At 49.7% G+C, this 142,213-nt stretch overlaps 7 protein-coding genes across 11 annotated transcripts; 4 read left to right on the top strand and 3 right to left on the bottom strand.

Annotated features, from left to right (window-relative positions):
* Positions 1–52,765: 52,765 nt before the first annotated feature.
* On the top strand, positions 52,766–58,950 carry nr2c2ap (nuclear receptor 2C2-associated protein). The gene is made up of 5 exons (XM_055658677.1): positions 52,766–52,884; positions 53,950–54,040; positions 55,068–55,173; positions 56,272–56,340; positions 58,600–58,950. Exons 1-5 carry the CDS (start codon positions 52,781–52,783, stop codon positions 58,776–58,778), a joined length of 549 nt encoding a protein of 182 aa, XP_055514652.1. The 5' UTR covers positions 52,766–52,780; the 3' UTR covers positions 58,779–58,950.
* A 1,406-nt stretch (positions 58,951–60,356) lies between these two features.
* rfxank (regulatory factor X-associated ankyrin-containing protein) lies at positions 60,357–75,945 on the bottom strand. Its single transcript, XM_055658676.1, has 9 exons — positions 75,424–75,945; positions 73,220–73,541; positions 72,129–72,251; positions 71,268–71,333; positions 68,894–68,994; positions 66,638–66,763; positions 63,274–63,340; positions 62,201–62,281; positions 60,357–60,722 (listed from the first exon to the last, which is right to left on the bottom strand). The coding sequence occupies exons 2-9, from the start codon at positions 73,524–73,526 to the stop codon at positions 60,667–60,669; spliced, it is 927 nt and encodes a 308-aa protein (XP_055514651.1). The 5' UTR covers positions 73,527–73,541; positions 75,424–75,945; the 3' UTR covers positions 60,357–60,666.
* A 316-nt stretch (positions 75,946–76,261) lies between these two features.
* Positions 76,262–92,333, top strand: ankle1 (ankyrin repeat and LEM domain containing 1). Its single transcript, XM_055658242.1, has 9 exons — positions 76,262–76,419; positions 78,224–78,373; positions 79,292–79,397; positions 80,663–80,789; positions 81,389–84,853; positions 85,759–85,921; positions 87,355–87,514; positions 89,625–89,754; positions 90,326–92,333. The coding sequence occupies exons 1-9, from the start codon at positions 76,289–76,291 to the stop codon at positions 90,484–90,486; spliced, it is 4,593 nt and encodes a 1,530-aa protein (XP_055514217.1). The 5' UTR covers positions 76,262–76,288; the 3' UTR covers positions 90,487–92,333.
* Positions 92,334–92,469: 136 nt separating this feature from the next.
* Positions 92,470–102,786, bottom strand: LOC129711201 (protein ABHD8-like). The gene is made up of 5 exons (XM_055658674.1): positions 102,431–102,786; positions 97,711–98,625; positions 96,967–97,137; positions 94,529–94,745; positions 92,470–93,922 (listed from the first exon to the last, which is right to left on the bottom strand). The coding sequence occupies exons 1-5, from the start codon at positions 102,433–102,435 to the stop codon at positions 93,755–93,757; spliced, it is 1,476 nt and encodes a 491-aa protein (XP_055514649.1). The 5' UTR covers positions 102,436–102,786; the 3' UTR covers positions 92,470–93,754.
* Positions 102,787–104,383: 1,597 nt separating this feature from the next.
* On the top strand, positions 104,384–107,376 carry mrpl34 (mitochondrial ribosomal protein L34). The gene is made up of 2 exons (XM_055658673.1): positions 104,384–104,537; positions 106,986–107,376. The coding sequence occupies exons 1-2, from the start codon at positions 104,503–104,505 to the stop codon at positions 107,305–107,307; spliced, it is 357 nt and encodes a 118-aa protein (XP_055514648.1). The 5' UTR covers positions 104,384–104,502; the 3' UTR covers positions 107,308–107,376.
* Positions 107,377–117,898: 10,522 nt separating this feature from the next.
* borcs8 (BLOC-1 related complex subunit 8) lies at positions 117,899–131,781 on the top strand. 5 transcript variants are annotated; one of them, XR_008725793.1, is made up of 7 exons: positions 117,899–118,055; positions 118,640–118,752; positions 120,070–120,134; positions 121,244–121,351; positions 123,239–123,266; positions 125,067–125,143; positions 131,164–131,781. XR_008725793.1 is itself a non-coding variant. In XM_055658670.1 (6 exons), exons 1-6 carry the CDS (start codon positions 117,965–117,967, stop codon positions 131,248–131,250), a joined length of 492 nt encoding a protein of 163 aa, XP_055514645.1. In that variant the 5' UTR covers positions 117,899–117,964; the 3' UTR covers positions 131,251–131,781. The 5 variants fall into 5 exon arrangements, 3 of the variants coding, with proteins under 3 accessions (XP_055514645.1, XP_055514647.1, XP_055514646.1); XR_008725792.1 differs by having other exon boundaries at positions 117,900–118,055; positions 123,181–123,266; positions 131,164–131,207; XM_055658670.1 differs by lacking the exon at positions 125,067–125,143.
* Positions 126,327–136,635, bottom strand: tmem221 (transmembrane protein 221). The gene is made up of 3 exons (XM_055658669.1): positions 136,301–136,635; positions 132,830–132,915; positions 126,327–127,236 (listed from the first exon to the last, which is right to left on the bottom strand). The coding sequence occupies exons 1-3, from the start codon at positions 136,597–136,599 to the stop codon at positions 126,752–126,754; spliced, it is 870 nt and encodes a 289-aa protein (XP_055514644.1). The 5' UTR covers positions 136,600–136,635; the 3' UTR covers positions 126,327–126,751.
* Positions 136,636–142,213: the final 5,578 nt, after the last annotated feature.

The raw sequence follows: 142,213 nt of genomic DNA, 5'->3' as shown, positions 1-142,213 counted from the left end.
TGTGTGTGTGTGTGTGTGTGTGTGTGTGTGTGTGTGTGTGTGTGTGTTCATGCATGTGCATATGTGTATTATGTGGGTGCATGTATGTATTAAGTGGCTGCATGCCAAAGTATGTATGTGAGTGCATATGTGTGTGAGCATGTGCATATGTGAGTGCATGCATGTGCATGTATGTATGTGTGTATGCACGTGTGTGCACGTGTGCATCGGGTGAAGGATGCGGTTGATGGCTTTGTGCTGAATTGGGTGAGGGGGGAGAAGTAGGAAGTGGGCAGAGTGCAGGGGCACTGCCCACCCTGCCACCAGTATCGACATGCTTGGCTGGGATCCACTGAGGTGACAGGGACCTGGCAGTGTGATATGGGAGTGGAAGGGCTGACACTTTACCATGAAGAACCTATGAACAGTTTAGCAACAACGCAATTATTACTAGAGAATCAGATTGTGAACTGTAATTAATCATTATGGTGGAGAGGGGCAGGGAGCAAAGTCACACAGCCCGAGGCAGGCGACAGGAGGGGCGAGAGGTAACATTTGCCACAATTAACTTCCACAATTCTAGACGCATGGAGTCGAAGCGCAATTAAATCCATCTGCAGACCAGCAACCAATTTTACAATCTTTGTTGACTGCTATTAATTTTAAATGTTGTGCCAGACAGCCAGAAGTGGCAACTCTCTCTCTCTCCCTCTCTCCCTCTGTCCCTCTCTCTCTCTCTGTCTCTCTCTGTCTCTCTCTATCTGTCTCTCTCTGTCTGTCTCTCTCTCTCTCTCTCTCTCTCTCTCTCTCTCTCTCTCTCTCTCTCTGTCTTGCTCTCTCTCTCTCTCTCTCTCTCTCTCTCTCTCTCTCTCTCTGTCTCTCTCTCTCTCTCTCTCTCTCTCTCTCTCTGTCTCTCTCTCTCTCTCTCTCTGTCTCTCTCTCTCTCTCTCTCTCTGGTCTCTCTCTCTCTCTCTCTCTCTCTCTCTCTCTCTCTCTCTCTCTCTCTCTCTCTCTCTCTCTCTCTCTCTCTCTCTCTCTCTCTCTCTCTCTCTCTGTCTCTCTCTGTCTCTCTCTCTCTCTCTCTGCATTTACAAACGTCATCCCTGGCACAACAGTTAAATGCCACACAGAAATCACAAGACACAAACCATCCACAACAGTCATAGGCAGAGAGAATTACAGCACACGAACAGGCCCTTCGGCCCACCTGTCTATGCCAACTCTCAAGCACCTATCTGTGCTAATCCTTCCTAAACACCAACACTTGGACCACTGTCTGTTTTTTGTTAGATTTTACGATACGGGCATCAGTGACAAGGCCAGCACATACTGACCATCAGTAACTGGCCTTAAGAAGATGAAGTTAAACTCATGTACTCAATACCCTGACTGACTGTTCTTGCCAGCAAAGTAAATAACCTCACATTTATCAACATTATACTGCATATGACAAGCATCTGCCCACTCACCCAACCTATCCAAGTCACCCTGCAGCCTCTTAGCATGCTCATCACAGCTCACACTGCCACCAAGCTTTGTGCCATCCGCAAACTTGCAGATGTCACACTTAATTCCCTCGTCTAAATCGTTAATATATATTGTAAATAACTGGGGTCCTCTAAATAACTTGCAGCACCGCACTAGTCACTGCCTGCCATTCTGAAAAGGACCCGTTAGTTCCTACTCTTTGCTTCCTGTCTACCAACCAGTTCTCTATCCGTGTCGATACCCTATCCCCAATAACATGTGCTCTAATTTTGCACACTAATCTCTTGTGTGGGACCTTGTCTAAGGCTCTTTGAAAATCCAGATTGGAGGAGGGCAGGGAGCTATAGGTTGTCCTGAAGTTGAGCAGAGTGCTATAGAAATGCACGCTGGACCTCATCTTCCAAACATACATCTCCTTTGTTGAAAAGCAAAATCTGCTGACATTGGAAGTCTGAAATAAAAACTGGAAATACCGGAATCAATCAGCAGGTTCCAGAAATGGTCACTGACCAGAAATATCCTTCCACAGATAAAGCCATTGAGTGGCAGAAACAGTGTGGAGACAGGCCCTTCGGCCACACCGACCAACATGCCCCATCTACACTAGTCCAACCTGCCTGTGTTCACCCCATATCCCTCTAAACCTATCCTATTCATGTACATGTCTACATGTTTTGTAAACATTGCAATAGTACCTGTCTCCTCCAGCAGCTCGTTCCATACACACACCACTATTTGTGTAAAAATGTTATCCCTCAGGTTCCATACACACACCAGTATTTGTGTAAAAATGTTATCCCTCAGGTTCCCATTGAATATGGTGCTGCGGTGTAAAAGGTAGTCATTTGTGGGGTTCCATTTAAATCCACCTACAGAGTCTTGAAATGACATCTGACAGAGAGGCCCAGGTGAGGGGTATATGGCACAGTCAGGGGAAAAATATCTGCATTTTTATTTCCCAAAACATCGAACTACTGATTAAATATTTCTGAATTATAGTCACTGGTGTAATATGGAAATGCAGGGTAGGTTCCACAAGCAGCAGTGAGAGACATGGTTGGTCCTCTCCATGGGCCTCAATAAGGCTTGGACAAGGTTGCACTTGGAAGGTGAACGATGGGAATAGTTTAGATCGGTATTTAGTCATGGAGTCTTACAACATGAAAACTGTCCCCTCAGCCCAACTTGCCCACACCAGCCAACATGTCCCATCTGCACTAGTTCTACCTGGTTGCATTTGGCCCCAATGGCGGACTGGCCAGGGTGTCAGCTTGCCCGATGGCAAGTGGGCCCCTGATGAAGTGGGCCCCCTATATCAAGTGGGCCCCTGATGAAGTGAGCCGCCTTTGTCTCCTGGCAATCAATATTTCTAGACCCAGTCCGCCACTGTTTGGCCCATATATCCCACTAAACCCTGATCAACTTATGAACCTGCTTATCTAACAATTCCATCTGCTGCTCCTTGTACTATCCATGTATCTGTCCAAATGTTTCTAAATTTAATGGTCAGCACAGACATGGTGGGCCGAAGGGCCTGTTTCTGCGCAGGATCCATCTGTGAATACATACTGTAGTTTGGTGGTTGGAGGGAGATATAATCAAATGATATTTTTACCTTTCAGTTTTCTCCACTGTGATTCCCGAATCCACCTTCCTCCCGTGCTGCTGCTGTGCCAAGTGTGAATCAGCTGGACGCACTACCACACTGAGCCCCAGGCTGTGGCTCCACACCCCTCCCTGTGGTAACGATAAAACAAAACGCTCTTACACCACCCTCTCTCACACTCGCAGAGGCAGAGAACAGAATCTCGCATCAAGAACAAAGGAACAGAGAACCGACAGCCCAGTCTCCCCGTTCACTCCTTTTATGAAATCAAATAATTGCATTTTTTTTTTAAACTTCAATTATCCCTTAAACTGCCTGGTGGACCCGTCTCTCTGAAAAGCTTCCAGGCTTCGGGAGATAATAGGTCATCTGTCTGATCTCCCGATCACTGACAGCATCTCATTTGCCATTCAAGCAGCGACGGAAATATTTCCACCGAGCGCTCCTGAATGTGGCAGCCTGCTCTGGTCTATCGTGGGATCGGCGAAGGGAGGGAGCGGTGCAGAGCTTGGGGAGAGGGCATCGCCCGCCGTATGCAGAAAGCAATTAGGCGTCTGATTCTGAAGGAGCTGTGGGAAACAGTTAGAGAGGAAAGGAAAGCCCAGACCTTCTGCTGCAGTTGACATGGGCTGGTGGGGAGCACAGAGCTGTAGCAAAGGGCAGGCAGCAGATGGAATTGGCAGCACAGCAAGTTCATAAGTTCAAAAGTGCTAGGAGCAGAATTAGGCCATTCGGCCCATCAACTCTACTCCGCCATTCAATCATGGCTGACAATGACAATCTTTCCCTCTCAACACTATTCTCCTGCCTTCCCCCCATAACCCTGACACACGTACTAATCAAGAATCTGCTCATCTCTACCTTAAAAATATCAATTGCCTTGGCCTCCACAGTTGTCTGTGGCAAGGAATTCCACAGATTCACCACCCTCTGGCTAAAGAAATTCCTTCTCATCTCCTTTGCAATGGCACGTCCTTTTATTCTGAAGCTCTGGCCTCTGGTCCCAGGCTCTCCCACGCAGAGGACAAATCACGGCGGGCATAATCCTGACCAAATCTGTCATCTACCCTTAATGTCCCTTGAACTCACAGCAAACACCCCCAAACTTGCATCAGTTCTGGTCCAGCTTTTGTTTCCATTCTACCCCTCGCTGACCAGAGCTGGTGAGACCATGAGGGAAGGTTTGACTTTGCACCATGGAGGTTACAGATTGATTCTGGACAACATTGCCCACCTGGTCAAACAGCTCCACCATCCACCATCCAACAACGTGTTGTAAGCAATCATAAAAATATTCAGAGACTTTTTAAATCAAAACACAATTCTTGAACTTCTCCAGAGTGTCATAGTGTAGGAGGTTTATCAATATTGTCCGGGAGACACCAGGAGTGGAGACAAACTCCATGTGGCTCCCACTCCACTAAAGTATCCCTCACCCACGATCAATAGTGTTCACTCTACACCACCCCAGGTGCTGCCTAACAGCTGGTAAATCTGTTGGACACCAATCATAACTGGATCAATCATTGCCCTTTATTAAAATTTCCTGAATGCAATGCGACAATTCCAAGTATTAAGGATGTTGGGCATTTAACGCCCTTTGGAAAGGGAATCCTTCAAAATGGTCGAATCAAGTTGTTGACACCATAAAGCAATTGCCAAAATTGGGTGAAGAATATGCAATAAAAGTGAATCACCCTGAAGGTATTTAATGCCCTACATGATGTCAGGATATCCTGAAACATATCACCATAGGATGAGCAATAGGCTCTTAGCAGAGCAATGCCGATGTTATTGATTTAGTGGCGTTGGTGAAGGCAGGAACATTGGGCCGGGTCTCCAGGAGATGTCCTGCGCATCAGCAGAAGTTACACTTGCTTTGCTTTACCAGGCCAAGTAGACGGGGGCCCCTGTTCAATATGTCCCACAGCTCCCCAGAACCACCCTCAGTGTGTGTCCAGTGTCCATCGCCACCTCAGAACTCCCTGCCCCAGAGGAACGACTTGCACTGGTCCAGCCTTCTCCCAGAGATGCCCGCCACTGAGTGTCCCATCACAGAGGTACATCGGAGGAGGACTAATTCAAGGAGAACACAAAATGCTGGAGCAACTTAGCGGGTCAGGCCGCATCTCTGGAGAACATGGATAGGTGACGTTCTGGGTTGGAGCGTCATTTTATCTAAGGGGCGAATGACCAATCTTCCAGCATAAACTCAGGGAATGACAGACAGGGATTGACTGAGATCTGGAAAGAGCCTATTGATGTGACGTGGTCCAATTGTACTAACATTTAGCACAGCAACCAATGCTTCAGGAAATACACCACATCTGTGATTTAAAATGGAGCTAACACAATCACACTGAGATAGCGAGGTGATCACTTCTGGAAGGAGAAGGTCCCTCTGCTGTGCTGTCCATCACACCTCGCCCTGCTCCATCTTTCTGAGAGCTTCCACAATCAGGAGGAAACCAAGGAGGGACACCTTGACTCTGATCCCAGTCTCTGTAGCCTCCTGAACCATTTGTTCCATTCAGACTACAGTGTGTGTAGGTTACTCCCATTCATTTATTTCGGCTCCGTGGCACTTACACTTCCCCCGTCACAACCCTGCCTCCACCGTTTCCACCCTGTCATCATAGAGCTTCACACAGCAGCGCACGTTTTCACAGCAGCAGTCATCATCGGAATTTATTTCACTGTCTGCAGGCTGCGAACAGCTCAATATTAAGACTTAATTTATTGCCTGTATCTTGTTCACAAAACTGTCACTTGCTGTCAACTTCTAGCATGCCTTCTCCAACTTCCCCGTCAATTCTTGTTGTTGTGACACATCAACGATACTGGTGGCATATTCCCAGAGTTTAGACAGCCGGAGGTTCATCACTTCAGCTCGGTACGGGGAGGGAGGAAGATTGGGGGGGGCGTATACAGGAAGAGTTCAGACGGCTATCGATGGTGGGCCTGGTCTGAACACCCTTATCCTGCCAGATCACAGGCTAGGTGAATGGAGGAAGAGGGAACTCGGAGTCCCGGTACCAGCCACAGTGCAGAGCTGTTCACCGTCCTAGGCCAGCCCAGGACAAACTATGGCTTTGATCACATCACTGACCAAATGGGTCAGAGACAAGCAATGTATGGAGGCAATTGTTAGAGATACCAGTGCTGTTAAATGGCAGAGCAGGTGGGACACTAACGCTCCTAACATGTGATGCTATAGGACTGCCAGCTATGAGAGCATAGGTTTGGGGTGGGGGCTTTGGGGATGGGGGAATTTGGGCGTGATGGGCATTGGGTGTGGGGCGATTTGGGGGTGAGGGGAATTGGATGTGTGGGGACTTTGAGGTGGCGAGATTTGGGGGGGGGGTGGGATTTGAAGGCGGTGGGCTTTGGAAGTTGGGTGATTTGTAGGGGGGGGGGGGGGGGGTTACCTAAGCCTCTGGTCAGATCCTGACAATAGATGGTAGAGACACCAGTGGTGGTGGTAGACAGGGTCAGGGACAAAGCATTATGCCAGGGTGCTAGTATCACAGGGCTATACAGCACAGAAAAAGGCCCTTCGACCCAAGACACCCATGCCAACCAAGGTGCCTACCTGAGTTAATACCTATTTGCCTGTGCTTGTCCCATACCCTACAAACTTAGTTCTATGCATGTACTGTGCTTGTCCAAATATTGTTTATCTGCTGAAATTGCACTTGCCTCTATCACTTCCCCTAACAGCTCATTCCGTACGCCCACCATACGCCCACACATAAGTGTGAAAACCCTGTCTCTCAGGTCACCTTTAAGTCTTTCCCTCTCACCTTCACTCTAAGTCCCCTAATTTTATACTCCCCTACCTGGGAAAAAGATTGTGACCATTCTCTTATCAATGACCCTCAAGATTTCATGTTTAAGAAAGAACTGCGGATGACACAAAGCTGGGGGGCAGTGTTAGTTGTTAGGAGGATGCTAGGAGGCTGTAAGGTGACTTGGATAGACTGGGTGATTGGGCAAATGCATGGCAGATGCAGTATAATGTGGATAAATGTGAGGTTATCCACTTTGGTGGCAAAAACAGTAAAGTTGACTATTATCTGAATGGCGGCCGATTAGGAGAAGGGGAGATTCAACGAGACCTGGGTGTCATGGTACACCAGTCATTGAAAGTAGGCATGCAGGTGCAGCAGGCAGTGAAGAAAGCGAATGGTATGTTAGCATTCATAACAAAAGGATTTGAGTATAAGAGCAGGGAGGTTCTACTGCAGTTGTACAGGGTCTTGGTGAGACCACACCTGGAGTATTGCGTACAGTTTTGGTCTCCTAATCTGAGGAAAGACATTCTTGCCATAGAGGGGGTGCAGAGAAGGTTCACCAGACTGATTCCTGGGATGGCAGGATTTTCATATGAAGAAAGACTGGATAGACTCGGCTAGTACTCGCTATAATTTATAAGATTGAGGGGGGATCTTATAGAAACTTACAAAATTCTTAAGGGGTTGGACAGGCTAGATGCAGGAAGATTATTCCCGATGTCGGGGAAGTCTAGAGCAAGCGGTCACAGTTTAAGGATAAGAGGCAAATCTTTTAGGACCGAGATGAGAAAATCATTTTTTACACAGAGAGTGGTGAATCTGTGGAATTCGCTGCAACAGAAGGTAGTTGAGGCCAGTTCATTGGCTATATATTAAGAGGGAGTTTGATGTGCCCTTGTGGCTAAAGGGATCAGGGGGTATGGAGAGAAGGCAGGTATGGGATACTAAGTTGGATGATCAGCCATGATAATATTGAATGGTGGTGCAGGCTCGAAGGGCCAAATGGCCTACTCCTGCACCTATTTTCTATGTTTCTATGTTTCTATGCTGCAAAAAATCGAAGGTAGACAAAAATGCTGGAGAAACTCAGCGGATGAGGCAGCATCTATGGAGCGAAGGAATAGGTGAGGTTTTGGGTCGAGACCCTTCTTCAGACTGATGTGGGGGTGGGGGTGGGGGGGGCAGAAGAATAAAGAAAGAGGTGGAACAGTGGGCTGTGGGAGAGCTGGGAAGGGGAGGGGAAAGATGGAGAAAGCAAGGACTACCTGAAATTGGAGAAGCTTTATGTATCTCTATGCGGTCACCCATCTGCCTCCAACTCTCCAGGGAAAAAAGACCCAGCCTATCTCTTGCACAACTCAAGCTCCCCCCCCCCCCCCCCCCCAGTCCTCATGGCATCCCAGTGAATTTCTTTCTGTGCCTTTCCAATTTGATGATATCTTTCCTGTAGCTAACTGACCGGAATTGTATTCCAAACACAGTCTCACCAACATCTTGTGTTGTTGTAACATGGCAATCTAAATCTTGCATTAAATCCCCTGACCAAGGAAGACAAACCAACATTCCAACCAACTTTCCATCCAACCTATATCCTGCTGTGGCCTTAGACAACTTCCCTCGCTCTCTGCAACATCACCAATTTTCATGTCATGTACAATGGTACAAATTACACCTCCTACATCCATATCCAAGTTGTTAAACATATATCACAAACAATCCACACTGATCCATATAATAATAATAATAATAATAATAATAATATATTTTATTGTCATTGCACATAAGTGCAACGAGATTTGGGTATGCAGCTTCCATCCAACATCATAACTTAAGTAACTACTAAAATTTAGGTTTAGATACTCCGAGAACATGGTTTGTGCAAAGAACATTACAACAGTAAAATAGTAAAAACAGACTAAAGTGCAGATGTGTCTGTGCGACGTGACCATCCGAGGGAGACAGTCCGTGGGGGTGGGGGACACTCAGCAGGGCCGGTTCAGAGCAGCCATAGCTCTGGGAAAGAAACTGTTCCTGAGTCTGGAGGTTCGGGCGTAGAAGGCTTTGTAACATCTGCCGGAAGGAAGTAGTTCAAACAGTCCATTACAAGGGTGTGAGGAGTCTTTGTGAATGCTGACGGCCTTCCTGAGGCACCGTGTGGTACGCTACTGGTCACAGACTTCCCACCAGATGACAATCTCTCCTCCACTATTCTGCTTCCCAGGATGAAGGCAATTTTGGATTTAATGTGCCTTAATCTCCCAAACCAGCCAACCGCATGCAACACAAGAGATTGCAGCTGCTGGAATCTTGAGCCAAAATACAAAGTGCTAGAGGAACTTAACAAGTCAAGCATCAATCTGAAGAAGGGTCACAACCCCAAACATCACCTGGCCATTCCTTCCAGATGCTGCCTGACCCACTGAGTTCCTCCCGCACTTTGTGTTTTAGAAGTTCACAAGTTCACATTATAGGAGTAGAATTAGGCTATTCGTCCAATTGAGTTTACACCGCCAATCAATCATGGCTGATCTCTGCCTCCTAAACCAATTTTCCTGCCTTCTCCTCGTATCCCTTGACACCCGTTCTAATCAAAAATATGTTCATCTCTGCCTTAAAAATATCTAGTGATTTGGCCTCCACAGCCCTCTGTGGCCATGAGATCCACAGATTAACTTCCCTCTAACTAAAGAAATTCCTCCTCGCCTCCTTTCTAAAATGGGCCCTTTACTTCTGAGGCTATGATCTCTGGTCCTAGACTCTCCCACCAGTGGAAACATCCTTTCCACATCCACTCTATCTATGCCTTTTAAGAGGGTTTAGAAACATAGGAAATAGGTGCAGGAGTAGGCCATTCAGCCCTTCGAGTCAGCATCGCTATTCAATATGATCATGGCTGATCATCCACAATCAGTACCACGTTCCTGCTTTGTCCCCATATTCCTTGATTCCGTTAGCCCTAAGAGCTATATCTAACTCTCTCTTGAAAATATCCAGTGAATTGGCATCTACTGCCTTCTGTGGCAGAGAATTGCACCGATTCACAGCTCTGGGTGAAAATGTTTTTCCTCATCTCAGACCTAAATGGCCTACCCCTTATTCTTAAACTGTGATGCCTGGTTCTGGGCTCCCCCAACATCGGGAACATTTTCCCTGCATCTAGCCTGTCCAATCCCTTAAGAATTTTACATGTTAAAATGTTGTTCCATGATATCATATGGGACCTTGTCAAATGCCTCATGAAGTCCATTTAGAGAACATCTACTGCTCTGTCTTCATCAATCTTCTTAGTAACTCCTCAGAATACTCAATTACATTAGTGAGACAGGAGTGTCCCCACACAAGGTCTTGCTGACTCCCTGATCAGTCTCCGCCTTTCCAAATAAACCCAAGTACCGTGCTGAGAATTTTCTCCAGTAATCCCCGCACCAGTGACGTGAGGCTCACCAGCCTGTCTAACCGGACAAATGATCTATGCAACATCTCAATCATGTCCTGTCAACATCAGTTATGTTTCAAAATGAACAGTGATATAATAGTTTTGTTCCCTCGGCTGTATAAGTCAGGGAGTGATGGTTTCCTGGAAAGTGTAACATGATGGGTCATATCTGAGTGTTCCCTCCCCCATGCCCGGGACTCCCACGCTGCCAGACTAAACCTTTAAATGACTCCTGACTCCACCGTAACCTGTTTGATGCAAATCTGTGATTGATACGCTGCCAGATTAATGGGTTAACCTCGAGTGAGGATAGCGATGGGTTTACATTAACCCATGGATCGTTAATCGAGGTCCTTGTTGATGCAACCTCTGAACTTTGCTGGGAATCTAAAATTAGTTGCTTCCATGTGTCAATTTGTAAATATAGCCCAGGTGAAGTTGCAGCATCTGTAACCATTGACTCCTGGCTCTCTTGACTTTCAGCACTGGGGCCTTTGTCCCAACAATGCCTCCCTCACTGTGGGGAAAGGACAAGACACCTGCATCTGAAACCGGAGAATCAACCGATTACAAATCGACCAAGCCTTTGAAAGATGATTCATCGCTACTGAAAAAAGATTGCATCCAAACACTTCTGCCCACACAGAACAGCCTCATCTGGTGTCTCAAAGCCCTTTACACAATTTGTTTCCTTTTGAAAGCCCTGACATTTGTGAAGTAACCAAACAACAAGCTCACTCTGCACAGTACCCAGGCAACAAGACAGCAGTGATGACGGCTTGGACAAGTGTTTTGGTCATCCTATCCTTCACCAGTCCCGTGAGATCATCAATATCCACCTCAACTGTCAAAACAGTGGTGAGAGAGATAAAAGAGAGAGTGTATGGGAGAAAGCGAATGAGAGAGCAAATAAAAACAACAAAAAGGGAAGCAAAGAAAGCAGCAAAGAGGTAAAGTGAGGGAGAGATAGGGAGACAAAGAGACAAGGAGAAGGGAAGAAAGAGAGAGAGAGCGAGCGAGTGTGAGGCCTGGGTGAGATCTAACTGGATATAGGGCTGATGTGGAGAAATATTCTTGTGCTGCAGAACTTAATCTTAATCTGCAGAACTTAATGCAGAAGGATCTAATACAAAGGTGTTGTACGCTTTTGGAGATGATGGTCCCCTTTCAATCCGCTTATACCCCTTTCACAGCCCCCCCCCTCCCCCCCAGGATGGGGGGGGGGGGGGGGGCAAAAAACAAAAGAAATACATTTAAGGTGAGTGGGGAAAGATTTAATTGGAACCTGAGAGGCAACTTGTTCACACAGAGGGTGGTGGGCCACATGACTGTAACATGTTCTCCAGAGATGCTGCCTGACCTGCTGAGTTACTCCAACACTTTGTGTTCTTCCAAGTACAGATGTCAGGAACTGAGACCAGACCCCAAGAGAAGACTCACGACAGGGCTAGTGATATTTAAAAGAAAATTAAAATAATATTTATTATTGGTCATAAAACATTTATTTATTTTGTGTGGGTTTCATTGTCTTTGAGTGGGAGGGGGTGAGCTTTTTTTTAAAAACTGAAGCAGTCCTTCTGGTGAATGTGCTTCCTCAGTCTGTTGGGTGGGGGAGAAGGGAAACTCCAAGATTTCGACCCAGTTCAGATTAAGTTTCATGTTCACAAGTTCGAGGACTAGAATTAGGCCATTCGGCCCATCTAGTCTACTCCGCCATTCAATCATAGCTGATCTATCTTTCCCTTTCAACCCTATTCTCCTGCCTTCGCCCCATGATCCCTGGCACCCATTAATGTCACATTAATATACCGAGGTACAGTGAAAAGCTTTTGTTGCGTGCTAACCAGAATGACAATACATGGTTAAAGCAGAACCGTCCACAGGATACCGATGCACGATGAAGGGAGTAACGTGACTCGGATGGGGAACCTGCAGACGGCACTCGGGAAATGCCCCTGTCCCACTTAGGAAACCTGAACGGAAAACTCTGGAGACTTTGCGCCCCACCCAAGGTTTCTGTGCGGTTCCTGGAGGTTGCAGGTGGTTGCCGGAGGTTGCAGGTAATGGAAGCAGGTAGGGAGACTGACCTACCTGCTTTCTTCACTGCCTGCTGTTGTCTCAGCGTGGTCTGAGTGAGCAACCACATTGAATTTTACAGATGGAACCCACAGGAGTAATGTTGGTGGTGGAGTGTGGGGAGGAGAGGAGCTTCAAACACAGCTGAAACAGGTCCGAACAAAGCTGCAACCATGCTTCCCGGAATAATCGCTGTCACCTGCCAAACTATCACCTCCCCAATGCAATCTGACTTCAAAACATCAAAATTATGCCTCAAATCTCAAAAGAATCGGCAGTAAAAAAAATCTAAAGTCTCCAACCACCAGAGAAGCAGAAAATTACAGTTGTTACACAAAGCAATGTCTTTTATCTGGGCTGGAGTGAGCGGTGAGGCAAGCTGACGCAAATGCACCAGTTATGCTGACAAAATCTCCTGACAATGAATGCGATGAAAGTGAGTGTGCATTGGAAGCAGCCTCACAGCATCTCATGCTGAGAAGTCTAGCCTTGAGATGAATAGTGGAAATCATTAACCAAATATCACCACGATGTTGAGGCCACTCGGAATTAACTCTGTAACTGCAGCCTAAACTTCTGCCTTTCAAAGTCAGAACGCCATCTTGAGCATGGGACAACCATGCTGTGTCAGTGTGGAACTTGGCTCAAAGGCTGACTGGGTTTCTCACTTTCACAGTCAGGGTCTCACGATCCCACCATAACATGTTCTGACACCCACAATCCCTCTGCAACTGGAATCCCCACCTCTTGACCCACAGACCACAATCTATAGGAGCCTGAAGACTGCAACAACCAGGTTCAGGAATAGCTACTTCCCCACAGCCATCAGGCTATTAAACCTGGCTTGGACAAAACTCTGATTATTAATAACCCATTTTCTGTTATTTGCACTTTATCAGTTTATTTATTCATGTGTGTATATATTTATATTATGGTATATGGACACACTGATCTGTTTTGTAGTAAATGCCTACTATGTTCTGTGTGCTGAAGCAAAGCAAGAATTTCATTGTCCTATACAGGGACACATGACAATAAACTCACTTGAATTTGAACTTGAACTTGATCTGTGAGGATAGATGATAAAGCATCCTCCACAACAACTCTCAGCAAGGGTGGCACAGTGGGGCAGCAGTAGAGTTGCTGCCGTACAGCCTCAGAGACCGGAGTTCAATTCTGACTGCAGGTGCTGCAGTATAATGTGGATAAATGCGAGGTTATCCACTTTGGTGGCTAGAACAGGAAGGCAGATTATTATCTGAATGGTGTCAGAATAGGAGAAGGGGAGATGCAAAAAAAGGCTTGGTTGTGCTTGTACATCAGTCACTGAAATTAAGCATGCAGGTACTGCAGGCAGTGAAGAAAGCCAATGGCATGTTGGTCTTCATTGTGAGAGGATTTGAGTTTAGGAGCAAGGAGGTCTTACTGCATTTGTACAGGGCCCTGGTGAGACCACACCGTGAGTATTGTGTGCAATTTTGGTCTCCTAATTTGAGGAAGGACATTATTGCTGTTGAGGGAGTGCAGCGTGCATTCACCAGGTTAATTCCCGGGATGGCGGGACTGATGAATGATGAAAGAATGGGTCGACTGGGCTTGTATTCGCTGGAATTTAGAGGGATGAATGGAATCTTATAGAAACATATAAAATTCTTAGAGGATTAGACAGGGTAGATGCAGGAAAAATATTCCCAATGTTTGGGAGTACAGAACCAGGGGTCACAGTAAAAGACCATTTAGGACTGAGATGAGAAAAAAACTTTTCACCCAGAGATATGTGAATCTGTGGAATTCTCTGCCACAGAAGGCAGTGGAGGCCAATCCACCAGATATTTTCAAGAGAGAGGTAGATTGGGCTCTAAGTGCAAAGGGAATGAAGGGATATGGGGGAAAAGCCTGAACGGGGTACTGCCATGATCATAGTGAATGGCGGTGCTGGCTCGAAGGGCCGTATGGCCTACTCTTGCACCTATTTTCTATGTTTCTATATTTCTTTGTTTCTCTGTACAGAGTTTGTACGTTCTCCCTGTGATCGCATTGGGTTTCCACTAGGTGCACCAGTTTTCTTCCACATTCCAAGAACGTGCAGGTTTGTAGGTTAATTGGCTTCTGTAAATTGTCACTAATGTGTAGGATAGAACTAGTGTATGGGTGGCTGTTGATCAGTGTGGACTCAGTGGGACGAATGGTCTGTTTCCACACTGTATCTCTAAACTAAACTAAATTAAACACCAGTACCCTGCCAGGCTGTATTCTCAGCCCGTACTACACTCAATATATACTCATTAAAGTGCAGCCACATTCGACTCTGATTCTATTTACAAGGTTACGGATTAAACCTCCATAGTGGGCTGCATATTATGAATAATGACAAGACAGAGTAAAGGAAGGAGATAGAGAGTTTTGTGCCACAGTGTGCAAAAACAATCTCTCCTTCAATATCAAGATGAAGGAACTACTGTAGTTAACAAGCGTCTGAAGTGGTGGAATACACACTCCAATCAGCATCAATAGTGCCAAAGTGGAGATGGTTGATAGCTTCAATGTCTCAGGTGCAAATAACACTAACTATTTGTGCAGGTCCAATTACATTGATGTAACGGCCAAGAAAGCAGTCCAACACTTACGTAGAAGGCCAAGGAGAGTCAGCATGTTTCCAATAATCTGGCCAACTTCTACAGATGCACCCTAGAAGGCATCCTCTCAGGATGCATCACAGCTTGGTTTGGCAACAGCTCTGCCCAAAACCGCAAGAAGTTGCAGAGAGTTGTAGGTGCAGCCATGCCCATCGTACAATGCAGACCCCCCACCATCAATCTCATCTACATTTCACGTTGCCTTGGGAAAGCAGCCAACATAAACAAGGACCACTCACACCCCAGTCATTCCCTCCTCTTCCCTCTCCCGTCGGGCAGAAGATACAGACACAACCAGACACAGGAACAACTTTCTCCCCTCTATTTTCTGCCTTCTGAATGGACCTTCAATAAGCTAGGGTACGGCCCAATTCTCCTCTGCCCCCCCCCCCCCCCCCCCCCTCATTGACCACATTAGGCTTTGTTTCGGGTAGTTTAGAGATACAGCACGGAAACAGGCCCTTCAGCCAACTGAGTCCACACTGGCCAGAGATCCTCGCACATTAACACTACCCTACACACACACTAGGGACAATTTTACATTTTATACCAAGCCAATTAACCTATAAATCTGTACGTCTTTGGAGTGTGAGAGGAAACCAAAGATCTTAGAAAAAACCCACACGGGTTACGGGGAAATCGTACAAACTCCGTACAGACAATCACCTGTAGTTGGATCGAACTAGCGACTCTGGCACTGTAAGGAAGTAGCTCTGCCACTATGCCACCATGTTGCCCTTTGTCTCTAGAACTGATGCACTATAATACTGAGAACCATATTCTGTACTCTGTATCTTCCCCTTTGCTCCATCTATTGTACTTGAATTTGACTAGATTGTACTTATGTATAGTATACTTGCTCTGTTTGGGTAGCATGTAAAACAAAGTTTTTCCGTGTACCTTGGTACATGTGAGAATACTAAAGCTAAACTTAATCGGAAACAGAAATGAGGGGAGAGGGGAAGATGTTAGTGGTGGTGCGATTGCTTTGGAACTGGTGGAAACGGCGAAAGGTGAAGCTGCTCATAGATTTACTAAGGAATAAAGCGGCGAGCCCAGATGGTGATAGTTTAAATAAGTTTAGATTATGAAGTTTTAGCCATGATGTTCTTCCTGAGGGCAAGGTGCGAGAGACTTCATTCAAATTTTAAAAACAGCTGTGCAGTTTTAATTCCCAAAACAGGCAGAGCAGTTTCGCTGGAGAACATTGACAATTGCCCATCAATGCCAAATATTGGGGGTAGAATGGGGCTTCACATAAGCAGAGCTGCCACTGACCGTCCCCTTGGTCTTGTGTGACTGCTGGTACACCAGTTATAGATACAAATAATCAGGCCCATAAATGTGATTAAACCAAGCAGCCACGGGGTGGGTCAGAGAACGGACTGCAGGCTGTGCCTGTCCCTGAGCAGGATTCTCCGGTTTTGATCCCAAACCTTTCCCCACCTCGCTTCCACACTGCTCCTCTTGTCTCTGGCCAATTCGTCCTTTCACCCACCTCCCTGGCAGCTCAGGCCCAGTTTCAGGTTCACAGCCCTTATCCGAAAGGCTAGGGAGGAACAACATATTTGGATGGCCCCTCTATTGCTGTGTCAGACCCAGGGGTATCTGGTAGATCAGCCCCCGCTTGACTCTCCCACCACACTCGCCTCTTGTTCCACATTAGCCATGTTCACCCTCTTCAATCTCAATCTTCCTCTACCACCTCTCCACCCCTCCAATCACCGTCCTCTCCTTCACTCATCCACCCTCTCCACCTCTTCACTCACTCCATCCCTCCACACTCCTTAACTCTCCACCTCCCCAGTCATTCCACTCATATCCAGCCACAATGGGCACAACCTCTGCTCTCCCAGCAAGTTTCAACATTGACATTGACATTGACAAAGGCGATCCACTCCTTACGGGGACGTGGAGACACAAGAAATACAGTGAGAGGGGAGAAACTGAAAGATGGAGGTAATGTGATCAGAATGTACGATATACGGATCGAGTGCTGAGACAGGAAGGGTTTGTCAATTCCAGACAAAGTGAATATTAGACATTCTGTCCGGCAGGGTTCCGTGCATGCTCGAACGTTGATGCCAAGCAAGGAAAAGGTCAAATAGGTTCAAAGGTAGACGCAAAATGCTTGAGTAACTCAGTGGGACAGGCAGCATCTCTGGAGAGAAGGAATGGGTGACGTTTTGGGTCGAGACTCTTCTTTAGACTGATATCATGGTAGTGGGCGGTACAGAGATAAAATGTAGTCGGAGACAGTAAGACTGGTAGGATAACTGGGAATGGGGAGGAAATTTGGTTTTCAGCTGGAATTTTGACACAGCCAGAGAGGGGTGGTAATGAGAGAACCTGGGATATCTGGCAGATCTGGCTACACTTGCCCTTCTTGTTCCACTTTGGGAGGAGCAGTACTGAGGCAGCGCCACGGTTTGGGAAGGGCAGCACTGAGGGTCCTCGCTGTTGGGGGGGTAGTACTAAGGAGGCACTGCGGTGAGAAGGGCAGTACTGAGGTGATGCCGCATTGTTGAAAGGGCAGTACAAATGGAGTGCCGCACATTTGAGAGTCAAAAAAGATACATCAACGCCTCTAATTCCTAAGAAAATTAAAGAGATTCATCATATCTCCAATTACTCTTCTGAATTTCTACAGATACACCAAATAATGCATCTTATCAGGATGTATCACAGCTTGTTATGTCAACTGCTGGGCTCAAGACCAAGAAATTGCAAAGTGTTGTGAACACAGCCCAGTCCATTACTCAAACCAGACTCCCCACCATTGACTCCATCCATGCTTCACTCTGCCTATGGAAAGCAGCCAACATAATGAAGGACCACTCACACCTCAGTCATTCCCTCTTCTCCCCTCTCCTGTCAGGCAGAATAGACGAAACCCTGAATCCACGTACCACCATATTCTGGAATAGCTTCTTCCCCACTGTTGTCAGACTCTTGAATAGACCTCTCGTGAGCTAAGGACAAGTTCCTGACCCCTCAGTCATCTTCCCTGCGGCCCTGGCGCTCTTTTTATCTGCACTTTCTCTGAACTGCAACACTATATTTTGAACTCTGTTTATTTTCCCTTTGCACTACCTGGTGTACTGATGAATGGTCTGATCTTCCAGGATAGCTCAAAGTTGGTCACTGTATCTTGATACACGTGACAATAATAAACCAATACCATCTTTCAGTTGAGATATTAATTCAAGACTCCATGTGCCCTCCCAGGTGAATGTAAAAGACACAATGCCAACATTGAAAGACCAGGGACATTATCCCAAGATGCTCCTAGTATCTGATCCTGAGTTATATACATTTAAACAGATGTTCTGTTCTTTTTTATGCTGCTATCTCTGGGACCTTGCTGTGCACAGACTGCGAGCCATGTTTCTGACAGCACAGTGATCAGTCTACTTCATCACGTGCTATCAAACACCCAGGGGGGTCTGAAAGGCATCAGTAAAAATGCATCTTTCTTTAAAATTGGAGAGGTTGGCAAGCCATGGCGTGGCCAACTGTGCAAGTTGAAGGTGTCTCACTCCCTCTGCTGCTTTGCTTTCTATCGGTATATATATAGAGTGGCCGTGGGAGGGGGTATGGAGGAACCACAGGTCTTGGGGCAGGCACTGCATGAGGTGGAGAGGAGACGGTGGGAAACTTACACATGGAGATGGAGTTTCTTGGAAAGATTCTGGCCCCACGTTCCTCCGTTCTCTCATTAACACAAGAGGCCAGGGGTCTCGTCGTTAAGACGGCTTGGACACAGCCTCTGAACTTGGGCCTATTCTCCCACAGTGGAGAAGCTGGCTGGTTTTCGCTCCTGTAACTAACTTGGCCCAACTTCTTCCAGCTTAACATTCACACAGTGTCCTGCTGCATGGCTGGAATTATTAATAGGACAACTGAGTCCAATCAAAGAAGCGGTTGTTCACTGAGCAAAGTGCGGAGATGGGGAGTGATGCGAGGCAGAAGCCTATTACTCACCACTTGTGGTCAGCTCAGGCAAGCCGAGCCAATCCATCCTGAAACGCAACCCAGAAACTGAACCAAATATACACTCAACACACGGCAAGGAGACAAACACTCGGCTCATGCATTCCCTGCTGGTGTTTCTACCCCACACACCCCTTCATCTCACACATCACACTCTCCCTCCGATCCCCTCTCCTCCAGAGTTCCATTCCCCCTGGTTCCCCTGACCCCCACACCCTTCCCATTCCCAGATTGAAGGAGGCATCACCTGAATTCCCAAATGGGTTTAGGGAATTCTGCCATTCACTGATGACAACCTGCTTTACATTCTCTGCCACTGTAGCATCTTCTCTCACATTGCCCGTCCATCATCCGCACCCCTGCGCCATGCTCCCACCCTCCTCCTGTCCGAAATGGGCAGGTGGCAGGGTTTGATCCCCGAGGCTGGCACAGAGAGCTGATCTTGTTGACTGATGGAGCTGGGCACCAAGACGAGGCAGCAAGTGTCTGAGGGCGGAGAGACTCCAGCAGGTCCAACTGAGCAGGTGTCGAGATCTGGGCTCGACACGTTCCCTGGAGCTCTACAACAACAAAGGCAAGCTGAGGGAAGTTTGACTGAGCACTGTGGTAACGGATGCTGAAGGTATGACAGATGAGAAAGCACTTGGCACGCATGGGAAATTCAAATGCAGCGACAATTTAACAGTGGATACTTTCAGAATGTTCCTTCCTCCCTCCAGTGAGCCCATTCCCAGCATCTATCAGTTATTCCAGGACACCTTCAATATCTGTTCCTCGCCTTATCCCAGAACCTTCCTGGCATCTATCCCTCCATTACATTGTTCCTGGTATCTATCCCTCAACAATCCAGACATTCACAATGTCTATCCTGAGGGCTGCCTGTCAGACAGAGGGAGAGAGGGAGGGAGAGAGAGAGGGAGGGAGGACCTTAGGGTGCCTGTCGGATGGAGGAAGGACAGGGCACTTCTCGGAGGAAGGAGGAAGGGAGGACAGAGTGCCTGCCAGAGGGGGGAGAGGGAGGGAGCCTCTCCGTTCTTCTCGTGATAAACATACAATCCCAGTTCCCCACTTTTCTTGAGAGTGAGCCAGATTTGGCCATCCAATGTTGGGTTCCAGGCTCCCATCACTGGCCAGTCCTCCCTCGATACAGAGGCAAATACCTTACACCTCCAGCCCGCACTGTGACCCACATCCCCCGGTTGAAGAATCCAGCCTGCCCTGTGGGTCTGCGTACACCCAGTGCTCTGCTCGCCTGCCCTCACCGTGGGGAATATCCCAGCCGCAGTGAATCATGAACACTCCTCACCAAAGTGACATTCCTCATCTTGGGCTAACCCCCTCACTCACACAACTCAGTACATTCACACACGTGACTCAGCTCCTTCACACGCGTGAGGACACTTGACTAAGGACACGCGTAGACTCCACATTGTTAAGAACTTTGAAACTTGAAGGATACAAGAGGTCTTGTGTACTGCCTCCGTCTAATCCAATATCCTCACACACGTACTTAAATATAATTATGCTTGTGTATAGTAAGATTTTTACTCAACTGTGTGCAAAAACAGAATGTCACTGTACCTAGGTACAAGTAACAATAAAGTACAATTGCACCATTGACAGCTCCTCCATACACATGGTTGATTCGTGTGTGACTAAAGATACAATAATTACCCACCTTGGTTCCTGGTTTGTTGCCTGGTTTGTTGCTTCTGTGATGTGTAATTAAACTCGCTGGAGTGCTCACTGGAGCATGGAGGAACAGAGGTGATTGTATTCAAATGGACAATATGGACAAGCTGGAAGAGAGGATGGACAAAGTCTAGCAAGTGAATATATGTGTGTGTGTGGGGGGGGGGGGGGGGGGGGGTTGCCAGATGGATGTACAATGGCCAGAGATGGGAAGAAGAGGTGTCTCCAAGGTACAGCCGTGGTCAAAGGTGAATGTGCGGGGCGTCGGAGCCCGGAGCACGGGCAGGGCCAGGGCAGAGTGAACCCTCTCCTTGAGGACACTAAATGCTGGAGTAACTCAGCAGGTCAGGCGGCGTCTCTGGAGGACATGGATATGTGACGTTTCGGATCGGAACTTTTCTTCAGACGGACCCGAAACGTCGTCTATCCATGTTCTCCAGAGATGCTGCCTGCCCCGTTGAGTTACTCCAGCAGTTAGTGTCCTTTTGTGTATTAACTAGCATCCGCAGTTCCTTGTCTCTGCAACCCGGAATTTGTGATGTCTCCATGGGTTTTCTCCGGGTGCTCAGGTTTCCACCAACATTCCAGAGGCGCACAGGTTTGTAGGTTAATTGGCTTCGGTAAAGATGGTAAATTGCCCCTCGCGTGTCGGATAGCGCTAGTGTACAGGGAACGTTGGTGGCATGGGATAGGTGCGCCGAAGGGCCTTTTTCCGCGCTGTATCTCTAAACTAATCTAATCTGAAGAGGGGTTTCTCGACCCGCAACGTCACCCGTTCGTTTTCTCCATAGATGCTGCCTGTTCCGCTGAGTTTACTCCAGCATTCTGTGTCTATCTTCGGTGTAAAACAGCATCTGTAGTTCCCTCCTGAACTAAATCCCTCTACTTCTCAGCTTTGTCAGGGGACAGCCTGGGCGTCCAAACCATCAAGCGATGGGTGTGTGTGGGGAGGAGTGGTGTGGGTGGGGGGGGGGGGGGGGGGGGGGGGGGGGGGGTGGGGGGGGGGGGGGGGGGGGGGGGGGGGGGTGCGTGGGGTGACCGCATCAAAATTCGGGCAGCCGTTTCCTTTTCTTCTTCGGGACGTGGAGTGAGTTTTGAGAATATCAGCGATTACTTACGATCCCTATTTGCCCCGTGAGGACTGCGCCGACCGCCCGGACCCAAACCTGGCGCTGGGGTCCGCCGCGGGTCCATCACAGAATCGAGCGGGCTCCCCGCCACGGGTAACACAGACCATGCCCCCGGCTGGGGTGGGTCCTGGGGCGTGCGAGGTGAGAAGTGGTGTGAACATTCGGGGCGACACTTTGTGCCGATGGAAGATTAAGAGGATCCGGACGAAAGAACCAGCACGGAGCCGGGGCAAGCAGCTGAGATAAAACCTCCACGGACAACACAAGAATCTGAAGAAGGCTCTCGACCTGAAACGTCGCCTATCCTTTTTCTCCAACGATGCTGTCTGACCCGCTGAGTTACTTCAGCTATTTGTGTGTCTAGCTTCCGTTTAAACCAGTCTCTGGAGTTAGTGCTGCCTTCGAAACCATCCGATACTGGATGGGAAATGGCTTAAAGAAGGGTCTCGTTCCCCCGGAGACCCCGCGACTCCACACGCGCCCGGGAGCCGCCGGGCGGAGGCGCAGCCGAGAAACCGGCCCGGTGCGGGGCTAGCATAAATGCTGCGGGCCGAGAGGCCACGTCGTGCGCTGTTTTCGCATTCGACAACCTTGTGTGGGCGCCAGGCATTGTAGGGAACGGCGCAGGTCTCCGGCATCGCACACCCGGCGCTAACAGCGGCTGCTCCAGTCCTTTATGTTTAGATTACTCTACAGCACAGGAGGCCGATCGGACCATTGAGTCAATGCCAGCCCACACAGCTATCCCATTCATCACCAATTGCTCCGTAACCAATCTCCCCGAAACCCCGCCGTTTCTACCACCCACACACACACACACCCGGCGGGCGGGCCCTGCCTATACCTGGCGGGTACCCGCTCACACCCGGCGGCTTTCCGCAGACACACGGCGGGCGTTCCCTACCGACACACGGCGGGTTCCTGCAGCCGCCGGCCACTGAGTGGGTTGAGGGCGACGGGCGACGGGCGGCGGTAGCCGAGCTGAGGACCAGAGTTGGCGGGGAGCAGAGCCCGGCTGCAGCACCTTTTGTCTGATGTTTTACTCCCTTTGTTCCCTCTCTTCACTCCCGTCTCCTCCTGTCCCCCCCCCCCCCCGCCCCCCCCCCAAATCACGTCTCCCCGCCAACCCTGCTTTCGCCACCCCCTGGCGATACCCCCCCCCCCCCCCCCCCCCCCCCAGCCCAGTTCGACCGACCCCCGCCGGGTTCCATCCGCCTGGGTTGGTGACATATTGACAGAGGTGAGATCGGGTCAGGACGCCATGGGATAGGACCGTACCGGGGCTGACAACATGCCTCTTACACCCGAATCCCGGTTCAAGCGACGCCGGTTCTTCCCGGAATAAAGCCGGATGAGCCGACCCCGGGCGCGGGGACTCTTGGATGGAGCCGGACTCTGCGGAGCGAGAGTGATTACTCTGCCCCTTCTCACGCTGTCCATCCACCTCGCCCGTCCCCACCCCCGCGCTTTCCGTTTATCCCTCCGGTTATATCGACACACGGGTCGATGTGAAACGGAATTAGCTTGCACCTACCCCGGGTTCCGTGATCCGCTCGCTTCTCCGGCGCCGCACGGCTCCGTGAACCTGCTGTTCGTCCAGCGCTGCCCAGCCCAGCCCAGCCCAGCCCAGCCCAGCCGCGGACTGGCTTCCTACTGCCGCCGGTCTCCGGGCGTCGGTGACGAGAAGGGTCTCGCGGTTGCCCCGGTCTCTCGATGTGCGTGAAGCGGTGGTCCCCGCGGTTGCCCCGGTCTCCGGTGGATCGGTGAGGTGGGGGTCCCGCGGATCCTGGGGTCGATGAGGAGGGGTCCCGAGGGTCAGTGAGGTGGGGGTCCCGCGGCCGGCGGGGCCGCAGCGAGCAGCCGGCAGACTGAGGATGGGAAGCAGCTCGATTTCAAAAGCGGAGTGGGGAGAGCGATTGGCTGTGGCCGGCGGCGCGGAGCGGCGGCCCCGAACCCCCGCCCAAAGACGCCGGAGCCCGGGCCAGCCAGTCAGCGTGCAGACGCCCGGCGGGTCCCCCAACCGGAGCCTGGCTGCGGTCGCACCACCCACTCCACGGTCCGCCCCCCCCCCCCCCCCCCCCCCCCCCCCCCCCCCCCTCCCCCCACCCACTCCCCCCACCCCCCCCTCCTCCCCCCTCCCCCTACCCCCTACCCCTCCCCTTCACCCACTCCCCGGTCACCCTCCCCTCCTCCCCCTACCCCGCTCCCTTCACCCACTCCCCGGTCCCCAACGCCAATTCCCCGGTCCACCCATCCGTCCACTCCCACCCTCCCTCCGCCCACTCCCCTATTGATTTTCTCCAGAGATGCTGCCTGGCCAGCTGAGTTGCTCCAGCATTTTTGTGTCTATCTTCCGTGTAAACCAGCATCTGCAGTTCCTTCCTACTCATTTACACTAAACCCATTTTATTCTCTCAACACTCCCATTAACAAATGGAAGTACATGGAATAGAGAGATATTGGTCATGTATAGACAGATAATATCAGTTTAACATGGTATCGTGTTCGGCACCAACATTGTGGGTTCAATGGCCCGTTCATATTCTGTACTGTTCGATGTTCAATGTATTAACTCCTCTCGGGGTTTTCCCACTCACCTCCACAATGAGAACAATATCCCATCAGCCAATTAATTAATATGGGAGACACACGGAACTGTAGATGCTGGAATCTTGAGCAAAACACCGAATGTTAAGAATAACTCAGCGGATCAGGCAGCATCTGTGGAGGGAAATGGATGGGGCGAGATTTTAAATCGGAACGTTTTCAGACTAATCTCCCTTTCGTTACCTTTCAGTTATGTTTTCTTTTTAAAATAGCTAATTAAAACAGTGCCTACACTTCAAAAGTATGTTATTGGTTGTCAAACAACAGGCTGGCTTGAGGCTGTGAAAATGGTCTCCAACTGCCAAAATCTTTCCTTATTAACTTGGTTGAATACTAATTGTATTGTACGAAAGTGGAAACAAGGAACTGCAGATGCTGGTTTGCAACCAAAAAAAAGATAGAAAGTACTGGAGTAACTCATAAGCCAGGCAGCATCTCTGGAGGACACCCTGGCAGCACGTTTCAGGCACCCACCAGCCTCTGTGTAAAACACGTTACCGCCGCACCTCTCCTTGAAACATTACCCCCTCTCACATTAAAGCTACCCCCTTTGATCTTTGACATTTCCACCTTAGGAAAAAATCTTCTGACAGTCTACCTTCATGCTCCAGAGAAAAACATCCAAGCTCTCGGTACAGCTAATACTCACGTGTAGGAAGGAACTGCAGATGCTGCTTTACACCGAAGGCAGATACAAAAAGCTGGAATACCTCAGCGGGTCAGGCAGCATATCTGGGGAAAAGAATGGGTAGCGTTACGGGTCGAGTCTGAATAAGACTCTCGACCTGAAACGTCACCTATTTCTTTTCTCCAGAAATGCTGCCTGGCCCACTGAGTTACTCCAGCATTTTTGTGTCCGCCATCTAATTTCATTTGTTTCTGGAGATATATCCCAGTTAAAATTGTCCGGGCTCTCACTACATCCTCTCTAGTTTCAGATTTCTAAGAGTTCATGTTTTAGTTTATATTTCAGTGTATTTTCTATGAAGACAGATGCAAAGTGTTCATTTGCAACTTTACACATCCTCCGCCAAGCACAGGCATGGGTGAGGTTTTGAAACCAACCTTTCTTACAATAGAATTAGCATTCAAGCAAGTAAATAAAGGAAGTCTTTGGCAGTGAGATTCCATTTCCACAGCCGCAAGATGGCCCATTGTTTGACAACCAACAATGAACTCTTGAAGTGAAGTCGCTGCTCTAATTAGCTATTTTTAAAGAAAACATATCAGAAAGGAAGACTGACAAAGAATATTGATGCACTGCAGTGATCTGAAATGAAAATCAATTAAAATAGAGAACGAGTTCGTGGTCAGATACAAAGTACCACAGTCAGAAGCAAGTTGGCCATGCGGAGCTATGACATTCAATAAAACTAGATTCAGCCAATGTTCTTTCCATGTGTATCACTCTAAACCAATCTTCTGAAGAAGGGTCTTGACCCAAAACATCACCTATCCATGTTCTCCAGAGATGCTGCCTGATCTAATAAGTTACTCCAGCACTTTGTGTCCTTTCGTGTATTAACCAGCATCTGCAGTTTCTATTACTTGACCTTTAACGGCTGAACACATTATATATGGATATGCCCAATATCTCACAATAAGAAATGCTGTTTGCCTCAGTTTGCAGATTAAACAACAACTGATATCCACAAAGCCTTTGTGAGAAATATCCTGAGACACCGCGATGTCTGGTCAAAAAATCTTCAGAAATTAAAATAATGCGATCTTAGGGGTTGAGGGGGTGACGGAAAGCACCAGGGGTTTAAATCTTAAGAGGGTTGAGGTAGAGGGTTGAGAGGCAGTGCGATTGGGAGAGGGGCTTGAATAAAGACCCAGGGTTGAAGGATGGTTGCGAGCTATTGACCATTCTTTCCCAACCTTTTCCTCCTTGGTCTAAGCTACAGAACACTTCCCTTTAAACTTCCAAATTAAAGGGTTAATGAGAGCAGAAAACGTGAGATTGCAACTAGTGAAGGGACAAACTGCAGAATTATTCCCAGTCTTCTACAGATGCCACCAACCTGGTCCAAACGCAGCGTCCGGGGAAGGTTTATGGCAACAACCAAGAAGCCAGCTTCCACGAGGATGGGGAGATTGATCAGGCACCGTGTTGCTTGAGCATCGCCTAGCAACCGCCTCCGGGTGTCCTTGGATTAACATATTCACCTGAGAGCACATCTTGATGAAAAGACAGATACGAAAAAAAAATTACCATGGCGATTTTGCAACCGAATGCAAAATGTAGAGAGAAGTGTAATTTGCAAGATCAATACGTTTCATGTTCTCCGCAGAAAGAAATGAAGCTTTGAAATGAATATAGAAATCGGGATCACCTGCAGAAACACCACAACGCAGGTGCTGACTTCATTTAAACAATGCAGAGAGATGAGGCTCAGTGAACAGAAAAAGACTGACACACCTGCAGCATGGTCAGATCTAAACGTTCTAATGTATTCTTATCATAGAAACATAGAAACATAGAAAATAGGTGCAGGAGTAGGCCATTCGGCCCTTCGAGCCTGCACCGCCATTCAATATGATCATGGCTGATCATCCAACTCAGTATCCTGTACCTGCCTTCTCTCCATACCCCCTGATCCCTTTAGCCACAAGGGCCACATCTAACTCCCTCTTCAATATAGCCAATGAACTGGCCACAACTATCTTCTGTGGCAGAGAATTACACAGATTCACCACTCTTTTTCTCATCTCGGTCCTAAAAGATTTCCCCCTTATCCTTAAACTGTGACCCCTTGTCCTGGACTTCCCCAACATCGGGAACAATCTTCCTGCATCTAGCCTGTCCAACCCCGTAAGAATTTTGTACGTTTCTATAAGATCCCCCCTCAATCTTCTAAATTTTAGCGAGTACAAGCCACTGTTTGGCCCATCAAGGCTGTTTGACCCATCAAGCCCATGCCAGCTGACCAGGTCATTCCATCACCCGCATTCCCTCTCCTTGCCCAATATCTCCTCAATTCTCCTGTCACCAACCTACACGAGTGGTCATTTCCAATTGCAATTAACCAACCGACTTGTCAGGAGGAACCAAGAGCAGCAGAACCTCCGCGGAGAGACCACCCAAAGTCAGGATCGCAGCCAGCTTGTTGGTGGTGTTTGACAGCAACCCTACCTGCTGTGCTACCCCATTTTGATGGCGGACCGAAACCCACCGTAGCTGGAGAGATAGAATGAAGGATAGGCTGGGCAGGGACAAGACACTATGCACAACAAAGCGTTTCACTGTACCTCGGCACATTTGACTATAATAAACCTAACCCTATATCTACAGTTCCCCCTTGAAACTCATAAAGCCCAGAGAGTTATGTGCCATTTGTGGTCAGTGCTGAGGGTTAAGGTCCTGTCCAGTGATGTGGGTCACGGCCCATTACTCACTGAGCTGTGGTCAATGCCAAGGGTTAGGCCACTGGTGGGGTGGGCCACTGTCTATTACTGATGTGTGGTCAGTGCTGGGGGTTAAGGGCACTGTTCACTTCCATCACTGAGCTCCGGTCAGTACGTTGGCTGGATGACCATCACGAGGTGCCTAAGGAGGTTGGGACGACTGGTGCAGTCATGAGGTAACGAGCCACGGCCCTGGCAGTAACACTATCCAGCTACTAGTCATGCCACACGGTTCATAGTTCTGCCATACCGTGGAAAGGACTGGGGGGGGGGGGTGGGGGGGGGGGGGGGGGGGGGGGGGGGGCACCCACAGAGCTATGGGGTGGTCAGAGCGGGAAGGGGGGGGGGGGGGGGGTAAGTAATGGAGAGCTCGGAACCAGAAGGGTGGGTGGGAAGCAGTCGGTGCTCAGACTGGCGGAGAGAGCCAGCAGATCAGCAAATGCTCTGACAGTTTCCCACCGCAGCTGACAACGGAACATCAAAGCTCGCAGCCTTGTGCAGTCAGCTCGGAAACCAAGACCGGCACTAGGGATTAATTAGCCACATCTCGCTTCCACGGAGGGAGGTGGGTCCATGAGATCGATTGGTATGTGGGCAACTTGTGACTAAACATTTACCAGCCGACTGGCATCAATGCAAACTGGGGAAGTCATAATTGAACGTGCAATTGGAGCTGAAAAGGCGAGGGGGGGATGTAAATGCCAGCATAGTTAACCCTGTCAATCCCTGAGTCCCGCCGTGAACCCTCTCTGAATCTCCAGCCCCGGATCTTGACAGGGTTAACTATGCTAGCATTTACACCCCCCCCCCCCCCCCCCCCCTCGCCTTTTCCCACTCCAGATTGCCTTTTGCTTCATTACGGCGAAGGAATATGTAGATAAACCCCCGAGTCCCGCAGTTAAACACATACTAGATAACCATGGCAACCTGGCTTGGGAGCCAGGGAGTAGAATATGCTGCAATGTTTTAACCCTTGATGACAGACAAAGGCTTAAACAATCCAACCCCGTTAAACGTGAGGGCAAACCTGTCTGCTCGACCAGCACCACCCACACCACGCGCCCGGGAGATGGGGTTCATGGGCTGATCCGAGATCAAATTGGAAACGTTTAAAGTGCATAATTGGAGCGAGTTCCCTGGCAGGAGGGGGGTAGTTACCGGTGTAGTGAAAGCAAAGTGGCTGGTTTATGGCTGAGATAAAGGGTACCATATTTAGGCCGGCTGTGTGCTAACTGTGGATCATAGCGTGTCCCATCTACAGACCACCCCGACACCCCGAGGTCAGGTCACCGGGGAATGAAACCATACGAACGCCCTGCATTTGTAGAGGAAACATTCACAGGAGCTTCTCATGGGGGGGGGGGGGGGGGGGGGGGGGGGGGGGGGGGCTACCTCAACGAGCAGAGGAGGTGTTACGGAGGGTGAGGGTAGTTGTAGGGAGTGTGTGAGGGAGAAAAGCTGCGAAATTATGGAGTAAATCAGAAGTTCTGGTGGTGTCCCTCGCTGGCACTGGCCCTCACTGATGTGACCGACCCTCATTGGCATGATCCTCATTGGCATGGCCTCATTGGCAGTGACCCTCACTGATGTGACCTGGGAACTCGAGATCTCCTCTCCCCAGGCATCGCTTCTCTCCCTGGAACCCCCTACACTCCCCGAAGACCGCGCCTACCACCCACTTTAGTGTTATCTGCAAACTTACCAATCGTGCCTTCTACATTCTCATCCAAATCTTTGATTTAAACCACACGCTGCAATGGGGCCGGCATCCATCCCTGAGGCACACAACTGGTCACAGGCTTCCAGTCCAAAATATAACCTTCCACCATCGCCCTCTGCTTCCTTCCACAAAACCAGTTCTCCATCCAGCTTTCCTTGGATCCCTTGTGATCTAACCTCCCATACCACCCTATCATGCAGAACCTTATCAAATACCTTACTAAAGTCCTCATTAACCATTTTGGTTACTTTTTCAAAAAACTCAATCGGATTCGTAAGACATGATCTCCCATATACGAAACCATGCTGATTCTCCGTAATCAATCCCCATCTATCCAAGCGCATATATATAATCATTCAGAATCCTCTCCAGTAACTTGATTACCACAAATGTTAGGCTCATTGCTCTATAGTTCCGTGCAGCCCTTCCTAAATAGAGGCATGACTTTAGCCACGTTCCAGTCTTCCAGCATCTCACCTGTGTCTCATATATCTCAGCCAGGGATCCCGCAATATATATTCTAGATTCTCACGGTGTCCTTCGATATATCTGATCAGGCCCAGGAGATTTATCTATGGAATCCAACACCTTCTCGAATACAGAAAACTGCCCTCAAGACTTTTCCACTAACTGTATCCCAGTCTTCATGTTTTTCCATATGATAAAAACAGAGGATAAATACTCATGGAGGGAGTGGGAAGGTTAGCAGTTAGTGCAGCCAGTGAGAAGAACAATTGTAGAGGATAAATCAAACAAGTCCAGTGGGAAGAGCAGAGCGAGGCAGGTTAGGGAACGTGGGATGACTGGAAGGCTCTGCCCTCATTTACCAAATTCCTCACGGGTACATCTAATGACCTTCAAGCTTGGCTCAGCCCTTGTCATTGCAACCACGACTGTAGTTGAGGGAAGGGCAGGACTGGCAGTTAAATGTTCCTGGCATAGATATCACAGACGTGATAGATGGGGTGACAGGATTCAGATTCAGATTCAATAGATGGGGTACAGAGACAACGAAATGCAGGAAGAGCGGGACTTACATTACTGACTAGGGAGCAGGTGGTAGGCAGGATATCCAGGAGGGATCGTCCACAGGGCCTACGTTAGGAGTAGGAGAGGGGCTATCGCTTTTCTGGGGTTGGTCTCCAGGTTTCCCATTAGTTGGTGGGGATTACAAAATCGCTGTAAGGTGTTGTCTTCATGTTCTGTAACCCTCACCGGAACATTCTGCCGCTGAACTCTCACGAACTCTCCGTTAAAAAAAACTCCCACTAGTTAGCTGTTATTTTACCAGCAGATATCTGCTCCTCAATCCACTCATCTCCCAGTGCGGAGCTCCCTTAGTGCCGCCCCTCCCTCAGCGCAGTGCTCCCTCTGTACTTCTCCTCCCATAGCGCGGCACTCACTCAGTACTACCCCTCCCACAGGCGGCACTCCCTCGGTGCCCTCTCTCCTAGATTTTCATGCTCACAGATGTGGGGAGTGATTTGAAGCTGCAGTTATCTGACACAGAGGTGACACTTTTTGCTCAGCCTCGGTTGACACATAATTGGCAATAAATGTCAGACCTGCCTCTGTCCACGCAATCAATTGTTCCAAAACCCACACTTCAGCAAAACGATCAGCAAAAGGCACATCTTGCAGCCAGCCACATCCCCCCACATTGCTTTTCCACCCATGTTTTCAGGACACCCGTGGCTTCGCCTGCACTTGGAGATATCGCTGAGGAATTTCATCCTATTGTCAACGGGAAATTGCTGGCGCTCTCTGCTGCTGTCAGAATTCTCTCTCGACCCAAATAAGATTGCAGGAGGAGAGAAGCATTCACAAAGAGCTGATGGCATTCAGGTTGTTGTGTGTGTGTGTGTCTGCAGAGGCATGAATGTGACAGCAAGGCGATGCATGCAAAGAGACGCAAAACATATTGATTGGCAGGCGAGCAGTGAATTGTTCTCAGTTCAGAGCTGCTTATTACACACACACACACACACACACACACACATCACACACACACTCACCCACTCACCACTCACCCCCCCCCCCCCCCACACACACACACACACACACACACACACACACACACACACACACACACACACACACACACACACACACACACACACACACACACACACACACAGGTACGATTGGTGAGGCTGTGCCTCAAGACTTAAAGATTTACATTGGCATTGACTAAATCAGGGAAGGTCGAAAGCAGTAAATACAACGTGTTCAAATGAGAGGATAAATGCAAAGTTAGATCCATAAACTGTCAGTTGGTAACAAAGGGAATGTTCACTGGAGATTACTGGCGGGTGTGTGGGTAATGGAATCGAGATTATTAGTGGATGGAATCACCGCTGATTGGAGGCGACTTAATCATCTCATAAAAATAGTTAAATACTCAAGAATAGAAATAGTCTGATGAAAAACCACGGAACAACGGTCTAGGATAAAGCCAACTACAATACTGGGACAGACAGTGACAACTGTAACCACAACAACAGCAGTGGCACCGGCGACAACACAAACACTGGCATCAAAAATAACACCAGCGCAGACATCAAATACAAAACCAGCACAAACAACAACAACACCAATACTGGCACCAAAGACAACCCCAGCACTGGCACCAAAGACAACACCAATATTGGCAACAACAACACAACATAAGCACTGGCAGTAACAACAACACCAGCACTGGTGAAACCCACAAGGTCACAGAGAGAATGTATAAATTCCACACAGACAGCAACTGAGTTCAGGATCAAACCCTGGTCTTTGGCACTACGAGGTAGCTTTGGGATGGGGTAGGAAACAGCAGCAACCGGTGAAAACCCACGTGGTCGCAGGGAGAATGTACAAACTCCACACAGATGTGTGGTCAGGATTGAACATGGATCTCAGACGCTGTTAGGCGGCAAATCTACCGCTGCGTCACTGTGCTGCCTCGCGTTGTAGGAAGGGAAGAGATGAAAGGACAGATGCTACATCTCCTGCGGTTGCATGGGAATGTGCTGTGTGGTGGGGAGTGGGGGAAGGGGGTTGGAGGAATGAGGGTAGGGGGGGGGGGGGAGGGAGGGGTAGTGCACCAGGGAATCCTGAGGCCAGCAATGCCTTCAGAATTCTCCACATGCAGGGGATGACAGTAGTGCCCGGTGCTGGAAGTGTGTAGGAGATGACAGAAGTTGTGACGGATGACACAATGAATGCAGAGACTGGTGGGTGGATGGTGAGGGTCAGGGGAATTCTGTTCCACCCGAACAGAAGGAGAGGGGGGAGGGGGGAAGCTGAGGGTGGGAGGTAGATGGGGTCTGTGGTAGAGGAGAAAGTGCAGTTCAAGAAGAAGGAAGGTATTTCACCTGCGCTGGCTCTTATTGCCCCGACACAGTCACAGACACCGGCCAACGCAGACACAGACACTGGCTAACACAGACACAGACACAGACACAGACACAGACACAGACACAGACACTGGTGGACACGGACACATACACAGACACAAACACAGTCACTGCCACTGACAGACACAAACACTGACAAAGACACTCACCCTGTCCGACACAAACGCTGACACTGACACCGATACTGACAAAGACACAGACACAGGCGCTGACATTGACCTTGGCGAACACATACACCAACACATGCACTAACACAGACACTCACCCTGACCGACACAGACACAGACACAGACACAGACACTGACACTAACACACTCAGACATTGACATTGGCACAGATACGGACACAGACATAGACCCTGACACAGGCGCTGGCTGATACAGACACTGACACATACACTATTCCTAACACAGACGCCAGCAGCTGCCGGTCATCAGGTACACTTTTTTTCTGCCTTTCTGGGCTGTAATAAACTGACATAATAGTGATTGGAAATACCGAAAACAAGATTAAATAAATTTTGAAAACAAACAAGCAGGGAGGAGCTTCTGTGAATATTGGTGGTTAGTGTGAGACTTCAGAGGAATCAAGAACTCAGCATCTGCTGTTGCTAAATATTCATGGGCGGTACAAATCCGATCAATGCTACAAAATATATTTGAAGTGAAGTGGCGTTATCTCTAATCATCTCATCCGGGGAAATTGCAAATTTCAAATCTGCAAACCAACCAACTCCTAGCAGAAGGAACTTGATTCTCGCTGGAAGTAAGGCAGCAGAATGTTCCAGAAACATAGCGTTGCCATGTGGCACCCGGAGGGAAAGCATGCTGTGCTGGAGATGAACCGTGCCCGCCGAGCTCAAGTGGACCTGGCGACGTGGCTGGGTCTGTATGTTCACACTGGAAGTTTAGTTTAGTTTAGTTTAGTTCAGACACAAAAACACCTGGAGTAACTCAACGGTTCAGGCAGCATCTCTGGAGAAAAGGAATAGGGAATGTGTTAGGTCGACACCCTTCTTCAGACTGAGCAGTAGGAATCACAGAGCGAGAACAGTGAGAGAAGGGGAGAGCTTCTTCAAAGTAGACATACCTTCAGGAGAGTTTGCAGTGGAACAGACAAAATATGCAGGAAGCAACTGCAGATGTTGGTTTACACCGAAGATAGGCACAAAATATTTGGTTTAGTTTAGAGATACAGCGCGGAGACAGGCCCTTCGGCCCACTGAGTCCGTGCCCACCAGCGACCCCCACACACTAACACTATGCTGCACACACTAGGGACAATTTTACCTAGCCAATTAGCCCACAAACCTGAGTGTGTGTCTTTGGAGTGTGGAAGGAAACCGGAGATCTTGGCGAAAACCCACACAGGTCACGGGGAGAACGTACAAACTCCAAATAGGCAGCACCCATAGTCAGGATCGAACCCGGGTTATGGCGCTGTAAGGCCGCAACTCTGCTGCAGCGCCACCGTGCCTCCCCCAAAGGCTGGAGTAACTCAGCCGGTCAGGCAGCATCTCTGGGGAAAAGGTGATGTTTCAGGTCGAGAACCTTCTTCCGACTGAATAAGGGTCTCGACCCGAGACGTCACCTGTTCCTATAGTTTAGTTTAGTCTAGTTTGGTTTAGTGTAGTTTATTGTCACGTGTACCGAGGTACAGTGAAAAACATTTTAGTTGCGTGCCATCCAGGCAGCGAAAACACAATACATGATTACAATCCAGCTGACTCCAGCGTACAGATACAGGATAATAACGGGAATGCTGTTTAGTGTAAGATAAATGCCAGTACAGTCTGATTAAAATTAGTCCGAAGGTCTCCGGTGAGGTAGAGGGTAACTCGGGTCCGCTCGCTCGGCAGTCCAGACCAGCATCTGCCTTGCTAAAACACCCATCTCTTACAGTTCATCCCAAACTGAATTTGCCTGCCTGTCACTGATGTAAATAGGGGAAGATGAGAGTCAACTTGTGCAATGCCCAAAGTCCAAATCTCCAGATGAAGGGTGGTGGAGAGAAAGGAGTGGGAATGGGGTCCGCTGGATATCCCGTCGCCAATACAAACTCACTGAGGGTATTGTAAGGCACAGTGACATCCCGTAATTGGAAAATGGATTAGAGGAATAAGATTGGAATAATGAGGGAAATTAAAATAATTGCGTTGTGTTGGCATCACACAGTCTCAAACGGCAGATGTTTCTTGATTTGCCATTCATAGCATGTTCATCAGGTCTTAGAGAGATATGACATGGAAACAGGCCCTTCGGCCCACCCAGTCTGTGTCATCAAGCGCTAAACACTGAGCAGTGTAACAGAGGACTCTCTGATCTATGGGCTGGTCCCAGGAACACACACGGAGAATTGGAAGATTCTCAACCATCGGAAGATCATCAACCCGGTGAAAGATGTCCTCTGCCTGAAACATGTTGGTCTTCCAGCTCAGCGAGATGGCCGTCAGTGAATGTTGCCGACTGGCCCATCCCAGACTGCTGGAGTACATGCTGAGGGACTCACTGAAGCTCGGTGCAGCCAACACCAAGGCTCTGTGGAGGAGACCACAGTCTAGGATCCTTCCGCCGCTGGATATCGAGAGGCGGAGTCCGGTGTGTCTTGCCTGTACTCGAAGCTTGTATCATCCAAAGGGGCCACGCACATGCCAGTGGCGCCTTGAACACAGAATGCAACAGCACCACAAATGCATGGAACCAATAACACCATTAATGTGTAGACTGAAAAACACTGTTAATTAAAGTTAACCATGCACCAACCTTGTATTTCTGGTGTATATCTTGATAAATAAAATCTAGTTTTGAGATAAAAAATATTCCATCCAAGTCCGTTTTATTCTCACCTCGTGTCTATGGCTTCCTTCCATCAGCCAAGGCATTGAGTGTAGGGATGTTCATGCTACCATGGTACAGATTGTTGGTTTGGCCACACTTGGAGTATTGCGTGTGCTGTAGGAATGATGTGATTACACTGGAGAGGATGCAGAAAAGATTCACATGAATGTTGCCAGGACTAAAGGGTTCCTAGTTGGTGGTTAACTTTTATAAGTTTATAAAATTATGAAGGGCATAGAATGACAGTCTATTCCTATGGTAGAGGAGAGCTTAGGTATAAGATGAGAGGGGAGATGTTTGATAGGAACTTCAGGGCAATTTTTTTACAGAGGGTGGTGAGAATATGGAGCAAGCTGCCAGAGGAGATATTTGAGGCAAGTATAATTGCAACATTTAACGGATACTTGGACAGGTACATGGATAGGAAAGGTATAAAGAGATATGGAACAAATGCAGGCAAATATGATCAGCATGATTAGTAAGGATCTCGGGGATTATAGTGATAAGGTAGGAGAATGGGGTTGAGAGGGAAATATAGATCAGCCACGATTGAATGGCGGAGTAGACTTGATGTGCCGAATGGCGTAATTCCACTCCTAGAATCCATCAACTTACGATGCCATCTTGGTTGACATGGATGAATTGACCTGAATGACCTGTTTCCATGCTGTATCTCCAGTTCTACTCTCTACCTCAGAGACAGTCGAAGCTCAGTTGCTGAACATATTTGACAAGGACATAGATACTTTTCTAAGGCACATTAATTGATCATTTAATTGGTCACTGGAATTGCCCTGAGTGTGTCGGCGGGTGACAGGATCTGGGGAGAATTGACGAGGATGTCAAGGAGAATTTGAAAAAGTGGAATGAATGTAGGGCAGTGTAAATTGGCAGTCGTTGATTGCTGAAGGGCCTGTGTCCATGCTGTATCTCTCTATGGCATCTGGGAGCATGGTGAAAGGAGAGAGCAGGATAAGGTATTGATTAGATGGGCCGTTGTTACAAGGATGAAAATCATGCACCATGGACAACTTGGGTCCCACATCATAGCAAGGATACAATCATCAGGGAAGGTGTATCAAACAGGGAAGGACTGTAATTCTCAGTCCTGAGGATACCAACACCACAGGACTCAAACTACCTGAACGTGGGGACCTCTTCTCTAAAGAAGGGAAGCCTGAGGGCCGATGGGCAGAAGAGTGGTTCATTGACGAGCGGGGAATCCAGAGAAGATATTTCCAATGGAGGGGAGACCAGAACTGGGGCCATAAATATCAGTCATTGTTAATTCCTTCTCCAATTCAGGAGAGATTCCCATTCTGAGAGTGAGGAGAGTAAGGAGCTCACTCCCCGGGGGATGGGTTGAGGTAACCACCAGAGAGACATGTAAGGGGATGAACGATGAATAGGAAAAGGGGCAATAGAACAGGTGTGATAGAAGGGAGGAGGAGGAAAGACTGCAAATTACAGCAGCCCGTGTTAACTGAAATTTCTCGACAGTAAATCTCAGGGATTTCTCTCAGTAACGTCAGGAGACTCAGGAAAGGAAGGAAACTGTCAAACAGATCGCATTAGCAGCAAAATCACTGCCAGCAATTCCTCTAGCATCTCCTGTCACTGAAGGGAGAGATTTCTGTCTCGGAAATTGTCTCCAATGTATAAATTGAAAGATTAATATAACCGGCGCTCGGTTATACATTTGCTGGTCTGTCGATCTCAGTCCAGATCAGAGGGTCTGAGGTGACAGATGAGGTCAACGCTGCGTGGATCAGCAATCTTGGCCGATGGTGCAGCGTGGTCGATCAGCATCTGTGCTGGCGAACGGATTGTTGACGTTTCAGGTCGAGTATTAGGAGTGAGGAGAGAAGAGACGCAGTATATAGGTGTGAGAGGGAGTTGAGATAGGGGCTGATAGATGAGATGGGGCAGGTGGAGGGAGGCGATGGCAGATGGAGCCGGTGTAGGGTCAAGGTGGAAGGCGAAACAAGTCTGCTGAGTGATAGGTGCCACTAAATGGAGGGGGAGGGGGGGGAGAAGGTGATGGCAGGTGGAGATGTGTCGAGGGAGAAGGGGGGAGAGGTGAGACTCAGGGGGCTGGGTGATAGGTGGATACACATTAAAGGTAGGCAGATGGAGCCAGGAGGGAGAGGGCAAGGAGAGGGGGAGGAGAAGGGGAGTACAGGAAAGGGTGGGGGGGGGCAGAGAGGGCAGAAAGAGGGGAAGGAAGACTCAATATGTTAGAAAAATGTGAAAGTGCAGATGGACAAAGAACAATGCCCACCACTTTTAAACCTGAAGAAAGTTGCTCTAAAGGATAATAAATGTGAAGTAGGTACAGCACAAACTGCTGGACATGCTCCCTGTACCGATGTAATTAATTAGTTTACAGAACAGATAAATAATGCTCAAGGTGGTAGATTGAAGGTGGCGAATTCAGATTTTTAAAAAAATACAAGTCCCCACGAGAGGGGATGGTGGGATTTGGGGGAATGTGACAATGCCTCCTCCCTAGGGTGGCAGAGGCGGCACAGTGGCACAGCAGTAGAGATGCTGCTATACAGCGCCAGAGGCCCGGGTTCGAGCCTGGCGATGGTTGGTGTCTGTACAGAGTTTGTACATTCTCTCTGTAATCGCGTGGATTTTCCCGGGTGCTCCGGTTTCATCCCACATTCCAATGACGTAGAAGTTTGACGGTTTTATTGACTTGGTAAAATCAGTCTGAAGAAGGGTTTCGGCCCGAAAACGTTGCCTATGTCCTTCGCTCCATAGATGCTGCTGCACCCGCTGAGTTTCTCCAGCATTTTTGTGTACCTTCTGGTAAAATTGTAAATTGTCTCTAGTGTGTAGGATAGTGCTAGTGGTCGGCGCATACTCGTTGGACTGAAGGGCCTGTATCCATACTGTATCTCTAAATTAAACTAAACAGGGGGACAGCCCAGGAGCAGCGGAAGACCAGCACCATGGACAGCGCCCAGACTCGCCCAAAGTCACAGCTAGAGGAGCAAAAGCTGCATCCAATTATTAGATGAACTCATCAATATCTCACCAAAATTACTACTTTAAACTTAGGACGTGCATCCCTACTCGCTGAGGTTCCCATTCGCAGGCTTGGAGGACGACTGTGTTGCCGGGATAAGATTGAGACCGCCAGTGCCTCCTTTTTGTGGCCAAGACTGCACCATCTGGACAAGCTTGAGACCGCTAGCGGCCCCTTACCTGCCCATAGATGATGAGGGACAGCGCCCCCATATGGAGTGCAAGGACTGAGCCATCATGACAAGCCTGAGATCGCCAGCATCTCCTCACTATACCATAGACAACGAGGGACGGCGTCCCTGGACCTTCTCAACACCATCGTCCGACAGTTCACATGAGTTCACCCTCCCAAGAGTGTGTTGGTGTAATCATTGTCGGCCTGGTGTTATCGCTGATGCCACAGTAGGTATTTTGGGATGTCCTGCCGGCCTTCCATTGGTTTGATTGTGGCCTACGCATGATGCTCATGGAGAAGATCAAGGTGTTCTGTTCTTTCCCAAATACACCTTTTCCAACCCGAGTCATCGCAGGGTCCAGAGTCTTGGTCTTCAAACATCCCATCCCTCATCGGATTTCATCTGGAGAATGTGATCGCCTTCACTGAGAAATGGCTTCCAAACTCAGATCTCCGTGGAGTTGGATTGATGGTGGAAGGGCGTGGATTTCACGATAGTTTTTGAAGACCGTTTCTCTCGCACATTTCAGTGAAGGTGTCAAAGGTGCATTTGAGTTCCCCTCCAAAGAGGCATAGTGGCGACGTTGGTAGCGCTGCAGCCCTTAGTGCAAGAGACCCAGGTACGATCCCGACCTTGGGTGCTGCCTGCGTGGAGTTTGCACGTTTTCATGTGATTGCGTGCGTTTCTACTAGGTGATCCGGTATCCGCCCACATCCCAAAGATGCGCGGGTTGGTGAGTTAATTGGCCTCAGCAAATTGCCGCGGGTGTGTAGGGAGTGTATGAGAACGTGGGATAATACAGAATTAGTGTGAATGGGTGATCGATCGATCATTGGCATAGACTCAGTGGGCTGAAGAGCCTGGCCCCATGCTGTATCTCTAAACTAAGGTCATCTTGGTTCTGGAGAGGCGATGAAGGTTGAACAGTTTCCAGTTCAGTCCGGCACGGTAGACAACACACAGCACTGTCAACAATTCAATTGGAATCTCTTATCACCAACGTGTGAGCCTGGAATTGTTTTCACAAAGTGTAAATTAAAAGATGAAACATAATTAGTGTTGCGTCGCCAATATTGAATAAGTGTTCAGTGTAATGAATGAGCTTCTCGTGAAAGGGCAGCGCCGTTTCCCAGATCAATTTGATATGCTCAAATCTAGTTTAAAATCAGTGGTTTTAAATCAAGCCTTGGTTTGCTGTGGCCCGTGGCTGTTTGCAATCACATTTCCTTCCTCGCTCATTCAGCTCAGTAACATTAATCAGATCAGAGGAAGAGAGGAGAATACAAACTCACTCCTCTGAATATCTAACACGCCAGGATTTAGTGAGGGGAAATCAACTTGCTTGTTGCTCTGCACGGCAGAAGCTCCCGCCGGGCTGCTGCCATAAGCTGGCGGCAGCCCCGGCTCACCCGCCGTGGAACGGGAGCTGCCTGAAGAGGGAAGCCACCGAATCCAGCCCTTGCTCGTCGTTGAGGGCCGGAAAACCGGAGAGGAGGATGGAGATAGTCATCGATGGCGGCGTACACTAGCACAAAGGGCCGGTAAGAAGAACCTTCCGTGCCCCCACAAGATCGGCTGCAGGAGGCACCCGCAAGGCACGAAGTTGGCTGGGCGAGGAGTGGGACAACGGTTCGGTGCATGATCCGGATGGAGGGGGTGGTTGTAATGGGCTTTTATGGTGAAAACAGTGCCGAAACCAGGTGACTCTTGCATATGGACTCAGTGGGCTGTTTCCATACATCCCGTACTTAATTTGGGATTGTAATTACGCATGTGGTAATAATTTGACTGAACTGCATGCAAAATAAGTATTACACTGTGTATACTGTACATGTGCTAATAAAGAACTATTGAACCATTGAAATGGCAGGTACCCAGGCAAAACTACAAGGGGACAATGGTCAGAGACATGTGCGTGGAGGTAGAGGGGTGAAGGCACAGCTCCATCCGACCATCCACTGACACACAACCAGGTTCCTGTTGGGGAGAAGAAATTGTCTGCTCCCAGACTTGATCTCGGCAGTCCCGGCTGCAGATTTGGCTGCAGAACCACCCAGGCCTGGTCATTGGGGAGCACTGCAATTGTCCCCGTGCTGGAAGGTGACCCGTGTCAAGACTGGTGTGTTCACCGCTTGTGGTAAAACATTCGCTTTTAATCGAAACCAATCTAGAACAAGGCCTCGAACTGAAACACCACCTATTCCTTTTTCCAGAGATGCTGAGTTACTCCAGTTTTTTTGCAGTTATTTAAATTAGAACGACGCAGACAATACTGGAAACCCTCAGGAGGCCAGGCCACATCTGCGGAAAGGGAGACAGTCAACGTTCCAGCTCCTCAAGAGTCAAGTCAAGCGTGTTTAATTGTCATATGTACCTGCAACGGAACAATGACAGTCTTACTTGCTGCAGCTTGAAAGGCCCAGAAACCCAATAACACACATATAAATATATAATAATCAACAAGATAATACATTAATAATCAGTAATACTGGGTGACCAGAGCAAAATAGGCAAGACCAAAGTCTGTGGTGCAACGAAATCACATTGCTCGGAGGGTACTGGGGTGACCAGTGCTGAGCAAAATAGGTGATGGGTGGACCAGGTGGAAGTCTAATTGGAAGAGTGGGGGGGGAAGGGGAGGGGGAGGAGGAGAGAGTGAAGAGTGAAGACAGTTCCGGAGGGTGGGATGGTGGGTAGAAGGGAACCACAGGGGGGTGGATTGGGGGGGGCGAGGAGAAATGGGGGATCCGGAGTAGGGTGGTGAGTGGATGGAGAAGGTGGAAGAGGGAAAAGGGATTGAATTCTGACATGTGGTCATTGAAAGAGGAGTGTGCTTGGGTTGCGGGGCGGGAGGGGGAGGTTTACTGCGTTTGGAGAATTCATCGTTCATACGAACCCCAGGATAGAGAGGTCAGTGTGGGAATGGGAAGAGGAGTTGGAATGGTTCGCAACCGGTAGATCCAGTAGGCCTTGGCAGATGAGTGTAAGTGTTCATTGAAACAATCGCTGAGTCTATGCTCGATCTCGCTGATGAGGAGGCCACTTCGAAAGCATCAAATCCATTGGTCCCTTCCCTCCACAGAGAATGGGGTTAAGAGCGGAAAATAGATCAGCCATGATCTATGCGGAGCAGACTCAATAGACTGAATAGCCTACTTGTGCTCCTATGTCTTATGGCGTTATGTGTCTTGTTCCTAGGGCTCAGCAATGGACTATGCAGAGCTGCCATCTGCTGGTCAGCTCCATATCCGCGGCTCCAGTTGGGTCAGGAGCGGCCAGCACCCCCCACAATCATGTTCCAGCAATGCCCTGCACTCTTGCACCACCTGCCCCTCTGCCACAGTGAATAGAGCGGTCACACCACCTCCTCTACCTGCCTGTCCGCTCTCACCCCCTCTCTCCCTGGACTGAACAAGGATGGGGTTCCAGATGTTAAACATAGAAACATAGAAAATAGGTGCAGGAGTTGGTTATTTGGCCTATGGAGCCAGCACCGCCATTGAATATGATCATGGCTGATCATCCAAAACCAGTACCCCATTCCCCTGTATCCCTTGATTCCTACTGCCCTAAGAGCTAAAACTAACTCTCTCTTGAAAACATTCAGTGAATTGGCCTCCATTGTTTTCTGTGGTAGAGAATTCTGCAGGTTCACAACTTTTTGGGTGGAAAGGTTTTTCCTCATCTCTGACGTAATTGGCCTATCCTTTATCTTAAACTGTGACCCGTGGTTCTGGACTCCCCCAACATCGGGAACATTTTCCCTGCATCTAGCTTGTCCAATCCTTTAAGAATTTTATATGTTTCTATAAGATCTCCTCTCATCCTTCAATTCCAGTGAATACAAGCCCAGTCGACCCATTCTTTCATCATATGTCAGTCTTCCCATCCTGGGAATTAACCTGGTGAACCTTTGTTGCACTTCCTCAATATCCATAATGCACTTCCTCAAATTAGGAGACCAAAATTGCACAATAAACTCCAGGTGTGATCTCACCAGGGCCCTGTACAACTGCAGTAGGACCTCTTTGCTCCTAAACTCAAACCCTCTCTCAATGAAGGCCAACATGCCATTAGCTTTCTTCACTGCCTGGTGTACCTGCATGCGTACTTTCAGTGACTGATGTACAAGCACACCAAGGTCTCGTTGCACCTCCCCTTCTCCTAATCTGACACAATTCAGATAATAATCTGCCTTCCTGTTCTTGCCACCAAAGTGAATAACCTCACATTTATCCACATTATACTGCATCTGCCATGCATCTGCCCACTCACCCAACCTATCCAAGTCACCCTGCAGCCTCATAGCATCCTCCTCGCAGTTCACACTGCCACCCAGCCTTGTCTCATCCGCAAACTTGGAAATGTTACATTTAATTCCCTCATCTAAATCGTTAACATATATTGTAAATAATTGGGATACCTGCACTGAGTCTTGCGGCACTCTATTAGTCACTGCTAGTTGCAAACAGTCCAATTCCTCTTCCCATTCCCAAACTGACCTCTCTATCCTGGGCTTAGTATGAACGACGAATTCACCAGTTACTCCAGCACTTTGTCCTTCAGTGTATTGTGTTCACAGTGCGACTCCTGAACACTGAGGAACTAAACTCAAATCAGCAGATCACTTGTCGACCATGCTCAGCCCACCAGTCAGACCCTGAGCTTCCTGTTACGGTCATTTTAATTCCCCACCCACCCCCACTCCATCCTCACTGTCTGTGGTTCCCGGCACACTGTGGAGTTTGCATGTCTCCCTGTGACTGCATGGGTTCCTCCGGGTGCTCAGGTTTCCTCCCACATCCCAAAAGATGTGTTGGTTTGTAGGTTAATTGGTCTGTAAATTGCCCTTAGTGTGTAGGAAGTGGATGCAGAAGTGGGAGAACAGAACCGTTGTGAATGGGTGCTCAATGGTCAGTGTGGACTTGTTGGGCCGAAAGGTCTGTTTCCATGATGTATGTCTTAACTAAAGCGAGAGAGAAAGTAAGGGGATAATGTACAGTTAATGGCAAGACCCTTAATAACATTGATATGCAGAGAATTCATTGAGTTCAAGCTCATAGCTTATTGATGGTGGCTGCACAAATACATAGGGTAGTAAAGAAGGAATATGCTTGCCTTTATTGCTGGGGGAATTGATTATAAGAGACAGGAACTCGTCGTGCAGTTCTATAGGTCTTTGGTTGTGCTGCATTTGGAGTATGGCGAGCAGTTCATGCCCAGAGTAGGTAAATCGAGGGCCAGAGGACATATGTTTAAGGTGAAGGGGGAAATATTTATTAGGAATCTAAGGGGTATCTTTTTCACACAAAGGGTGGTGGGTGTATGGAACAAGCTGCCAGAGGAGGTAGTTGAGGCAGGAAACATCCCAATGTTTAAGAAACAGTTAGACAGGTACAGATAGATAGGACAGGTTTGGAGGGATATGGGCCAAACGCGGGCAGGTGGGACTAGTGTAGCTGGGGCATGTTGGTTGGTGTGGGAAAGTTGGGCCGAATGGCCTGATTCCATGCTGTATCACTCTATGATTCTATTCATGGTTGCCTTATTACAGGAAATATTTGGAGGCTGAGCAGAGGGTGCAGAGGTGATTTCCCAGAATGCTGCCTGGATTAGAGGGTTTCAGCTACAGGTAGACGTTGGATAGACTTGGATTGTTTTCCCCACAACGTCGGAGATTGAGTAGAGACTTGAAAGAAAGAAATAAAATTCATAGATAGGGTAGACAGTCAGAACCTTTTACCCCAAGGTAGCAATGTCCAACACTAAAGGGAATAACTATAAGGTGATAGGGGGGAGTTTTTTACACAGAGTGGTGGGGACCTGGTACGCATTGCTAGGGGTGGTGGTGGAGGCAGATATGATAGTGCCATTTAAGAAGCTTTTAAATATGCACGTGGAAGTGCAGGGAATGGAAGGATATGGATCATGTAGGATTGTAGTGGAATCAAGAACCAGAGGACATAGGTTTAAGGTGAGGGAGGGAAAGATTTGGTAGGAAGCTGAGGGGCAACCTTTTTACACAAAGGATGGTAGGTATATGGAACTAGCTGCCAGAGGAGGTAGTTGAGGCACTATCACAATGTTTAAAAAACATTTGGACAGGTCCATGGATAGGATAGATTTAGAAGAGTATGGGCCAAATGCAGGCAGGTGGTAGTAGTGCAAGTGGGGCATGTTGGTTGACATGGACAAGTTGGGCCGAGGGGCCTATTTCCACGCTGTATGACTATGTACAGGCAGATGAGATCAGGTTAACTTGGTGTCATGTTCGGCACAGATAATGTGGACCAAATGTCTGTTCCTGTGCTGTACTGTTTTATGTTCTATGTTTTTACTAAAGGTTAATCTATGGGGCCGTTAGCAGAGAGAATGTTTTGAAGGATGGCAGAGTAATGCTGACTAAGCGATGTGAGAAGATGAAACAGCTCAAACATCCAGACTGAGGATTTCTTTCCACAGACTTTGCCATCCTTAAAATCCAATCACTTAGCTCTGAGAAAGGTGAGCTGTGATCACAGCTCGTGAAACGACGAGCGAGAGAGATGGATTGGGACATGTTCTGAAGAGGACGTATTGATCGGCAGGGGCAAGGTGACTCTGAGTCAGAACTCCTACAAGAGCACAAGATTCTGCAAGGCTGTTATAAATTTAATTTTTTTTTTCATATGTCCTTGCGTTTTTTGGAACACTCCTTTATTGATCTGCAGATTCAGCTATTAACTGGACTATATTGGCAGTTCGTCACTGTCACCTAGTGTGATCCCTGGGGCTCCCTCTCCAGCAACAAGAGTGTGCAGCTGTTCAGGACGATGGTTCGCTCGCACCTTCACAAGGGCAATAAGCTGTGGCAATAAATGCTGCCCTTGGCATTAATGTCCGGATCATAAATTCTGAATAAAGAAGGAAAGGTGAAGCGATTCAGTACTCGCCGGCAGAGAGACATTAACAAGAGTTCTGACGCAGTCAGTGAAAAAGTTTGAGGACCATGTACGATGGCTTAAGAGAGAGATACAGCATGGAAACAGGCCCTTCCGCCCATCGAGTCCGTGCCAACCAGCAATCACCTGTACGCTGGTTCTAACCTACACACTAGGGACAATTTACAGAAGCCAATTAACCCACAAACCTGAGAAAGCCCACGTGGTCAAGGGGAGAACGTGCCAACTCCATACAGACAGCACCTGTAGTGGGCCGTAAGGCCCGTTCCTGTGCTGCACTATTCTATGTTCAACTTACTCTCTCTTCTCGCCATATCTGAACACAAACCCTCATCCCATGGAGAAGATGTATAACAATTAGCCTATCCCCCCCCCCCCCCCCACTAGCGCAAAGGTATAGCATTAGCCACCCTCCTGTCTTCCGATACCTCAGCAGTGGCTACGAAAATTGAAAAATCTTTGAAAAATCTCTGCCCCAGCAATCTTCCCCTTAGCTTTCCACAACATCATAAGGCACCAGGTCAGTCACTGAGGATTTATCCACATCTATAAATTGGATGACTTCCAACACCCTTCTCCATTGTAATGTTGACATGCTCTAGGAAATCCCTGATCCCTCCTCTCAACTCACTGGTTTGCCATGCCCTGCTCTGAAATCTCTACAGGACTGTCCAGGAAGTGTAAGGTGCTACTTAATGGCCAAATCCCGACCGGATGCGGCTAATTACTCCGGCCACTCCGAGCTGACTGGTCTTCCCACCTGCATGTTACCAGGGAACGGGTTGATGCGAAACACTTGCGTTGCCTAGAATTGATTTTTTTTCTTTGCTGATTGTGTTTTGTTGCATTTCTATTGATTTCACCTCTGTTAAAAAAGCCAGGTTGAAATAAATCTATTTAAAAAAAAATCACTTGTCATTTATGATAAAGCTTTTCAAAGTGTATCTTATAGTTAACACAAAACATTTATATAGTGCCTTCCATTACGTTGTACATTATAATGTCCCTCACAGTCACTCAAAGCATTTAGTGAACTGTAGCTACTGGTACAGTGCAGCCATTGGCACATAGCACCATCGCCCACCCTCCTCTGAGCAGAAGCAGCTCATGGCTCTGAGTTGTCACCTGACCATGTGTACATCAGTGCAGAGCGATGGAGAGAGGAGCTGAATGGATGGAACCACCAGAGGCCAGCATCCATGCCAAGCACTCAGGTCATTCAATGGGAGAGGAGAGAAAATTAAACCTCAAATAAACAGAATGCAACATAGAAAGAACATAAAGAATTAGCATGTTTAGTTTAGTTTCGTTTATTATTGTTATGTGTAACAGGATACATGGAAGAGCTTTTTGTTGAGTGGTGGTGGATTACATTTAAAGTTCGGAACTGTGAAGTGTTACATTTAGTTTAGTTTGTCATGTGCACCGAGGTACAGTGAAAACCCTTTGTTACGTGCTAACCAGTCAGCGGAAAAACTACACATGATTACGATTATGCCATCCACAGTGTGCAGATACAGGATAAAGGGAATAATGTTTACTGAAAGGTAAATTCCAATTAACCTGTTCAATGCCACCCCCGAGTGAACTCGGGTCATGGCCAATAGTGGGAGAAAAAAACTTGGCAGTGAGCAGGTTAAAGGCGGTCCAAGGATCTCCAGTGAGGTAGATAGTGGTCAAGGGGAGTGAGAAGAGGCTAAATAAAGCAGAGGTTTAAAGGGTACCAGAACGCAGGGCTGTGTGTGCATGTTGTTGAAAGTGGTCAAAAGGCAAACCTGGGTTGTAGAGACAAGGAACTAGGTACAAAATCAATAGGTGACCCTGAACATTTGTAAAACAATCTCTGGCCACGGTTGCTGCACTGTGTCCAGGTCTGGCAGTCACACCTTTGAAAGGCCTTTAGAGAAGGAAGTTCTCTGGGCAGACTGTAGACAGGGCTGCCAACTCTCACGCTTTGAGCGTGAGAATCACGCCCTCAAGCAAACTCTCACGCCCTCACGCTGATCAGAAATTTCTCACGCTCTGCGGTGAGAAATTCTGTGATCACCAAAAAATTCAAAACTCGGATAAACTGCATGGTCCGCGGGTGTTGGAGAGCCGGGGCTGAGGGAGGGATGGAAGCAGCGGGCGGATACAGATGCGGGGAGCCGGGGCTGGTGAGTTTGCGGGGCTGAGGAGTATTTGCGCGGCTAGCGAGTCGCTCGCTGCAGCTTCGGCCATGGAGCACAGTGCGAGTGTACCGGGCCGTCGGAAGCGTCGGAAGCGCCGCTGCCGCGAGATTCTCTGTGCCGAAGGGACAGACTCTCAAAGGGAGGTGGAGAGAGAGAGAGGGGAAGGAGACAGGGAGACAGTGGGGAGAGAGAGAGGGGGCTGAGAGGAGAGATAGGGGAGAGAAAGGGGGGGGGGGGTGAAGGGGTGAGAGAGAAGAGGAGATGGGGAAGAGGTAGGGGGAGAGAGGGAGAGAGAGAGTGAGGAGAGAGAGAGAGAAGAAGAGAGAGAGAGGGGTGAGAGACGATAGAGGGAAGAGACAGAGGGGGGAGAGAGACAGAGAGAGAGACAGAGAGAGAGTGAGAATCGAGAGAGGGAGAAAGAGAGAGGGGGATAGGGTTACAGAGAGGAAGACAACAGAGTGACAGGGAGAGAGGGAGAGAGACAGAGAGAAAGAGAGAGGGGAGAGAGAGAGAGAGGGGAGAGAGGGAGGCGGACGAGAGAGGTGGGTCAGAGAGAGCAAAGAGAGAGGGGGAGGAGTGAAAGGGGGCGAGAGAGAGAGGGGAGAGAGAGAGAGAGAGAGGAGAGAGAGAGAGAGAGAGAGGAGAGGGAGAGAGAGAGAGAGAGAGGGAGAGAGAGAGAGAGGGAGAGAGAGAGAGAGAGGAGGGAGAGAGAGAGGGAGAGAGAGAGAGAGGAGGGAGGGAGGGGGGGAGAGAGAGGGGGGAGAGAGGCAGAGAGAGAAAGATTGAGGAGAGAGTTAGATGGAGGGGGGAGGGGAGAGGGGAGAGAGAGGGAGAGGGAGAGTGGGGAGGGGGAGAGAGAGAGGGGGGGAGAGAGAGGGGGAAGAGAGAGAGGGGGAAGAGAGAGAGGGGGGAGAGAGAGAGAGGGGGGAGAGAGAGAGGGGGGAGAGAGGGGGGGGGGAGAGAGGGGGAGAGAGAGAAGAGAGAGGGAAGGGGAGAGAGTGAGAGGGGGAGACAGGGGGGAGAGAGAGGGGTGAGAGGAGAGACAGAGGGGGAGAGAGAGAGAGAGAGGGAAAGAGAGATGGAGGGGAGAGATAGAGGGCGAAGAGAGAGAGGAAGGTTGAGAGGAGAGAGGGTGCATCCTGGAGGACAACCAGTGGCTGCTGGAAGTAAGTACCAAGCACTGGGTAGAAACGGTGGAAGATAGTGGACTTCAAATGGGAGTGGTTGGAGAAAGCATCCTGCTTGCCTGCTAGATTTTCACTTTCTATAACTGCAGGAAAAATGTTCCCGATGTTGGGGGCGTTCAGAACCATGGGTCATAGTTTAAGAATAAAGGGGGGGCCAATAAGGACTGAGATGGAGGACAAACTTTCTTCACGCAGAGAGTTGTGAAGATTCTCTGCCACAGAAGGCAGTGCAGGCCAATTCACTGGATGTTTTCAAGAGAGAGAGATTTAGTTCTTGGGGCTAACAACATCAAGGGATATGGGGAAAAAACAGGTAAGAGGTACTGATTTTAGATGAATAGCCATGATCATATTGAATGGCAGTGCTGGCTCGAAGGGCCGATGGCCTATTCCTGCACCTATTTTCTATGTTTCTATGCTTGAGTATATGGCAATAAAACTCGATCACTTGATTTTGAAGCATTCATGCATGGTGGAGGTATAATGTAGTCATAGAGTGATACAGTGTGAAAACATGCCCTTCGCCGCAACAGGCCCTACGCTACCTGCTTTTGGTCCATACCTCCAAACCTGTCCTATCCCATGTATCAATCTAACTTTTTCTTAAATGTTGGGATGGTCCCTGCCTCAACTACCTCCTCTGGCAGCTTGTTCCATACACCCATCACCCTTTGTGTGGATAAAGTTAACCCTTAAAAGGTTACCTCTTAAAAATACTTCATACAAAAAACATTGAAATCATACTTCTACAGTGCACTAAAACATGATTTTAATACATCAAATTTCAAAAAGTTCCTACCCTTGGAGGGGGGACCCCCTTCTTCCACACCCTCTCCCCACTCGGTTGCTCCACTCCCTCATCGGGTACCCCCAAGGCCAGTGATCAGTGATCGCACAGCCTCCCCCCTTTCAAAAACGCTCCAATCCAATTTAAAGCATATATATTGTATTCAAGTGTAAGTTAAAAGACTCGCTGCAGTATGCACCATATTGCACAAATTGGAGGGGGACCAACCACCTCCCCCCCCCCCCCCCCCCCCCCCCCGGCCGCTATGCTCCCTCGAGCTTGGTCTCTTGCAATTTCTCACTCCCAACTCTCACCCAATGTTGGCAGCCCTGCTGTAGAGGTTTGAATGTTCTCAAATGGTTTGATGGTACTTTATCGTCACATGTACCAAGTTACAGTGAAATTATTTTTGTGCACGCGATTCAGTACAAGTAAGTAAGCTTATTGGCCAAGTATTCACATACAAAGAATTTGCCTTGGTGCTCCGCCCACAAGTAACAACATGACATACAGTGAGTTACGAACAACTCAGAAAACACTAAACATTAATAATAATAAAACATTAATGATAAAACACCATTGATCAAGCATGTGAACCAACAAAATACCAAAACAAAGGGAGGCTACAGATTTTTGGCTGTTGAGTAGAGCAACTACTCGTATTACTGTAGATAAGTACAATCTTAGATTAAGTACAAACGTATAGGAATAGTGTACTGAGAGTGTATACAAAGAGATGCCAGGTTTTGGCGCCATTTCCCAGTTATTCCTCCTTGGAATGTGCTGATGTCATAAAAGAGCCAAAAACATGTTAACTCGATGTTGTACACCACGAGAGGCCACACAATACTGGAGTTTACTCAGCAAGTCAAGCACCAACTCTCGAGAACATGGTTAGGTGAAATTTCGTGTTGGGCGCATCTTTAAACTTATTGTGGGGGAGAAGGGGGAGCTGGAAGGGAGACACCACGGGTTGTTCGGCTCAGTGACGCAATGTAGGGCGTTGTGCCGGAGGCAGGTCTCACCCTACCCTGAATACGTATCGGAAAGGTAACATTTTGCAGAGTTTCGAAGCGAGGGAGGGAGAGTGGAAAGCTGGGCTGCTCTCATGTAGATGGGCGGAATGGCCTTGCACTTCGCTGTAACCATTCCATGATTCTGGAAAGCATCAATGTCAGAGTGCAGATTCCCCGCATTTCTGCGAGGGGGCGATGCCGGCGCTCCTCGCAATCAACAACCCGCACCGCAGCCATGGTTTTGGAAGACGAGTAGCCCCATCTTGTGGCGTGCTCTATAATGGACGGTCACCGCGACAGCTGCATGTCGCAGCTTGTGAGTGAGATGCTGCAGTAAACTAACTCCAGGTGTGCAAAGTGTGTGCATGCGTCATGATCATCTCCGCTCTCCAGGTTTCCATCGCTAGCATCCACAGACGCTGCCCGACCCGCTGAGTTCTTCCAGCACCTTTTGAGTTTTGTTTTGCTCCAGATTTCTGAAGTTCTGGTATTCTCTCACTAAACCCCTCCACGCTGTTCACTCCTTTGAAATGTAATCACGACTTTAATTATTGTGTCGAAAGGAACTGCAGATGCTGGTCATAATTAAACTAGTGAATAGACACAGAGTGTTGGATTAACTCAGCGGGTTAGGCTCCAGCTCTGTAGAAAAAGGATGGGTGGTAATAAACTGTTCCTACCTCCAGTTCCATCCCCTCTACTTCCACTGTGAAGAAGGGTCAAGACCTGAAAGGTCGCCCACCCTTTTTTTCTCCAGAGATGCTGCCTGACCCGCTTAGTTACTCCAGCACTCTGTGCCTATTCACTATTTTAATTATGACGGAGACACGAGGAACTACAGATGCTGGAATCTTGAGCAAAAGTCAAAGTACTGGAGGAACTAAGCGGGTCAGACAACATATGTGGAGGGAATAGACAGACGATGTTTCGGATCAGGGCCCTTTTTAAGACTGGGTTAGGCCGGGGGTAGTGGTGCCGGGTGTTCTGAGCGGTAGGAGTCGCTTTGTCTGTTTGGGGTTTGGATAAGTTTGCCCAGTGAACGCCACCGTGCTGGTTACATTGATGGAGCGCCGGGCGGTTCTGCCCCCGCCGTCCCCTCTTGCCTCTCAACCAACACCACTTCAAACATGAACCTCCTTTATTGGGCTTGTGGCTGGCTGCAAAGCGGTTAACATTTTCCACAATTGCAAACAAAAAAGCGTTAGGATATCCAGGGATGCCATTCTACTTGCAAGCAATTTATACTTGAGGTAACTTCACAGCTCTTAACCGCTGAAGAACAAAATGTTATAAACGAAAAATATATATGCAAGAAATTGAACCTGGTACAGACAAATGCAAATATATTTCTGCGATTGCAGACTCCAGCATTTTGTGTCTATCTTCGGTGTAAACCAGTATCTGTAGTCTGAAGAAGGGTCTCCACCCGAAACGTCACCTCGTTCCTTCTCTCTAGAGACGCTGCCTGTCCCGCTGAGTTACTCCAGCTTTTTGTTTCTATTTTCGGTTTAAACCAGCATTTGCAATTCCTTCTTACACACCTGTAGTTGCTGTTGCTACACAGAGACAGTGCCTGAGCCGCTGACTTACTCCAGCATTTTGTGACTGTTACAGTGATTGACAGTTTCCCGGGAGCGACAATCTGCTTTGCGGCGGTTGCCAGATGTGTCGCGAAACGGAGGCCCCAGTTGTCGCAAAGCGGAGGGCGGTCGGTGTTTACGGCTGCGGGATGGCAGCGTCGGTGCTGTGTCAGGCGACGGGGAGCAGGTCAGGTCAGGTGGCGCGCGCCCGCGGGCAGGGGGAGGAGGGGGAGGATTGGGGCGCGCGCCCGCGGGTAGAGAATGGGGCGCGCTCTCGCGGGTAGAGAATGGGGCGCGCTCCCGCGGGTAGAAAATGGGGCGCGCTCCCGCGGGTAGAGAATGGGGCGCGCTCCCGCGGGTAGAGAATGGAGCGCGCTCCCGCGGGGAGAGAATGGGGCGCGCTCCCGCGGGCAGGGGGAGGATTGGGGCGCGCTCCCGGGTAGAGAATGGAGCGCGCTCTCGCGGGGAGAGAATGGGGCGCGCTCCCGCGGGTAGAGAATGGAGCGCGCTCCCGCTGGTAGAGAATGGGGCGCGCTCCCGCGGGTAGAGAATGGGGCGCGTTCTCGCGGGTAGAGAATGGAGCGCGCTCCCGCGGGTAGAAAATGGGGCGCGCTCCCGCGGGGAGAGAATGGAGCGCGCGCCCGCGGGCAGGGGGAGGATTGGGGCGCGCGCCCGCGGGTAGAGAATGGAGCGCGCTCCCGCGGGTAGAGAATGGGGCGCGCTCCCGCGGGCAGGGGGGAGGTTTGGGGCGCGCTCCTGGGGGCAGGGTGGTGAGGCAGCGTGTTCCTTATGGGGTGATGGGTGGGCACATTCTCACCCGTATGGAGAGGGGTTGGGGTGGGTGAGAAGGGTGCACTCCTGTGGGTGGGTAAAAGGTGGGGTGAGCACACTGCCGGGGTGGGGAAGGGTGTGGAGGGAGTGGATGTGAGGTGCAGGCATTGAGGGTTGGCAGTGGGTGGCAATTTGCAGTGGATGTCTCTTCCTGTACATAATCTGGAAGGAACCTGGTGACTATCCTGGGGAAAGTCCTTCCTCGGACCTGCTGTATGTGGGGATATCCTGAGGTCGGACAGATACTCCAGAAATATAGACACAAAGTACTGGAGTAACCCCGCAGGACAGGCAGCATCTTTAGAGAGAAGGAATAGGTGAAGTTTTGGATCGAGACCCTTCTACAAACTCCAGAAATAAGATCTATATCAAACATTTTCACATTGTTCTCAAACCACCCCCATTCTGATTTGGTCCACAGAGTGAGTTCTGTCCTTAACCGTGATGTGAAGCAGTTTGGAAAAAAATTCTTGTTTGACCGAAATGAGGAAACCTGTTGGAATTCCGACCAGGTGAGTGGGTGGGATCCTTGACACCTTGCTTGCTGACCCCTGCAGGAGAAAGTGTGGTTTGTAGTCAATGGTGCTTTATTGACACATGTACAAACACACAGTGACATTTCTTTTTTGCATACAGTTCAGTAAAGTAATGCCATACTTAAGCAATGGGTATGGCAATACTTTACTGAATTAGCAAAGTGGAAAGAAATAGACCATGAGACTAGGTACTTGAATGAACAGGTCCTAGAGGGGTGTGGTTTAGTATGGATAGATACAATGGTCGGCATGGACACAGTGGCCGAAGGGCCTGTTTCTATGGTGTACAACTTTGTGATCCAAATAAAAGATAGCATTCATGAATAGATAACAGAAGGGCTCTCCCTCGTGTTTCTCCCCGTGCACCAATCTATCATTGAACCAAAATAGACCCAGTCACATTGTTACTGTGTGATGCTGCCGTGCACAGCCTGACAGCTGTATTTCCAACATTATTTAATGAATGTGATTTGATTCATTGACGGGACATGATGGCCCTGTGGCACCGTTGGCCAGTCAAAAGTGTCCACACTTTAGAAAATTAATTGGTGTGAAGTTTTAGTTTTTTAGCTTGAGACACAGCATGGAAACAGGCCTTTTGGCCCACCGAGTCTGCGCCAACCAGCGATCACCCACACACTAGTTCGCTCAAACATACTAGGGGCAATTTACAGAAGCCAATTAACCTACAAACCTGCACGTCTTTGGAATGTGGGAGGAAACCGGAGCACCTGGAGAAAACCGAGAGAGACTGTACAAACTCTTCACAGATATACTACCTGTAGTCAGGATCGAACCCAGGTCCCTGGCGCTGTAAGGCAGCAACTGTGGTACTGTGGTTTTGGATTTCCCAAGGCAATGACGAGCGCTGAGGAATGGTGTTTCTGATTTGCTTTCTATCACTTCTGAACCATAGTAACTTGTTCTTTAGAACCTGCTGTGCGTTTTGAAATGTGATTGCCTGTTTTTCTCTGCATTGACTGTGATCCTTCCTGCTTGTCAGGGCCCTGCCCAGTGGGTGTTGCTCGATTTCCCTCAGTCCGTGAAGGTGACTGAATTGCAGCTACAGTTCCAAGGCGGGTTCACTGGCAGAACGTGCAGGCTCCAAGGTAAACGTGATGCCGGTTAGTGGCCAGACGGCATGAACAGGAGTGCCGGAATGTATGAAACCTACCCACCTGACACAGTGATGAAAGGAACCATATCTGGGTGCTGGCCACACCAGTGTTTGATGCCCATCCCTAATTGCCTGGAGAATGGACCATTGACGACAGATTAGGACAGATGGGTCAACTACATTGTTGCAGGTTTAGAAACTGGGTAAAGACAGCAGCGTTCTTGTCCAAGGAGATGCTGAATCCGATCTGACTGTATAGAGTCGGTAGTTCCATGGATCCTTCCTGATGCCAATATTTAACTCCAGATTCATTAAATGAATTCAGCTTAAAATTTCCAGCTTCCCATGTGGGATGTGAAATGTGGTCCCAGGACCATTAGTCCAGTAATGTGTATTACTGTATATACTATATAACCCCAGCCGTTGTTTGTTTATTGTACATCATGATGTCTCTCTGCATCTCGGGTCTAAGCCGTGCCATGATGGTACTGCAAGAATAGCTGTTCATTTGGAAGATGTGAGCTGGCTAGACTCTGGGCCAGAGGAATTGGTCTTAGTTGACCGTATGTGGGCTGAAAATGCACACATCTTGCTTTTTCTAGATTTTTAGTTTTAGAGATACAGCATGGATATTGGCCCTTTGGCCCACTGAGTCCTCGCCCACTCGTTCCCACCAGTTCTATGTTATCCCATTCTCATCCACTCCCCACACACTAGGGACAATTTACAGAGGCCAATTAACCTAGAAACCCGCACGTCTTTGGGATGAAGGAGGAAACTGGAGCACTCCGACAGTCACAGGGAAAATGTGCACAGAAACTCCACACAGTCAGCTTCCGAGGTCAAGATTGAAACTGGGTCTTTGGCACTAGCTCCACCTGCTGCACCACTGTGCTACCCTCAGTAAAATGGAACTCAGCAGTTACAAATAACAGATTAATATAAGATGAATGGGGATGGGTTTTGATGGTTCGTTTAGACTTGATGGACTATTTCCCTGCTGTATCTCTGACTCTGATTATTGTGTTTTTATCTCCTTACTCATTTTCAAACCAGCAACCTGATTAAAGTTATTTATGTTGTCTTGTAGGTAGCAGAGGAGGAGCCAATTTCATGAAAATAACCAATTTCTATCCCGAAGACACCAACTGCCTACAAATATCCTACAATGTTTGACTTGGCCATGCGTGGCTTTGTGGTTTTACTAAAGCTTTGAATCGGTGTGTGAGCTGCCGGAACAGCACAGGCAGTGAGTGAGCTCACCCTCTTTCCATGCAGCCACACAGTGGGGAGCACTGTGGATCCCACTCTGGAGCAGACACGTGCAACTTCATCTTCCTCCTACCGTACCGCACCAGTGGGGAGACATCTGCCCCTCAGTCTGCAGCAGCTTCTAGTTGGGAAGGCAGGGTGTGGGTCTGAGCCCATGGTGCAGATGCCTGTCGTGAACTGAAGTTAAACCTGGAAACGTAATGCTTTAAAGGTTGTGGATTTTTAAAACGGGGAAGCAAAATTGTGCAGTGCAAATTGTGCAGTGCAACATGTGCGATTAGTAATAGAACAGTATAGCACAAGAATGGGCTCTTCAGGCCACAGTATCTGTGCCGAACATGATGCCAGGTTAAACTGATCTCATCTGCCTGTACATGATCCATATCCCTCTATTTCCTGCACTTCCACATGCCTATCTAAAAGCATCTTAAATCTCATCTCCCTCCACCCACCACCGTGGTAATGCATTGCAGGCCCCCACTGCTCTCTATGTGTTTTTAAAAAAATGTCCCGCATATTTCCATTAAACTCTCCTCCAATGACCTTATAACAATGGACATTTGGACATTTCCACCCTGGGGGGGGGAAAGGTTCTGACTAAATCTTTTACTATAAACTGTGATTAGAAGATCCAGTCTTGATTTTAACAGAAGGAACAGAGGGAGCTAGACACTGGAATTGGTAGTCTATAGCACCTTTTTACAACGCAACTTACTAAAGTACTTTAAAAGGTGGAAGTATTTTCCAAATAGAGTCACTATTGCAATGTAGGAAAGTTGGCAGTCACTTTGTTCACAGTAAGCTCACAGATAGCAAAGTGACCAAATCAATTATTTCCATTGTGTCGGCTGAAGGAAACATTTTGTCTCAAGGTACTTACCATAGAGAATCCTCTAATTTTCCAAACGGCCAAGAGGCCAGAAAGGATCTCATTTCAACTTCCCATCTGAGAGATGCAATATAAGGCTGTGGAAGCCATCAATGGATATTTTTAAGGCAGAGATAGATAGATTCTTGATTAGTACAGGCATCAGGGGGTTTATGGGGGAGAATGGGGTTGGTAGGGAGAGCTAGATCAGCCATGATTGAATGGTGGAGTAGACTTGATGGGCCAAATGACCTAATTCTGCTCCTATCACTTATGAACTTATGGCACCTCCAATGCCCTCTGTTGAACTAAATGACCAGTCTAAATTTTCCTACTGCACTATCGGTGTGACCCTATAGCCCTCTGACCAGAGGCACCAAGACATTAATACTTTGGGAGCATGGGGTGAACAAGATGGCAATATTCAGGTAACCTGTGATCAGAATGGTGTCTCTGGGGTTATACTTGTGGATCTTGGATCAAACTCAGCACCAGCGGCACAGCACGGTGGCACTGCAGTAGAGTTGCTGCCTTACAGCTCTGGAGACCTGGGTTCGATCCTGACTATGGGTGCTGTCTGTGCAGTGTTTGTACATTCTCCCCGTGACTGCATGGGTTTTCTCCGGGTGCTCAGGTTTCACCCCACACACCAAAGATGTACAGGTTTGTAGATTAATTTGGCTTTGATGAAAAAAAATCGTAACTTGGCCCGAGTGTGTGGGATAGCGCAGTGTACAGAAATCGCTGGTCCGTGCAGACTTGATGGGCCGAAGGGCCTGTTTCACTGCTGTACCTCTAAACAATAGTCATCAGCCAAGTGGTTGGATAGAGAAATGGTGGGCACTTCTGCAAAGTTGTCAAGTCAAAATATCAGGGTTGTGGGCTGGAATAATCTCATCCATTTGATTTAAGAAATGCAGCAGGCAAATTGCAGATTGGATCGTTGTCAGATTTTTGATCATTCCTGTCGAACTCCATCCCCAGCCAAGATCGGCAGGTGTAGATTTAACATGCACATAAGATAGACACAAAATGCTGGAGTAACTCAGCGGGACAGGCACCATCTCTGGAGAGAAGGAATGGGTGACATTTCGGGTCGAGACCCTTCTTCAGACATGTTGCCGACCTGAGAGCAAATTGGGAATTTTGTGGACTGCACCAGCATCTTTCTCACTCTTGTCCGCTGTGTCCAGCAGTGCTTTATAACAAATCCTTACATTTACAGATATCTTTTACACCAAATAAGTCGCCATTTTCTTCCTTAACCCGCAACTCACAGATTCTCCATCAGCGAGGAATCCATTGTTGATAAACTAAAAGTTATATTTGAAGAAAGCTCTGATTTCTTTGGGAGAATTATCCTCTATCACCTCGATGTTCTTGGTGAAAAACCGCAGGAACCCAGTGGATCTCACTCGCCAACAGCAGAACAAGGGAATGAGCAGAGACCAGCCTGAACTCGTGTTCCAGAGAGGCAGAGTGCCGGACATACATAAACAATGCCAGGAGTATGTGGCCAGTTGCACCTGGAACTCACCTTGGAGTCGTGATCAGAAAGGAACAATGAAGTTTAAAAGAAAATGGTGAATTATTAGTGTTTCAAAATAAAGCAGCAGAGTTTTATATTTTCATGCCGTGAGTATTCACATTTTATATACATTTGGAGTGGCAGGGCCCTGAAAACAGCCATAAAGTGGATTATCTAATAGCTGGAGGAAGATTCTGCCTTCTCTCATTCTGGCCACATAACTCACTTGGTGTTCAATCTGCTGGTGTGTAGTTAGCACTTTCACTTCCCATTCAGATCAACGTGCAAATTGCTTTCCAAGTCCAGACGATGTTGAAATGTAGGAAACAGCCAATGTATGTGCTCGAGCTCCCATACACAGCAGCTGCCGTGGCCCAGAGAATGCAGTATTGACACGGAGTGTCACATTGGCCAAGATCCCAGTAACAGCAATATGAACCTGACCAACCAATGGTCCTGAGGACATTTCCATTGCCTTTAAAATAATGTCATTAGATCTTTTATTTAATGGTGTTGGCTTTAATGGCCTCCTCTTGCACCTATTTTCTATGTTTCTATAAGCATGCAAGACAGCAGACAGGACATACATTTCTGCCAGTGCACACGCTCTTGGGAGGGAGGGGGGGGGGGGGGGGGGGGGATAAGATCTGTTAGATGCATTTGAGTACCTTCTTCATCCCTTTGAGACTGCCAATGTTTTATCTTTAAATCACATTTTATTGGCAGTCATATGATTCAGACCTGCAACTCTTACAGGAGGTTTCAGGGGGCAAGAGGTAGTTGTTGAGACTCACCGCGGGTCCACCACTGAGTGATGGTGAATGAGGATGGGCATCAAACGCTGGTTTACCAGGAACACCGTCATCCTAGAAATGGGGCAGAGAGGTTTTGGAACGCTTGAGAACATGGTGGGTGTTGTGGAAAATGCCTATTTTCTCTCTACATTCCCAGGTGCATACGAGTGGCCAGTCTTCAAAGCCAACCAGTGAACGGTGAGCTTCAGTGTTGAAGGAATGTATCACTGGAATAAGCGGGTGCGGCAGCATCTATGGAGCGAAGGAAATAGGCAACGTTTCGTCCCGAAACGTTGCCTATTTCCTTTGCTCCATAGATGCTGCCGCACCCGCTGAGATTCTCCAGCACTTTTGTCTACTTTTGGTTTTCCAGCATCTGCAGTTCCTTCTTGAACATTGTCACTGGAATCAGATGGGCAACAGTTCAAGGGACTCTGCAGAACGGACCCACGATGTAGAATGCAACTTCAATGTGGTACTGGTTCAGATGCGGTTTGGGGATGGGACACATCACACATGCTGTCCCAGAACGGATACCTGCTCTGCCTTACCCACTCATCCAAACCTGGTCAGTCAGGATCATATTCCTCTTGCTCGGATTTTGCCTGCACCATCTGAAACAACTTTAAAATAAATGAGTCGCCTGATCATGTGAAACCACCTATAATTCCGTGTGGAAACATAAAGGCCTCAAGGCAACTGGAGAAAACACATTTAAAAAAAATAAACTTTAATGTTTTGTTTACATGTTAGAAATTTGCAGGTATCCTTCTCACAGACCCGTGCAAAGACAGATGCTGGCCACCCTTTAACGGTACAACTGATCTGATATCCAGGAGGCATTAGTGTGATCTAGTTGGCTCTGGGCTGGTCGATTCTGATTCAAGCTGCAGTCCACGACAACCCCCATCATCTGCCCAGGCAGACGAGGGGTGCAGGTGGGCTACAGGGTGAGAGGAGGGTGGGAGGGTATTTTGTCAGTGCCACCGGGGGTATTGGCCGGTTCCCTTGTGTGCCCCGCGATCACTCTCTGTTGTTCTGCATCAGCTTCAGTACATGGTTTTCAATGACTTGTTGAACTGAAAAACAATTAGCCACGTGTAAACGATTAAGAGCGCCGCCCATGACCTCGCCCTGGTCCAACACCGCCTGAGTCCATCAATAGATCTCACGTCTCGTTAAGTCGAGCATTGTTAGGTACAGGAAGCCATTCACCTGTTGAGTCAGTGTGTGCTCCTTGTGAAGTGCTTCCATTAGACCAAATTTCCTGCTCTTTGCCCACCGCCCTGCCCTGCAAGTGTATGTGTCTCCAATGCTCATCCAGTTCCCTCTGAAACCCCCGTTCTACAGACTGCATCACAGCCCACCCCACTGCAAGCAACACTTTCCATCAAGAGTGTTTTACTGTCATATGCATTGAAAATTGAGATTCTTACTTGCTATAGCTCAACAGGTTTGTTAAAAATGTACTCAATAATAACTCAATCAATAGGATCGCCTCACATTCCGCTTGTATCTTGCCCAAAACTTTAATTTAATTTCACACCAAGTAATTAGGAATATTGCTGAGAACAGAGTGGTGGACCTGGTTTACATGGAATTTATTAAAGCTTTTGACAAGGCCGCTGCTGCCAGTGTGCCGAGTGGGGGTGGTGCAGCAACAGAGTGGGGTAGTGGGATGCTGCATGAGTGGGCAGCAATGGTGCCCAGCCCTTATCCTGGTTGTGTTGTTTCCCACTGGAACAGGCAGTGGACAGCAAGTCCCCAAAGCTACCATTCAGTTTGTTACAGACCCACTCACCTCACCCTCACACCCAAATCCCTTACCCGACAAAAAATCCCACTTTCCCACTGGCTACTCCCTGATGGTTTGGGGAGGGTACTGATGAAACTAGTAATGGGCTGCCTCATGACTTCTGTCTCATTAGCACCAGCCACACCAACAAGCCCAGGAATTTATATAATCCACAATCACCTTGCCTTAACAAATCCCATTCCCCACCCACCCTCGCCCCATGTACCAATTGAAGCTCTGATGATGACCTTCCATTACCCTCTCCATCCTTGCAGGGACACAGTACAGGATAATTGAATTGACCAACATGTTTTGCCCATCCCCCAGGACCATGCATGGGTGGTACAGTTGAGATGGTGAAGTCTGTGTACCATGACCATTTAACCTCAACCAAGGGCTGGACAAGTGGTGACTATGGACCACCTGTGGAGAGCCAGGGCTGGCACAGCGGCAGAGACCTGGGTTCGATCCTGATCACAGGTGCTGCCTGTACTTCTCACCGTGACCTGCATGGGTTTTCTACCGGTGCTCCGGTTTCCTCCCACACTCTAAAGACGTGGAGGTTTGTAGGTTAATAGGATTTGGTAAGATTGTAAATTCTCCCTAGTGAGTGTTGGATAGTGTTAGTGTGTGGGGATTGCTGGTCTGTTTCCTGGTCTAGCCCGTTTCAACACTGCATCGCTAAATTAAATTTTTTTTAAACAGCCCCCAGGAATGAGGTGAGGTATCTGAAGACTGACAAAAGGGATGTTGAGGACTTGCCTTTTTTGAATCCCAGGGCTACAGCCAAGTCCATGGGACTGTAACCAGAGTCTGCCTCCATCGTCAGATCAGCACCACTGGCTGTTGAGAGAACAAGAAAACAACAATTAAATCCAAAAGCTAAATAAACCTCAGTGGGTCAGACAGCATCTCTGGAGAATAGATGAATTTTTGGGGTTGAGACCCTTCTTCAGTATGAGAGCAGTATGAATGTTGATTTATCTAACTTCAAGTCACCCTTGCATTCTCTCTCTCTCCATCCCTCCCCCACCTAAGTCGTACTAGCTTCAGTCGTCTTTAATGTCTGTAATTGGTTTTCACCTAACCCACAGCAAATAATGGCCTATTTCCTTTCATTGTTACTTTTTTTTGCATAGTGCATTCATTTGTTCTATATCTATCTATACCACCATCTTTTGTTTCCCTTTCCCCTTTCTCAGTCTGAAGAAGGATCTTGACTCGAAACGTCCCCTATTCTTTGTCTCAAGAGACCCCGTCTGACCCGCTGAGTTACTCCAGATTTTTGTGTCTATCTTTGGTTTAAACCAGCATCCGCAGTTTCTTCCTAAACAGCTAAATAAACCTGTAGGTTTGCTACAAGGTTCCTCAGGAACCCTGCTTCCTTTGACTAGCGTGGAATGTCATGGAAATGTGACTGAATAGTGCACAAACAGAAGGCTTTTCACTGTACCTTGGTAAACGTGACATTGATAAACTAAACTAAAGGTATATTCAACAGTTTCAGGTTATGCAGAGAACTGACATGAGGAGAGATTGACCAAAGATCTTATAGCTATAAGATCTTTGAGATTGACCACTCAAAGAGCAAGTTAAAAGTGGTGAAGTTGGATTTTTTTTTCTCCCCCCATAAGGGGTACAATATAGCTGTGGAATTATTTACCAGAAAACTCTGAAGAAATGGGGAAGAGTAAAAAGAAAATTGAATTTCTGGGGTAACAAACTGTGGGGGGAGTTCAGCATTTTTCTTGTGCTTAGCTTTTTCTTCAGAGATGCCGCCTGACCCGCTGAGTTACTCCAGCGCTATGTGTCTATCTCCAATCATTCAGACTTACCCAGTAGAGCTTCCACACAGCGTACGTGATTCCCATGCACTGCATACAGCAGTGGAGTGCCACCATTCTGCGGGAGAGAATGGCTTGTGTTTGAAAAAGCTTATATGTCCCTTTGAGAATCGCAAGGCATTTACCAGTCAGGAAGCACCTTTGTGGCATTGTGGCAAATGTATTTGTTCAGGAGATGTGTACATTACTGGCAGCTCTAATTCTACATTCTAATCTCAAATTAGCACAGGCATTTCCATCTCCAATGATCACAAGGCAGAATGTGAGAAAGATCCAATGAACAGTCTGTGACACTGATACAACTAGGAGCCAGGGTACTGGGAGAACTCTCCTGCCCTTCAGAACAACAGCGTGAGACGTTATAAGGAGCAAAGATAGATCTTTGATAGGAGGCCCTGGCTTGGGATACTTTGTAACTTTGTCGGTGCCATTTATGTGACGACTCTGCATACCTCGGGTTTGCAAAACTAAGAATTTGACGGTGACTCGTAACAGAATGATTTCATTCACATCCAGCTGACTGCAGACATCTCATTCGGCCAACCTTCCCTCAACCTTCTCAATCTGAGCACATGTATTAAGTGGCATATCAATTTAGGACCAGCTTGGTGCAGCAGAATCTGGAGACATGATAGTTGTCTCAAGGGAGAAGTTGTTACAATCATGGCCTAATAGGCAGTATTTAAACAGAGGTCAGATAAATAAATCAGGCGAGAGGAACTGTAAGTTACACAAAAAAGCTGGAGAAACTCAGCGGGTGTAGCAGCATCTATGGAGCGAAGGAAATAGGCAACGTTTCGGGCCGAAACCCTTCTTCAGACTGATCGGAGGCGGGGGTGGGCGGGGACAAGAAAGGAAAAAGGAGGAGGAGCCCGAAGGCTGGGGGATGGGAGGAGACAGCAGGGGGGCTGAGGAAGGGGAGGAGACAGCAAGGACTAACAAAATTGGGAGAATTCGATGTTCATGCCCCCAGGATGCAGACTCCCCAAACGGAATATGAGGTGCTGTTCCTCCAATTTCCGGTGCTGCTCGCTGTGGCCATGGAGGAGACCCAGGACAGAGAGGTCGGAGACGGAGTCTGAGGGGGTGTTGAAGTCCTGAGCCACCGGGAGGTCAGCTTGGTTATTGCGGACCGAGCGGAGGTGTTCGGCGAAACGATCGCCCAACCTCCGCTTGGTCTCACCGATATAGATCTGCTGACACCTAGAGCAGCGGACGCAATAGATGAGGTTGGAAGAGATGCAGGTAAACCTCTGTCGCACCTGGAACGATTGCTTGGGTCCTTGAACGGAGTCAAGGGGGGAGGTAAAGGGACAAGTGTTGCATCTCTTGCGGTTGCAAGGGAAAGTGCCCGGGGAGGGGGTGGTACGAGAGGGAAGGGAAGAATTGACAAGGGAGTTATGGAGGGAGCGGTCTTTGCGGAAGGCAGATATGGGGGGAGATGGGAAGATGTGGCGAGTGGTGGGGTCACGTTGGAGGTGGCGAAACTGACGGAGGATTACTTTTTGTATGTGACGGCTGGTGGGGTGAAAGGTGAGGACTAGGGGGACTCGGCCCTTGTTGCGAGTGGGGGGATGGGGAGAGAGAGCAGTGTTGCGGGGTATGGAAGAGACCCTGGTGCGAGCCTCATTTATGGTGGAGGAGGGGAACCCCCGTTCCCTGAATAATGAGGACATTTCAGATGTCCTGGTGTGGAACGCCTCATCCGTGGAGCAGATGCGGCGTAGACGGAGGAATTGGGAGTAGGGGATGGAGTCCTTACAGGAAGCAGGGTGGGAAGAAGTGTAGTCCAGATAGCCATGGGAGTCAGTGGGTTTATAGTGTATGTCGGTTAGAAGTCTATCACCTGCAATGGAGATAGTGAGGTCAAGGAATGGTAGGGAAGTGTCGGAAATGGTCCAGGTGTATTTGAGTGCCGGATGGAAGTTAGTGGTGAAGTGGATGAAGTCAGTCAGTTGTGTGCGGGTGCAGGAGGTGGCACCAAAGCAGTCATCGATGTAGCGGAGGTAGAGGTCGGGGATGGGGCCCTGGTATGTGTTGAACAAGGATTGCTAGACGTAACCTACAAATAGGCAGGCATAGCTGGGGCCCATGCATGTAGACCGCTCCCTCCATAACTCCCTTGTCAATTCTTCCCGTCCCTCTCGTACCACCCCCTCCCCGGGCACTTTCCCTTGCAACCGCAAGAGATGCAACACTTGTCCCTTTACCTCCCCCCTCGACTCCGTTCAAGGACCCAAGCAATCGTTCCAGGTGCGACAGAGGTTTACTTGCATCTCTTCCAACCTCATCTATTGCGTCCGCTGCTCTAGATGTCAGCAGATCTATATCGGTGAGACCAAGCGGAGGTTGGGCGATCGTTTCGCCGAACACCTCCGCTCGGTCCGCAATAACCAAGCTGACCTCCCGGTGGCTCAGCACTTCAACACCCCCCTCCCACTCCGTCTCCGACCTCTCTGTCCTGGGTCTCCTCCATGGCCACAGCGAGCAGCACCGGAAATTGGAGGAACAGCACCTCATATTCCGTTTGGGGAGTCTGCATCCTGGGGGCATGAACATCGAATTCTCCCAATTTTGTTAGTCCTTGCTGTCTCCTCCCCTTCCTCAGTCCCCCTGCTGTCTCCTCCCATCCCCCAGCCTTCGGGCTCCTCCTCCTTTTTCCTTTCTTGTCCCCGCCCACCCCCGCCCCCGATCAGTCTGAAGAAGGGTTTCGGCCCGAAACGTTGCCTATTTCCTTCGCTCCATAGATGCTGCTGCACCCGCTGAGTTTCTCCAGCTTTTTTGTATAACCTTCGATTCTCCAGCATCTGCAGTTCCTTCTTAAACACGAGAGGAACTGTAAGCTGGGCTGGTAGGGAACGGTACATGAGGGGTGAAGGATGGGGCCGAATGGCCTGATTGCTGTGTATTCCAAGCACGACACCTGACCACATCTGTACACAGGTGCATGGTGATCACCCTATCTGAGTAACAGTGAATTAGGTCATGAACTCACAGATCCAGAGTTAATATTCCACTCCTACTCTATGGAGTTGGGACTGTTTTTACAAGACAAGACACTGCGGTTCCCGGAGGTTGCAGGTGGTTGCCGGAGGTTGCAGGTAGTGGTAGCAGGTAAGGAGACTGACAAAAACCTCCGGGAACCGCACGGAAACCTTGGGTGGGGCGCAAAGTCTCCAGAGGTTTCCGTTCAAGTTTCCTAAGTGGGACAGGGGCATTTCCACTGTACAAAACCCATAGGACAAATAAGAACCGAGATGTGGGGAGATGGGCTCCACAGTGTGACCCGCTCAGCTCTGCCCCGGCACAAGAGCAAGGGGTACATGGCGGCTGACCTGCTGGAGCTTCACCCTACCCAGTCGTAGATGTTGACGTCCACTCCGTGCTCAAGGAACAGCAGGACGATGTCTGTGTATCCCTGGATGCTGGCCAGAGACAGCGTGCTCTCCCGCTCCTTCGCCAGGATACATGGGTCAGCTCCCTGCAACGACAAGGGGTGGAATCACAGCTTCCCTAACGCTGCCCATCACCCTCTCTCCCCCCCCCCCCCCCCCCCCCCCCCCCCCCCCCCCCCCCCCCCCCCCCCCCCCTGCTAGTCTGCTAGTCTGTGTCTGAATGGGTTCCGACGCAAAACATCGCCCATTCTAAAGGTACGTTCTTTTATTCTGAGCCTCTGGTCCTAGACTCTCACACTAGTCAAAACCACATCCCCACATCCACTCTATGCAGGCCAAGTGGGAATGCTTTGACACCGAGCAACCAGTTAATCAAACATATGATGATTTGGCATTGTTTCCTGGTGGATTTTTCTGCAGTAATTACTTGTGCTGGGTTTATGATGCACTTTTGCGCGGCATTGGATCACTGAGCAGCCGCGCTGCTCATCACCACGATAGGAACAGTGGCTCCAGTAAGAGCGGGGGACTACACATAAATAACAGCTGGTGCACAGATGTTAAGGCTATTGATGACCACTGCTCTCCGGACCTGGAATATTTATCCATAAAATGTCGCCCCTTCTATATGCCAAGAGAATTCACGGTTGTCATAATCACAGCTGTATATATACCGCCAGATGCCAATACCACCACTGCTTTGGACTATCTGCTTACTGCCATTAGCAAAAACTGTTGGGCAAATGAACACCCATCCTGATGGGATCTTTATAATAGCAGGAGATTTCAACCAAGCGAGACTAAAGACTGTCCTCCCTAAATTCTATCAACATGTGCAATGCCCCACAAGCGGTAAAAACATACTGGACGATGTCTATAGCAACATCAAACCGGGGTACAAAGCACCACTTCTCCCCCATCTGGCCATCTCCCCCATCAAAGCATCACTTCTCCCTCACCTAGGTACAATGAGACTCTTCTGCATTGGTGGAGGCAGGGAACTGCAGATGCTGGTTAATACACAGAAGGACACAAAGTGATGGAGAAACTCAGCAGGTCAGGCAGCACCTTTGGGTAGGAGTCCGTGATGTCCAGAAATGCTGCCTGACCTGCTCAGTTACTCCAGCACTTGTGCCCTTTTTGACAGAACTGTCTTTCCACACAGTTAATGGCAAGGGCTAAGAATAGTCCTGGATCAGGGCAGGGCCGATTCCAATGAAGCGGACTCGGCTGAGTTTGTCCATGCGTGGGTGAAGTTGCCTAGTGTGAGCAGTGCAAGCCCCGCTGCTGTTCCACGGTCACTCAGGGGCGGAAATCGTTGTAAAACCACGCGCACGCACGAGGCTTCGGAGGCTTTGGCTGTGGGCCCTGTTGACGGTAACATTGGGTGCTGACCTGTTTGGTGACCAACTCCGAACTCCAGCAACAGCAGCATTGTCCACCCGTATCGTGGGGCTTGAATCGGCCTGCTCGCGGGGCCTTTCATCGCCCAGCGCGGCTTAAAATCGGCCGGCGGGGCTTCAACATCTGGACGCAGCGGATTGATTTGAAGCCACACCAGGCGATGAAAGGCCCCGCCAACGGGCCAATTCAGCCCTTAGAAAGCGTCTGATACCCGCTGGATCTTTCAAAAGCTACAATGGATCACAATGTGATAAATAGCACTTAAACAAATAAAACTGGTGCAAAAAAAGAAGAACCAACCTTGGAGGGGGGAAAGAGAGATGGGAAAAACATACTAAGTAACGTGAGTGATCATGAATGAGGGACTGACCTGATCCATTTAAATCCGATACCCGTTTAAATCTTTCCCATCCACCAATACATCAAATGGTAATACTTGAAGGTCAAAACACAATTGGTGACACATCGTGTTAATACGATGTTAATAGAGACAATTAACAAGCGCTTAACAGTGACACCCCAACTGTCTCGCGAAAGCAGAGATTTTAAGTTTTGTCTGAAGCTTTGTCTAATAGTAATTAGTCTGAAGAAGGGTCTCGACCCCAAAAGATTGCCTATTTCCTTTACTCCATAGATGCTGCCTCTCCCGCTGAGTTTCTCCAGCATTGTTGTCTACCTTCAGAGATTTTAATAGTTTTTTTCGCCAAATTTCAAAATCCGGATTACAACACATGGGGGGGACGGGACTGTCCCCCATCTCCCAAAACACAGGAGGGACGTACCCCTCCCCATCTGCCCATACATGTTCTCACCGTCTCCAGCAGAAACCTCACCACGGCGATCTCTCCGAACGCTGCCGCCCACATCAGTGGTGTGAACCCCTGCTCGTCCGGCACATTCAGGAGCATATCCCCTGAAAGACAGAGAGATCTCTAGTTTGCAGCAGCATTTTACAAGACTTTATACATACAGCCAGCCCATAGAGTCCGCATCAGCCAGCGATCACCCCCATGCACTAACAGTATCCTACACACTGGGGACAATTTACAATTTTACAGAAGCCAATTGACCTACAAACCTGTACATCTTTGGAGTGTGGGAGCAAACTGGAGCACGCAGTCACAGGGAGAACGTACAAGCTCTGTGTAGTCAGCACCCAAAGTGAGGATCAATCTCGGGTCTCTGGCGCTGGAAGCAACTCTACTGCTGTGCCACTGTGCCTCCATTGCCAAACACCGCTAACCACTACTTACTAGTGCCAGGCTCAGCCCATCTGAGGAGACCTCACAGGTGAAGACAACTGTAACGCTGGTCAATGAGATCGCTCTATGATGTCATCGTAGTGGGAGTGAGAGGAAGAAACAAGTAGCGAATGGCCACAGTCCCAGACCATCCTGTCACTCTGACCCTTCCTACTATTCAACTGGACAGGTTGAAGTCCAATTTACTCTGTAAGGAGATGCTGCTTGTCCCGCTGAGTTGTTCCAGAATGTTGTGTCTCTCCCCAACTAATAGTCTTCCCCATCAGAAATGCAGCACTATAAGTGATGAATGTCTCACTTAATACTATAGCATGGAAACCATATAACCATATAACAATTACAGCACGGAAACAGGCCATCTCGGCCCTTCTAGTCCGTGCCGGACACTTACTCTCACCTAGTCCCATCTACCTGCACTCAGACAATAACCCTCCATTCCTTTCCCGTCCATACACTTATCCAATTTATTTTTGATAAAATCGAACCCGTCTCCACCACTTCCACGGGAAGCTCATTCCACACCGCTACCACTCTCTGAGCAAAGAAGTTCCCCATCATGTTACCCCTAAACTTCTGTCCCTTAATTCTCGAATCATGTCCTCTAGTTTGAATCTTCCCTACTCTCAATGGAAAAAGATTAGCCACGTCAACTCTGTCCACACAAACAGGCCATTTGGCCCGAGTAATCCTTCTGCCTTAACCCCATGCTCCAGCACTTGTGCCAGAGCCCTCTATAGCTAAGCGATTCAAGTGCTTATCTTGACTCTTCTCTAAGGTTTGTTCTTGGTGTCACCCTGGCACTCTTAGATTATGAATTGTGCCACAAGTTGGTAGATCTATCTCACTCAGTTCTTCAAGATCCCCAAACTTTAATCTCTCGTCCCTGCGAACAGCAAGTCCAGAGATCAAGTGAAGTCAAAGACCATCCCCTGATTCACAGGAAACAGATCTTGGACAAAATTCAGGCAGGAGACCATTCATCCCTTCAAGCCTATTCTACCGTTCACTAAGATTGCGACTGATCATCAGGAACCAGGGTCACTGTCTCAAGATAAAGCCAGATGGTTTAGGACCGAGGTCATGAGATGCTCCTTCACCCAGAGAGTGGTGATTCCAAGGATGTTGCAGGAATGAAGGCCTGAGCTATAGGAAGAGGTTGGGCAGGCTAGGACTTTATTCCTTGGAGTCCAGGAGGATGAGGGGTGATTTTATCGAGGTGTATAAAATCATGAAGGGAACAGCGAAGGTGTATGCACAATCCTTTACCCAGAGTAGGTGAATCAAGATCCAGAGGACACAGGTTTAAGGTGAGAAGGAATATTGGAGCATTTATAGACAATGGGTGCAGGAGCAGGCTATTTGGCCCTTTGAACCAGCACCGCCATTCAATGTGATCATGGCTGATCATCCCCACTCAGTACCCCGTTCCTGCCTTCTCCCATATCCCCTGACTCCGCTATTTTTAAGAGCCCTATCTAGCTCTCTCTTGAAAGCATCCAGAGAACCTGCCTCCACCGCCCTCTGAGGCAGAGAATACCACAGACTCATCACTCTCTGTGAGAAAAAATGTTTCCTCGTCTCCGTTCTAAATGGCTTACTCCTTATTCTTATTTAGGGCAACTTTTTTGCTCAGAGGGTAGTGGGTATCTGGAACGAGCTACCAGAGGAGGTAGTTGAGGCAGGTACTACAACAACATTTAAAAGACATTTGGACAGGTAAATGGATAGGAAAGGGATATGGGCCAAATGTCGGTATGTGGAACTAGCTAAGATGGTGTATGACTCTATGACAGCTTCCTATGGAAGCCTTAGGTACAGTTCAGTAAGTTGCAGCAGCAACACCACAGGGCCATGCTCATTGCAAGTGTGTGGGGAGAGGTGAGATCACCCCGGCAGACGGGCTCAGCGACCCACCGTTACTCACCTGGCTGAAGGCACGATGTGAGCTGGCACAGATCTCCCTGGGCAGCCAGCTGATGAACCGACAGAGCTGTGAAGGAGAGAACACAGTCACGAAGCAGGTCTCAGTCTCACTCCCCCTGTGTTTGCAAATGAATTCCCTGATCCCAGTCTGATCCCCACCTTGTTTGACGCAGAGCAGGTGACTGGCTACTCACACCTTTCCATCACCGATAGAAGGCCTAACACCACATTCCCATCTTCCCCACGGCCGGAGTCCCGAGCCCGTGTCGTCAGTAGGTGGTGTCAAACCGAGCCGCAGGGCCATGCACAGAGAGAGCTTTAGTTACCAAGGCAGTGTTCGGTCAGTGAGTTTGATCTCTATGTTGTGTACAATAAGACCTTTAGTGACCAGGGCGGTGCCGGTTAGTGTGTTTGAGTGCTGGGTCATGTACAGTAAGGCCTCTAATGACCAGAGCAGTGTTTCTGAGCTGTGGCATCATGTGATGAACCCTGGGCTTGTGTGCAGCAGGCATTCCACCGATGGTCAGAACCCTGCACCATGCCCAGGGCTGTAACCTTCAGGCCACGTGTGGCAGGCTTTGTGCTGGGCCCAGGGTTTGTGTACAACAAGCCCTACGCTCAATGCTGTGTATGCATATCAGGGGGCCTGGGCCATCAGCTGGAATGCACATGGGCCTGAAGTGAAAGATCTCTGTCTAGGTGCAGGGCATTTCTGAGCTCTAGCGTTCTGGGCTCTGGCATTCCTAGATTCCCAGCCTCACGTTCCTGACATTCCCAGGCCAAGGCAATCCCAGCCCAGGCGTACCTGGCCCCGGCGATCCCACGCGCACCGTTCCCAGGCCCACCGTTCCCGGATACTCACTGTCAAGGTTTGCCGGGATGGATGAGAGCTCGTTGCCCCTCTGCCGGTTGGTGAGCGTGGTGGCGTACTTCTGCGCGGCACCGGATTTCTCCACGGGTGAGGACAGCGGAGCGTCGGGACCATCTGGCGACAGAGCAGAGATGGGCGAGTTAGGGCAGGGCCATGAGCTCGGGACGGGAGGGGAGGGGTCAGCACTATGCCACCACCCAGTCCCCGTGCAGCTTGGACTGAAGGCTCTGGAGTTGTGAGTGGTCATGCTGTTGGCACCCACCTCCCCATGCAGCAGCATCTGCTGCTCCATTGCAGCAGGCATCACAGTTGGCCCGTCCATCCCCGCCGCAACTCTGGGCAAAGGCAGCCTCTGGGCAAAGACTGATCACTGACCCCGACTATTGACTGACCAACTGACTACTGAATGACCACTGACTGACAACCCAATGGTATGAAGATTTAATTCTCTAATATCAGGTAATGAGCAATCCCCCTATCCCAATTCTTCCCCCACCCCGCACCCCCAAACCTCATCCTCCTTCCCCTGTACCCCACCTGGATTCACAGTTATTCTCCCTCCCCCTCCCCTTTCTTACCATCTACTTCCCTTCCTCTGGCTTCACAATTCACACTGTTCAATCCTCATCTCAAACCTTTTGGCTTTTCATCTCTGGCCTTTATCCAACCATCTGCCTGTCAACCCCCCCCCCCCCCCCCCCCCCCCCCCCCTCACCTGCATCCGCCTTCCACTCGCCAGGCTTAGTCCTGCTTCTCTCTTCCAGCTTCCCCCCTCCCTCCTCTCTACACAATCAGTCTGAAGAAGGGTGCTGACCTGAAACATCACTTATACATGTTCTCCAGAGATGCTGCCTGACCCAATGAGTCATTACAACACTTTGTGTTTTTTGTTAAAGCAGTCTCTGCGCTTCCTTGTTTTTACATGGACTGCAATATCGAGATGTGTAAGGGCGTCTCCTGAACTTCCCATTCCCAGAGTAGGGTTCCCAGCCTGCTTAGACTCTCTGGATGTTGGAATCAGCACCATTGGTCCTGTTACCCACACTCTGACCCTGGAGATCATTCCCACGGCCCCAAGATACCTCGCTCAGATATCTCCTCTGATGTATCATTCCCCAGGAAAGGAGCCTCTCCCAGGTCAGAAGAGAGGGCTTTGGGCTCCAGGCTGCGTGTTTTGATCTGCTCTGCATTTTCGTTGACCTGGATGAAGTTGCCCGGGGCAGCCACCGCTCGAGACTCCTTCTTGGCAGGGTGTGTCGAGGAGGCTCTCTTGCTGTGACGGCGATCACCATTCCTGCCCAATGCTGTCTGTTCCTTCCTGGGACCACTTCCCACGGTCCCTGGACTCCTCTCCCCACTTAGGGGCAACCTGCCTTCCTCTTCATCCATGGCACAGAATTTCCCCTGAAATGGAACAAGAATATATCTTAAGAATTGTTCCTAATACATGTCTGTATCCAGCCAGCATTTGAATTGAATTGAAAGATACAGTATGAAAACAGGCCCTTCAACCCATTGAGTCCACACCGACCCTCGATAACCCAATCACACTAGTTCTATGCTATCCCACTTTCACATCTACTCCCTCCAAAGTAGTAGCAATTTACCGTGGCCAATTAACCTACAAACCCGCAAGTCCATGCTGACCAAGATGTCTGAGTTACCTCCATATACCTACGTTTGGCCAATATCCCTCTAAACTCCATACAGACAGCACCCATAGTCAGGATGAAACCGGGGTCTTTGGAGCTATAAGGCAGAAACTCTACTGCTGCGCCACCATGCCGCCCTACGTTTCTGTCATCTGCAAAGTAAGGGTTGGCCATTGAGATGGAAATCATTTTATTCACCCAGAGACAAGGAGTCTTTTGAATTTTCCAAACGAGAGGCTGAGGAGCAGCATTACAGGCACACAAACACAGTCGTACACAAAACATAAATTATATATCAATTACACATAAATTGTGCCAAACAGTAAAATGATAAAGACCACTGTGCATAACACAATCAGAAATCAAGGCTTTGGTAGTGGAAGAGGTGATCCATAGAGGAACAGTCTAAATAATGGTCCTAACCTGAAATGTCACCTCTCAACATTCTCCAGAGATGCTATCTGACCCATTGACTTACTCGAGCACTTTATGGCTTTTTAAGATGAGCCCTGGTGTTCTGTTGCCAAGGTAGGATTAGGGTTCTGCAGATCAGTTCAAGAACCTGATGGTTGTGGGAAAGTAATTGTTCCTGAACCTGGTGGTGTGGGACCTCGGCATCACGATAGCAGTGAAAAGAGGGCATGAGTCTGATGGTGGGGATCCTTGATGATAGATGCCGCCTTCTTAGGACACCTCCACATGTAGATGCTTTCGATGGTGGCGAGGTCTGTGTCTGTGATGGACTTTGCTGAACCCAGCACTCTCTGCAGCATCTTGCGTTCCCCTATGTTGGAAGGTGAGGGTATGGAGCAGAGAGGGAGGTGTGAGGGGCGGGGTGATGAGAGGGAGGGAGGGGGGTAGGGGTGATGGTGGAGGTAGGAGGGATTTAAACCCACAGTTTAAATTACTGAGACACAAAATGCTGGAGTAACTCAGCGGGACAGGCAGCATCTCTGGAGAGAAAGAATGGGTGACGTTTCGGGTCGAGACCCTTCTTTAAATTACTCACATCTTTCATAGAAACATAGAAAATAGGTGCAGGAGTAGGCCATTCGGCCCTTCGGCCATGATTCAATATGATCATGGCTGATCATCCAACTCAGTATCCCATCCCTGCCTTCTCTCCATACCCACTGATCCCTTTAGCCACAAGGGCCACATCTAACTCCCTCTTAAATATAGCCAATGAACTGGCCTCAACTACCTTCTGTGGCAGAGAATTCCACAGATTCACCACTCTCTGTGTAAAAAATGTTTTTCTCATCTCGGTCCAAAAAGGCTTCCCTCTTATCGTTAAACAGGTACTTCGAGGTACATACAGTTCTTGAAATGTCATAATCGTTTGCTCTGCTCTAATCGTTGCCTCTATGTCTGACAAACCTGCCAAGGCCTAATCACCACATTTCAAAAGCTGCAAAATGTGGAAATCGTGGGCAGAATGATCCTGATGTAAATATGTCACATTCATAACTGTGTTGAAATTATTTAAAATCAGCTGCAGCTACAAAATCTACAATCCATCTCTGGTCAAAAGCTGTCATAGTAACACCGCACATTTAAAATGTATTTAGCCTTCGCAACACTGCTCCAGTTTCAGTGCTTTCAATATATATTTTCAAGTGCATGCACCATACCTGTAACGTAAAGGGGCGTTTGCAATCAGTTTCACAAGGTTCAGCTCGCTCGCGTCTTCACAGTAAACACTTCCCCTTCCAAAAGTGAAAGTAAGTGGGGGTATATCCCACAATACAGATGAGCAAATATAATGCATGTATTTTGTTGCAATATTTATGATTTGTACAACTTGTGATTTCTTTCACAAATGCAGGGAACGTGCCTGCAGCCGCCGGACATCCCCGGGGGCCCCGTCTACCCACCGGCCCAGGATCCGGAGCATGAATGGCAGTCGCCGGTGCCAATCGGCGTCAGTTTTGCACGCAGCAGCCAATCGATACAAACGGGAGGCGGGATTTAGTGGAAAAGTCAAATGCAAAGATACTGGAGGTTCAGATGTATTTTCTCTCTGAAGCTTTTAAAGGACGTTTACCGACGGCGGACTTTGTTGGCACATCAGCTGGAGAGTGCCTGCGAGCAGCCGCGAGGATCCAGGCCCGGGACCACCGCCTGTCAATCAGACGATGCCACCACCAACCACCACCAAAGGCTCCTCTAGTATCTTTGGTAGGAGGAGTAGGAGCGACAGTGCAAGGAGCCAGTAGGAAGGGTAAAGGGGTGGTCATTATCGCCGAGAGACAGGACAAGCAGCCAATAGAAATGGAAAGAGGCGAGATCGTCTCCGAGTTACAGCGCAGGCAGCCAGTAGATGGAAAGGGACGGACAGCGCTTCTGAGTGACGGTGCAATTAGTTAGTAGGAAGGGGTGGGGATCTTCTCCAAGTGACGGTTGAATTAGCCAGTGCGAAAGCTCCGCTATAGGATCTTTGGCGTGAAGGGCATGGGGCGGGGCGGGACGGTGCTGTGCTGTGCCAGTGTTGGTTGGATGAGGCTGTTTGGTTTGGACCAACGATCTCATAGCGTCTGCTCGAAGATATTTGGTTTGGACGCGGCGACGATGAGCGGGGACCGGGCGGTTCGGTTCCTGCACCGAGCGCTCCGGCATCACGATGCACGGTAAGCAAAGCAATTGGAGAAAGGGTTGTGTAGCCGAGTGGAGTCCCGCACTACGCATTTTGCACCAGTTGGTGGTTGTTTTATCGCTATTTCTGCTCTGCACGGCATGTCGAACAACATTACCCGCCGGGGCAGCCCGCAAAGTTCACAGTTTCTCAGTGAACGGGACAATCATAAACCAACATCCATAAGTGCGGTAGATAGTGCCAAGGAGAAAAGAATGCAGTGTTGCAGTTGCAAAAAACAAACTGCAGATGAAAAAGTGTAAGGTTGGTAGTTTGGTTCAACGATACCACTGTCCAACACCGGTTGCTCTGGCCTTTATGTAGCAATGTTACAACATATTAAGATTTTAAAAATCAAGTCTACAATTTATCCCATCAGATAAAGCATAAAATGAAGTTTAATTTGGCACCAAATTCACTTTAATATCTTCAGTATTAAAAAAGTTATGGCCATTTTCAAACTCGGAACTTAACACAAAAGCTGTGATCGAGGACAGTCTAAAGCTCATAACATTCTTAAAAATTAAGAGAACTGAATGAGATTTTCAGTTATTATAGATTGAAGCATTCTGAAACAAATATAAAACATCTTACTTGGATGACCTGACATTAAAGCATAGAATTAGTTAATTACCTAAGTGTAGTTAATTGCAAAATTGACTGTTGTGACGGAAATAGTAATAAACACCCAGACTGCCTTGAAAATTCAAAAATGTGATATTCTCAAGATCAGAACTTTAATATTATTGTATTATATGCTGTAAGTTATGTAAATAAATTACAATTTCTCGCAATAGACCAAGTCTTTATGGAGAAGATAGTTGCTAGCTGGTACATTGGCATATCATAATCAGTAGCATCATCATACTCCTCAGATTGTAACCAATAAGCAACTCTGTACATCTTGTTTTTCCTCAACTTTTCAATTTTGGCATTGTAAACTACAAGTTTTTGCTCTTCAAACCATGCATGACATGCCTTTCTGTCCACTACTTACCCATTAAGAATGTCCTGTAGATTTCATTTCTTAAGAAAAGGATATATTTTTTAAATAGCCTAAGTATCCAAATAACAAACTAATCCCATTCACACAAGAATTCACAATATAACATTATTTTTAAATCTCACTGTCATGAATTCATGTGTCAGATGGAATTTATTTTTTTTTTGCACAATACATGGGACTAAAACTGATATTTAATATTAAAATATTGGCTATGGGTAGACAATAACACAAAATATAAACGATTTAGATGCTCTTATGATATGATTGTCCAAAAAAAAAAGCATTTAAATAATTTTGCGAGTGGGTTTTTCTGGAAGGCGATCGATTGGAAAGTTGCATTTGCGGTGAATTTGAACCCCATATCTGCAGGATAGACACTGCCGGTTCATATGGAGCCCAATTCACATTTTCGCAACGTAAAATTTGATTAAAGCCATCCCAAGAAGCAAGTTTATATGTAAAATACACGACCTACATTTTGTTTTGTCGCATTCTTGAGATCCGTCACGTTGTAGGCGTTGAGGGCGTTAGAACTGTTTATTTTAATCAAATTATTGAATTGTCTCGCGATAATAAATAAATAAATAAATCGGGTACGGAAGTCGGATCGATTATTCTTCAGCAGCTAGCAGCCCGAGGAAGTCCACCTTCTAGCTTTCTTCTCCCCTACAATCAGTCTTAAGATGGGCGTGGTGGGCAGGTGTGAGGGCTTGGTGGTGCAGGGGGAAGCCCAACTCTGAACGCGGGCCAGTGGCAACAATCCATACATGCTGATTTTTCTAATCCCTCCTAGATCCTTGGAGAAGTGGTTGAAGCGAGAAGACCCCAACCTGGCCTTGCCGGATGGGACCGCAGTCTTGCACCTCGCCTGTGGGCAGGACACGGAGGCTGCACTCTGGTGTGTGAAGCTGCTCCTGCAGCAGGGTGCAGACCCCAACGTCAGGTGAGGCTGGCAGAGTGGGGTGGAGAGAGACACCAGGGTGCAGCGCAGTGCAGGGGATTCAGACAACCACCTTATCTAGTGGTTGGGTAGGCTGGGTCTCTATTCCTTGGAGCGCAGGAGGATGAGGGGTGATCTTATAGAGGTGTACAAAATCATGAGAGGAATAGATCGGGTAGATGCATGGAGTCTCTTGCCCAGAGTAGGGGAATCGAGGACCAGAGGACATAGGTGCAAGGTGAAGTGGAAAACATTTATTAGGAATCCGAGGGATAGCCTTTTCACACAAAATGTGGTGGATGTATGGAACAAGCTGCCAAAGGAGGTAGTTGAAGCTGGGACCATCCCATCATTGAAGAAACAGTTCGGCAGACAATTAGGAGGGATATGGACAAAGCGAAGGTAGGTGGGACTAGTGTAGCTGGGACATGTTGGCCTGGGTGGGCAAGTTGGGCCGAAGGGCTTGTTTCCACAACGTATCACTCTATGACTCTATCTCACATTCTACCACGCCACAGTGTGATACAGTGACAGACCCGTCCCCGTCCCCAATGGTACTGTAACCCAGTGATGTACAGTGACGGACCCGTCCCCACCAGTAATGTACCTCAGTGTTATACAGTGTACATTATTATTATACAGTGACATACCCATCCCCACCAGTACTATACCCCAGTGTTATACAGTGACAAACCTATCCCCACCAGTACTGTTCCAGATGTTATACAGTGACAGGCCCATCCCCACCAGTATTGTACCACATCTACCCCAGTGTTGTACAGTGACAGATCCCTTCCAACCAGTCTTATGCAGTAAATGTATTAATGTACAGTGCGGTAATGGACCTGCTGTGTGTTGGAACAAGATTATCTGCTGAGACCCAGCGCCATTGATGCCTGATCTTACACAATCCTCATGTAGATCGTCTGAGGATCTCACTCCGCTACATGTCGCTGCCTCCTGGGGGTGCATCAAATGCGTGAAACTGTTGCTTAAAAACGGAGCAGACCCGACGCTCGTGGACCAGGTGAGTGTGTGCGGAGGCAGCTCTCCCCTGTGACTATGTAGGTGCTGGCTCCATGTGATCTGACTGCCGCTGCAGTGACCTGAGGAACATAGTCTGAAGTGCAGGGTGCTGAGGGAAGGGTTTGGGATATCTGGCTGTTGCATTGGCAAACCTCTACCTAATCTTGGCTCTTGTGGTAGCAGCCCAGGGAGTCTATGAGGAGGTGTGGGAGGGCGATTATGGGCAGAGTGTAGGGATCTAGGACATGCTATCATGCGTGGTGGGTGGAAGCTGATGTGTGGTGATGAGGGGAAGGGGGAGAGAGGGACAGTCCGGTGGGGGTGAGCTGCAGGCAGTTGGCGACAGAAAAGCGGTCGCAAGGGGTGAGCCTGGGGCCAGTGGACCGAATGGTCACCTCCCACCTGTAAGGTTCTGACAGGTCACCCAGTCTCTCTGCACTTGGGTACCAGTTACTTGTATGTAATAGAGAAACAAGGAAGTGTAGATGCTGGTTTACAAAAAGAGACACAAAGTGCTGGAGTGGGGCAATCTGAAGAAGGGTCCACATCCGAAACGTCCCAATGCTGCCTGAACCGCTGAGTTAGGACAGGACATCAGTGAAGCGGCACAGAAGCGCAGCGGTAGAGTTGCTGCCTTACAGGGCCAGGCACCCAGGATCGATCCTGACTACGGGTGCTGTCTGTACGGAGTTTGTACGTCCTCCTTGTGACCGTGTAGGTTTTCTCCGGGTGCTCCAGTTTCCTGTCACACTCCAAAGACATACAAGTTTGTAAGTTAATTGGTTTCTGTAAATTGTCCCAAGTGTGTAAGATGCTGTTAGTGTACAAGAATGATCACTGGCCAGCATGGACTCGGTGGGCCAATAGGCCTATTTCCATGCTGTATCTCTAAAGTAAAGTCTAAAGGCTAAACTCCCAACTCTTCCTCGGAAAAGCCACGTGGGATTGTTTATCCACCCCGCAGGACAGTGATATAGTACCCGTTGTGAATGGTGAGATGCCTTGTCTCAATTTCCTTCCACTCGGTGGAGTCACTGTCACAAACTTGTACACTCCTGGAGCGGGAGCCATGAGCATAATCTGCGCAGGGACCAAGGTCGGGCGGCGGGTGAGTGGGGGATCTGCGTCACCAATTTCCATCCCCGCCGGACTGATACCAGTGAGGGGTTGGCCAGTGGCTGCTGCAAGCCCTTAGAGCTAACCTGGGGCTGGCAGCCAGGTCGATCTGCCTTCTGCAGCGTGACTCTCTCTTCATTCCCCACCCAGGACGGGCAGAGCGCCGTTGACTTGGCCCGGGAACACGGACACGTGAGGTGCTGCCAGCTTCTGCTGCAGTACCGCGACTACACTGTGCTGGAGGACACGTGGGAAGATGGTCCCGTCTTGCAATACGGTCAGTGTCTACCTTGTGACATTATTTTCACTGATCATGGGGGCTCTCTGGGGCGAGGGTGGGTGGGTGATCGAGTGGGTATTAATCTGTATAAAATCATGAGGGGAATAGATTGGGTGATTACACAGAGCCTTTTACCCAGGGTGGGAGAATCAAGAACCAGGGGGGCATAAGTTTAAGGTGAGAAGGGAAAGATTTAATAGGAACCCGAGGGATAGTCTTTTCACACAGGGTGAAGCAAGCTGCCAGCTGAGGCAGGTACTTTAACAACATTTAAAAGACATTTGGACAGGTAAATGGATAGGAAAGGTTTAGAGAGATATGGAGCCAAACGCAGGTAGGGGGGGAGTAGCTTAGATGGGGCATCTTGGTCAGCATGGACAAGTTGGGCCGAAGGGCCTGTCTGTGCTGTACGACTTCATGACAAACTTTTCTCCAACAGGGGTCACAGTGCTTTGGCAGCTCTCCTCTCTCAGCTGAACGGACAGGGTGAGGGAGACCACAGCCATTCCCTGTTGCCCATTCTCGCACAAGGATGGGGTTGATGTTGAGCCGATCTACGGGCAGGATACTGACTTGGATTTCTTCCTTGTTTGCAGTGGGCTTCCGGAGAGTGAGTAGCGGTCTGCACTCCTTTGCTGTTGGTGCCCAGAGTCGTGTCACCGACGCCCACAGGACCACCGGCCTCCCCAGAGGACGAGAGGAATCTCCCACAGCCAGAGGAACGCGGCACTTCCTGGCCGGCAGTGAGTGGGAGGTGGTGCCCAGCTCCCCTGGACGCGGGCAGGGAGCGAGGAGCAGCTCGGCGGGTGACCCGTTGGGAGAGGTCACGTCAGTCTGGTCCCGGGGTGTATCGGCAGCGGCAGAGTCACAGAGTTCGTGCAACCCCGCCGACAGTCCTGGGGGTGGGGACGAAGACAGATGTGTGGGTGAAGCCAGCGAACCTCTGCCAGAGAGCTGTGTGTTGTCCAGTACACGCCTCTCCAACGCCGGGTGCTGTGTAGAGCAGACTTTGAACGGATTGGACTCAACAGCTGACAGAGCGGGAGACCCGACACCATCCAACCACGACCGTGCTGCATCTCCCCAGCTCCCTCTGGCTTTGAGCCCTGGACCAGACACTTCAACTGACGATGAGAGCTTTCTGCCTCCATCTGCAGCAGGAGCCCCTCACCCTGTGTGCCAGGGGTCCCATACCTCCATCTCCCCTCAGTCTGCGATCAATGGGTCTGATACCACCATCTGCCCTCACCACGACACCCAGCCGCTCCCAGACAAATGTTTCGGTGACCAGTGCTCTCCGCCCGTGCAGCGCGCTGACCAGTCTAGCTGCGTTGAGTGGCTCTCAGAGTTGGACTGTACCTGTGCTCCGTCTGCGAGATCCCAAGCCAGCCAGTTACCCTGGAATCCCCGGCGCATGGGATTGTCCGACTCCGAGCTTCGAACGAGGTCGCCCAGGGGTGATGACACCGATGGGACCTCCCCAGACTATACCCGAGGGCATTTCTTACTTGACCAGGACAAAACGAACAAGGCCGGTTTGGGCTGTGCTAATGCCCCAGATAATGACAACTCGTCCCTCGGCCTCCAGGAGGGGGCTGGTTGCTCGGGGAGCTCTGATCTCACCTATTGCAGCTGTGACAGTGGGTGTGAGGTGTTTGCCAGCGCGATGGTAAGCTTCAGCCGCAGCTACCGGCCGCAGCCTGACCAGGAACATTCAGCGATGCCGCCGGACACGGGCTGCCCCTCAGCACCAGACGCTCACTGCGACGCATCCGCCTTGCGGTGCCCACGTCAAACAGTATCGGACCGGCCCCATCCCCAGCCTGGCCGTGAAACTCCGCAGGATTGCCTGGGCTCCGAGCAGATCCCTCAGTTCGGGGAAGGCGGGGCGATTGGGGAGAGGTCCGGAGACATCCCTTGGACAGAAGGTCTCACACAACCCGTGTGCGGTCTGAAGCCCCTGGCATGGCCTGGCACTGCTGGACTCTTGCCTGGCGCCCAGTCCGACCATGGCAGGAGTAGTCAAGCCGGGGGACCCGCCCTCAACCACAGCGGTCCGTATCGGGATAGGTCAATGCCGGTCGGGGAACTCCCATTAACGCCCGACGGTGAAGGTGGATGGGACTCGGTAATGGCAGCCAAGAGCACCGAGGACCAGGGTCCCAAACAGGAGGATGGTTCAGTGGCAGGTCAGGTGGAAGACCAAGCTTGTCCACGATCCTCGATACATCCCAACCGTTCATCTCCTGGGGAAGGTGTAGGTGACCCTGGTTCTGAGAGGAGGTCCAAGGAGGTCAGGTCTCTGGAGGGAGGGTCGTCACTGGGGCACGAGGGGCAGCTGTCTCCTTTTGTCACCCTCCGCAACAAGAGACGCTTGGCCAACCGGGGGCGGCAGACCCCTGAGTCCTCCCTCTTCGACCAGAGTGTTCCCATGGCGACCCGGACTAGGAGGATCCGCACCCGGCCCGAGAGGGGGGGTGGGGGTCTGTCCGGCTACTCCAGCCCCCAGCGCGACACGTCGGGGACCGGCGGAGACGGGGAACGTTCACCCCCACTCGCCAGCTCCTCCTCCGGAGATGACGCGGACTTCGACACCGTCCCGTTTCTCCGGGGTGAGGGGGCAGCGAGGGGCCGGGGGTCGGCTAGTTTTGACACCGTCCCGTTTGTCTGGGGCAGGGGTGAGGGGTTAGCTGGCACTGCCCAAGGTCAGGCAGAGTTGAGCCGGAACACGAGGTCGACTAGTGGTGTCGGGGGTCCCAGCGGTGCGATGGACTGGGGCGGGGGGTTAGCTGACCCTGTCCAGGGTCAGAGGGCAGAGTTGGGCCAGGGCAGTGGGGTATCCGCTTTTGTCCAGGGTCAAAGTGAGGGGTCAGAGATGAGCCGGGACACGGGGTGGACTGGACCTGTCGAGCGTTACGGTCAAGGGGCAAGGTTGGGCAGGGATGAGGAGTTAGCAGCCCAGGGGCAAGGGGTGGGGTTGGGCCGGGGCAGTGGGGTCGCTGGTCCTGCCCAGGGCCAGATTCAGGGGGTGGAGTCCTACCAGTTTGTGGCATCAACTGGTTCTGCCACAGTCCCGCCCGGTGAGGTGGGTCCCGTGGAGAGGGGATTTGGAGCCTTGTCGCCGTCGTACACTGAGAGTGCCGGTGGTAATGGCCGGGCTGGGACGCCAGTGCTCTCTAACCCCGGGAAACCCGATGGGTGTCTGAGGGTGCCAGCGTTCCCCAGGCCGCTCGGCGATCCGACCCAGGGTGGCAGCAAGGCCAGCGGCTCTGGGCCGAAGGGGTTCGAGACCCAGTCGGAGGGTGGGACTGAGGGTTACCGCCCCCGGTCATGCAGCCCTTCCCCACGGCCGCTCGCGAGCCGTGTCCTGAGTGGGGGGCTGGAATGGCAGAGACCGCAGGGACCCCCGAGGCAGCCTCCCGTCCACGTGTCGCTCAGCGGCGATGTGAGCGAGGCGGTGGAGTACCTATATACGGACACGGAGGGCAGCCACGGCCTGATTGAGTGCTGCTACCCCAGCCGAGAGCCTAGCCTCTGCCACCCCCATGCCCTTGAACTCAGCCTCTGCCACCCTTCTACCCCCGAGACCAGCCAATCCCGCCACCCTGCCTCCGACTCCGAAACCACCCTGGTCTATGACTGGAGGAGCTACCGGAGCAGCCGGGGTGGTCCCGGGGGCAAGGAGAACGTCCAGCCCAGTGATCTGCTTCCAAGCCAGACCAGTTCAAACGACCGGCATCCGAGAAGGACCAGTCCGAGCGGCGTCTGTTCAAGTGACTCCAGTCCAGGGAGCCCGTGTCAGAGCGACCCCTGTCCAAATGGCGTGAGTCAGAGCCAGTCGAGTCCAAGTGCCCAGCCTCCAAGGAACACCAACCCGAGCGGCCCGTGTCCAGCCCTGGCCGAGGTGTCGCCGCGGTTGCTGCTCCTCTCCAACAGCCAGATCCTACAGCAGTTACGGGAATGCGGCCATGATCCCGGGCCCGTCACCGACCGCACCAGGGCCGTCTACTTGCTGCGTCTGCACCGGGCACGGAGGGAACCCCGGCGACTGCCAGCACCAGGTGAGTACAGGCGTGTGGCATATAACATGGTGTGTGTGTGTTACCCATTCCCCCGCGGTGTGTATGTTGCCCGTGGTGCTGCCTGGCTTCTTCCTCACTCTGCGCAGGGTCAGGACTGGGCCTCGGCAGTAGGCATCTGGACCAGGCCCACTGTGGGCACAGAGCCCGCTGACAGAGCGATCCCAGGTGCGGAAGTCCCCTCGCCATTAGGGCGATCGGCACGCCCTCAAAGAGAAGTGGGTCTTCGCGGATGCCAGCGTTTTCCCCCAATGCCCAACCGTCTGGTCGATGGGAGACGTGTTACTGCTGTGTTCCCCTAGTTGACGTGAACAGTTTTGATCCATGGAGGTAGACAAAAGTGCTGGAGAAACTCAGCGGGTGCAGCGGCATCTATGGAGCGAAGGAAATGGGAAACGTTTTAGGCCGAAACCCTTCTTCAGACTGATGTAGGGTGGGGAGAAGAAAGGAAAAAGGAAGAGGAGGAGCCCGAGGGCTGAGGGAGAGCTGAGAGGGGGAGGAGACAGCAAGGGCTCCGGAAAATTGGAGAATTCTATGTTTATGCCGCTAGGGTGCAGACTGCCCAATCATAATATGAGGTGCTGCTCCTCCAATTTCCGGTGGTGCTCACTCTGGCCATGGAGGACGCCCAGGACAGAGAGGTCGATTTGGAATGGGAGGGGGAGTTGAAGTGCTGAGCCACCGAGAGATCAGGTTGGTTATGGAGGATGTTTACAGGCCGTTGTGTGGACGGGCGGGGTTGCAGAGCGAAACAGGCTGGGCCGTGGAGAGGGCTCGGTGTACTGGGGGTCAGCCAGGGCCATTGTTCCCCTGTCCCTGGCCATTCCGGGACAGCGAGGGAGCTGTGACTTCCGTATTGCCTGCCTGACCACTCTCTCTGTTCACAGGCTACAGTCCTGAGCTGGCTCGGAGTTTGGACAAGTACCAGTTCCCGGACTGCAGTCAGGATGAAATGGCTTTAGTGCAGCAATTTGACCAGCCCGATCCAAGTCGCAAGTGGCGGGAGGGTCTGGTCAAGTCCAGCTTCAACTACCTTCTGCTGGACCCCAGGTAAACATGCGTCCCTCTCCAAAGGCAAATGAGAGGTGACTGGTTCAGAGGTGGAATCTTGCAGCCTCACTCTCATCCAAATCATTGATAGATCTGTTCAAAACCTCTTCTGCCCTCTTTCCAAAACCTGCACATACACATGTTGCCACTTTCAGGGAACTATGCACTTGATCCAAATCTGATGAAAACAGATCCAAAGGTTTTGCCCTCGTATCGTGTTCAATGGTGCTTTATGTTTACATGTGCCAACGTACAGTGAAATACTTTTTTTGCACACAGTTCAGTAAAATTATTGCCATACATAATTACAATCCTAGATTAAATACAGAATATATATGTAGAAACACCTACTGATTCCATATGCAAGAGTCGGCAGGGGTAGGCACCATTTTCAAAGTCCCTACTGTAATGGCCATAAATACCCTTTGCAACCGTCGCCTCCATCCGGATCGTCCGTCCTCGTCCGGCCACCTTCGGCCTTCGTGCCCCAGAGAAGCCTCCCGCAGCCGACCTTGGGGGAGTGAAAGGTAAGACCCCTGGTTCTTACCCACACTTTGTACAGCGTCTGCTGCCAGCTTCCGTTCCCGGATGATGGATGGGTAAACATGGGTCTCTCTGCTCCTGAACTACCTGTCATGCTCTGCCCTTAGACTGCCAATGAGCATCGCTTCCCACATCAGAATCGCATTCCATCTGACAAGTGCGTGGTGTTGTTTCACTTTGTGAGGTCGAATCTAACAGGTTTTTCTGGGGGCTACTGGATGTAAGTGTAGTCAGTTAATGGATCTTAACAGCATTGTTATACAGTGGGATCTTGGAGTCCAAGCCCATAACTCGCTGAAAGTGGCAACACAAGTTGATATACTGGTAAATAAGGTGAGAGAGGAAAGGTTTAATAGGAATCTGATAGGTACTTTTGCAAACACAAGATGGTGGGTATATGGAATGAGCTACCAGAGGAGGATGTTGAGATGAGTACTATAACAACATTGAAAATATTTTTGAATTGGTACATGGATAGGGGTTGAGAGGGATATGGGCAAATGGGACTAGCATGGATGGAGCATCTTGGTTTGCGTGGATGCATTAGGTTGAAGAGCCTGTTTCAGTGTTCTTGATAGTATGGTGCGGGGGTCTGGGTCTCAGTCAGAGCAGCAAGTTACATGGAGCATTTCAGGAGTGAAATTAAGAGAGAGAGAGAGATCATGACAAAAGACTACAGATGTTGGGATGCAGTCTGGAATACAGCCCGCTGGAGGACTCAGTAGGTCGGGCAACATCTGTGGAGGTAGAGGGCTGCTAAATGTTTCGGGTCGGGACCCTGAGTCTGGATAGAGATCCCTGCATCCGCGGGGTGGGACGAACGGGTACTTCTCCCCCTATTCCATGTGTGGCTGCAGTAACCAGTGTGTTTTGTTGCTCGCTCCCCCCAGGGTAACGAGGAACCTGCCCGTCCGCTGTCTCTCGCTGGGCTCCGCCGAGTGTTTCCGCACGTTTGTCAGCGCCATCTTTTACGTGGGCAAAGGCAAGCGGGCACGGCCATACTGCCACCTGTATGAAGCACTGACTCACTTCAAACAGGGTAGTCGGAAGGTGAGTGGGAAAGTCTGATTTAAAATGGTTCTGATTTTGCTTTTGAAACTCCTGTAAACAGGAGGGGACGAGCATGATCATTGTTCCACTTGGCTCCCCATTCCCCATGTGGGTTTATCTCGGGTTTCCTCCCACATTCCAAGGACATACAGGTTTGCAGGTTAATTGACTTGGTATAATTGTTAAAAAGCGAGTTTGGTATTCCGAAAACCGCAAGGAATCATGAAATTTGTCAAAGGTCATTTGCCAGAAAGAAAAAGTAGCTATAAACTGTGTATACATTTTTATGTTTATTCATAATTTATGTGTAAAAATATATTTAATCTGAGGAACGGGGGTGCTAGGTAGCGGAGAAGCTGGGTGCAACAGCAAGAGAGAGAAGGTGCAGATGCGAGTCTGGGGAGAGACTGGAACTGCTGTGCACACACAGACCCGTGCCTCATCCGCAGCCAGGATCGAACCCGGATCCCGCAAGTTATGCCGAACTATCACTGGACCACCCCGCCCCCGAGTGTCCCATCCCCACCCAGAGGGCGGCCCCAGGCCCACAGCCAGTGCGGAGAAGAAGCGCCAATCCCAGCTCAACTCCGCCTGCCCTGCTGGGCCAACTGAGATGCCATCCCAGAATGGTGGGACTGTCATATGCTGAGAGAATGGAGCGGCCAAGCTTGTATACTCTGGAATTCAGAAGGACGAGAGCAGATCTTATTGAAACATATAAGATTATAAAGGGTTTGGACATGCTAGATACATGAAACATGTTCCCAATGTTGGGGGAGTCCAGAACCAGGGACCACAGTTTAAGAATAAGGGTAAGCCATTTAGAACGGAGATGAGTAAACACTTTTTCACACAGAAAGTTGTGAGTGTGGAATTCTCTGCCTCGGAGGGCGGTGGAGGCAGGTTCTCTGGATACTTTCAAGAGAGAGTTAGATAGGGCTCTTAAAGCAAGTGGAGTCGGGGGATATGGGGTGAAGGCAGGAATGGGGTGCTGATTGCATTGAATGTCGGTGCTGGCTCAAAGGGCCGAATGGCCTATTCCTGCACCTATTGTCTATTGACAGCCCCGGATTGAAGGAACACTGACCTCCCATGGCCCACAGTTAGCTAGCAGAAGCGCCAATTCCAGCCCAACCCCGCTCCAACTCCCGAGGACCCTGCTGCCCGACGAGCTAGAGACCGCCAGCTGCACCCGCTGTCCCACCCAGTGGCAGCCAGACAACTCCCCAGCGCCAGTGAAAGCCAAGCATCAACGGGATACACACAAAGTGCTGCAACAAAGCAGCTGGACAGGCAGCATCCCCGGAGAAAAGGAATGGGTAACGTTTCGGGTCGAGTCCCTTCTCCAGAGATGTTTCCTGACCCGCCAAGCCACCGCAGCACCCTGTGTGCATCCCTGCCAATGACCGGCCCCAGCTGGAACCGAGGGGACCAACCAACAGTCACTGGACAAGGAAAGAGGCCGAGCCAGAGCCGAGCGCCCCCGCTCCACGCCGGCTGCAAGTCTGGGGCCCGCTGGCACCTCACCAGCCCAGGGCCACCCCGGACACCTCTGGTCGCCCCCGGACAGGGACGGGACACCCAGAAGGGGATGAGGCCGACCCAGCAGCAGCTCAACAGCACCGGAGACGCGGGCCCAACCCCGACCAGGTCTGCACCCACGCAGCAGCACGATTCCGCTTACTGACCGAAACGTAAAGCAATAAAAATAACCAAATCATCGTAGCTTTATACAAAGGAACAATAAATACAATTATTTCATAGTTTGAAAGCAGCATTTACTTACCTAGAAGAATCAAAGCTGGAAAATACGGATGAAACGAAGGTCTGTATGTTCACAAGCTGCTCCGCTACCAACAATGTTTATGGCGATGACCTATGACCTGGGCATGCGCTGTCGGAATACCGAACTCGCTTATTGTCCCTCGTGTGTAGGATAGTGTTAATGTGCGGGGATCGCTGGTCGGCGCGGACTTGGTGGGCCTGATACCCGACACATCTTTAGCCGAGCTCCTCCACATTGCCCGCGGCCCATGCCCTCTCCCCCATTGCCGGTATCCCTCGTTGCCAGGTACTACCCCCTCCCCCTGACATGCGGATGCTCTTACAGATGAACAGCCGGCTGCAGCACATCGTGGAGATCTGGGGCTCGGGCTGCGGCGTCATCTCTCTCCACTGTTTCCAGGGTGTGATCCCGGCCGAGGCCTACACCCGTGAGGCGTGCATGGTGGATGCGCTGGGTGAGTGCGGGGACTTGGGGAGATTAGAGGCAGGGGACGAGGAGTGTCGGGGAGGAGGAGTGGGTCTGGGGAGAGTCGAAGAGACAGCACTCGGAAGTGTCAGGGGATTGTTGAGGGGAGCGGGGTATGATGAGTATTGGGGAGGAGGTTGCGGTATGGGGGGGGGGGGAATATTGGGGTGAGTGTGTCTGGGGTATCGGGGTGGGGTTGTGGGTACAGTTGTCATTGTGGGGCGTGTCGGGGGTGGGGTGGTTAATGGGGTGTCGGATTGGTGTACCGGTCAGTGCTGTTAGCCCGACCGTCTCCCGATCCGGCAACCAATGTCAGGGTGCCAGTGTGGGGAGTGGCAATGGGGGGGTGCGGTGTGTCAGTGTGGGGTCAGTACGGTGTGTGGGGGTCAGTACGGTGTGTGTGGTCAGTACGGTGTGTCAGTGTGGGGTGGGGTGTGTCAGTGTGGGGTGGGGTGTGTCAGTGTGGGGTGGGGTGTGTCAGTGAGGGGTCGGTACGTGTGCCGGGTTGGGGTGCGGTGGGATACTGGTCAGTGCCGCTAACCCTGCCTTCTCGCCGCCAGGCCTGGAGATGCTGACCAACAGGAAGCGGGGCAACTACTACGGCGTGGCCACCACCTGGTCACAGCGGCGCCGGCGGCAGCTCGGGGTACTCATGCTGCGGAGAGCCATGGACATCTTCCTGGCCGAGGGCGAGAGGCAGCTCCGGCCCGCCGACGTCTAGACCCGGACAGGGAAGTGGGGGGGGGGGGGGTGTCGGCGGGCTGGAGCTGCCTCTCGCTGCGGCCCGGCCCCTTTCACCAGGGCTATGTGTGACTAGGGGCAGAGGGACAGCGCTCCTGCATTTCCTGCCGATTTCCATCACTAGTGCCCATTCTTCCCGGGCCTGCGGATTCCGAGACCCCATCCCACCGTGCGTGTGGAAGTTTTAACGTTTTTATAGTTTTATATTGTTTTTAAACACTCACCCTATTTACTCCCTGGAGGGGTAGGTGGGTCTGGTGCTGATGGAGGCGGCCTGGGTAGAACAACAACACACTTCCCCCAGACCGGGCGTACCCGATGCAGTGGCGCCATCGCCATGACTTCTCCTGTTTCTCTGCCTTCCTCTACCTCACAGCGCCAGAGACCCAGGTTCGATCCTGACCTCGGCTGCTCTCTGTGTGTGGGGGCTTCCTCCCATATCACAAAGAAATGCAGGTTTGTAGGTTAATTGGCTGATGTAAAATTTTCCCTCGTGTGTAGGAAATGGATGAGAAAGTGGAATAAAATTGAACTAATGGTGATCGATGGTTGGCATGGACTTGGTGGGCCGAAGGGCCTGTTTCTATGGATGACGAGTGATGGAGCTGTGCTCACTCCAGGCCATGTTAAAGTTTGTGAGCGGCACTGTTAAACTAAAGTTATGATTTATTTTTCAAATGTGTTGTCATTTTGAGAAAGCAACAGACTGCGGTGTTAACGTCGGTGTCTGCCCATGTTCGCTGTTGGCCGTGAGTTTCTGGGCAGGTGGCGTGCAACGGGCAGTGCTGCTGCTTCCCTCCCGGTCCGAATACTGTCTGATATTTGACTGTTCTTCCTGTGGTGGGGTGTCTCAAGTCGATAGATATTTTTAAGGTGGATATTGATAGATTTGTGATTTGTAAGGATGTCAGGGGTCACGGTATGAAGGCAGGAGAATCGGGTTGAGAAGGAAAGATAGATCAGCCATGATTGAATGGCGGGATAGACTTGATGGGCAGAATTACCTCATTCTGCTCCTAGAACTTATGAACGTTCGCAGAATATTGTGATTTGGCTGCAGTTTGTCCAGCACACGTGATATTTGTTCCGTTGTCCGATCCTGTTCACCTTCCAGTCAAGCACGTGTCACAAACCGACTGCAGAACATGTTTCCCGCTTCACTGCACAATTACCTGCAGTTCTATAAAGCAATGCAATGGAAATGGTGGAACTTAGGTCTGAACCCCAATCCACGCGTTGCAACCTATCACACTCGGATCTAGCCAGGACCCTCTCCCTGAAATCTGGAAAGGCTCTTTCAGTTTTTACGCAGTTCAGGCTGTTTGTCCGGCAGTGATAACCATGCGTGATTAATTAAGGTCCGTGTAAATGGCAGTGGTTTCATACCTCCATCTTTTACCTGATATAGACTAATAGTAAAACTATTAGTATGAGAATTGAGTATGAGAATCAAAGTATGAGAATCGAGATGTTCAGGGGGTTTATACATACCCTGATAGATACCTTGGAGTGAGTTACATTCTGGCATTTAATTGAGGATATCCAGGACGAGAGTTTGGGATATAGGATGTGTGGAAAACAACTCTGGTTGCTGGTTTATACCGAAGGTAGACACAGTGCTGGAGTAACTCAGCAGGCAGGCAGTATCCCTGGAGAAAGCCTCTCCAGAGAAACTGCCTGACCCGCTGAGTTACTCCAGCACTGTGACTATCTTAGGAATATAGGATAGCAGGTTCCTGGGTGAATTAGACACAAATGTCATTTGGAATGGTGTAAATATAGAGTGAATTATAGTCCTGAATACGGAGTGTGTTTCCCATTGGAACTTTGCCACGAGATGCCAGTGATGTAAACTGCAAAGATAGCAACTAATTGAAACTAATATTTGAAAGTCCAAATCGATAGTTCCCTTGGCAGTCTTCCAAGCATCCATAATTTAAGTAAAATAATAGACACCAAGAGATTAATTGAGTTCAATATATTCCATGTTATAATACATACCATATAATATAAATATTACACAATAGCACTCACTGGGAAGATACTGGAGATAACTGACATTCTGTATATTGTATAACAGCACATTGCATTAGGTACTGGAGACAATAGCAAATTAGGGCCAGCACCACCTCCCTCAGAACACTGCTCGGACTATCTGCTCGAGATGGGCGCAGTCGGGGACCATGCTGGTGATGGCTGTGGACTGGCAGCGCAGAGCCTAGCAAAGACCACCTGGCTTGTGGCAGTGGAATGGTTCAGTGTAACCTCCTCACTGGACACTGAACTCCAGCCCGAGGGAAGGTGACAATCAGCTAGAGCAAATTCCACTCTTCCAACTCCTTGCCCAACATTCAACGATCGCAACAAGATTAAACGAGCTACAAATCCTGTGCGTGTGGATGGTCATATTGGCAGTGTTCGTACCTTATAGTGCAGTGTCTATACATTGACCACTATCCCTGTCTATACACTGACTGTCACCTCAGTCTGTGGAGTATCCATACATTGGCCACCACTACAGTCAGTTCAGTGCCTGTAGACTGACCACCACCTTGATCGGTCCATGCAGTGACCATACACTGACCAACATCTCAGTCAGTGCAGTGTCCAGATATTGACCGACACCTCAGCTGGAGTTCTTGGCTCCTCTGGTCTGGTTGGGTATATTCCAGAACTCGTCACATCCCAGCACACACCCACCACCTTTGACTGCCTGTCCAGTCTGTGCACAACTCAAGCCCATCTGTTACCTGGTAGTGTGACTCCTGAAAGCCATCCACCTATTGTCCCCACCTCCATCTGCAATACTTCTGATAATCAATCAAAGTGTTTTAAAAAATACATTGTTTATTTAATGATGTCCATTCCTCACCATCATCCTGGAGATTCCAAATAGTCCTGTTTGTTGTAACTCTGGTAACACAAGAAATCTCCGCTCTTTCGAATAATTGAGTTTCACATTACCTGGTGAGTTTTTCTGTTTTAAAAAAAATACACAGCTGATGATAAACCGCACACACATAGCTGCCGTTTCTCGAAGTATACATTGTACAGGGTTAACTCTGACCAACTCCCAATGCCCAGGTTGAAGCCTGAATACAGGCCGAATTCCCTCGGTCCATGGCTCCTCGCCGCATGTCACAAACAGCCTTAAGCTGCGACCATCCCGACAGTTCCCCACAATCGGCCTGTCAACAATAGCGTTTCCACCAAAATTGCTGGATGATTAGTTGCCCCGTCGACCTTCTTTATTTGGTGCTCTCCTCCCTCTGGCCATTCTCGGCCGTCTCGCCCGCACTGACCTCCGGCTCCCACAGCAGGAACTCGTGAAGCAGTGTGTTCACCGTCTCCGGGCACTCCATCATCACCATGTGGCTGCCCTCGTCGATGATCTTCAGGAAAGCAATCAGCAGGATCTGTGGGGTGAACACATCGGTTATTAACTCAGCCCTGCATTGATGTGGCCTCAGACTCATCCCCAGCTGGGTCCAAGCCCCTCGTGAGCATCAGTTCTGAAGGAGCCTCATATAGTCCACTGTGCTGCCTCTCCAGTGATGCATTAAACTAGTGCCTCTCTGCAGACCCAAAGCTGTGGCAGATCTCCTTATGTACCTCGCCCTTAATCAGTGCCACCAACGTAAATGCTGCAAACACCCCTGCAGGGCAATAGACGATTGATGCAGGAATCTTTGAGCCAGCACCGCCATTCAATGTGATCATGGCTGATCATCCACAATCAGGGGTTAGAAGGGGTGTCCAAGACGTTGAGCGGAATAGAGGGAGGAGGGAGGAGGGGGGGGGCGCACAGATGGAGGGATAATGGGCATGCTAGGGGGGAGGAGTGATTAGGAGGGGAAGGTAGAGGGGGTGATGGGGCATGGTGTGATGATGGTGGAGGGTGTGAGGGGAGGGGTTAGGATGCAAGAGTTGGGTGGGTGATGAGAATGGGTCGGGATAGGAAGGATGAGCTGGTGGGAGGGGGTGAGGATAGGGTTTGGGAGGATCCCGTGCCGCACTCTCACCTCGGCCATGCGCTGGTCCTCTTCGATGGGCACGAACCTGTCGTGCAGCCCATGAAGCAGCAGCACGGGCACGGTCAGCTCGGCGTGGTACACCTCGTCACCCTCCGGCCAGTACTGGCCGCTCATCATGGCCCGCAGCACGAAAGAGGTCACCTTAAAGGCATTGCCGTCTCGCAGCAGCTGCTTCTCCTTGGCCCCCTGTCGGGCAAACGCCGCCCTGGAACAGAGAGACCGTCGGCTGAGAGCGCATTGCTGTATCGCGCCTTGGGAAACAACAGTCGCACCGCGGCGGGCCACTGACCGGTCAAATGTTCAACTACAGGCGCGGGGATCGGCCGACTGTTCACTGCTGACCATTCCACTACAGGACGAGGACAACTAAATGTGGCTGCCCCTCCGCGCTTCCCAGTGGGACCGGCCCCGCGCGGCCATACGATGCCCGTGCGCCTCAACGCGACCTCGAGGTCGCGTAATTTGCGTGCCAAGGACACGTAAGTGGGACAGGCCCTTTAAACTACAGGTACGAGGATTAGCCGACTTTGCAACTGCAGGCGCGGGGACCTTAAACTTTAGAAAGTTGTTTACGTGGAAACAGGCCCTTCGGCCCACCAAGTTCGTGCCGACCAGTGATGTCCCCGCAGACTAGCACTATCCTACACACTGGGGCCCATTATTTTACAGAAGCTCATTAACTTACAAACCTGCACGTCTTTGCAATGTGGATGGAAAGCTGAAACTCCACGTGGTCACGGGGAGAACGTGCAAACTCCACCCGCAGTCAGGATCGTACCCGGGTCTCCAGTGCTATAAGGCAACAAGTCTACCGCTGCGCCACCGTGCCGATCTGTTTAACTACAGGCACAGGGGCCGGCCGAGTGGAAAACTAGCCTAGGGATAATTTTGGATTGTTTTCTCTGGAATGCCAGAGGTTTAGCTGAGACCTGATACAAGTATATGCGATCATGAGAGGCACAGATAGGGTGGACATATCAAATACTAGCTTTAGGATGAAAGGGGCAACGTTTAAAAGAGAATTGCGGGGCAGGTTTCTTACAATGGAAGTCATGGGACTTGCTACTGGTGTTGCTGGTTGAGGCAGATAGTCCCATGGATATGCAGAGAATGGAGAGATGTGACTGTTGTACCGGCAGAGATTAGTCTAAATCTGCATCGTGTTCAGCAGAGACATTGTGGGGCAAAGAGCCTGATCTTGTGCTGTATTAATCAATGCTCTATGAATCTTTGGAGACTCTGGCTCCAAAATCAATCGAATATCACGGAAAAAAAAACATTAAATGCTGGGGGCACTCAGCTTGACACATGAAGTATCTGCGGAGAGAGAGGTTTATAGGACAGCAGTTTTCAGCAACATATATTTTTTGCTTTTCAATAATTTACGGGGACGTTTTTCAAAATTTGCTTTCATCGTTTGTTGATTTCCAAAATATCTGAGACAATAAGGCGGCAGCCGAACAAGGGGCGTTGATGAGGGTGACTCCATTCTTTGAGCTGGACCCACGATCCCAAGGAGAGATGCTGGAATCTGCATCTGCGGATGCTGGAATTTTGCACAGAAAACAAAAAGCTGGAGCGACTCAGTGGGTCAGATGAACCTCTGGAGATAGGGGATGTTTTCGGTCGGGACCCTTCTTCAGACGAAGGGTCGCAGGGAGAACATAGAACAGTACAGCACAGGAACAGCCCGCAATGTTTGTGCCGAACATGAGGCATATTTAAACTGATCTCAACTACCTGGACGTGATCTATACCCCTCCATTCCCTGCACCCCCATGTGCCTCAATAAAAGTCTCTTAAACACCACCATTGTATCTCCATCCACCACCACCGTCCCTGGCAATGAGTTCCAGGCCCCGCCACTCTGTGTAAAAAAAAATACTTGCCCCACACACCTCCATTAATTTCTCCCCTTTCACCTTATAGCGATGCCTCTAGTGCCAGCCATTTCCATTCTGGAGAAAGGGGGTTCTGACTGTCTACCCTATCCGTGAGTCTCATAATTTTATATATTCCTATCAAGTCTCCCAGCACCTCCGATGTTCCAGAGCAAACAATCCAAGTCTGTCCAACCTCTCCTTGCAGCTGAAAACCTCTAATCCAGGCAGCATTGTGATAAACCTCTGCACCCTCGTCAAAGCCTCCACACCCTGCCTTGTGATGGGGCAAATCCAACTGCATGCAACACTCCAAATGTTGCATATCCAAAGTCTGAAGGAGCTGCATCATGACTTCCTGACTTATGTTCAATGTGCCTAACAATGAAGGCACGCGTACCATACTCCTTCAGCGAGTTAAAGATGATCCCTCTACATATCAACGCTGTTAAGTGCCTTGCCAACTGCAAAGTCCCATAGATAGTATGGGAGCCTGCAGTGCGCCCAGTCGCCCCAAACATTCGCCCCTCGCTGGTCCTTACTTACTTGAGGAAGCTCCAGAGCAGGCAGGGCGAGAGGCAGTGCAGCACACATGAGGGCAGGTTGAAGATGGAGCAAAGGCTGGGCTCCAGGGCTGTCGGGCCGCCGCCGTTGATCATCACCACCTTGTGTACCTGGTCAGGATACTCGTGAGCCAGGAACGTGCAGAACGAGACGCTGTGGGAGAGATATCTCAGGTGAACGCTGAACAAACAAGCCCCAACCACCCCTTCCATGCCACAGGGGGAGCCTTCCTCAACACTCTCCCCTCACCTGCCTCGAGTGGACCCAGTTCAAGTCCCACACACTTCCTCCGCTCCTCTCCTCCTCTACCCATACCTTCTCTCCACTCCAATCCCGCTTCCTTCTACTCATCCCTCCCCTCCCCACCTTTCCTCTCTCCCCTCCCCACTACTCCCACCTCTCCTCTCCCCATTACCATCCTCTCCCCTCCCCTCCCCTCCCCTCCCCTCCGAGCAGCCGGGCACAAGCATTGGCAGAACATCAGACGGTGAGCTGGTGGGGACCACAGCCTGGCCCGGTCCCCAGTAACGCCTGTGTGATCACCAGTGGCCGTGCCAGGTGCTATAAGCAATGTGAGTTTGCCCCTCAGCTGCCCCCTGTTCTCCTCACGAGTGGCGGCAGTCGTCAGTGATGGAGACCGTGTGCGGGACAGTAGCTGGTTTGCCCCGGCCGGCCCAGCCTGGGGGAGTGTAGGGGATGGGAAGGGAGAGGCTGGGTGCCACCTACCCGTAGGAGTGCCCGATCAGGACGTTCCGCTTCTTGGCGTAGCGTTTGAAGATGGCCCTCATGTCCTCGCGGAGGGCGTAGAAGGTGTAGGCAGCGCCCACCTTGGGAGCGGTGCTGGCCCCGTGGCCCGCTAGGTCCAGGGCTACCACCTCGTAGCCCAGCTTGCCGAAGAAGTCCAACTGCTCCTTCCAGATGTCCAGCGAGCCGCCCACCCCGTGGATGAAGAACAGCACCACGTCCGAGTGCGTGCCCTTGCAGCTGGTGATGTGCTTCTTGCAATCGATCGTCACCGTCCGCTTCGGCCTGCGCCTGCGACGCTTGGCTTCACTGGGCTGCGCGGTGGTGGCACTGGGCTGCATTGGAGCTGTACTGGACTGCATGGGTGCTGCATTGGGGTGCACGGTGGCGGCACTGCTATGCACTGGCGCTGCGCTGATCGGCGCGGTTCCAGCGCGTGGCTGCACGTGTGCTGCGCCGGGCTGCACGACTGCTGTACTTGGCTGCACGGGAGCCGCACTCTCGGCGGGGGCGCCAGGCTGCGCCGCTGCATGGGTGTCGGAGAGCTCGATCTCCAGCGTGCTGTCGGGGTCGCCGCTGCCGTTGCGACAGTGCAGGATCTCGGAGCGCACGGCGTCGCTCAGGTTCTCGATCACCACCTGGCCGCCGCGGTAGATGCAGATGCGGCGCCTGCAGTGGACCACACCGCGGCCCGGCCGGCCCTCGCACCCCTCCGCCCGCTGCTCCCCCGTCCGCACCGGCATCACGTGCTTGACCCGCAGCACCCGGCCCGGCTTCACCTCCACGTACTCATAGCCGTCCGCAGACTCCACGCTGTCGATGGCCCCCACCACGTTCAGCGGCCGGCCCGTGATACAGCACAGGATGCCCTCCGTGATGCTGGTCAGCATGTTGGTCCTGGAGGGTGGGGGGGGGGGGGGGGGGGGGGAGGGAGACACGCAGTGAGACGGGGCAGCCCTCCCCCTATCACATCCACCCCACACACTGCGACCACCCACCACCCTCGCGCACTGCCTGTACAGACCGACTCCCCACCCTCTCCAACTGTCCAAACAGTCTACACACTCCAACCACACACCACCCCCCATACTCAACCGCCTCAAAGCTCCCCGTACCCATCAGCACCCCACCCACCGACCACCGACCACCTCACCTTCCCCCATCCCCTCACCCTCCCCCAACCATCACCACTCCACCCTCCGACATTCCACCAACCCACATACACCAACCACAGACCACCCCACATACTCCTCCGCCCTGACACTCCCTGTACCCAATCTCCACCACACCCTCCGACCATCCACCACCCAACCTCTCATACTTACCACCCCACCAGCCAATACCCTACCCTCTTTAACCCATCAATACCCCACCCTTTCTGACCGTCCATCACCTAATCCTCCGAACATCCACCAGCCCACACACACCACCACCACATATACTCCAGCCACCACCATCCTACACACTCTGCCCATTACCACTCCACACACACCGGCCACACACCATCACACACACACACCACCACCTACCTCCATGCACACTCCAACCATCACCACCACGCAATGCACTCCACTCCACCCACCACCACCCCACACACTCCAACACCCCACACACGGGCCAACCCCACCACCGCTAATTCTTAACCTCCTCTGCTCCAGGGAGAACAGACTCAGCCTCTGTTTTACGTTTCACTGCCCACAACATCTGTCCCACCAGCTGTTATCTCAGATCCTGCATGTGGACACCTTCCTCCATGGGCACCCTGCACCTTGCCCCATAGACAGGGCCATCCTTCTCCAGGGCTCAGGCAACAGGTAATGTCTAGAATATTTCTCTCCCCTTCCATCCATACCTCTTCCTCACTTCTCTACGTTCTTTATCTGACACCCCTTTGTTCCCTTTCCACCCCCAGCCTTTGTCACTTACTTCACCCATCTGCCAATCACTCCACGCTCCCCTCCCCTCTTCCTATCATGTGTATGAAGGAACTGCAGATTCCGGTTTTCACCGAAGATAGGCATAAAATGCTGGAGTAACTCAGCAGGTCAGCCAGCATCTCTGGAGGAAAGGAATAGCTCATCCCACTTATAATTTTTCTCTAGAGATGCTGCCTGACCCGCTGAGTTACTCCAGCATGTTGTGTCTATCTTCCACCGAGAACTTGCTTTGTCCTGCCCCCAGCTCTCTTTTACAGCTCTTCCTCCTACTCCATCATTTGAAGACGGGTCCCACGAAACGCTGTCTACCCATTCCCTCCACAGATGCTGCCTGACCCGCTGAGTTCCTTCAACACTTTGTATTTTGCTAGAGGCTCCAGCATCTGCAGGCACTTGTGTCTCCGTCTAACATTTGGGCTGTACGGCTGTGGAAGTGCTGCAGCTGAACTTATCGATGCAGAACCCACCCGGCCTCACTCTGTAGAGGATCCATAATTCACTGACAAACATAATGAGTAGGATTCTTTCACCGACTCCCCCCCCCCCCCCCCCCCCCCCCCCCCTTGTGATATTCTTACACTGAGCCCTCCTCTGTGTCCATCGGGTGTGGAGACAAACTCTGATGATCAACGAGCAGCTTCAGCTGAGGTTCACGTATCTTCCCCAACACCAGAGACCCTTACAGGTAGCCTCCCGCTGACTCTTCAGGCCAAAATTCTGCACAGTCCACCCTCACTGAGCTGAACACATCAGAGGAAGCTTCACTTGATATTCAATCAGAAACCACATTTTACCCAAAATGATAAAAACGATATTGAGATGGCAGTTTGTGTAACTTACACAATTTACCCACGTCTGTATACTGTCCCATCACACCCTTGTTGCCCCATCACATATTCCTGGAGTCAGACACACAGTGAAGTTTCCTCTACGGCACCCAGACAACCGAACGGCCCTCTCATCAGCTAGTGGGCAGTCCTGACCTCCTATCTCATTGGGGACCTCTGAACTACCTTTAATCGGACTTCAATGTTATATCTTGCACTAATGTTATACGATTTATCCTTTATCTGTGCATTGAGGACGGCCTGCTTTACAATGTCCCGCTCCTCGAGTCTTGGCAACATCCTTGTAAATCTTCTTTCCCCTCCTTTCATAGTTTAAGGATAAGGGGGAAATCTTTTAGGACCGAGATGAGGAAAACGTTTTTCACACAGAGAGTGGTGAATCTCTGGAATTCTCTGCCGCAGAAGGTAGTTGAGGCCAGTTGATTGGCTATATGTAAGAGGGAGTTAGATGTGGCCCTTGTGGCTAAAGGGATCAGGGGGTATGGAGAGAAGGCAGGTACAGGATACTGAGTTGGGTGATCAGCCATGATCATATTGAATGGCGGTGCAGGCTCGAAGGGCCGAATGGCCTACTCCTGCACCTATTTTCTATGTTTCTATGTTTCTATGTTTCTAACTCTCCCATCAGACACTCCAGGGATCAGACTCCGAGTGAAGCTTCATCTACACCATCCGATCTCACTCCCTGGGTCAGACACAGAGTGAAGCAGCCCATACACTGTCCCATCGCACAATCCCAGCGTCAGACACGGGATAAAGCTCATCCCACACAGTCCCAGCACACCCTGCCAGGGTCAGATACAGGGCGAAGCTCCGCCTGCATCGTCCTGTCACACACACACCCGGGACCAGACAGCCTCCACACCGCTCGATCACAGTCTTTGTGCAGGGGCAGCACGGGTCAGACAGGGTTAATTCTCCTCTGCACGGGGTGGCCGTGAGCCCGGCCCCATCACTGTGTTCGACAGTTGCAGCCATTTCAAATGCTGACGGTCTCAATGAGGGGGTCTGTCAATTTGATATTCGGCGCAATCTGTCTTTTGATTTCTGTACGTGGTCATGCTACACATAGATGGTTCTACAGATGTTCGGCGAGGGTCACGTCCCACACGCTATGTCAAGCTGATGATGGCCGGAACGGCCGGTCGGTGGGGAGGTTTGCACAGACATGGGGCATCTGTCCCGGCACGGCCCGGGGGCGGCCGATCGGTGGGGAGGTTTACCCGGTCTTGGGGCACCTGTCCCTGCATTGCCCGGGAGTTTTGCACATCTGTGGAGCGCGACTGCTCTGCGATTTTCTCCCGATTTCAGGCATGCGACGACCTGCCACACACGCACAACCCATTCCCGGGGCATCCCTGCCAACCCTGTCTGACCATCTCTGACAGATTTCATTTTTCGTCGAACGGCTGGCTCTTGGTAAAATATCAAGCGGTTCGGTTCCAGGCCGATTCGCCCCGTTCCTGATTTTCACATTGCAGCCACCTGCCTAATCCCGAGAGATTAACTCGATGGCGTTTGTTTCCGAGCGCCAGAAACAGGCGGCGCTGCATAACCCACAAATATATATAAAATCTCAAAATAAATCCACAATTTGTATTTATTATGTAAACTGCAATAGCTTCACACTTTGCACAAAGGTATAAAATCCCCTGTGGTTGTGTTGCAGAGATAGAAATACGCGTGCATTCTGGAATTATAACATTCGTTGTTTTTTTTTTAACAATGCACACGAAGGGTATATTGAAGATCTGCGTTATTGGTTAAAAAAAATAGCAACGATCGATGCAGGACGACGCACCACGGTTCCCGAGGTTGGAGACGGCTCAACGCCATAAACCGATTGTAAATTTGAGAAATGCAATCAATGAATAGAATGGCGCTGAAATAAACTGCAACATATAACATTGCTCTCACCTCATTCATAAAAGCAAACTCCACGGGATGTGCATGAAATTGCAACCACCGCACGGATTCCAGTGGACGAGATTAATTATTGCAAACGTTAAATGGAACCGAGGTTACGGGCAAGGTGGTAGCTCGATGATTTTCCGCTCGTGGTTTACATTGCGCCGGTTGGGCTTGCAATCCTCGCTACAGGTATGAAGCGAAAACTGCTGCCCGTGTCTCCGCGCTCCCGTGCCTCCGCGCCCCGTGTTTGCGCGCTCTCGCGTCTCCGCGCTCCCGCGTATCCGGATCATCTCTCCCTTCGTCCTTGGCCGCTGCAGAGACAGCAGCCAATTCTCACCTCACGTAGGTGACTGGCGTCGCTGCTGGCCAATAATCTCACAGACCCCGGGACAATCCTGTCAACAAGAGGAATGTGGCCAATTAGCACCCCCCCCCCCCCCCCCCCCCCCCCCCCCACCCCCCCCCCCCCCCCCCCCCCCGGCGGCGGGCGATGGAAATGCGGCAATTCGCACCTCTTGCTCCAGTATCTTTGCTTCGCACTGTCCGCTGGCCAGCTCTGCTCGCCTGAACCTAACCGCTCCTCCGGCCCGGCCTTACCTCCGGCCGGTTCTGCTCACATTCCCACTCCGGCCTCCCCCTCCTCTCCAGCCGGCTCTGATCGGCTTGCACCCGACCCAGCCCGGCCCACCCCTCCGGCCAGCCACTCACCAATCTTCAGGGACACTGGCACCGGGCAAACTGGTCCTTTAGCACATATATGGTGGTGGGTGTATGGAACGAGCTGCCATATGAGGTAGTTGAGGCACGTACTACAGCAACATTAAAAAAACAGTTGGACGGGTATATGGGGCAAACGCAGGCAGGTGGGACTAGTGTAGATGGGGCATCTTGGTCAGCATGGACGAGTTCGGCCGAAGCGTCGGTTTCTGTGCTGTATGATATAGACTCTAAGACTAGAGAAGGGTCTCGACCGAAACGTCGCCTATTTCCTTCGCTTCATAGAATCTGCCTCACCCGCTGAGTTTCTCCAGCATTTTTGTCTATCTTCAATTTTCCAGCATCTGCAGTTCCTTCTTAAACACTATGACTAGCTAGGACTGTTTAGATAATCAGCAACTCCATTTTTTTCCAGATTCTCAGCATTGTAGTGTGCTGCACTTTTTTATGTCTTTGCCCGGGGTCTGCAATCCACGCTCGGACCTGCACTTACTTCACAGCTTCACATGTACCATGGGTTGTTCCTCTCCAACTGGCCTCATTATGTACCAACAAAACAGCTGCTATACGCTGGAATCACCTCAGCAACCCTGGCTTACTCTACCCGGGATGTTCCTTCATCCTATCCACCTCCGGCCCACCCCAACCCTCTCTGCAACTTCAAACTGGCCTGTCTTCCCACTTGTAGACACAAATATCTGCAGATGCTGATTAATACCAAAGATAGACACGTAGTGCTGGAGTAACGCAGGGGGTCAGGCAGCATCTCCGAAGAAAAAGGATGGGTGACTTTTCGGTTGAGACCTTGAAAAAGGGTCGCGACCGAAAAGTAATTTTTCTCCAGAGATGCTGCCTGACCCACTGAGTTACTCCAGCACTTTGTCTGTCATCCACCTATGGCTTTGTCCCGCCCTCTCTCTTCCAGCTTCCTTCCATTCAGTCTGAAGCAGGGTCCAGATCCGAAACGTGGTCTATCCATGCTCTCCAGAGATGCTGCCTGACCCACTGAGGTACTCCAGCACTTTGTCTGTCATCCACCTATGGCTTTGTCCCGCCCTCTCTCTTCCAGCTTCCTTCCATTCAGTCTGAAGCAGGGTCCAGATCCGAAACGTGGTCTATCCATGCTCTCCAGAGGTGCTGCCTGACTGAGGTACTCCAGCAGTCTTTGTCATTAATTCTTCGGCATGTTCTGAGTTTGGAGGATGCATCGAACTACAACTACCGGGATGCTCAGCGACACGCGCGCCATTGGAGCTGCGCCCGGAGCGAGGCGACCAATGAGGCTGCGGGATGTTGGAGGGTGGATGTTGATTGGGGCAGGCCATCATGCACCGGGTGAAGCCTGAGGCCTGAGGCTGGCCATGAGCTCTCTGCGGGCGCTGGCGGGGAGATGCAGGTAGGCGGGCGCTTGGTCCATCGCCATCTCCACGGGGCCCGGTCCCGGTCCCTGGGGCCGCGACTCGAGCAGCGCTCCGGTCGGGGAACATAAAGCTCCAGCCGAGGGACATTTAGCTCCGGCCGCGGAGTGCCGCACTGCCGCGGTCATAAAGTCATACTGCACGGGAACTGGCCCTTCGGCCCAACTTGCCCGTGCTGACCAAGATGCCCCATCTACACTCGTCACACCTGGCTGTGTTTGGCCCAGATCCTTCTAAGCCTTTCCTATCCACGTACCTGTCCAAATGTCTTTTAAAAGTTGTTATTGTACCTGCCTCAATTAGCCCGGGCGGATGATGAGATGCTCTTCATGGAGCTTGCACTGGGCCCTGTTTTGACATGCACGAAGCCCCAGAGAGGTCTTGAAGTAGTGGGATGGGTATAAAATGACGGGTGATTGGAAAGTCACTGTGGACACATGGTAGTCACCCAACCTGTGTTTGATTTCCCCAGTGTGGAGAAGACCACACGGTGACTACTGAATGCAGTACTTTAGAGTGTACGAAGTGCAAGTGAATTGCTGCTTCACTGGAAGAACAGACAGTCTGCTTTCCTGGGTGGTGGGTGGGAAGATATAAAAGGACATGGTTGTGCTGGCATCGATGGGTTGGGCTGAAGGGCCTGATTCCCTGCTGTATGACGTTTCGCACCTCATGCAACCATGCATGAGAAAGGGTCGGTGAACATGGAACCATGCGCAGGGAGATGTGAAGGGAACAGTTCCTTCAGAATGGGGATCAGTAAGGGGAGGATGTGTGTGGTGGTGGACTGGTACTGATGCTGGTGGAAATTGTTGAATGTTCAGGCTGCTTAGTGAATGGAACAGCAGCTGTTCAGAAGGGGTAGGTTACAGTGAATGGACAGTTCTGTCAGTGGCATCCAGCAGTTGTTCAGCAAGGCCCAGTGTAGGGTGAAGGTCAGCATAGTTGTAAGGGTACTCGGATTACAATCTGATTACTTCATTATCATTTACACAAGTGTGCAATGAATTTCATATTTCACATTAAGCTTACTGGGTAAACAGAGGTTTCCATCTACACTTCACACCTCAGAAGAGCATCCAGCATAATGAATGATTTATCCCATCCCGGTTATTCCTTCTCTCCGCTTCTGTCAGTCAAATGGTACAGAAGCTTGAAAGCACATACCACTGGATTCAAGAACACTGGAACAACATCTACCCCCCAGTTATCGAGCTTCTGAATAGTCATTCAATAAACTATGGTACTTTACAATTCACCACCACCCATTCCAGACATTGGACTTTGTCTAAACCTGTTGCACTACAATGCTAAGAACTATATTCTGCACACTTCCCCTTTGCTCTACCTATTGTACTTGAGTTTGGCTTGATTGTACTAATGAGTATATAGTATTATCTGATCTGATTGGATAGCATACAAAACAAAGCTTTTCATCGTACCTCCGTACACATGACAATAATAAATCTAAACTTAGATGAGCTTATTTGGTATGATTGTATTGAAGGCGGATCTGTAGTCAATGAATAGTATCATGACATTGTTAATCTAATTGCAAAGATGATATGGTGTGAATGTCATGCAAGAGGGATGGCCTCCTCCAGAGACCTTTTTTTCCTGTATACAAATTAGGGCAGCAGAGTGGCATAATGGTAGAGCTCACAGCACCGGAGACGCGGGTTCGACCTGACGATGGATGCTGTATGTGTGGAGTTTGTACATTCTCCCTGTGATTTTTTTCTGGGTGTTCTAGTTTCCTCTCACATTTCAAAGACATGCAGTTTTGTAGGTTAAGGTTAATTGCCCTTGGTGTGTCGGATGTGGAAGTGGGATGACATAGAACTAGTGTACAGAGGTGATTGATGGTTAACGATGACTCGGTGGACCGAGGATCAGTTTCCATGCAGTAATCGCTAAACTAAACATATTGCAATTGATCTAGGGTTACACAGAAAAGCTGGAGAAACTCAGCGGGTGCAGCAGCATCTATGGAGCGAAGGAAATAGGCAACGTTTCGGGCCGAAACCCTTCTTCAGACGGGTTGCAATTGATCTAGACTGCTCAAAGACTCATGCTAATGTAGCCTGTTAACAATCGTTCAAATCTCTTCATTTCGGTTGATGTTAGGAGCTACAGGGGACTCTGTGAAAGTAGAAAAACTCAGGCCCTGGAACTCAGGCATTTGATAGCAGAATTGGACGGGGGTAAGCATCAGTGGACGCTGCCTGAAGTGGTGAGGAAACAGATACTTGTCCCATTTAAAAGTATCTGGATGAGAACAGGAAGCAGTGTAACCCACAGGGCCATGTCGAGTCCTGACAAGTTCCCAATAGTGCCTTTTTGCTGATCGTGGACACGATGGGCTGTGTTGTGCCTGGAGCAGGTGCTTGTTGCTGATGTGGTGCTGTCTTTGTTGCTCTCTGCAGATGGCAGCCAGCACAGTGCTTGGTTCCCACCATTTCACCGAACCCCAGCCACCGGACAGTGTGTAGCTCCGCTCTATGCCAGCCATCTGGCCTCCTGTACCCTCCCGCAGGGCAACGAACGGTCATGGCTGGTGGCTTTGCCCCCTGGAGCTTCCCCTGGAGCCGGCAGCAGGTCCGCACGAAGAAGCGGGGCACCGAGTACCAGCCGAAGTTCATCAAGCGACTGCGGACACACGGCTGGCAGAGGCGCATCAGCACCCGTGCCGGCATCGAGCTGATCTTGCGCAGGATGCTGAAAGGTCGGAAATCGCTGACCCACTGACCACAGACGGCCTGTGACCTGCTGCTCTCTGTCTGCCTTGTATATATTGTATAAAATTCTTGGCCTGAATTGTGAGCCTGTTGATTTCGCCGGGAGGGGGCAGGGGCACTTGCGCTGTTGCTACATGCATTTCTTGCACACAGGAGGACAAGAGGGCATCTGGGAACCAGGTAAAGAGCAGGATAGCTGAAGAATGGGAGAAGAGCAGCAGTGGGACCAGTCTCATCAGTGCAGAAAAAGAGGGAAGATTGGATTAAGAGCAAAATGGGAGAAGTGAAAAGGAAGATTTCTACATATTCTACACATGTGGAAGAATTTTAACTCTTGCAGGGTTGTGTCCCAGCAGTAGAAACTATTCCCCGTCTAATTCACAGAAATTGGTCAACAAATGCTAACAAGTGATGGGGGGTTGAGGGCACGATGTTTATTATGGTGAGGATTCACCTGCTTGTTCTGGAGGTTCAATGGTAGTTTGTTGTCACGAACAACTAAGTACGGTGAAATTCTGTTTTTGCATACAGCTCGGTGACAATCCTACATTACATTAGGCACAATCATTCTAAGAACAAGAGTGTAAAACAGTAGACCCCACTAAGTGAGTAGTCAAGAGTCACCACGTTTAAGACACCATCTTGTACCCTTCAGGTCCAATTTTTTTTTAATGTCTCAACGTGGCCATAGAGGACCGTTGTCCTGGTGGCAGTGCTGGTTTGGAGTTGTAGGGGTTGTCTTGGCCAGGCAATGTGTCCATGTCCTTTACTGCGGCTCCGTCGCTCCATGCTTTTGCAAGCTGGAGGTCCAGATGGGGCACAGGGAAGAAAGTGGGTGTGGTGTTTTGGTAAGTTACCTAAAACTAGAGAATTCAAAATTCATACTGTTGGGTTGTAAACTACCCAAGCAGAATATGAGGTGCTGTTCCTCCAGTCTGCATGTGGCCTCACTCTGGCAATGGAGGGGGACTAGGTCAGTACGGGAATGGGAAGAGTAGTTAAAATGGTTAGTAACCAGGAGCTTGGAGGACTGAGTGCAAGTATTCAGCATGTTTAAAAATTCTATAATTTGGAATTCCATAGGTTCACATGGGTACTAGAGATGAATGTGGATTGTGGAGAGCTTTTTCAATGCTTGCTTTTAAATTGTTATTTGAGCTGATCAGAACACATCAGTTAAATGCTGTTGAGTGAGCCAGACACATGATTTCGGGACTGCCTCAGTAATGGTTGTCCCAAGCAACTAATTTACATCCAGTAAACAATGCTGACTTCTTGAGCAGGGTGAGCTTCTCTGGGCTGGAGAGTGAGAGGATCCACAGAGCAGGTGGCCTGATATTAGTAGGTGGTAATGGCCAGAGTGTGCAAGGTGAGCAACCGAACCATCCTCCATCGGTGAGATGCTGCAGCAGATCAGTCAAACGTGCTTTGGGTTTTGCTAACCCATGCTGACTGTGATCATTCCTGCCCTTAGTGTCTACATGCTCCCACAGTTTAATTTTCATCATACATTTGTATCTTCTCTACTAATGTTAGGCAACAAGATGAAAAGGTTCCCCTCTGCTCTTACCTAGTGGGGGACTCATTTGCTGCCCTCCACACCACAGGAATCAGTCCCAAATCCAGAACTTTGGAAAATGATGACACATGCACTCACTCTGAAGCATTCGCTTTCAGGTCTCTGGCACGAAGACCATCAGGTCTTTGGGATTTATTGACTCTCATGCTCACCAGTTCTCAGTTAGTAATTTTTGACACATACATTGCCTTCATTTCTTCATTGTCACCCGACCCTTGGTTCTCTAACATCTCTGGCAGGATTTTTATGTGTTCCTTGAGGCAAGATGCAAATTAATTGTTTAATTCCTCTGCCATCTTATTTGCCATTTACCATCCACTGTTCTGGTAAGGGATCACTGTCTGCCCCACTGCTTCGTTCCTTTCTATCTACCAGTGGAGCTCCCGAGTGGGACAGATCTTACGTTGAACGGTTGTCCCCACTGAGACCTGGTGATCCAGCAACATAGCAACAACATTAAGGATCACCTGGTATCGTACAGCACCTCTCTCAATCATCCCACAGCAATTTATGAGGTAATTTAGTCATTGTAGTCTGGTGGATAAAGGATGTGTCGGCAATCATTTTACACACAGCAAGCCTGCACTCACAGCACTGACTTCTTTTAACTTTGGACAAAGAAAAAATATCAACCCCACTGCATGCGAGCAACAACTCTCGATCACATGGTACCCTGGGATGGGATTCCAACCTTCACTCACTCTGACACGAAGAGCACTCACACTGAAGTACCACACAATACAGTGTTGATCGAGCCAGGAGAATAGACTGGGCTGTGAGTGAGAAAGATTCCCATTTTGCTTTTGTTTTGGAAAACATTTTATTAATCACCTGGACCAATACACCAATGCAAACTGCCCACACATGTCTCTCTCCATGGCGCTGACATAGTATATTTACTATCTGTTCATATTGCTATGTTATGATATGCTACAATGCTGAACATTATATTCTGCACTCTGTATTTTCCACTTTGCTCTATTTTATTTGAGTTTGATCATTGTGTTTAGAGTCACAGTCCACAGAAGGATGTGGAGGGGCCTTCTCTGCGTGTCTGCAGTTAACAGAGGCCAACAGAAATTAATTTCCATGTAGAGTAATAGTCATAGAGTGATAGAGCGATAATGTGTGGAAACAGGCCCTTCAGCCCAACTTGCCCACACCGGCCAACATGTCCCAGCTACACTAGTCCCAGCTGCCGGCGTTTGGTCCATATGCCTCCAAACCTGCCCTACCCATGTACCTGTCTAACTGTTTCTTAAATGTTGGAACAATCCCTGCCTCAGCCATGTTTTCTGGCAGCTTGTTATGTACACCCACCACCCTTTGTGTGGAAAAGTTACCCCTCAGGTTCCTATTAAATCTTTTCCCCTTCACCTTAAACTGATGTCCTCTGGTCCTTGATTCACTTACTCTGGACAAGAGACTATCCGATCTATTCCTCTCATGATTTTATGCATGATTTATGTATGGTATATCCTAGTTGTTTGGATAGCATGCAAAACGAAGCTTTTCACTGTACCTCAGCCCACATGACAATAATACTAAACCTAATTCTAACGTAATAACACTGACCTAAACCTAATACCAGGAACAGAATGTTTATGAAGGGGCTTTAATGGCCCGTGTGGAGGTTTTCTGTGGACAAAGTGTTTTCACATTGAAACAGCAGCCAGCATTCTGGGTTGCAATGGATCTGCAGGCTTGATGGGCCGGTGCTGCGGTGACGCTGGGTGTTGGATGGAGTCCAGCTCTTGAGTGACTCCTTGGCAGACAGTGCAGTAAACCTGGCGACAGCAGCTTGGCAATGGAGCCCTCAGTCAGGCTGCAAGTGGAGAGAGAACTGTATCTCTCTGCTCTCTGTTTTCATGAATCCCTCAGTGCATATGGGCGGCACAGTAGCGCAGCGGTAGAGTTGCTGCCTTCCAGCAACCGAGAATAGGGTTCGGGTGACTACGGGTGCTGAGCTTCATGTGAAATAGAAATTTCAGTGCACCCTTGTGTATATGCCTGTTAGCACGTTCTCTCTGTTACCACGTAGGTTTTCTCTGGGTGCTCCAGTTTCCTCCCACACTCCAAATATATACAGGTTTGTAGGTTGATTGGCTTTGGTATGGTCAAAGGTTAGCGTTGAATAGACAGTTTCTGACATAATTTTATAAACTATCAGATTTCCCCTCAACCTCCATGATTCTAGAGAAAACAGGTGGAACATAACTGATGATCTTACAATGGTGGATTGAAATCTACAGCATAGAAACAAGCCCTTCAGCCCAGGGAATCTAACCGACCCTTGATCACCCGTTCACACTAGTTCTATGTTATTGCACTTTCTCATTCACTCCCTATACACTAGGGGCAATTTACTGAGGCAAATTAACCTACGTCTTAACTGCACGTCTTTAGGATGTTGGAGGAAACCCGCGACGCCACATCGAGAACGTGCAAACCCCACACAGGCAGAACTTCATGTCATGATCAAAGCCAGGTCTCGGGCGTGTGTGGCAGCAGATCTACTAGCTTCACCACTGTGCCGCCCTGTAATATATTTCATTACCTCTAAGTCATTTTGAAATGTTGTGAAAAGACCCAAAATGGAATTTTATTATCTCTCGCACTTTAGAAAAACCCAACCCAATTTGAGCATAATTTTTGAGTTGCATCTTTGTTTGCCCTTGTAAGACAAAGATCCATATATTGGAATAAAACGAAGAGCTTAATGATTATGCCTCTTTTAAATCAATCCGAACTAGATAATGTTATTTTGGATGTCAGAACAGATTGCATAGATTCAACAAAAGCACAAGGGCTTGGCAAATGGAACTGCTTCGGAAGGGTCTGTGAGAAACGTAGAGACAGCATGCAAGCTGACCTAGTTCTGAAGTTGTTTTTCAAGCCAGCAGTGCCTCAGGGTTGCGATGATTATGCAATGTGTGTGACTGTCCTTTGCTGGGTCGGAGAGACAGAGAGAAGGAGCCGCAGTTATTAAATCCCCGTTGCCTTTAATTTGTTTTCACATTGCCATTGATACCAGAGGTCAGGCTAGGACATTTATTTCTTAATGAAGGAACTGTGATCTGGAAGGTTCTGCCTGAAAAGCTGGAAGTAGATTTATTGAGATTATTTAGAAGGGAATGTGGCGATTGAATCATTTGCAGCCTCGGGGCCACTCATTCATCGGCTGAATAAAGTGGCACTGGAATTAATCCCACTTCCCGTGGTCTGTAGCCTGCGGAGTATGGCTCTTCCAGGTCTCATCCACCTGCCTTTGAAACGTTGCAAGCATTTCTGTCTCCATCACCCTCTCATGCAGAGACAGTCCTGGCTGAATGCTAAAAAAAAACATCGCTCTGCCTTATAATCCTGTGACAGTCACAGATTCAGATTCAGATTAGTTGATTCTCACATACACCAGGGTGCAATGAAATTCCTTGTTCACACGAAGCTCACAGAGCAAACAATGCAAATGGTAATGATGAATGCAACAATACATACAATGATAAATGCAAATCAGCAGAATGGTGCAAAGACTGCAGTCACAAGAAACCACAGATGCTGGAAATTTGCTCAAAACCCAAAAGTGCGGGAGAGACTCAGCGGGTCAGGTCAGAAGGGACCTGACCCAAAACCTCATCTATCCATTCCCTCCACAGATGCTGCCTGACCCACTGAGTTACTCCAGCATTGTGTGTATTTGCTGCAATGCCAGCATGTGGAGATGGGGGCTCCGCCAGAGCCCAGTCTGTGAATGTGGAGCAGAACAACAGATGTCATTTCTGGGTGCCCACTCTGCCACCCACCAAATGGAGCTCAGGGCCTGGCAGACATTGACGCAGAGACAACAACCTGGCTGCTCAACACCCGGCTTGAGATCTAACTATTCCTTTGGTTTATGTTTCATTTGCAAGAAGAAGAAGCTGCAAAGTGCTTACGCCATCCGAAGTACAGCAAAAGTATATTGAAGTACAATAACCAAACAAGATAGAGTTAAAAGAAAGAGTGCGCAATGTCACCTCCAGAAAGGGGGTGGGCGAGAGGTGATTGGTTCAGGAGGTTGATCGCAGCGGTATCAAATAACTATCCCCTGTATCAAACAAAGAACTGCAGAACAAAAGATAGACAAAAGAAAGTGCTGGAGTAACTCAGCTGGTCAGACAGCATCACTGGAGAAAAAAGAAAGGTAATGTTCCGGGTCAGGACCCTTCTTCTCTTTCGACCCAAAATGTCACCTATCCTTTCATCTAACCATGAACACACAACACACACACACACACACACAGTGTCAGTCTGGCACTGTGCACACTTATACCATGGCAGGCTGACATCGTGTACGGATACACCATGGCATGCTGCCACCTTGCTCACACACACCATGTCAGGCTGGCATCATGCTTACACACACCACAGCAGGACGGCCCCATGCCACACACCGTGGAAGGCTGACACTGAGCATGCATACACCGTGACAGGCTGGCATCGTGCCATCAGTACTCAGCTGGCGACTGTTTCAGAGAGCAGGCCACTCCAGCACTCCAGCACAGGGCTCACTCAATCCACTGCACTCTGGGAGCTGCATTAGTAAAACAAGCCATCAATTCACCAGCCATTTTAAGGTCACAGTTTGTGGTTGGGGTGTGGAGAATGGATCATCCCATTTATTTCAGTACCTCCATCCTCCTGCTTTAGTCATGGAGTCACACGGTACAGAAACCTACCACACACCTACGGACTTTTTATAGGGGGACTGTCGAGAGCACACTGACATACGGCATCACTTCCTGGTTCGGGAGCTGCAAGGCGTACGAACGGCACCAACTGGACAGGATAGTGAAGATCGCAAGCAGGATTATTGGTGCTCCACTCCCCTTCCTGCTGGACATATACAGGAAGAGATGTATCAACAGAGCCATCTCCATCATCAAAGACCCTTACCACCCATCGCATGACATTTTCTCCATCCTCCCATCTGGGAAGAGGTACAGGAGCATTAGCTGCAAAACCAGCAGGATGCTCCTCAGCTTCTTCCCACAGGCTATAAGACTGTTAAATGGACTTTGCCCCCTGCCAAGTATCGCGCACAAACCCCCACACTGCAGCAGAGCCACTGTTGTGCCGCTGCCGGTCGGAACGGCTGTTGAATGTTTAGTAGAGTGTTAAATTTGTTCATGACATGTATTTTTTATTTTCATTTCTATTTATTTTTTAATGCAAACTGAATGGACACTGGTTGAGCAACGTTTTTTTGTTTCCTCTGGGTATGCGAATACTCAGGAAATGACAATAAAGATATACAATACAATACAATACAAACATCCCTTCTGCCCATCTCCTCTGTGCTGACCAAGATGCCCCATCTCAACTAGTCCTATTTGCCCGGGATTGGCCCATTTCCCTATGAACCTTTCCTGTCCATGTACCAAGTGTCTGTAAAGCATCTGCCCCTGATGAAGGTGCTGGTTCCCCCTGATTGACAGACCACCGCTGGTGCAGCAGTTCCTGACTCGGTGGCGCCGTGAGTGATCTGTCTGCCGTGTCAGGTCAGTAATGACAAAGGTGCTGGAGGATCGTGAACCCCACCTCAACACTGACAGTGCGCTGCCTCACTGAGGTCATCAGCTGCGCACCCCACCTCAAAGTTGGAAGACAGGAACACTGGCAGCAACACTGAACTTTTCAGCTCAATGGCATCTCACAGCAAGTGCACATTTGCGACAATGTTGCCATCATGGAGAGGGTCAATTGGTATTGCAATTGGGAAGATGCTATTGGGATTTTTTATTCCAACTCCAGTGTTGGGGGAGGCTCACGAGCTATGATCTTTGTTGAGGAATGCCCGAATCTTACCTTTGGCAATGGGTTGAGTTGGAGGACCATGGGGGCTACGGGTAGGGGACGGGTGCGTAGGGGAGCAGACCCAACAGGTCTGCACTTGGTCTAGTCTCCTTTATACTTTGCCTTTCTTGCCTTATGTTAACACTATGCCCTCTAGTGTTTGATATTTCCTTCCTGGGTAAAAGGTTATGACTATCTACCCTATGCCTTTCATAATTTTATATACCTCTATCAGGTCCACTCGCAACCTCCAACGTTCCAGAGAAAACAACCTGTCTGAAATGTGACCAACATGATTATCATGCCTTTGCTTAAAAATCCTCGATACTCAAACCCAAAAAACCCTAGTCCACCCCAACTGCACAGTTTATTTCCAGATCTGGTTATTCCTTTTTTCTGATTTCACTCCTCAGATTCTGATTAGATTATTGTCACCTACACCGAAAAGCAATTACATTTCTTGTTCACACAAAGGCTCACAAAATAAACAGTGTACATACTGTAATGATAAATAGTCAAGATGCAAGAGTGTTTTATTGTCATATGTCCCAGTTAGAAGAACAAAATTCTTACTTGCAGCAGCACAACAGAATATGTATACATATGTAAACAGTACAATAATGAGGAAAAAAAGTTCAGTGTGTGTATATATAGGCTTAGTTTAGTTTATTATTATTGCCACGTAGTTTATTGTTGTCAAGCATTTTGTTGCGTGCGATCCAGTCAGTGAAGAGACTATACATGTTTACAATCAAGTCATCTCCTGAAGAAGGGTCTCGACCCAAAACATCACCCTTTCCTTCTCTCCAGAGATGCTGCCTGGATCGCTGAGTTACTCCAGCATTTTGTGTTTATCTTCGGTTTAAACCAGCATCTGCAGTTCCTTCCTGCACATCCACAATGTAGATACAGGATAAAGGATATAACATTTAGTGCAAGATAAAGTCCAATAAAATCCAATTTAAAATAGTTCAAAGGTCTCCAATGAGGTAGATGGGAAGTCAGGACTGCTCTCCAGCTGGTGAGAGGATGGTTCAGTTGCCTGTTCTAATTAAATATTGTTCCTCTTTTTCTTGCATTTCTAGAAATCCCACCACCTTCGTTGTCACGACATGTGATCAGTCCCATCATGCCATCTGCCTGTGACACCACATTCAAGGAACTATGTACCTGCACTCCTAGATCCCTCTCCACCACACTCTCCAGGTCCCTGCCATCACTGTGAACGTTTTATGCACTTATCTGCATTTTACTCCATTCACCCTTCCTCAATGCACTTGCCTCAAGATCCGGCTGTAATTTTTCATAATCATCTTCACTGTCTACAAAATGTCCTACTTTAGTGTGGCTTTAAAATTTGATTCGCAAGTAAGCAGCTGACACTAAAAACGTGATAGTATATAAAATTATGAAAGGCTTAGGTAGGCTAGACAATCAGAACCCTTTCCCCATGGTGGAAATGTCAAAGTCTAGAGAGCATTCATACAAGATGAGAGGGGTAAAGTTTAAAGGATTTGTGCAAGGCAACTTTCTTTTCATAGAGGCTGGAAAGCGCTGCTATGGATGGTGGTGGAGGCAGATGCGATAGTGGTGTTACAAGAGGGTTTTTGATAGGCACATGGAAGTGCAGGGAATGGAGGGATATAGGTAGGTTATGTTTAAGAAAGAACTGTAGATGCTGGTAAAATCGAAGGTAGACAAAAATGCTGGAGAAACTCAGCAGGTGAGGCAGTGTCTATGGAGCGAAGGAATAGGTGACTTTTCAGGTCGAGACCCTTCTTCAGACTGATGTGGGGGGGTGGGGTGGGGTGGGAAGAAGAAAGGAAGAGGCGGAGACAGTAGGCTGTGGGAGAGCTGGGAAGGAGGGAGAAATCAAGGACTATCTGAAATTGGAGAAGTCAATGTTCATACCACTAAGGTGAAAACTATCCAAGCGAAATATGAGGTGTCGCTCCTCCAATTTCCGGTGGGACTCACTCTGGCCATGGAAGAAGCCCAGGCCAGAAAGGTCAGATTCGAAATGGGAGGGGGAGTTGAAGTGCTGAGCCACCAGGAGATCAGATTGGATAATGCAAACTGAGTGGAGATATTGGGCGAAGCTATTGCAAGCATGTGCTTGGTCTCACCGATGTAGAGCAGTTGACACCTACAACAGCAGATGCAATAGATGAGGTTGGGACTCCAGTGAATTTTATTCAAAGGAACGCGGGCATCATTAATACTTAGTAAGAACACAATTACATTTTCTGAGGAATGTGGATCGATGTACTGATGACACATTGTATAACCACATGTTAACTACTGGCTGTTAACAAGTGCTAACAGTGGTAGTTAACAAATCGTTTTCATCTCATGGCCAGTGCAGCGGGTGACACTTAACGATTATCCATGGTTGTTTTTTAAAAACTTCGTATTTAACAACACAATGTTTTAAAAAGAAAATCCGTATTTAACAACGCTAATTCGTATTTCCGTATTTGTATTGCATTTCCGTATGAAATACGGAAATTTAGCGCGGGTCCCAATTGGGAGCAATTGGTCCAATTGGTTTAAGGCCGGCCCTGACCTCTGCCTCATCTGGAAAGACTGCTGGCTCCTTGGACGGAGTCGAGGGGGGAGGTAAAGCGACAAGTGTCGCATTTCCTGCGGTTGCAAGGGAAAGTACCAGGGGAGAGGATGGTTTGGGTGGAAAGGGACGAATTGACCCGGGAGTTTCCGCGGAAAGCCGAAAGGGGAGAAGATGGGAAGATGTGGCCAGTGGTGGGATCCCGTTGGAGGAGGCGAAAATGTTGGAGGATTATTTGTTGTATGTGACGGCTGGTTGGGTGGAAGGTGAGGACAAGGGGGACTCTGTCCTTGTTGCCAGTGGGGGGATGGGGAGTGAGAGCGGAGCTACGGAATATAGAGGAGACCCTGGTGAGAGCCTCATCTATAGTCGAAGAGGGGAACCTCCGTTCCCTAAAGAATAGGTAGGTTATGTGTTGACAGATAATAGTTGACATTATGTGCGGCACAGACATTGTGGGCTGAAGCTCTGCTGCACAGTTCTGTGTTCTCGCCGTTGCTGCCGGATCGGGGGCTTCGGAGGCTGCACACCCGCCGGGCGACACTTGGATCCTAGAGGAGCTCCTCTGTAATCTTTGCTTGAGTACTGGTGCCGCCCACATCCCACCAAACACCCTTCTTTGCTTCCAACCTTCCGACTGCGGCGGAACCAAAGATCGGAACCCGCATCTCGGCTCCGTGACTTCGGGGGATGTGGAGCGGCGGACACTTCAGGCGGCGGCGACCAAAGATCTTTGTTGGCGACATGGAGGAGCCGGAGCTGCAGCTGCGAGTTCGTCGGGGTGAGGGGAGGGGAGAGGAGGGGAGGGGAGGGGGAGGGGAGACGAGGGGGGAGACGAGGGAGAGAGGAGGGGAGGGGGAGGGGAGGGGAGAGAGGAGGGGAGGGGAGGGAGGGGAGAGAGGAGGGGAGGGGAGGGGAGGGGAGAGAGAGAGGGGAGGGGAGAGGAGAGAGGGAGGAGGGGAGGGGGAGGGGGAGGAGGGGAGGGGAGAGGAGGGGAGGGGAGGAGGGGAGGGAGGGGAGGGGAGGAGGGGAGGGAGAGGGGGGGGGAGAGGAGGGGGAGGAGGGGGAGGAGGGGGGGGAGAGGGAGGGAGGAGGGAGGAGGGGAGGGGAGGAGGGGAGGAGAGGGAGGAGGAGGGGAGGGGAGGGGAGGGGAGGGGGAGAGGAGAGGAGACGAGGGAGGGAGGGGAGGGAGAGGGAGGGGGAGAGGAGGGGAGATGAGGGGAGGGGAGGGGCCGGGCCGAGGAACCAGGAGAACCCCCCCCCCTTCGTCTCTCTCCCCGCCGAGGCCTCCTCCTCTTCCAACCGCTGTCATTCTCCCCACCCACCCCCCGAACCACCCCGGGTCTAAATCCCTGTTATTATCAGTTACAGATAAGTTCACGGAGAGCATGTACTTTCTGGCCAACGAACCATCGGTGGCTCTTTACCGTCTCCAGGAGCACGTCCGGCGATCCCTCCCCGAGCTGGTGCAGCACAAGGTGAGGGGACTGAGCGCTGCCGAATCCTTGGCTTCAGTGTAACCTTACTTTTGCCGATCCTGTCAGAAACGACCACACCCGCTCCTCTCCACCCTTCCTTGCCAATGCCACCCCCACCTCACTCCTGATTACCTCTATTTCTCGTCTTCATTTCTCTTCCTCATTACCACTTCCTCGTTCCAGATCTACACAGGCCTTCAACTATTTATACACCCACTGTGGAGGATGAACCCAAACCAAACCTGGCAGGCTGGGCAAGTGGGCTGAGGGATGGCAAATGCAGTTTAATTTAAATGTCTCAGGTCTTGCATTTTGGGAAGTCAAATGAGGTCAGGACCTCGCACTGAATGGCAGGGCCCTGAGGAGCGTTGTGGAGCAGAGGGATCTTGGGGAACAAGCATATAGCTCCCTGAAAATGCCACCTCAGATTGACAGGGTAGTGAAGGAGGCCTTTGGCATACTGGTATTATCATTAAGGGGATTGAGTATAAACTTTAGGGCGTCATGTCACATTTGTACAACACGCTAGTGAGGTCATGCTTGGAATATTGTGTACAGTTTTGGGCACTGAAAAATATGTCATATTGTTAGAAGAAAATGTGCAGGGAAGATTTACAAGCATGTTGCCAGGACTCGTGGGCTTGAACTACAGGAAGAGGTTGGTCAGACTAACTTTTTATTCCTTGGAGCATCGGAGACCTCGGGGTATTCTTAGAGACGTGTATAAACTCATGAGGGACAAAGGTAAGTTGAATGCAGTCTTCTTCCAGGGAAGGGATATCAAAAAAGACATGTCATAGGTTTGTGATTGGAGAATGATTTAAAAGGAACCTGGGGCAACTTCTTTGCACAGAGGGTGGTGGGTATATGTATTGAGCTGCCAGAGGAAATAGTTGAGGCAAGTACATGAACAACATTTAAAATGTATTTGGAAATGTGGAGTGAGGTATGAGCTTAAAATGAACAAATGGGACAAGCTGAGATAAGGCATCTTGGTCAGCATGGATAACTTGAGCCAAAGGGCCTGTCTCCCATCTGTGACATTATGACTAATTGCCTGCAACCAAATGAACACATTGACTTGCTTGCATGCACACTGGGGTGTGTCCATGCAAGCAAGAGTGTGTGCATGGACACACCCCAGTGTGCATGCATGCATGTACTGGCATACACAAAGAAGAAGGACCTGATTTATGGGCATGAGGAACCTCAGTCCGTTACTGACCAGTCAGACCAAAGGAAGGATTTCTTGGCCCTGAAGTGAAAGCTGTCCAGTTAATCAGTGTTTTGCGACCTTGTATTTTGTTTCCTCTGCAGACAGACATGCAAGGCGTGGAAGAACAATGCCAAGGAGCGATATATACTGTGGAGTATGCCTGCAGGTGAGGCCTGGAGGGAGGGAGGGTATACGGTATTGTAAACATGCTGTATGCCAGGCACCCTCTGGAGCAAGGTCTGTGTGCATCACACAAATGAATGCAGGAGGTGCGTTTGGAAGAGAAGATATAATCTTGGCTCCTTCTCGAAAGACAAGAGAAACGAGGAATGGTTGCAAGTACTGGGTCGCCATCTGTTGGGAGTTTAGAATGAGAGGTTGTTTGAAACAAAAATTCTTGAGGGATTTTGATCGAGTGTGGTCACTGCTTAAAAATAACAGATTGCCCATTCAAGGTGAATCTTTGTGAAGGGCACACAATGAGGGTTCAAACGGATGCAGATCCATTATCTCAGATCTGGCAAATGGAGTATTTAATGAAAAAATGTGAAATTGTTCATTCTAGCAGGAAATATAGATTAACAAAAGCATTATTTCCAAAGCATTATTTCCAAATGGTGAGACGGCAGAGTTTGAATATGTAGAGGGATGTGGGACTCCTTGACTTGCAGAAGGCTGGTAGACTGGTGTGTCATGTATTTAGCAAGTCCAATGACATGTTAATGTTTATTGTCAGGTGAATACAATGGGAAGATAGTGAGATAATGCTCCAGTGATACAAGATAAAGTGAGGTTTGGAGTGTTGCTTACCGTCTTGGTTTCCTCATTTAAGAAAAGATGCTGGATGTATACTCTACATACAACAAAGAAGGAAGGCATACAATGATCAGGCCTCAGGATGAATGCCCAAAGCAAATGGGGTTGGATATTGAGCCAAGCCCTACATTGCCCCATCCACACTCCCTGGAGTGGGTGCCACTGGTTAGACGCACGGTTAAACCCTCAATGCATGTTACAAAATTGGCAACAGACTAGTGTGTCACAATTCCATGTTGCCACCAGCTGTACGGGGTTCCATGTCACCCTTTCTATTTGTCAGCGATAATCGATGCTGTGTGTTGTGCTTCCTGAACCTGTAACGGCCTCCATGTTTTACATTCTTTTATGTGGAGGACAGGAGACTTGCCTCAGTCACTGTTGCTTGTGCTGGATATTCTTCCTTGCGATGTGATCTTAACTTTTACCCTTAACTTGTAATCCTTTCGCCTCGTGCAGTGCGGTGAAGAGCATGTCTAACAGTGCAGCCTACTTCAAAAACATCGAGGGGTTGCTCCGACAAGCCATCAGCATCAAGGACCAGATGAGCTCTTTGCAGAGCCGCAGGTACTGCGAGGGCCTTAGGTTCTGCTTGGTGTGCCCACCCTCCCTTCCCCGCCCCGCCTCACCCCATTCCTGTGGTTTGAGTTCACTCATTGTGCTCGGGTGATGTTGGGGGAGCCATTAAAAACAGCACATCAGGCCTGTCCCGTCCTTGCAGGGAGGTTAGACTTGCCATTGGAAATGCCCGCCTGTGAACATGACCACTTTGTCTCAGAAATTCAGTTCATGGTGCTAGCTGGTCTTATTGCAACTTAACGGTGGAAATAGGAAAATCGAATGGATACGTTCACTGCAATTCATTTGGTTCTGTTGTGGCCAAAGTCCTTTGTGAGACTTGGCACGGGGTATGGATGGGTGGTTGATGCTGGATGGAGAGCGTATGGCCCCCATAAGTCCTCCCACATTCAGCGCCTCCTGCTGCTGTTTCCCCGCCATGAGTGGTCGCAGGATGGCATTCCCACCCATCTGTCGGGCTGCTACATTTTGCCCAAACGTAATGGGAAGGGTGTTGCCGTGGCGATTTGCTCTAGCTGCGCCTTCCTATCAATATCGACTAAAAATGAGTGAGTTCCAGACGTGAATGTACTTCTCAGGAGGGGTGGAGAATTCATTTGATTTTCAATGAGGGATAAAGAAATGCCAGATTCAAATATAATGAATGGTGATGTGCTGATTTAATGAAACCCCCGGGGGGAGTGTTTAGTTTGATATTTGAATTTTGGTATTTTTCTTGTACCTGTGTTCTAGTTCTGTTGAGTACTGAGTGTCCATTGCAACAGAATTTGGCAGTCTTTTCATGTGTGTGTTGACATCTGCATTCTCCATGACATCATCTTCCTCTACCCCATATCCACACAACTGCTTGAGCACAGTCATACAGCACGGAAACAGGCCGTTCAGCCCATTACACCCATGCTGACCATCGTACCCAACCACACTAATCCCATTGACTAGCATTTGATCTGCAGCCTCTCATGTTTTGGTGACCACGGCACCACCTACCTCCATCAAGAATCAAAATAGTGAAGAGTATTTTATCGTCATATGAACCAAAACGGAACAAGAAATTCTTAATTGCAACAGCAAACTAGGTTTGTTAACGCAGTACTGATAATATAATAAACAAACATTAAAAAAAATTCAAGAAAACAAAACAAGCTATTCAAGCTATATAGCTACGCTGGGACTCTGAATAAATGAAGCTAGGGCTCAGGCGGAAGGGCATGAAGTTGAGGGCCAGCTGTCAGTCGGGACACCAGCTGAAAGCTCACTCTTAAAGAGACAAGACTGCAGAGGCTGGAGGAACTCAGCAGGTCAGGTAGCATCTGTAGAGAAAATGAGTAGGTGATATTTTGTGTGGGGTCCTTCCTTCAGGCTGATCTGAAGAAGGTTCATGACCTGAAATATCATCTGTCCATTCCCTCCACAGATACTGACTTTCTCCAGTACATTGTTTTTTTTTGCTGAAAGCCTTCCCATTCTGTGCATGATGGAAACTCCTCTGTTTGGCAGCTCTAGGAAACTCTTCCCCAAAGCCACCTTTACATGTTGAAAACCACACATGCCATATGTTAGGTCTTGCACAACTGGTACACTGGATCTCGAGTGGTGGGATCCAAGGGAAATTATTCAATGCCAATGGTTATGGTCTTGCTGCATGTCCATTGCCTGTTCTCAGGCCGACTCGTTGGACACATATTGCAGAGTCAATCCCTTGCTCCACTGTTGTTATGAACCCTCAGTACTCCACAGTTTACGTTGCATTTTTCCATCTTATATTTTTCTTCACCCATCGCTGCATGCAGCTTTAGTGATGTGCGTGTCTGTTACAGTTCCGTTGTTACACAGGCAGTTCCTGAACTTCCCTCCTTCTCTTCTTCCTGAGTGCAGAGCCAAGCGTGCACCCCTCCCTTTCCAGGTTAGTATTGCTGATACCAGGAGCACAAGCTGGCCTGGTGCCAAAGCAGCCTTGATCGCTGCTAAGTCATGAATAATACTTTGACTCATGCAGATCTCCCACCTTACCGCCTATCTTGAACAATCTCTTAAATTATTTCAATTACTGTGGGTGCAGGTCATATATTACTTTAATGACATATATCGAATTGAAATTGATAAAATTGCGAATTAGTAGCTTCTGTGAGCCTAAAGCAGCCAGTGAAATTGACCTTGAGATGGGACGGTCTGCATGTGTGCCAAGCAATACATCTTTCTCCTTTTACAGGCCGTTCAGTTGGAGCAGCAAGAGTGTGGGGTTTGGGTGACAAGCAGGTCCTCCGAGCAATGGAGAGGCCAGGTCTCTGCTAATCTCCACTGAAGAGCTGTGGCGAAGTGCTGAGAATCTCGGCATGAGAGGGAAGGAAGAGTGAAACATAAAGGTTGTCACAGGGTGTTGTGGGAAACCAGGGACAAATGTGCTGCATCTCTGTAAGAGAGATTTGTGTCATCATGAGCCACGAATGAGGTACTGGGTGGCTAATATTGTGCCTTTATTAAAGAATAGTTGTGAAAAAAGTCAGGGAACTAAAGGCTGCTGAGCCTAACATAAGTGGTGGACAAGTTCCTTGAAGAGATTCTTAGAGGCAGGATCTATCTTCATTTGGAAAGGCAAGGACAGATTTGGGATAGTCTCCACGGCTTTACATATGGGAAAACATGGCCAAGGGCATTGATGAGGGTCGGGCGATAGACATTGTCTTCACGGACTTTAGCAAGACCTTTGACAAGGATTTGCATGGTAGGCTGGTCTGCAAGGTTGGATCAAATGGCATCCAGGATGAGTTACCCAGTTGGATACAAAATTGGTCTTGTGGTAGGAGGCAGAGGGTGGTATTTGTTGGGTTGTATTTCAAATTTGATGCCTGTGACCAGTGGTGTGCTTCAGGGATCAGTGTGCAGTGGTGCTTGTCTACCTACAACGGTGGTGTTTGTCATCTAATTTAACGATTTGGATCAGATTGTAGTTGCCCTGTTCAAGTTTGTGGATAATACCACAATTAGTGGTAGTGTACCATGAGGAAGTTTGTCTAAGATTACCGCAACTGAGATCAACTGGGAAAGTGGGCCAAGGAATGGCAGATGGAATTTAACCTAGTAGACAAGTGTGAAGTGTTGCATTTTGGGAAATTAAACCAGGGCATGACTTGCACAGTAAATACAGGCCCCTTGTGTGTGTCATAAAACAGAGAGACTTTGTGATACTGATACATCAGTCAAAGGTAGACAGAGTTGTGAGGAAAGTGTTTAATATGCTTTCCTTCATCAACAAGGGCACTGAGACAAAAGTTGGGACATCATGTTAAAAGTGCACAAGATGATGCTGAAACCACACTTGGAGTATTGTGTGCAGTTCAGGTCACATCCTTGCCCATTCAGACAGCCTGACATATCTCCCCGAAGCCTTTCTACATCGGTCTCGCCTCCCACACAAGAGATTATTAAATAACGTTGGAGATGTGCAGTGTGGAGTTACTTCTGGGTAATGGATAGGAACAGTATCATTAGCATTCTTAAATATATATTACCTGATATCCTTATCCCAAAGCATTTTAATACACATTGGGAGCCATCACCGACGCCCACAGTGCCCACCAGTCCTATACAGAACAAAGAATAATGGCGGGGAAGTGGGATGCGAGGAGCAGAAAGTTAAATTGTGTATGTGCATAATTTTTTGATCGGGCATTAGTTACCTTGGTGTTTCTTTTGATCACCACAGGAAGTGATGCAAAGAATGTCCTGAGCTTGGGTTGGAGAATAAGTCGCACGAGCATCAGGCTTGTCTTCAAGGGCCAGGTGAGCGAGAGGCGGTGTACTGTTCTCCTTCAGTCTCCAACACCCCTTCCCGTCAGTGAGCAGGATCGCGGCTTTGTGTCCCTCACTGAGTTGCAATGTCCCACTCAGCCGACCATTATCCAATCACTGTCACTGTGGAGAGCATCCCTTACATAATCCTTCCCCTCATCTACTCTAGGGGTGCCGAGGGTAGACTTCTGTTCAACTAAAGTGTTAAATTCCAACCTCAACTTGACCCAGTGAGAATAATTATATCTTTTTCCATAGGAGCTGTACCCTTTCATACCTCTAGTTTCCCTCTCCCATGACTCTCAGTCTGACGAAAGGGTCTCAACCAAAAATGTCACCTATTCCTTTTCTCCAGAGATGCTGCCTGACCCGCTGAGTTACTCCCACATTTTGTGTCTATCTTTGGTGTAAACCAGCATCTGCAATTCTTTCCGACACAAATCGTTTTCCATACCTGACCCAGGATATTTCACAGAAAAGCAGGGAAAAATTGAAAGCATATTGTGGTGATGGAGGATGTGCAGATATTCGATAAAATATTGAGCTCATACCCGAACCACCTCTCAACATGTACACCTATAGGAGTGCCATGATTCATAAGTGATAGGTGCAGAATTAGGCCATTCGGCCCATCAAGTCTGCCATTCAATCATGGCCGATCTATCTTGCCCCCCCCACCCAATCCTATTCTCCTGCCTTCTAACCATAACCTCTGACACCTGTACTATTCAAATGATATGTGACTGGGCTGAGGCTGGGCAGCAATGCTTGAACCCAGACAACCACGCAGATAAATATCAACTGAAAGGACCCAATTCCATATTTGTGGCTTTTACTGTGGAAGTTCCCTCACTAACTGTATCCGAGCAAAAGAGAGAGAGAGAGAGCAAACGTGTTTAGGATGTTGAGAGAATCAAGGGATACAAAGATATGCCTGGAGGACGGAGTAGCCATGGTCTCATTGAATGACAGAGGAGGCAAGAGGGGCTGAATGGCTTCCTCCTGTGTTTCTTTATATGATGGCTTGCTTGTTGCTTTGACTCCAAACCTATTTTTAGTGAACTGGTGCTGGGGTGTTTGGTTGGTTGGTCTCAGCAACTGAGGGATGGACTGAGGCCTGGGTGAAATCATCCCTGGACCTTCTTCTTAACATTCATTTATTTGTGAATCAAGCTCGCAGTTTAACACAACATTGTAAGTAACTTTTAATGAGAAAGATTGTATTCAAAGGCACACAACCTTTACAGTGTAGTAAAGGCACAATTTAAAACAGAACTCTTTCCTAAAGGTAGAAAATGTTAGAAATGTTGGTTATTTTTTTTTCTATTTATTTCCTGGCTTCCCTTTGCTGTCTTTGTCTTCCTTCTCCTCCTGATCACGACTGACCCCAATTCATCTCACATCCCTCTTCGCCACTCGCTGTTTCTTCCTCAGTCCTAGGGTAAAGGCGGCTTTTGGTTATGGTCTAGCTTTGATGCAGACAAAATTAATTCTCCCGGTTGAAGTATTGGTGGGCAAGAGGTCAGGAAGCGAGAGTGAGCCTGTGCTGGGGGCAGGATCGGTGTCAATGTTGCTTCCATTGTGCTGACGATATAGGGCTCAGACCAGCGTCGAGTCCCTCCTGCAAACAGTCCCCTTGCGTGCCAGCACCCGCCTCATTTCGTGGGAGACTCCGTCCCAGGATCCGGCGGGGGGCAAGGTGCGGGCAGCGGGGAGAGTGCGGGCAGCATGCTGAGCCCGGGATCGCCCATACCCATTGCGGCTGGCCGAAGTAGCCACGTAGAAGGCCTTTTGCTCCCGGTATCGCTCGTAGGCTGTCTCCTTGTGGAAGGCAGGCATGCGCGATGAGTCCTCTTCCTCTGCCTGGTCCAAACGCTCGGGATCCAGGTACCTGCCTCGAGAGGGGCAGCTGTTCTCGAAGAGGGTGGCAGCATGCTCGGGACCACCCTGCCCGTCCACTCGGCAAGCCTTCACCAGCGCATGCACCACAATGGTGGCTGCTGCCAGCGCTCCAGCACCAAGGACACTGGCACTTGCTATCGCACTCTCCTTCTCAAACTCCAGCAGCACGTGGATGCAGAGAGCTGACGGGGGAAGCAAACAATCTCCACATGTAGTGCACAGAGGCAAAGGAAACACAGCACGACACACTAGCACTGGAGTTCACATTTGACACGTGTTAAACTTTCCCGGGTTCATTCATCAACACTTGAGAATAAACGATCCTGTCCAACACTCCCAATAAAGCTCCCCTTATATTATCCCATTGCACACTCCCAGGTCAGGGACAGAATAGGATGGACATGGAGTAAAGCTCCCTCTGCACTGTCCCATCGCACACTCCCAGGGCAGGGGGACAGTTTGGCTCCAGTATAGGGGACTCTCCAGGGCAAGGAGAGCATGGGTTAGACATAAGAGTAAAGCTTCCTCTAAGTCCCATCACGTCCAGGGCAGGTACACAGTAAAGCTCCCCCACTCTGTCCCATCACACGCTCCCAGGCAAAACACAGGGATTAGTCGGAGTAAAACTCCTTTTGCATGTCACAGCAATCTCCCTCACGGAAAATGAAGCCCTCTCCATCTGCAACATAATATTCACAAATAATGGGTAAGCTGTGGCGTATTTGTTGTCAGCGTATATTGTGATGCCAAGTTCCCCCTGACAAAAACAATTCCTGGAGCTGGTGTTATATTTTGGAGTTGATGTCAAGTCTGAGAATGCCCACAGATGATGGGAAATGCTGGCACTTTGTTGGTGACCCAAGAGCTCTATCTTTGTGGGTAGAAGAGGAGCATTGGGGGTGGGATGCTGTCTGACTCAAGATACGTGGCAGGGCCAACCTGACGTTCTGTACTGGCCATCCACTTCCCCGATGAGGATGGGTCTTGCAATGCAAGACAGGTCTCTGGTAACAACAATCGAGGGTGGGGTTGTTTTGTGGCAGACGCAATTTAGGGCTGTGCGCCTGGAAGAGAGGGGTTGGAGGTGAGGGGCCGAGTGATGTGAGGGAAGGAGCCTCCAGCATGCAATAGGAGCTGACGGGTTTGTTGCACAACCCTTATGCCCATCAGACCCTTGTTATTTAGCATTATCGGTGTTTTCCGATGAAGGTGGTTGAAGGTATTTAATGAGTGGAAAGGCAAACTGCTTGCTCTTTTGGAGGAGGAAGAAGAGGCATCTAGAACAAAGAGGCGAATCGCAGTCATAGAGACATAGTCCCTTGGCCCATCAACCACCCATTTACTCTGATCCTACACATCCCAATGTTTTATTATTAAGGGGGTGATGTCAAGATGTGGAAATATGATATCCTGTGCTATTCCAAGGTGCTGATGAACCTGGAGATCCAAGTAAGATTTCAGCCACGACTGATCAATGTTGGGGGGTGGGATTGAGGATTATGGGAACAACATGGGTGGCTGAAGTTAAAGTGCAGATCTTGTGTGATCTAACGGTTTAGCAGATCTGGCTTGAAGGACTGAGTGGTCTATTCCTGTGCAGATGCCAGGCAGAAGAATCATTGGGCCACACACAGCGTTTTATATCATTTCTCTAGCAAAAGTTACATTGTCTGTGCTTGAAATGGAGGATTTCACTCCTGGATCCATTGAGATGATGTTCAAATAACTCTACAGCTTGGAAACAGGCCACTGATCCAACTTGTGCCCAGTGGCTTGTTGCTGCCTTTCTTAAAATAAGAATATTCGCCACCCTCCCAGTACCTCACCTCTGTCTAACAAAGGTACAACAATATCTGCCAGGGTCTCAGCAATCTCCCTGCTTCTCACATCATCCTAGGATATACCTGGTCAGACATTGGGTTCCATCCACCTTAATGCATTAAAGACTGCCAGCACCTATCCTTCATAATGTCGAAATGCTTCAGGATTCACTGCTCTCTACCCTGAAATCTATAGTGTTGCAGTGGAAGCAATCCACAGATTACAGGCTTTGAGGTCCTGCTGGTAAAAATGGCTACCTGGCTGCCCAAACACATGGTGCAGGGCCTCATGCCTTCCCCTACACATGTCGCTGGTACCACTATGGACCACAACTGCTGACTATTCGCCCTACCCCATCAAAACATCTTGCAGCCACTCTGAGACATCCTTGACCCCAGCACCAGGGAAGCAATGCACCAAACCAGAGTCTTCTATCTGCCTGCCCTTTGATAGACTCCCAACCACTCTCGTTCTCCCAGTCCTGTTCCCCTTCCCTCCGTACAGCAACACCCACTGCAGTGCCACAAGCTGTGTGTCTGGGAGGGCGGGAGACCACTCCCTTCCCCGTCTCAAACAGTCCCGAACATGGTGTATCTGTTAGGGGACCCAACCAAACATCTGCACTACTTGCCCTGACAGCCCTTCCTGGTGGACACCGATATCCCCGCTCTCTCTGCACCTGCGGGGTGACCAGCTCACTAAACGTCCCGTCCACTACACTTTCCATATCCCGACTGCTCCACATGCAGTCCATCGGCAGCTCCCATCGCTCCGTGCAATCCATCAAGAGCTGCGTCTGCATACATCCCTCGCCCGGATTATGGACTTGTGTCTTGTAGCTAACAGGCAGCAGAGCCACTGAACTGCAAACTGCAGCTTCCTCCCTGACACACGGGTTTGTTTCCATGGTATATTGTAGTTCAGAGCAGCCTTGCTGTCTGTTACACAGAGTCAGTGAGGGGATAGGCAGATCATGGTCTCACTACACACTGGTGTAATCTACCACCTGCATGGGCACCTCAGAACTGTAGCAATTCCTGCGTATTGATGGATTGGAATGGGATCATGCTGACAATGACCATCAGTCCACGCTCTTCTGGAGCTGATTGTGGACCCAGGCTTTCCATCCGCTCTGTCGTTCAAGCATTTATCCATTCCTTATTGCAAGCTTCCATTCAATCTGCTTCCACTGCCCTCACAGGCAGCGTGTTCCATCGCACGCTGGTCTCCCCAACCCCCCTCCGGTTCCTTGGCCAGTGTTTCCATCTTCAGAAGCACTGGAGAGAGAGCTTCCAACTTGTGGAAGCAAGTTTTGATTTGTACATTAATTCCCAACGATCTGAAGAACACAAATTCAAGGTCAGTCCCCTTCCAAAGGAGAATAGACCGGTGCCCTTGTCAAGCCTGCCTTACTCTTGGCATCTGGTTAGATCAACCCAGTCCAATGCACAGTTGAATACTACTGTGACGGGGCTGAGTAAAAGGAGCAGCAATGTTCCAACTTCCTCCTACCTCCCACACCCACTGTGGCCCCTCGTGACATTAAGTTGGCCAGGCATTGCCCCATCACCAACATTTAGAACGATACATGCAGCAGAACATTCAGCCATGGGTTCTGAATGGTCTGGTGAAGCTCTCTAATGGTTCCCTAGACATGCTTTTTCCCCCAGAGCCGTGCACACTTGCCGAGTCCATCTTCCCCCACCCAGCTCGATGGCATTGAGGCCTCATGTCATAGATACATAGAAAATAGGTGCAGGAGTAGGCAATTCGGCCCTTCAAGCCTGCACCGCCATTCAATATGATCATGGCTGATCATCCAACTCAGTATCCCGTACCTGCCTTCTCTCCATACCCCCTGATCCCTTTATCCACAAGGGCCACATCTAACTCCCTCTTAAATATAGCCAATGAACTGGCCTCAACTATCTTCTGTGGCACAGAGTTCCAGAGATTCACCACTCTCTGTGTGAAAAATGTTTTTCTCATCTCAGTCCTAAAGAATTTCCCCTCTATCCTTAAGCTGTGACCCCTTGTCCTGGACTTCCCCAACATCGGGAACAATCTTCCTGCATCTAGCCTGTCCAACCCCTTAAGAATTTTGTAGGTTTCTATAAGATCCCCCCTCAATGTCATGTTGCACCTGTTGGTAGGGAGCAGGAAGCAAACCAGGGACCTCTGGCCTTTCGGGGTCAGTGGCTGACCTGGCAGGATGTTGCCCCACTGACGGTGAGTGGGGGCAACACTCTAACCCAGCAAGGCTGACGTCTGCTTTGGTTTCTCCACAGTGTTGGATGGTGTATTCAGTGAACAATGGCCGTCAAGCTCACCCCAGCCCATGCGAACCAACCGCATCAGACACTGCGAGGTTCTGAGGAGATCGGAGAGGTGACAGAGCTGGTTGTGTGTGTGTGTACGCATTTGCATATGTGTACACATGCATTTGTGTACTTGCGTATGCATGTGCGTTCCCACACGGGCACTCGGAGCTGCCCCTGGTAGAACTTGTTTCATCAGCACTTTGTGACAATGCTGAAGAGTTTATTCCACTAAAGCTGTACCACTCCTGCACTCAAGCTGTTCCTTGGTTCTCTATCCAAGACATGTTGCACACTGACGGGGCGAGAGCTCGCCTGCCCGCTGTTATCTGTGATAAAGAAGATTGTGCACAGAGGACATTTGGTCCCAGTTTCCATCAAGACCCTCCTCACGATAACTGAAAGCACAGTAAAAAAAGACTCTAGCCTCGGTGTGTGATCTCACGGCTGCACTGCTTGAAACTCCTCCTGCCTCGGGATGCGGTTTGGGCCATTCTGTGACGAGGGCTCGATCTGGCCAGTGCCTGAGAACTCTGTGTGGTTTTGGTGGGCATGCATTAACTGTGGTAAATAAATGGATAGAAAGTAGTGAGCTGGTTTGGCAAGTTTCACTGCCTTTGCGGGTGACGCATGGGGCGTTGGGGATTAAGTAATTTAGTTTTAAATTAAAGATACAGGCCCTTTGGCCCACTGAGTTCGCACCGACCAGTTATCCCTGTACACTTAACACTATCCTTTACACTAGCGAAAATTTACAATTTTTACTTAATCTGATTAGCCTACAAAACCTATACGTCTTTGGAGTGTGGGTAGATATTGGCGCACCCGGAAAATGTTCATGGGGAGGATGTACAAATGTGATGGTAATGTTGCCAAACTGGTCCGGTGATCATGGAACAAGTTCAGACCATGGTCAGTGAACCACTTCATCCCAACCCCATCTGTCTGAGCCCATGAACAGTCTGGTTTATCTTCATCTGACCTCTCATGCCCAGTGACCCATTTGGTATCCAGGGCAGTTGGAGGCGTTACTAACATCAACATCTGTGACACTCACGCCCTACGAGTGAGAGTGATCTGCTGCACACCCCATAATGGTTAACGAGAAGGTCCAGGACAGAAGCACAGCCCAGCTTCTCACTGGGAGTTTAACCTGAGAGCCTCATGCCAGCATTCCATTGCCAGATGGCAGGCAGACCACACAGCAGCATCCCACACAAAAGGCACAAGGAAATTTTCATTGGATTTGATATTGATTAGCGTCTTGTCAAATTGCACAGAAATTGGCCATTCTGTCTGTTCCAACCAAGTTGCCAAAACAAGCTAGTCCCACTTGCCTGCACCTGGCTCATATCCTTGCAAACCTTTCCTGTCCATCTACGTGCTCAAATGACTTCTGAATATGTCATTGTACCTGCCTTTACCAATTCTTCTGGCAGCTCATCCCATGTAAGCACCACCCTCTGTGTGGAAAAAGTTAGCCTTCAGGTAACTTTTGAATCTCCTCTCACCTCATATCTAAACACCCCCCACCCCCCCACGGATTAGGGGCACAAGCCCGAGTTCCGAGCCATGGCCAACAGTACAGCCAGTGTCTGCAGGAGAAGGAACTGGTGCTCCACATCTCTGTACTTACCTGCCAGGTACACGATGACGCCCAGGCAGAATGCAGTGAGAGCCAGATGTCGAGAGGATCGGCTGTTGAGGAGAAGCCAACCAGCCCTGGAGTGGAGGAGAAAATGGAAACAGTCAAAATCTAAAGACCAACGATGCTGGAGAAGTTGTTGGACCAGGCTACAGCTGTGGAGAGTCACTGATTTAACTAGAGGGTCGTCAGACCCTGTAAAAAGGGGGAAATCCAGGAACTCCTGAGTTTTCATTCCATAATCTTTTCTTTTCACATGAGTGAGCTACATAGGTTCCTGACCTTATAACGTTATTCTGTAGCCTCACGTCAATGTTGCAATCTCCTCAGCCCTTCAAACCACTTTAACTGATACGTCCGAGGACACTGGGAAGCTAAATACATTTTAGGAGCCCTGGCTGAGATTTACTTTTCGTCATTAAATACAGGCGGGTGGCTGGAGGATGGCAAATGTGCCTTTATTCAAGAGGAGCTGCAGGGTAAAGGTTGGGAACTACAGGCCAGTGAACTTAACATCTGTGGTTGGAAAGTTACTAGAGGGATAGGATATACATGCATTCAGATGGACAAGGGCTGATTAGGGATAGTCAGCATGGTTTTGACAGTTTTTTCACGAATCTGATTGAGTTCTTTGATGATGTGGCCAAAAAAGTCGATGAAAGAATGCAGAGCTGAAGACGTGTATATGGATTCCAGCAAGGCATCCGACTAGGTTCCGCTGCTCTGAAAGTTTAGATCCCAAGGGATCCAGGGAAGAGAGCTGAATGGACTTGGTTTAATGGTCGGTAACCGAGGGTGATGGCGGAAAGTTGCCTTTTGGACTGGAGATCTGTGACTGGTGGTGTGCCTCTCTCTATAACTGTTCTGTCAATGGCAGCGCTGCCGGGCTCCACTTGGAATCCTCCTCCTGAACCTCTCCATCCCTCTGTCTCAAGGAATTCTTCAAGACTTACCTTTGGTCGAAAACAAAAGTAAAGGAAAGTCAAATTATCCTGCAGTTTCTGGAAATCTAAAAACAGCAGAAAAGACTGAACAGATGGGGCAGCATCTGTGGAGAGCTTTGGTGGAGAGAGACCCGCGGTTAATGCTTCAGGTCCAAGACGCTGTCAAAGTTGAGAGACAGAGAATTAGTGAAGGTGAGAGAGAGAGAGAGATGGACAGACTGAAGGCAACATCGCGGATAGGACGTGGACCAAATAGGTTTAGTTTAGTTTAGAGACAAAGCGGAAACAGGCCCTTCGACCCATTGAGTCCACGCCGACCAATGATCCCCGTTCTTTAGCACACTACACACTCGAGGTCCAAGTTACAATTTTACCAAGCCAATTAACCTACAAATCTCTACGTGTGGGAGGAAACCGGAGATCCCGGAGAAAACTCACGCAGTTCACGGGGAGAACCTACAAACTCCGTGCAGAATCAGGGCGGAACCCGGGCTTTTGGCGCTGTAAGGCAGCAACTCTACCGCTGCGCCACTGTGCTTCTCCGTTGGCGGGCATTATACTTCCCAGTGCTGATGCAGGACCTAACCTATGGCAGGCCATGCACTAAAATTGGGAAGAGAAAAACGGAACCAAAAATCACAAATAGAGGATTGGCAGAAACAGACGGTCGTGATCCAGACATGATCTAAAGTTGGATAATTCAATGTGAGCTGTAACCTGCTGAGACAGAAGGCGATGTGTGTTCCTCCAGCTGTGGTGGGGCGGTGCAAGAAGCCACATACAGAGAGGTGAGGATGGGGGTGGGATGGCAGAGCAGGAAGAGGCGAGGTGGCTTAGAGGCAGGAAGCAGTGGGTAGTGGATGGGTAGGGGTGCCTGTGACAGGGAGGCTGATCTGTGGAGTTCCATAGTAAACATATGCGAAAGAGCACACACTTCACTGCCCTGAATTCCAGAAAAGAACCCAATCGCAATATCGAGAATGTGGTCGTTCGGAATGGGGTGAGAATAACCCATTCTCTAAATCCTCCCACTGCCGGTCGTCTCGTCTCTCCCAACCATCCTCTATCTATATCCTCCCACAGCCAGCCCTACACCCGGAGGTCCACGAACTGGGGATTATTGGGAAGAGTCAACCATATATGCTCCAGATTCCTCCACTCGGGCTCTGTGTCGACGGAGAGGGATTTGAAGAGTTAACCTGTTCTCCTGTTTCTTTTCTATGCCCTTGTTTGCCGATTGCCCTGTGGAGGGCATGGCTATGGAGTGTTTATTTGGCCACAGAAGCAGAACCTTGCCAGACAGTCTGCGCTGCGGTAACAATAACCCATTGCATCAATTCTTTACACTGTCCCTTCCGATCCCCGGTAGAAACTCGCCTCCCCTCTCCTCACTCTGCTGATCCAGCGATTCCAATTGAATTCTTTTCTGAACACAAGCCTGCGGGAAGGCAGCCACGGCCGTGAAGGGACCGAGGCAGCAAACTCTCACAGATCGCCGCCACTCTTTTGTGTGAAAGAGCCATTCAGGCGGGTGGCGGCCCCGGCCAGGCAGCTGGGGGTCGACATGTTCACTCCGTGCCGGGGAGTGGTTGAGAGAAGAAACGCTCACACAAAGACGGCAGCTCATTCAATTCCCAACTCACGCAACCGAGAGCTTTCACCCACATCGCGGTGATGATATAATCGTGTCCCCTCTGGAACAGTCACAAAGCGGCACCTTCCACCACTTGATGCCGGGAGACGAGTAGAACCCCACACTCCCCGCACCCAGGGGCCCTAAAGACAAGCCGGCTGTGGGTGGGAGTGATCATCTAGTCATTATCTCATTTCTCATGTGGGATCACCCTCTGCACACATTCAGCCCTTTCCAACAAGGGCTAGCATAGACATAATGGGCCGACGGTCCCCCGGTCCTCCGTACCTTGCTACCATCATTTACTTGGGCTGCAATCTTATCCCTGCCGTCATTAGATCCGCCCAGCACCCGTGTAGAGGTGCACTGATTCCCAAAGACTTGCATTGCTGTAGCGCCTAATGCATCGGGGTCTCAAGAAACCCCAGGCGCCTCTGAGGCGCGGCCACGGCGGTGGTGAGGGACCGGGGATGCGGGACAGCGGTCGGACAGAGAGTCACCTCGGGGAGGGCGGACCGTGCGCTCCAGTAAAATCCCGCCACAGCTGGAACATTAAATCCCCACCCCTGCTGCGGAGCCGCCCCCCCCCCCCCCCCCCCCCCCCACCCCCACCCCCCCCCCACCTCCACGCCCGGCACCGCACCTCCCTCCTCGGCATCTCACGGGAGCGCGGCGCTCTCTCGGCACCATCTACCCCATCACACCGCTCCCTCGGCACCGCTCCTAACCCCCCCGCCTCGGCGCTCCCTCGGTGTTCCGCCGGCAGGTGAATCTTGCAGCCTGACCGCGGGAGTGTTACTCCCCCCATCCCGTTTCCCCGTCCATCACCGGGTGTGGAGAGGGGACGGGACCAGTCCAGCCACGGGGCGCCACCGCTGCGTTTACCTGTCGGGGTGTGTGTGGGCGCCGCCGGGCTGCGCCGCCAGGTGCCCGAGGAGGAGAGCGAGTAGCAGGCAGCACAGGTGCAGCGATACGGAGAGTGAGGCGAGCCCGCGGACCACACAGCGCAGCAGCCGGGCGGGCGCCACGGGCACTGGGGACAAGTGCGGTCCCGGCTCCTGCAGCAGCAGAGCGGCCGGCGGCAGCGTCATGAGAGCAGCCAGGGCGGCCAGCGAGAGCAGCGCGGCCAGGCAGCGGGACGCGGCGCCCCGAGTCCCCGCCGCCCTCCCGCCAGCCCTCTGCATGTCTACGCTGCCAGACGCTCCGCCGACGCTCCAGACTTTGCCCCACTCTCACTTCCGGCGGGCCAATCACTGCCTCTCTCACTCACCTGGGGCACTCGACAAGTCCGAGACAACTCGGGTCAGCCCAGAGATGAGGTTCACGGAGCCGGGGGTTAGACCGTCCCAAATAACCTTCAGTGGGTGGGAGAGCGGAGCGCAGGGACAGGGACTGTCTCCCAGTCCGGCCAACACCTTTGAAGGGGGAGAGAGAGGTTTCTGCGCTCCGGCTCCAAAGCCCCGGTGCCAGAGATGGGGTGGATGGTCTCAAAAACAAGGAGTGATATCGACGTGGTGGGGAACGGGGATTCACGGACAGTTTCTTCCCAGCTGTAATCAGGTACCTGAATCATCCTCCCACAACCAGAGAGCAGAACTGAACTACTATCTACCTCTTTGATGGCCCCCGGGCTACCCTTGATCGGACTCCGCTGGCTTCACCTTGTACTAAATATCATTCCCTCATCATGTATCTTTTCACTGTAAACGGCTCGATTGGAATCACATATTGTCTTTCTGTTGCCTGAATAGCACGAAACAAAAGCTGTTCACTGTACCTCGGCACACGTGACAATAAACTAAACTGGGTTATGTGTGTGTATGTCGGTGGGGACGGGTTAAAGACAAATGTTCGTATTTCCAATAACGTTGAGAAATCTGTAAGGGAAGGGTAGTCGGTCATGGGAGTGATGGGTGGGCGAGCTGGACGAATAACGTGATGGGACTAAGGAGAGAACTGACCCTACGGCATGTCCCCGTCTGATGGGCCGAATGGCCTTTGGGCTGTGCATAAGGTGCGTCATTCCATGTTACCCCCATCGTGACTGATGAAGAGAGTGCGCAGAGCGTTTACCTTGGGCTTTACATTTGATTTACCAGCGAGGAACAGTCACTGTGGATAGATAGACACACGGTGCTGGAGTAACAGTGGGCCAGGCAGCATCGCCTGAGAAAATGGAGAGGCGACGTTTCAGATCGGGGCCCTTGCTCAGACGTCGCCCATCCTTTTTCATAAGTTCTAGGAACAGGATTAGACCATTCGGCCCATCGTCTACTCCGTGGTTGACCTGTCTTTCCCTCTCAACCCATTTCTCGTGCATTCCCCCCACAACCCGACACCCCTACTAATTAAGAATCTATCAATGGTACACAAAAAAGCTGGAGAAACTCAGCGGGTGCAGCACCCAAGGGTTTCGGCCCGAAACGTTGCCTATTTCCTTCGCTCCATAGATGCTGCTGCACCCGCTGAGTTCCTCCAGCTTTTTTGTGTACCTTCGATTTTCCAGCATCTGCAGTTCCTTCTTAAACACAAGAATCTATCAATCTCCAGTTCTCCAGAGATGCTGCGTGGACCGCAGTGGTTTGAGTTAACCCGTGAAATGGTGCCGAAGACCGAAATAACAGTCTGCACGGAGTGTTTTGTAATTTCCTGGTTAAATAATAGTGAGGTTTGCTGTGTCTACTCGTGATTAGATTACATTTTAAAACACTGCCACTTTATATATAGAGCGCTTGGGAGGCCAGGGACCGGCCGCGGCGCGGGGCTGCGCTGAGCGGTCCGCGATGGTAACGGAGCCAGTCTCTCCGATCCACTTTCCATTCTTGCCTCATTTGCATCGTCTCACTTTCCCAGAGTCTCCATGGCGACGTGGAAAGTATCTGCAAATGGTGGGAACTCAGTGTTCAATGATTTGCATGAACTGTAGACAGGGCGCGTTGGGATTCGTGTGCTGACCTCTCAAATACTTCAACTCCCCCAGGGCCCCGGCCTGAGTGCCGCGTTCCCTAGGCTGCCGGGGGCTGGCAGAGAACCAGCGATAGTGCCTGTGTGTGAGTGTGAGCCCAGCGCTGGGCTCGGGGCCACGCTGGCCCGTTTACCCCTCTCTCTTGCAGCCGTTCTTCACCTAAACTCAGGCAACGCTTCGCCGGGTGACCCCCGACCAGACACAAGTGGCGATGGTGCCATGCCGTAGCCCGAATAACACCGCAGCTCCGAGCAGTGGATCCTACCGCCCAGCGTGCACAGGTGTGATACAGAGCTACGGGGGGAAATCCCAGCTTGGGAATGAGTGGGATAGGTGATCACAGGTCACACATGATTACAGGTTCTCCAGATATAGTGTGAAAAAGGGTCCCGACCCTAAACATCACCCATGCATGTTCTCCAGTGATGCTGCCCAACTCACTGAGTTACATACGTTCATAGGTCGTAGGAGCAGAATTGGGCCATTCGGCCCATTCAATCGGCCCTGCCATTCAATCATTCAAACATACAATTCTTTTCCTCTCACCACCCTCTGTGTAAAAAAAACTTGCTTCGCACAACTCCCTTTAAACTTTCACTCTCGCTTTAAAGTTATGTCCTCTAGGCTTTGACATTTCCACCCTGGGCGAAAGGTTCTGACTGTCTACCCTATCTATGCCTCGCATCATTTTTATAAACTTCTACCAGATCCCTCCTCAACCTCCGACGCCACAGAGGGGGAGGGGGGGGGGGGAGGACAAATTTTTTTCAACCTCTTCCTGTCGTTAATACCCTCTGAGGTACACGAAAATGTGGAGAAACTCAGCGGGTGCAGCAGCATCTATGGAGCGAAGGAAATAGGCAACGTTTCGGGCCGAAACCCTTCTTCAGACCCTCTAATACCCGCTATTCCGGCTTTATTCAGGGGGACCTCTACTGCGCCCTCTCCCAAAACCTTCACATCCCGGTGATGTAAAGGAGCGACTAGAAATGCACACAATATTATTGCAAACGGAGCCGAACCAAAGCCCGATCGAGCTCCGAACAAGACAAGGTGAAGACACGTGAGTCTGGGGGGGGGGGGGGGGGGGGGGGGGGGGGGGGGGGGGGGGGGGGGGGGGGGGGGGGGGGGGGGGGGGGGGGGGGGGGGGGGGGGGGGGGGGGGGGGGGGGGGGGGGGGGGGGGGGTCCAATACACACTGGACTTTCACAGAGGGAACAACGTTTGTTGGCTGAGAAATGAACACATTCTGAGCAACTAGTGCTGTGTCCACGCACAAGGCAGATGGAGATTCATCTGGGGATCCGGCTCAGAATCGGCATCTTATCCACATGTGATACCACTTTCAGGGAACTGGTTAAGAAGGCTTTCCGACACATTGGCCTTCATCAGTCAGAGTATTGAGTATAGAAGATGGCAGGCCATTTTACTGTTATATAAGGCGTTGGTGACGCCACATTTAGAGTATTGTGTTCAGTTTTGGTCACAATGTTTTAGGAAAGATGTCGTTTGAAAGACTTCAGAAAAGATTTACCAGGATCCAAGGAAAGATCAACCCTTCAAGGAAAGGTCAATTCTTCCCTTTCCGCACGAACCAGCCCCTCCCCGGGCACTTTCCCTTGCAACCGCAGGAGATGCTACACTTGTTGCTTTACCTCCCCCCTCGATATCTCTCCAAGGAAAGATAGCTGAATGGATAGCAAATTGGCTTAATGGAAGGAAGCAGAGGGTGATGGTGGAAGGTTGCTTCTCGGACTGCAAGCCTGGGACTAGTGGTGGGCCTCAGGGTTCGGTGCTGGGCCCGTTACTGTTTGTCATCTACATCAATGATTTGGATGAGAACATACAGGGCAAGATTAGCAAGTTTGCTGATGATACAAAAGTGGGTGGTTTGGCAGATAGTGAAGATGGTGGTGAAAGATTGCAGCAGGATCTTGATCGATTGGCCACGTGGGCTGAGGAATGGTTGATGGAATTTAATACAGAGAAATGCGAGGTGTTGCATTTTGGGACGTCTAACAAGGGTAGGACCTACATAGTAAATGGTAGGCCTCTGGGGAGTGTTGTAGTGCAGAGAAATCTAGGAGTGCAGGTGCATGGTTCCTTGAAGGTTGAGTCACAGGTAGATAAGGTGGTCAAAAAGGTTTTTGGCACATTGGCCTTCATCAGCCAAAGTATTGAGTATAGAAGTTGGGAGGTAGACATAAAATGCTGGAGTAACTCAGTGGGGCGGGCAGCATCTCCAGAGATGATGCTTGTCCTGTTGAGTTACTCCGGCATTTTGTGTCTACCTTTGATTTAAACCAGCATCTGCAGTTCTTTCCTACACATAGAAGTCGGGAGGTCATGTTGCAGTTGTATAAGACGTTGGTGAGAATGCATTTAGAGTATTGTGTTCAGTTTTGGGCACGATGTTATACGAAAGATATTGTCAAGCCTGAAAGGGTTCAGAGAAGATTTACGAGGCTGTTGCTATAGGGAGAGGTTGAGTAGGCTGGGTCTCTATTCCTTGGAGCGCAGGAGGATAAAGGGTGATCTTATAGAGGTGTATAAAATCATGAGAGGAATATATCGGGTAGATGCACAAAATCTCTTGCCCAGAATAGGGGAATCGAGGACCAATATATATCGCATCTAAGTTAGTCATATTTTCCCGTGTCTGGTCCATATTCCTCTAAACCTTCCCCATCTCGCCCCTCCTCGCCCTAGACAGAACAAGGATAGAGTTCCCCTGGTCTTCACCTTTCACCCCACCAGCCTCACACTCAACACATCATCCTCCGACCGTTCAGTCACCCCCAACGGGATCCCACCATGATTCATGGCTCCACCCCTTTCTGCCTTCCGCTAAGACCACTCACTTCGCTCACCCCTTCCATTCCAAACCACCTCCTCCCCAGGTACTTTTCACTGCAACCGCAGGAGATGTATCACCTGTCTCTATACTCCTCCCTCACCTCAATCCATGGACCCCAGCAGCCCTTCCACGTGAGGCAGAGGTTCACATGCACCTCCTCCAACCTCATCTACTGCCCCCTTGTTACATTGTCGGGATAAAGCGTGCACTCGGCGACTGTTTCGTTGAACATGTGCTCGGTCCGCCAAGGCCTACTGTAGCGATGTTACAAAACCTAACTTCAACGGCGCTGCAGTTCTGCCACTGGCTGTGTGCGTGACTTTGGCGCCTATGAGAGGGGGTGGGGGGGTGGGGGGGGGGGATTAAAATGCAGGTTTGTATCACTTGTCAGAGAGGGATTTTCTCGGGCTGCTAGTCAGTGAAGAAAAATCGATCTGACTTCCGTTCCCGGTTTTTTTAATTAAAAAATCGCTGGACAATTTAATAGTTAGATTAAAGTAAAAAGTGACTTCGAACGCCCTCAACGCCTACAACGTGACGGATCGTAATATCAGGACAAAACAAAAGGTATGTCGTATATTTCACATATAATCTTGCTTCTTGGGGTGGCTTTAATCTAATTTTACAACGCGAAAATGTTATTTGGGCCCCATGCGAACCGGCAGTGTCTTTGCCTGCTAATATGGGGTTCTTCTTCTTTGGAGTTTTACGGCAGCCGGCATCCACAATGTTGCATTGCTGCCACAAAATATGGGGTTAAAATTCACAGCAACGGCAACGTTCCAATCGATCACATTCCAGAAACACCCACTCGCAAGGTGATTTAAATCCTCTTTTTTTTCCACAATCATGTCATAAGACCATCTAAATCGTCTATATTTTTTGTAACTGTCTATCCATAGTCAATATTTTTATACTAAATATCCACAACAGTTTTAGCAACATGTATTGTGCAAAAAAACAATAATTTTGATTAT

This window comes from Leucoraja erinacea, chromosome 29 (genome assembly GCF_028641065.1).
Source record: "Leucoraja erinacea ecotype New England chromosome 29, Leri_hhj_1, whole genome shotgun sequence".
Classification (NCBI taxonomy): Eukaryota; Metazoa; Chordata; class Chondrichthyes; order Rajiformes; family Rajidae; genus Leucoraja; species Leucoraja erinaceus.
The sequence above is the reverse complement of the archived record's forward strand: the minus strand, read 5'-3'. Positions and strand labels throughout refer to the sequence as shown.

Coding starts and splice junctions, on each gene's coding strand:
- nr2c2ap (XM_055658677.1), top strand. CDS start 52,781: ATGTGTCGCGAAACGGAGGCCCCAGTTGTCGCAAAGCGGAGGGCGGTC. Junction 54,041..55,067: donor CCTGTTGGAATTCCGACCAG/GTGAGTGGGTGG, acceptor CCTGCTTGTCAG/GGCCCTGCCCAGTGGGTGTT. Junction 55,174..56,271: donor CAGAACGTGCAGGCTCCAAG/GTAAACGTGATG, acceptor GTTGTCTTGTAG/GTAGCAGAGGAGGAGCCAAT.
- ankle1 (XM_055658242.1), top strand. CDS start 76,289: ATGAGGCTGTTTGGTTTGGACCAACGATCTCATAGCGTCTGCTCGAAG. Junction 76,420..78,223: donor CTCCGGCATCACGATGCACG/GTAAGCAAAGCA, acceptor AATCCCTCCTAG/ATCCTTGGAGAAGTGGTTGA. Junction 85,922..87,354: donor TACCTTCTGCTGGACCCCAG/GTAAACATGCGT, acceptor CGCTCCCCCCAG/GGTAACGAGGAACCTGCCCG.
- borcs8 (XM_055658670.1), top strand. CDS start 117,965: ATGTGGAGCGGCGGACACTTCAGGCGGCGGCGACCAAAGATCTTTGTT. Junction 118,056..118,639: donor GCAGCTGCGAGTTCGTCGGG/GTGAGGGGAGGG, acceptor TGTTATTATCAG/TTACAGATAAGTTCACGGAG. Junction 120,135..121,243: donor ACTGTGGAGTATGCCTGCAG/GTGAGGCCTGGA, acceptor CGCCTCGTGCAG/TGCGGTGAAGAGCATGTCTA.
- tmem221 (XM_055658669.1), bottom strand. CDS start 136,599: ATGCAGAGGGCTGGCGGGAGGGCGGCGGGGACTCGGGGCGCCGCGTCC. Junction 132,916..136,300: donor GCCCACACACACCCCGACAG/GTAAACGCAGCG, acceptor CCTCCACTCCAG/GGCTGGTTGGCTTCTCCTCA. Junction 127,237..132,829: donor CGTCATCGTGTACCTGGCAG/GTAAGTACAGAG, acceptor TTCCCCCGTCAG/CTCTCTGCATCCACGTGCTG.
- rfxank (XM_055658676.1), bottom strand. CDS start 73,526: ATGGATGAAGAGGAAGGCAGGTTGCCCCTAAGTGGGGAGAGGAGTCCA. Junction 68,995..71,267: donor CACATCGTGCCTTCAGCCAG/GTGAGTAACGGT, acceptor TCTGTCTTTCAG/GGGATATGCTCCTGAATGTG. Junction 63,341..66,637: donor ACGTCAACATCTACGACTGG/GTAGGGTGAAGC, acceptor TCTCTCCCGCAG/AATGGTGGCACTCCACTGCT.
- LOC129711201 (XM_055658674.1), bottom strand. Junction 97,138..97,710: donor CTGATCGGGCACTCCTACGG/GTAGGTGGCACC, acceptor TCTCTCCCACAG/CGTCTCGTTCTGCACGTTCC. Junction 94,746..96,966: donor CTGCTCTGGAGCTTCCTCAA/GTAAGTAAGGAC, acceptor TCTCTGTTCCAG/GGCGGCGTTTGCCCGACAGG.
- mrpl34 (XM_055658673.1), top strand. CDS start 104,503: ATGAGCTCTCTGCGGGCGCTGGCGGGGAGATGCAG. Junction 104,538..106,985: donor GCGCTGGCGGGGAGATGCAG/GTAGGCGGGCGC, acceptor TGCTCTCTGCAG/ATGGCAGCCAGCACAGTGCT.